Below are 144,179 nucleotides of genomic sequence, written 5' to 3'. Positions count from 1 at the left end.
TGCTCCTCCTTCCTCAGGCATGCCCCCCAGTGCCATCCACTGCATGGAGGCCCTTCATCTCCCTGCTGCTTCTCGGCTCTAAGCCCACCTGTCGGCTCCACCCTTGATTCCGGGGCTGGGACTCTGCAGACTACATTTCCCAGACTCACTTGACAGTTGGTTCCTGTTAGGTAGGGTCTGCCAAAGGGAGATGGGAAGGAGAATGGAAAGAAGAACACAATCTGGGGAGAATGCGGGAGCTTTCTTCCTGTCCGAAGCACCAGCCTCGTCTTCTCCTCAGAGTTACCAACAACATCCAGGCTGTACCTCTTCTCAGTTGCATGGAGCTTGGATCCTAGGATGACCTCCTAGGATGACTCTACCTCTTAAATTTTGTTCCCCCAGTCTTCAGGATGGTAGCAGCTTCTTGTCATTACTCATCTCTCTACTCCTCCTCCTTTTTGCTCTCCCTGTCCCTTTGTCCTCCAACACCTGTGCACCCAGTTCACTGCATTGAGTCCCCTCTATCTGAAATACATATGGCGGCTCTTCTTGCTTGACTGGATGGTCCCTGACTAGTTATTTTCCTTTGTGGGTCCTCCTGGGACCACTGGTGGACAAGTTATAATTGATCCCCAGAGGGCTTTTATGTGGGTCAGAAAATCTTCATTGATTAAATCTACTATGTTACTGGAAATTTATTCCCCATTCCCTTCCTCTTTACTAATTACATTTTTCCACATTGTTCAGTATAGCTAGAGTGACCACATGTCCAAATTCACCCAAAACGGTCCAGGTTTGTACCTGTTGTCATGGCTTAATTATTGATAGAGCCTCTTTTCTCTCTCAAAACTATCCTAGTTTGGGTGATAAATTATATGGGTACTCTAAATAGAGACCATTATATGTTCTGCAATGAAATCAAACGACATTAAAATACTTCGGCAATAAAATACAAATTACAGCATGTTCCAAATTTGAATATCGACCCCTGCTCATCGTGAATTTTCTGGGAAGGAATTAAAGCTCAACGATTAAGTTAAAGTCCAAAGATATTAAAGTCCGAAGGACTTAAAGTCCAAAATCATATTCTCTTCCCCTTCTGATTTAAGGTTCAAAGAAAATTAAAGTCTAAATCTCGTCCTGATTTGTTATTCCACTCCTATGTTCTATTTCTCAGTGTTCCGAGGCCATGCACCAAATGTTGGAGTTGAGAGGTCCAAAAATAGCCTCTCTCTTCCCCATGAGAGCTTTGAGCAGATTATAAAATAAAACAAAGGATGACAGAAGGGAGGATAAAACACCCTTATTACAAATAAATGTAGCTTATACCTGCAGTCAAGAGAGCCTACTAATAATGAATCCTAGAATGAGATATCCTGGCTATGGCATATACAGCTGCTCACCAGTATCTCTGCAGCCCTTTCCCTAGGCCCAGCTGCACTCTATATACGCAGCCTCTCTTCAAGGCAACTCTGCTTAGATGAGTTTTGGTCAATGGATTGTGAGAAGGTCACACACATCCTCTTAGCACGATCCATAAACAATGCCCTTGCATTTTCTCCTGCTTTCCTTCCCACCCCCAACAGCAGACTGACTGGAGAGGACTCTGAGGGCGTAGATAAGGGAGAAGGTGCTCAATTTCCAGAAGTTGCTTCTTCTAGCCCTTAGTGTACCTGCCTGATCTACCCATCCAGCTTCTGGAAGCGTTGACCCAGGATGGGTTTTCCTATGGCAGGGAGTTAGCTGCTTCCGTGAGACAGAGGAGCCTTTTGCACCCTGTGGACAGCCCAAGGCTGAGAGAAAGAGAGTGGGGCTGAGCCAAGTGTGCTCAGCACAGTCTTCCCAGGTTCAAACCAATCACGTTAAGACCCACCTGGGAGGAGGGAGCGTCTTTTCAGAGGCTAAGATCATGATGCCTCCATCTGGAAGTATATGCCCACCAAAGATGTGTTTTCTTTTCTTGCACCTCTTGCTTTGATCACCGACATCATTCCTTTGCTCCCCATCCAGAGTCTATTAGCTCTTTCCCAAGATACACACTCCCACCGCAGTCTCCCTAGCAGGTGTGAAACAGAGGGCAACTGCCTTTGCTTCTCTCTTGAAATTGGCCCATGGGAGCCCCATCAATAATTTTCATTTAGATGAAAATTAAAGAAAAAAAAATGCTTCTTGGACCCCGCCCCCAACCTGCTCCAGATTCCAGGATCTGCAAAGGGTTATGCTCAGTAGATATAACAGGAGATTGTTGGCTTTTTTTTTTCTCTATCTTTTAAGAATGGTGGCATTTTCTTACAAGTCACCAGGCTATTTCTGGGGAAAATTTGTGCTCTCAGCATCTCCAGACTTCACCTTCCTTGGACCCACCTTTCTTCTACCTTTACTTGAAATGGAAAGAGAAAAGCTCAGATCCTCACCATAGCAAGAATATAACCTGGAGTGGGCCCACTTCAATGTATTTGCCCCACACACGGTCCCTTCTGAGGGACACTGTCCTGCTCGGTACTAAATGTGTAGGCCAACATTTGGCCTAACACCATGTGACCTAGTACCTCCTAGCCAAAGCAGATTAGACCAAGGTAGCCCCCAATCCATGGGGGCTCATATACAGACTGATCCACAAACTATGGCCAAGGTACTAAGCCATTTAATAGGAATAAAAACCCAAAGTTCATGATATAGGATTCACACAAGAGAGGCCACAATGGACCATCTCAAGCCCATAAGGCAATAAGACCACGAGTAAGCAGAGGAAATTGACTGAGAAAAGACAATGAGACAGTTTTGTGGTGAAATGCAAATGGAGACAGGGAGGATGGGGAGAAGAGAGGAGAGAGAGAGAGAGAACACAGTTTGGAGGAACCCATCCACAGAGATATCTTGGATCCTGACAGTTGTTCAGTTCTTTCCATGTCTATCCTTATAATAACCTCCTTTTTCCTGGACCTGACTTAAGCACATCACAGAGTCTTGTCTGACTAGAACAATTCATTTCTATAATTGTGTTATCAAACTGTGATGAGTAATTCATAGAAAACTATGCTCATATGAGCTTTTTCCTCTTCCTTCCTACCTGTCAGATGCCTTGAGCTACAAACTTTGGGAAGAAGCTGTGAATAAATAATAGAGAGTTCGGCAAGATTGGCACTTTGGGAAGAAAGGAGAATAAGACAGGTGAATCTCTGTGATATTCTATAGGTATCTATGAGGTTTGGAGCTTAGGATAAAAGTCACCCACAGAAAAAGTCCATGCCAGGGACACCTGAGTGGCTCAGTTGTTAAGCGTCTGCCTTCAGCTCAGATTGTGATCCCAGGGTCGTGGGATGGAGCCCCTCGTTGGGCTCCCAAGCCTGTTTCTCCCTCTCCCACTCACCCTGCTTGTATTCTCTCTCCTGCTATCTCTCACTCTCTGTGTCAAATAAATAAATAAAATCCTTAAAAAAAAAAAAAAGAAAAGATAAGAAAAGAAAAGAAAATCCTGGCCAGACTGAAGAATTCTCCAGTTGAGGCCATGTGAGGAAATGATGAGTACTGGATAAAAAATCAATCAATCAATCAATCAATCAGTTGACTTTTTTTTACTGCTAGGAAGGAGAGACCTAAATCATGTCCTCACTGTCACCTTTCAACCCAAGACAGACGCTGATCCCTTCCCACTATGCGATACTGAGGCCTGGGTGAGACCCAGATGAGACCCTTCTGAGTGACGGCAAAGAGGCTCCGAGTACAAGAGCCCAGAGACATGAGTTGCAGTTACATGGAACCTAGAACCTCAATCCATTCTCAAGACCAACAGATGTCCCCAAGAAAAGGGGTAGTTGTCCTGACAGAGCTGCAAGGGCCAAGAGTCTTAGTGGACAAGCCTCCAAAGCAGGGTGAATAGGAAGAGGGATGGGTGAAGAATTTAGCTCCAAGCCATGCCCTGGAGGGAGTAGCAGAGTGGCAGCTGGGAAGCTTGGGAGATTGGATCTCCACATGAGGCTGGAGACCCCGGCACTAGATGACTCACAGTGCACCTTCTGTCCCCATCTTCAGGAAAGGCTTAAGGCTTTTTGGGGCCCCAAAGTCAAGAGCTAGAGGGTCAGAATGTAGTCTTTGGGCAATGCCCACTTGCCGGTAATGTCACAGGTCCTACTAGAGAAACACATCCAAGTCCCCGTGACCCATACCTGTTATAGCTACGGAGGAGGGCCATCTTTCTTCCTGGAGATTTCCCATTTATCACCCAAGGAGCAATAATGACTATTGATTTTCATCTGGAAATAAGAAAAGGGTCACTGGGAACACTAATGCAACGTCTTCAAGAAGCAGAATCTCTTAAGAAATTCTGAAGCCAGGCGCTCCCCATGCTCAATGGCCTCCTTGTGGAATAGTGATCCCAGACTGCGTTCCAGGATGCATCCAAAACAGTCTCGCATTCACTTAAGAGAGTTCATTTATGAAAAGGAGGCACTCTGAAATCAGTGGAAGGAATAAACTAATGAGGTTCATCTACTCCAAATGCATAAAGTTCAGCCAGTTTTCCTAAAAAATCTTCCAATCTTTAGAATTTGTAACACGGGATGCTATAATATACTGAATTTTCTAAATCCTCACCAAGACAAAGAAGTGAGTGAGGAAATCAAATGAGAGGAAGCTAAAACTGACAGTTCAACTAGCCAACTAACCAAATAATCTGGTGCCCACACTAGAATGTTATTAAATAAATCTCTGGTGAATTTCCTTTATTAAAGAGCAAGGAGTCGGAAGAAGAAAGGCAAATTTCAGAAACCTGGGGCAGATGGGGGATGCCAAAAATGAAAGTGAGAGGCGGTCTGTATCCCCTTAACATCCTCTACAGGAGACCTGGGGATGGACCAGGCGGCTGCACCCCTCAGCACCCACAGAAGTCAGATGAACAATTAATTCTTGTTAGCTTTTAGGGGTAGGCTTCCATGAAAATGAGTCCCATGAGGACCATGGGAAAGAGACTGCCCATCTTGTTACCCTGAGTGGTAGCAGACATATCTGTTGCCGAGTGACACTCTCTGGCAAATGCAAGGGAGAAAGTGTCCTCATTAATGGGTGAAGGCAAAAATCAGACAAACGGAGACTGGACAATAAAACAATTCAAGGGAAACAATAAAATAATTCAAGGGGAGAAAATATAGGCCCAGTCATTCACAGTGTTTGGAAGACATTCTTCTAAAATGCAAATTTGGTGACATCAGATCCTGTTTAAAATCTCTGCCTTTCCCCAGTCCCACACACCCTGCCTTAGGTCAGACCATAATGAACCAGCACTAGGATGATTGCAGTAGTCTAACCGCCCACAGCCTTACCTTGCCCCCGCCCCCACATGCTGCTTTCTGGAATCACACTTTGAACCTTTCTTAGGTTCAGAGGAGGGATGCCTCACAGATCTGTCAGGGCTGAGTGTACGGTATATTCGTTGACAGGCAACAGGAAACAACATCTTTCTGAACCTGAACTCGTGATTCGTGCCAAGTGCTGCGCTAGGTACTTTCTTATGCTTCATTTCATTTAATTTCATTGCCACATCCCCTCCTGAGGCAAATGTCAGTATCTGCATTTTGCAGACAAGGAAAATAAGACTCGGGAAAGGTACACAAAATGCCAAAGCCATGTACCCATAAGTGGGACATGGATTCTGAACTTGGGCTCCCTGACATCCTGTCTCACAGTGTGGGCCGGCAGCAGCCTTTCCCTGCCCTTCCCTGTACTCCACTTGCTGTTGGCTCCTCAAAGCCCCAGTGCAACACGAGTTCATCCTGCCTCCCACGTCCCATTCTTGATCTGCTATGGTCCACGAGCTAACCAACCTTCACCATCACCTTCTGTCCTACCCGTGCCCCCGCTTCACCCCTCTCCCACCCATCCTCCCAGACCCCAGAGTTTACTACCACTTCACCCCCCTTTTCCTGAAAAGAGATAAATAGACCCATGTCCCTGTCCCACAGTATTTCTGAGGAAGGAGGTGGGGCCCAGGCAGGGGCTGTGTGAACAATGGCTGTTATGATAGGACTTTTGGGGCTGGGCAAAGCGTGGCCCCTCACAATGCCTTGCATTTTGTCTCTTAATCATCCCCTGGCCTATCTGGCTGGCTCCCGCCCTTGAAATCCTATAACACCCGGGGATAAAGAGCCATTGTACTTCTTCCCCAAACAGAACAGGACTGTCATTCCAAATGCAGCTAGGATCCTAGCTTCACCCCATTACTTAACATTTCCAGAGCCGCCGTCCCCACTGTCCCTTAACTCTCCCCCAACAGAGTAGCCAGTGGTCGCCAGGAGCGGGGGCACCACAGCTAGAGGCCTCTAGGCAGCGTGGCTCTTGATGCCCCTTGGAGAATGGCTTGTGCTTTTCCCTTCAGCTTGGGATTTCCAGAACAATCCAGGCTGGAGGACAGACTGGGAACAGAACGGCATGGCCAGGTCAGCTCCTTGCTTGCTCTTGCAGCCTGTGACCTCATCCCTCAAACAGACCGACGAGCAGAGGGCAGCAATGCTCTTTGAGTGAAGTTCCCGCTTAGGACAGGGCTTCTGGAACTCCAGTACGTACAGGCAATGCCTGGGATCCTGTGGCAAGACAGGTTTGGATTCAGCCTGAGATTCTGCATAGATCTGGGACCCCGTTTCTACAGCAAGGCTGAGAGGCTTGCTGGAGTGAGTGGACATCTCCAGGGGTGTGTGGGACCCTGTGTGGGACCCTCTCAGTTGCCACTGGCAGGGAGGCCAGCCATCCTCATAGCAGACACCCGGATGGAGCAGCCCCAGTCAGCTGTGACAAAGGAGTGGAAGAGGATAAAAGAAATAATCACAGTCACTCAAAGGGGAAGGGGGTGGGGAAGGCCCCCACAGTGGGATTAGTCAGAAGGTGAAAAACAGGGGTCGGGGGTGAACTCTCTGTGGTGTGAGGAGTTCCCCAAAGGAGTCCGCACATAGGAAGACTCAGGCCTTTTCCATTTCGATGCATCTTCCTTCTTTCCCAGAGTGCTGCTTTCCGTGTCAACTCCAGGAGGCCGGCTCTGCCATTCCCTCCAGGAGAAAACCAGGGAGAAACTCGGTCACCAGCCTCCCACAAGCCGCAGGTGGCCCCATGCCTGGCGCCACTTCTGACGTCTACGACAGCTCCTGGTCACCGGTGGCTCCGAAAATGGGTCACAGCAGGCCAGGCTGTGTCAGAATCACCAGGGAGGCTTGTCAAAACGCAGAGTTCTAAACCCAGAAATTCTGACATGGTGGGGTATGGGAAAGAGCCCGAGGACCTACAAACACAGCTGAGCTCCCCAGGCGACGATGAAGCAAGCCAGACTGATTTCCACCAAATACTACTACTACGCGACTGTTAAAAGGGATGTTAACAAAAGGCATTCAGACTCCAGGATTATAAATAGTATAACTCCGCTTGTGTGTGTATATATCTATATATGCTTTGTAGTGTATAATAAATAGGATAACTCGAATTTTGAAAATACACGTACGTATTAGATGCATAGATACTAGGCAGTAGGATGACAGGCTTTTCTTTTTCTTTCTCAGTTTTCTAGGTTTTCTACGTATTTCTTTCACTAATGAATATGTCCTTTTGTGAATGCTGGGGAGCAGATTATGACACATTTGGTGTGGGTTTCCTAAAAATGGAATGCCTCCCAGAGAGGTATGCTGTTCCTTCCTTCCTTCTGGAGAGAGTTTGCAGATGTCTGCTTCAATGTACTCTTATTGTCCTGACTGCTGGACAGCCTGGCCAACTTTTGCAAATGAAGGAACACTCATTTCACTGCATTCAACAAATATATCAACTTTTTTGTTTTTAGTAGGAGTGAAGGAGGAGGTCAGGGACCTGGGCTTGCACTCAGGACTGGGCTCCCGTCAGCAGGAGATGGCAGGACTGAGCAGGGAAACTGGGGCTAAAGTCAGCAGGGAGCTGGAGCTGTGGGGGGGCTCCTGGGTTCCCCTAGTCCTACCGATGCCAGAGCCCAGCTGTGCTAGAGCCGGCTCTGCTATTGTTCATACCAGGAGGGGACGGGAAGTGGGAAGATCTGGTTTGAACCCAGCTTGACTACTTCCTGGATATGTGTAGTAACCGGTGCCCAAATGAAACACTTTTCCTCTCATTTTCCCACCTGCAAAAGGGGAATGGGAAAACCCACCTCAAAGTCCCGGTGCTGGTGATGATAACTTAGAAGAAGCCCCATGTTGTATCTGGCACATAGATGGCCTTTGGGAATGCCCCTTCCCTGCCTTCGAGTTGGGCTCATGTAGTGGGAGGGCAGGAAATGGCAGGTGGTGGGCACCAGGGGCTCCCTGGAAGAGCCTGGAAAAGGAAGAGCCAACAAAGCCCAGCAAAAGGAGAAAGGGTTGCCCCATGGCAAACTTGCTTCAGCACCACAGTCGTGGGGAAGGCTCAGACAGCCCAGAGGGCTCCCCAAGAAGCCAGGGCATTGTAGAGACCCATCCCTCATCTCACTTCTGCTCTCATACCCAGAAGATGGCGGCGACCTGGGGCTCCCTTGTCCCTATGTGTGTGACAGATAGCACTGTTGTCTTGAAACAACAGGCAGCTGAGGTCGGGGAGGTCTTGAAGCAGTGCGCTTGCGTTCCAGTGCTGGTCTCACCACCTACAAGCTGGGCAAGGGACTTTGTTGTTCTGTGCCTCCGTTTCCCCATTTGTAAAATGAGGTTAAATAGCACCTTCTCTGGAAGGCTGCCGGGTCCCTGACACAGAACTCAGTGGAGGCGCTCCGCAAAATATTTTCCTTTCTGACTCCTTTACCGGAAATATCTGCAGATTTGATTCCAGTTAAGTCTCTAGGGCATTAAATAATATCTCTTCCACTTATTCCTGAGGGGTATGGACATTCTTCACCATATAAGTATGAAATTCATGAGCCTTTCCATGGCCATACCTGGCCTTGTGAGGATCCTCCCGGCTGAATCCCTAGGCTCTGAGTCCATTGCCCAGGCAGCCTCTGCCCTTGGGTGTCCTCTCAGAAGATGGGGGAGGGGTCCCCTGATATCCTTTCTCTAACACAGGCACCCACCCCCATCCAGACCATTTGGTTCTGGGGTCTGTTTCTATGTTAAAATATACACAGGATTTGTTTAAATCAAGTCTGGTAAAACACACAAACACAGATATGACTGTCATGAAGGAGGAAGTCTACACCCACAGATCCCAAGAAACAGGAGACACGCCACACCATGCAGGACCACACCGAGAAGTCGCAGGGTCAGTCAGGAGGTGAAAGAGAGGAGAGGGAAGAGATTGGCCCAGAGCGTTTATGGGGGTTATCCTGGGAAAGAAGGCGCGAGGCAGGTAGGTGCTCAGAACAGCTTAGGACTTGATAGTTGGAATAATTCAGCAGGGTCTAGGCTATGGGGGGTGGTCCCTAGTTGTCCTTAGAATATGGCCATGGAGTGATTCAGGGCAAGAGGAATACAGGCTTGGTCTGGGGGAGTTCAACGAAGGTGATGGTTGGGGATGTGGGCACCAGATCTGTGGTTTCTGTATCAAAGAGGCACTCTCGGGGGAAGTCATTTGCTATCTGGAGGAATTAGCTAGCGTAGGGAGTGACAGTTTCCCCAGAATAAGGCCCCAAATGCCAGAGCATCAAGAATACAGATCATTTCAAAAATATAAGAAATACAGAAAAAATTTTAAATACAGCAAATCAACCCTTGAAAATACCACTCGGGTCTTCAAAATCGACTGCAGGGTAAGAAGTCTTGTGTATTCCGGCTAATCTTATAAGGTGGACATGGACTTCCATGCTCCTCGACACCTCTTTTTACATGATGATTGTCGTCATTTTAACACCAACTTTTACAAAGCACCTCCTCTTATACATTTTGCTTCATTTAATTTCCATAACCGTTCTATGAGATAAGCATTTGGTGCCCATTTGATTCATAAAGTAACAAACTGCCATGGTGTTTGGGAGTCAGGGGAGCGAAAAATGAGGGGCAAGCTAACATGCATGAAACTCCTCTAAAGGGTGGGGGGCATTATCCTCGTTTTGAGGTGGGGGATTTGGAGGCTCAGAGAAGCGAAGTGGCCCTGTCAAAGCTGGAAGCTGACATGTCCCTGGGTTGGGCTTTGAAACCACATTGGTTTGATCTAAAAACCCATGTCGTTCCCACCATGTTCATGGATTCGGCCAATAGTGGTGAACTCCCACATGTTGCATACACTGTTCTAGATGCTGGAGTTGCAAAACTAAGCAAAATTGACATGTTCCCTACTCTTGGGGAGCTTACAGAGTAGGGGGAAAGATATTAATCAGTTAATCACCAAAGAAAATATAAAATTGGAATGGTGCTAAATGCTTGGAGAGAACACTTTTGTGGCACTGTGAAACCACATTCAAAATCCTGGCCAGGATCAATTTTACCCACCATGATGACTGGGCTGGGCGCCGAAGCTGTACCATTGTTGATAATAACCCCCACAGGGCACCAGGGGGCTGCAACTCTCTTCCATAAAGGTCACTGCCTTCTCCTCCTCCAGGCTGGCTGTCTTATGGCCACTCCAACCAGACTTCAATATCAGAAGCCAGAGCAGAGAGACCCGAGAAAGCTTTCCTTCCTCAAGAAGGAGTGACAGTATTTGTTATTAACACCAAGATTCAAAGATTCTGCACTTCTCTTCTTCAATTGTGACTGAAGGGATGTGAAGGGAAGATTTTTCTGAAAGGGGAAGTTGCTAGAAAATTCTCTTGCTCTTCAGAGGGAGCCACAGGAAGAGACTGATGTCCAGATACAGCCAGCGCTCAGTGTCACCACTGAGCCACCAAGTCAGCTCTCCCTGAAGCTGCCTACCTCACCACCTATTTCCTGAGATAATAAAGTCCCTGTTTAAACCAGTTTGAGACGGAGGTTCTGTTTCTTACAGGCAAACATATTTTAACTGATGCATAAAATGTTTTATTTTTAGCATCATGAAGATTATTTGCAACCTCATGGAAGCAAAGTTGTTGATGTCTTGTAACTGGATCAAAGGTATCTTTTTAAGTAACTGTTTTATTGAAATGCAGCATTCATAAAAATGTGTGCAAATCCTAGGTGTACAGTTTGATAAATTAATATACTGGGAACACACCTCCGCAACCACCTGGGTTGGACCTGGAAGAATGGGGAAAACATGGAGAAACAGAAGTCAAAGGCCAGCCAGACATGTTAGGAGAAAGGAGAAACATGAATCGAAGTCCCAACGTAGGACCTTAGAAGGGGGACTAGAGAGGATATGTAAATCCAGGCTTGACACACATGGGTCATTAAGATAAAGAAAGCATGTCCATTCAGATTCATTCATTATGTGAGTTCTACTAGGATCCTTCCTGCTTATGGACCCAACAATCAGGGGGTTAGATGCCCCTTAGGAGTATAACGAGGAGGAATCCAAGAAGCAGCAAACATGAAGTGAAGAGCAACTTAGGAAAAAACATGTATTTCCTTGCTCTGCCAACAGAGGGGGACTAGAAACAATGACACATTAGAGCAGCAAGCACATAGTGATTTCTAATACTAACTTCTAATTAAAAAAAAAAAAAAAAAAAGCCAGGTCCCCCTAGAGAAATGGCTAATTCTGGAACCAGAACAGACAATATACAAGATGAACCTAGAGCATCTTATACGCCAGAAATAAGTCCTAGGGAAGGAAAAACATCCCATAGTGATGGGGGCTGTGTTGATGGGAAACAAAAGCCAAAGGGAAGAGCCACTACTGCCAAGTGGAAACACTTTGAACAACAAAATAAAAAGGGTTGAATCATAATCCGTAGGATACAATAAATATCCATGAGTCATTACTCATAGAAAAAATGATTCAATTAATCAACAAGAAAGGAAAGACAAATCTCCCATGCAGAAGAATTCTAAATAATGTATACAGATATTTCACCTTCAAGGGTGTGTAGTATAATGCCCATCTCTTAACTGTGGGCTGCAGATGGTGATTTCCTTCCAGAGAATATGGTAAGAAAAGGAGGCAAGAAGAGGAACTTTGCAGTAGAGAAAGCTGACCAACTACCTCAGCCAGGTGGTCAAGACATAAATCATATCAGCATTCACAGCCATAAATCATATCTATAGCATGCACCCTTGATACGACGGAATGAGAATCCACTTTACCTCTGTGTCTTCCTTCAAAAATCCATAACCTCAGTGTAATCATAAGAAAACCATCAGACAAATCCTGATAGACGGCATTCTGCAAAATACCTCCCCAGCACTCTTCAAAACTGTCAAGGTCATCGAAAGCAAGGAAAGCCCCAGAAACTATTATAGCCAAGAGCAGGCAGGACAATGGTCGTAATTTCCTAGGGCTTCTGTAACAAATGACCCCCAAATGGGGTGGGGGTAAAACAACAAAAATTTCTTCTCTCACAGTTCTAGAGGCTGGTGGTCTGAAATCAAGGTGTTGGCAGAGCCATGCTTCCTCTGAAGATGCCAGGAAAGGATCCTTTCTTTCTTCTTCAAGCTTCTGGTAGCCCCAGGCATTCCTTGGCTTGTAGATGCATGGCTCCAATCTCCGCTTCTGCCGTCACATGGCCATCTTCTCCCCATGTGTCTACCTCCCCTCTTATAAGGACACCAGTCATATGGGATTAGGGGCCATCCCACTCCACTAGTACACCTCATCTTAACTAATTACATCCGCACCAACCCCATTCCCATGTAAGATCACATTCACAGGTACCAGGGATTAGGACTTCAGTGTCTCTTTGAGGGATGTAATTCAACCCATAACCATCCCCACTCCAGTTGTTACCCCCATTTTACAGATGAGAAGCCAGGGCTTGGCGGAGGAGAAGCAACTTGCTCAAGAGCATGTGACTAGCAGAGAGCCAAAGTCAGGTTTCTAACTCAAGTCTGCCTGGTTCTCAAGCTTGGGTTTCTGCACTACATTATAGTCTTTTCCACACTAGACATCCCTTCCTGCCTCTGCCCTCACTATGCATCCTCTTTTAAGTTCCAAATTTAGGTCTAGGAAGGGGTAGTGATTTGCCCAATGTCACACAGGGAAAAATACAGGCAACAAATTTTGAGATTGGGACTTTTAATGAATGTCTACAAATTCAAAAAATGTTTATTACAAATCTGACCATTCAGCCATGTGCAGGGAGTGAGGGCGCACGGAGAGGAGCCCTGGGGGTGATAGGCTCTGGATCTGGAGGTCCCATGTTCACAATAAATCTGTTGTTCATGGCAATGGGTCTCCAGTTCCTTCTGCAGTCTCCCTCCCATGCCACTGTCTCTCTAAACAGTGATTTAGAAGAGAAAAGAACAGAAGAAAAAAGTTATTAGAACAGGTTATCTGTCTCTTATCATCTGTCAGAAAGTTGGGGCATTGTGGGTTTCATGGTGCCCTCAAAAAGAAGCCCAGACTACAGACCTGTGGACACACACACTGTCTTCTTTGCCTGGGAAAGTGCCATGCATTTTTCTCCAAGAATGTCAGGAGTTATCCACAACCCCCTGCCCCCCGGGATTGATTTCACAAAGGTTGCAGCTATGATGAGAGAGAGGCTAGAAATGACACTACAGTCACTCATCTCTTTTGCTCACCAGTGGCCATTAGGAAGGCTGTTATAAGGTGGTGTCATGGGTTGAAAACAGTCACCCAAATATATCAGATTCTGACCTTTGGGACTTACAAATGTTATAAGGAAAAAGATTCTTTATAGATGTGACTCAGTTAAGGATTTTGACGTGGGAAGACTGTCCTGGATGATCAGGGTGGGGCTCCAAATACAAACACAAATGTCCTGGGAAGAGAACACAGCCTGGGAAGGGGTCACACACAGGGAAGGGGAGAGGATGATGTGACCTCAGAGGCAGAGACTAGAATAGTAGAAGTCAAGGAATGCCAGCTGCCATCAGAAGTCAGAAGAGACAAGGAACAGATTCTCTCCAAATCCTCCGGAGCCAGCTAGTCCTACCCACACCTTGATTTCCACCCACTGATACCGATTTCAGACTTCTGGTCTCCAGAATGATGAGAGAATACATTTCTGTTGTTTTAAGCTACTAAGTTTTTGGGAATTTGTTACAGCAGCCTCAGGAAAATAATACAGATGGTAGAACATTTATTCCACTAGTAAGGGGAAAAATTCTTTAAAGCAAATACAAGTTTCCTGATTTAGACTGATCACTGCGGGAGCGAGAGGCTGTCCAGTGATGTCCATGTGCACACCTCTGAAGAAAAGAGGTCCGTCAACGTTCTAGGCTTCCATCTGATTCAGAAAGAAGTTAGGGCTGCAAGAAACCATTATGCAGGGTAATTACCTCATTTTTCAGATGCGGAAAAGAAGATCCAGGGATGGTATCTAGCCCGTCCAAGAGCAGCTAACCCATTCCTAAGGAGTAAAGTCACTTCAAGTCTCTAGAGCTAACACAGTGCGCATGCATGTGCGCGCGTGCGCACACACACACCCACACCATGAGTTAGGTCATAATGACAAAAACACATTCAACGAAATAATGACAAAAATAGGAAAAAAAAAATCAGGATCTAGGAAAAATATGGTTAAAAGATTAAGATCAAAGCAAAAATATTAACAAATTACCCAGAACCCCTCAGAGCCAACACACTATCTATAGTTAAGCTTCAAAACAGGTGAAAGGAAGGAGGGAAGGAGATGGGAGGGAGGGAGAAAGACAGAAAAAAAGAGAAAGAAAGAAAGAAAGAAAGAAAGAAAGAAAGAAAGGAAGGAAGGAAGGAAGGAAGAAAGAAAGAAAGAAAGAAAGAAAGAAAGGAAGGAAGGAAGGAAGGAAGGAAGGAAGGAAGAAAGGAAAGGAAAGAAAGATATTTGCACAGGAAGCGAAGGGAGATCCCCAAAGATTTTTTTTCTAATGAAGTGCGGGTTGTGTTGAGAGAGATTAGGGGAACAAATAACAAATTGGCAAGGGACACTGTGCCCCGCTGCAGCTGGAGGCAAGGCCTTCATGATGGCACTGTCTGCTTGCTGCAGAGCTTAGGGCCTCCCCCCGCCCCCAGAAGGTTCAGGCACCGGTTCAGGCTGTGACACCACCAGAGACAGGAACGTGGGGAGGTTTGAGAGCTCAGGTAGCCCCTGGCTCTCCTCTGCCTTGTTCCCTCAGGCCCCTGTCACTTCCCTACAGGAAACTAAAACAAAGGGACAGTGATGGGGATGTGAGGGAATCCCCGCAGGGTGACTTGGAATCTTCAGTCCGAGGTCCCCTCCCAAAGGACAGAATAGCTATCCCCAGGCTTGATCCAGGTCAGAGGAACAGGCTTGGGTGTCAGAGAGAGGTCATGGAGAGTGGCTGGTGTTGACCTAGAAAGTAAGCCAAGGCAGAGTTGCCCTTGGGTCTGGTCCTAGAGCCACTGCCCTGAAGGGGGCATCGCTGGGCTGGAAGGGGCAGGGTCTTCATGCCCCGACCCCCAACACACACACCACAGGCTGCTGTCCTGCTGTTCTGGGATGAGCCAAACTCCTCGACTCGGAACCTTCTCCCTTACACAGTAAAAGGGACTCTGCAGACATGGTTACATGAAGGATGTTAGGACAGAGAGATTATGCTAGATTATATGGGGGTTGCTGAGTGGAATCATGGGGTCCTTATAAGAGGGAGGCAGGAGGCTCAGGTCAGTAGTGGAAGCAAGAGGTTACAGAGGGTGGAACACAGGCAGCTTCTAGACTCTGAAAAGACAAGGAAATAAATTCTCCCCTAAAGCTTCTAGAATGAACGCAGCTTGACCGACATCTTGAGCTTTTAAACTCCTGAATTCCAGAACCCTAGAAGAATAGATATGTGTTGTTTTAAGCTACTGAGTTTATGGTAATTTGTAACAGAGGCAACAGGAAAGGAAGACACTTTCGTATAGTGCAGGGAGCAGGGAGGGGTGAGCATGGGGAGGTTGGACGGTTGCAAAAATTTGGGGTGGCATGTATGCTGCAGATGGCAACATCAGCACCTCCTCAGGTTCCTGTCCCGGTCGCAGGCTCATTCACCCAATTGGAAGAAGGCTGTTTATATCACCAACAAGGTTACCTGTGAAGCTGGTAAGGTCAGCGTCCACCCAGAGCCCTCAGGAATCCTCTTCCCAGTAGAAAGAATTGCATTTATTAGGGCCAGTGACGCCCAGCCATTCCACCAGTCACCCTGCCTCTGAGCAGAAGCACAACGTGTCCCCTGTGGGGACACTCAGAGCTGGCTCTTGTTTCCTCACTCATACCCAGAGAGAGCAAACGGAGCCAGGGAAAGCAGATTCAGACCACAGAATGCAAAGAAAGCACTTCTCCAGCCCAGAGAGCCCACAGGGCCAGCCCTCAACACCAGTGTCGTGCCAGTGGCCCCTGCCAACTGCGCCTGGCATCCTGACTGCTCACATATTGAAGGTGAAGAGACAGGAGACCTCTGGCTGCCCGCAGGCTCCATGTCCCCACTCTGCGTGTCCCGTTCCCTTCCTAAAAGCCACGTTCAAGCGACTTCCTTGCAGAGCATTAGCATAAAAGAGCTCTGGCAGTACCTTCCCGAGTCTTTCATTTGAAGCACATGCTCGTTATAGACTTTCTTTCAAATCAATCATATTGCTGGCTGCAAAGGAGAGTATTTCTCTGGCTCACGCGACAACCCAAGAAGTAAAAACAGCACCACCCGAGACATGCCTGGCCTGACAGCCTTACTGTCAAAAGCGGGCAAGTGCCTGGAGGACACCTGTGTTCCTACTGAGTTCCCACGGTCAGGCCACTGACCCCCAGCGGCATCTTCGATAGGGGCTATTGTTTGGGATGCACCTGCCTACCGGAAGGGGCTGGAACCTCAGGCCGTGGGACCACAGGGGCAGGACCACCACCTGCGTCCTGGAAGGCTCTGGAAGGCAGTCGTCCAGGGCAGAGGTGAGCTGGCACCCGGAAACGGAGTCTTCTGGTTCCAGCACCAGGACTCTCTCCACTACCCATTCTGTACTATTATAAAGGACCCCAAACTCCAACATACCTCTTTTTTTTTTTTTAAGATTTAATATTTCGAGAGCGAGAGCAAGAGAGAGCAAGCGCACAAGCAGGGGGAGGGGCAGAGGCAGAGGGAGAAGCAGGCCCATGGAGCAGGCAGTCTGATGCAGGGCTCTATCCCAGGATGCTGGGATCACGAACTGAGCAGAAGGCAGACGCTTAACCATCTCAGCCACCCAGGCACCCCCAACATGCCTCCTAAGGGTAAGTGTAACTCTCCAACTGGCCACCGAAACTCATGCTAGCCATTTTCTTACCTAATTTTCTAACTTGGCACAAAGGAACTGAACATGGTCATTGATCAATCACAGCCGGAGCGCTCAGGCACACGGGCATGCCCTGCTCTCTGTGCTCAGCCTCCAGCTCAGCCCAGGCCCGGCCAGGGCTCTTTCTCTCTCTCTCTTTCTGTCTTTTTGTTTAAAGATTTTATATGTTTATTTCTGTGAGAGAGAGGTAGCAAGAGACAGAGCACTGGCAGGGGAGAGAGGGAGAAGCAGGCTCTCTGCTGAGCAAGGGAGCCCAACATGGGGCTCAGTGCTGGGAACTTGGGATCATGATCTGAGCCAAAGGCAGACGCTTAACTGACTGAGCCACAGGTGCCCCTCTTTCTCTCTTAAAAAAAAAGATTTATTTATTTATTTATTTTGAGAGTTTGAGAGAGAGAAGGGGGAGAGGCAGAAGGAGAGGAGGGAGAATTTTTATTTTTAAGATTTTATTTATTTATTTATTTGACAGAGAGAGAGAGAGAGAGCGCACACACAAGCAGGCAGAGAGGCAGGCAGAGAGAGAGAGGAGGAAGCAGGCTCCCTGCTGAGCAGAGAGCCCGATGTGGGGCTCGATCCCAACACCGAGGAGGGAGAATCTTAAGCAGACTTCCCACTCAGTACCCCGCCCACCTCGGGGCTCCGTGAGATCATGTTGAGCCAAAATGAGGAGAGTTGGGTGCTTAACCAACTGAGCCACCCAGGGGCCCCAGGGCTCTTGCTCTTACACCCTCATTCTGTGTATAACTGGGAAGGAAATTTAGGCTGTGTCTTTAATTTTCTGGAAAGAGGAGTAAAGTCTTTCTAGGACTCCTATCTTTGTACCGGGAGTTGTTGCATCTGGCACTTAACAAAGAGGCACACGGATTTCCATTTGGCTCTTAGTTCTTGTGTATAAGTCTCTTACCTGGTAACCACCCAGGGAAGCAGGTGTGATCGAGCCCAGACTCCCACAGCTCAGGAAACGATGTCCCTTGAGGTCCTAGGGCAGGCCTTGGTTAAAGAGCAGCTATAACTGAAAGGGACTTAGAGGTCTTGAGCCGTCCACACTTAAGTCTCTTAAAATCATATGACGCGGTTTGGGCATCATCTACATGACTTGCAACTTGGTTTGGATAAAGCCAGTAAATGCATTTGAGTTGTAGGACAAGGGCAGTCCTCTGTGGTAGGATGAATAATGGCCCCTAAAGATGTCCACATCTTAATCCCCAAACTTACAAGAATGGTAGTTTATGTGGCAAAGGGGAATTAAGGCTGCTAATTAGATGACCTGAAAAGAGGAAATTTATCCTGGTTTATCCAGATAGACCCAACGTAATCACAGGGTCTTTAGGTAAAAGATGGAGAACCAGCCACCTGGCAGCTGAGGACTCGACCTGCCTTTGCTGGCTTTGAAAATGAAGGATGAAGCAACAAGTCAAGAAATGGGGGTGGCTTCTAGAAGCTTGAAAAATCAAGGAAGTCGATTCTCCCCTAGAACCTCCGCAAGGAACACAGCCCTGCTGACATTTTGATTTAAGCCCAGTGACACCTGTTTTGGACTTCTCACCTCCAGAACTGTAAGATTAAAACTGTGTAATGTTTTAAGCCATGGTGTTTGTGGAAGCAGCAATAGAAAACCCTTTCCACCTGCCACTCAACTTCAGTACTATTGACATTTTGGGCTGGAAAATTCATGGGTGCAGTCCTGTGAATTGCAGGATATTTAGTAGGATTCCTTGCCCCTACCCTAGTAGATGCCAGTAGAGCCCCTTTCTCAACTTGTAACAACCAAGAGTGTCTCCAGACACTGCTCCAAGTGGGAGAGAAGGGGGGAGATCCCCCACCCCCAGCTCAGAACCACTGCCCCGAACCTGCCATAGTTATTCATTCTAATATGCACTCTGTCTTCCTACACTTTGGATTCTGTTCACTGACCTTTTCTACGTGGATGCTTCTGGATGAGGCCTCTGATGCCAGTTGAAGAGTAAGTGCCTAGAGAGATACCACACAAAGCTGTCATCTGTCTCTGACACCTCAGAATGAATTCCCACTATTTCAAGGAAGCCGATGTGATGAGGAGAGAGAAAGGGATCTGAATGTGTTATTAAGTCAAGAGAAGGACACTGATGGGACAAGACAGACTTTGCCCACTCTACGCAATGCTTATTACCATTTAGGGAGGGACAGGGATACACATGAGGAAGACCCAGTTTCCACTCTTAGGACCTCACTGTCTCATCAGGGAGACTTGCATACAGTTTTTTTGAACCCTGAACAGAAATTAAAAGGACTGTAAACACACCATGAATCAGGTATCCATGGTCTGGACACAAGAGATGAGAAAGCATAACAATAGGACCAAATATTTTAAATCAAGACGACTCATAGTCATCTGTAAAAGGCATATGCAAACTGCTACCAGAAGCTTCCAGGCCAGAGACCTACATATGGACAAGAGGAGGAGGACGGAACCATAACCCATGCAGGAGAACCCCGTGGGCAAAGAAGCAGAATAGGAAAGCATAGGACACACTATTTGCAAATAACAAGCCATTCCAGATCGATGCAGCTATTTGAAGAAAATTTCAAATATGCATTACTAAACTTCAAAGAAATAGAAAAAACAGGAATGATTTTTATTTAAAAATATACAATGGGTCAAGAAATTCTTCAAGGGTAGACACCAAAGATTTAACCTAGATTCTTCCCTCTCCCTAAACACCTGTGCTGTAACTTTGGGCCACAGCGCCTGTTTCCACATCTGCACCTGTTTCCACATCTGTAAAATGGGAACAATTATATCTGCCCTCCTGTTCACTGCAGGAATCGTGTATCCATGTGATGCCCTTGACAGAGTGTCTGGACCATGGTAAGTGCTCTATAATTGTTCTTATGGGTAGTATTGGAGGTAGTATTGTTAGCGCTCAGTAATGGCACCAAGGCACCTCGCATGCTGCCTGGGGCCCACTTGGGGAGGGGGGCAGCCAGAGCCTGGCGTGCCCCGGGGGCAAGCACCTGCTGAAACACCTGGAGAAGAACCACGCCCCCTGGCCATCAGGGAAAGGTGACACGTTTACAACCTCACCTGCATGCTCTGGGACTTGGATTGGAGGGCCCAGCACCTAGGACACATGGGCCCTTCTGCCGAGCAGCGGCTGGGGACTCCTTAACCTGCAGTCCTGACAGATGTTAGCGAGTAGTGGGGCCTGTCATGAGCCAGGGGTGGAATTGCCTCTGGAAAGAGTCTCCCTCAGCTCCAGCCAGTTGTTCCATGAGAATGTTGACAGATCTTATTTTTAAAAGAGAAGGTGAAAATCAGAAATTCTGTGGGGGAAATTCCCAGTTTTAAGACACAGTGCAAGTTAAATCAGCTCATTGGGCTGGAAGCCACATTCGGCCTGTGGGCCACCCTTGTGAGACCCCAGGTTAGAGACTTACGAAATGATCTTTCTTGCCATATCCTTTCTTGGGAAAGAACCACCAGCAGGAAGTCTGGATACTGCTCTTGCAAAACCCAGAGGAGGAAATTATTTCTGACTTCCCTCTGGAAGAATCTATATATTGAGTTAAGTAGTGTGACTACCTTAACACCGATTTACTGCCACTTTTCCGGCTTCAGCTGGCAGCTCGCCAACCTCTTCAAGGCCAGGAGGATGGGAGTCACTTGCTGTATCCTCACCGTCACAGCCAGTCCCTGACCACGTCCCAGAGAATGGATCGCATCCAGATTTCGTAGCTCAGTCGCTCCCCGCAGCATGTAGGCAATGTCATCCTCTTGCTGCAGTCCTGGCGATGCTTCCTACCAGGTGCTTATGCCTGCACCTGGCCAGGTCCTCCTGCACACATCGCCCTGCAAGGTGAAGGTGAACCATTCAAAGCAAGCTTTTTGTGAGCTCGTCGTCACTGCCTTGCTTGGAACCACTCAAAGACACCCCACCACTAGCGAGTCAAATCCTGCGCTCCTTGACATGACATACACAGCCAGGGAGTGGTGGATATTTATGTGTGCCTGAGTTTTGGGGGAAATGGAAGTGGGAACTTCAGGCAGGATCCATACCGTGAAGAGCCTTGAACATCAAGCTGTGTTGCTGGCTGCCTTGCATAGGCAATGTGGAGCTATGGAAGGTTAGAAGCAGAGAAGAGCCTTGTGTGGTCTCAATTTTATAAATCTCAATACTCCTGTTTGCTTCTTTCCTGGCACTTGTCACAGTTTGTAATTATTTCACTGACATTTATTTTTTTCTGTGTCTCCCATTAAACTTCAAACTATGAGGGAGGGGAAAAAAAAACCCACTGTGCTTTGTTTACTTTTATTGCTCTACTACCCCGTGAGTACCTGGAACATAGTAGAAATTCAATAAAAGGTTGTTGAATAAATGAGTAAATAAGTGATAAATAAATGTAGGAATGAATGAGTAGAATTTGCACAAAATTAATTATAGGCTCCATTCAACCCATTCCTCACCATTCCTGTGAGATCCTTCAGAAATACATCAAGATAAAATGTGTGTTCTGTTGAAGCTTTGCAATGCAGGGTGCAGGGGCAGTGACTAGACATTAATGATGTGCATTTTGATTGAATAAAGCAAAATGCAGAGCAGCAACTAGTAAGTAATTAGAGGAATAAGACCTTCAAGAGTGCTCATATGCCATAATTAATTGAAAAATCTGCTTACTGTTACCAGGAGCATAAATGCCAAGATTTGGTATTCAAGTCGGTCTATATACATGAAAGATCAAGAGAATTAACAACAGTCTTTATTCAGGTGTGCCTTCTTTTAACTCCCATCAGTAAAGTTCTTGAACAATTTGGACATACGCTGAAATGTTACCAGGGATCTTCTTTGGGTAGTGACATTTTCTTGATTTTCCAAACTTTCAGTAATAAACATGCATTATTTTAAAAATCAAAAAGACAATAAAACCTTAAGAAAGGATTCCTAGGGAGGAAATCAATTTATTGTGTGTCATCTGTGGTCCTATCATTTTTCAAATATTTTTCAAATCCTTTCAATACCATTCGGGTCCTTAGAATCATGAATTTTTAGAGTCGATAGAAATCTTGCAAGATCATCTCGTAAAGCTGCCTCATGTTTCACGGGTACATTTTTGACTACACAGTATCCCTCCCCCACTATGTGTGATTCTAGCAAAACTGTCAATCATGGGGCTGGGAGGCAGAGGGGAGTGTGGAGAGGCTGAAAAACAAGATCCAAACTAAATAATCAGAGTAATTTATATCATTTCCCTGGAAACAAGAATCAATCTGGCAGTGTTCACATGACCCAGGCATCATTCAGATTACTTCTGTCAGGGAGAGGATTATTCTCTTTGTCTTGGCCCTCAAGTCAAGGGAAGTCGTGAGATTGAAATGATCATTCAAACCTTGAGTAACAGATGTACCTGGCACAACTCCTTGAACTTTCCAGAAAAGTGTTAAAATAATTAATAACCCTTTTTGCTGAAGGCTCAAATTTATTTTCTGTCACATAGCTCAGAAAGAATCTTTAATAAATAACCACCCATAACAAATACTATTTATTGTATTGTATTTGTTTTGTTTTGTTTTTATTTAAGAAAGGTAGACTGCCACATTCAGTGGCTCATTTGGATCTCTCTGGAGTTTTGGAAGCTTGCCTACACTATGTTCTTCTACAAATGGACTTTGAGGGGTTGACTGGATGTTCTAATAGAAGAGCACAGCTACTCTTATAGCCTTGACTGAAGAATGATTTTCCTCTATGGGTGCAGTCATTTTCTTCAATCACGCATGCCGCAGTTAGGAAGGATGGAGACACCTGTCTGGCCAACCAGAACAGCCAAATCAACCGTGGCATGAATGGGGTGACAGATGTCCCAACCAGATCACCCTCTCAACCTGTCCCTTTTTTTAAGGCTCCAAGCATGAGGACTCCCGCATATTCCTGGGTCTCCTATTTCAATGATTTTTTGTTTTTCTAATAGTGGGAGTTAAACAAAGAAATCATTCCTTACATTCAAATTAAACTTCCTGCTATAATTTTCAGTTAAAGATTTCTGCTTCCACCTGAGACAGAGTAAACGGAACTAGTTTATCTTCCTACTGAAATGACAACAACGATGACAACAACGACCAGCAGACAAAATATATGAAAGGAAGATTTTCAAGTCACTGGATATTAGACAATGAAGGACAGTGATCCCTGAGATGGCTAAGAAGGAGGTGAGCCCTATAATTGCCACAGATTACCTTGAGAGAATTTATTGCCTGGAGCATAAGAAAGAGGAAGCCACATAGGGCCTCATGGGCCCTGCGAATTGAGAGTCTGGAGACAAGAAGGGACCTGGAGCTGGTAAGATAGGGTACAAAGACAGGAGAAAACTGCACCTGTTCAGGGTCCTTTGGGTATGTAGCACAATAGTGAGTAGTATATACGTTTAAGGAAACTACACAATGCTGGGGGAGAACCATCTGAAAGATTGGGCAACAGTGTCCAGTGCTCACACTGGACTATGACAAGAGCCTGTTCCTACCAGGCAGAGGGGAAAACACATAATTCATGGCACATTGGGAAAGTACCTAGGGAAGTCATACCTCAGTAGTGGGAATAAGTACTAAACTGAGCACAGCTCTGAACCCACCAAACACACACACACACACACACACACACACACACACAAATAAATCCCACAAGGATCTTTCAAAAACCTCATTGCATCCCTGAGCAAAGTTTAAGGATATTTATAGGGATATAAAAAATAATCCACACTAAGCAGGATAAAATTCACAATGTTTGGAATCTAATCAAAGATCATCAGATACTCAAATAAACCAGAAAATATGACCCACAATGAGGACTGATCAATCAATAGAAACTGACCCAGAACTAACACAGATGATAGAACAAACAGGCAAGGACATTAATAATGCTTTAATAAGCATTTATTTTAACTATTCCAGTATGGTCAGAAGTTATCTAAGGACACGGAGAATATTTTTAAAAGACTCCAGTGGAACATGAAGGAGTGAAAACTGTGAAGTCTAAGAGGTGAAATACTTACTCTACATGGTGCCCCCAGCAGACTGGACATTGTAGAGGAAAAGAATAGTGAGCTCAACCACATGGCAATCGAAATGATCCAAAATGAAAGGGATTAAAAAGAATCTCTGCCCCCTACTGCCCCCAAAATGAAAACAGCCTCAGTGAGCTGCAGGGCGGTCACAGGCAGATAAAATTTAGGTAGTTGGAGTCCCCAGAAAAGACATTAGAGAGAGGGGTGTGGACAGAAAATATAGTCCTTCAAATGAAGAAATAACGGCTTAAAATTCAATGAAAACTAGAAACCAGGGATGAAAAGAACTCAATGAAATCCAAGTGCACACACACATACACATACAACACCATTAAGAAAACTACACCAAGACACATCACAATGAAATTGCTTAAAAACAATGATAATGGGTAAGGCTTAAAAACATCCAGAGAATAATGACAAGTCACATACAGAGGAATAAAAATAAGAATTGCAGCAGATTTCTTCTTGAAAATATTGAGAGCAGGAAGACAATGGAGGAATGTCTTGAAAACACTGTACTGAAAACCTGTCAACCTATAACTCTTTATAAGTAAAAGCATTTCAATATAAGGGCAAAATAAAGACATTTCATTCATACAAAGGCTGCAAGAATTCATCTCCAGCAGACATGCACTGCAGGAAGTGAGAGGAATTCCTCCGTACAGAAGGAAAATGATACTGGTTGGAAATCTGGAGTTACACATATGCGTGAGGAGCATGAGAACTGGTAAAGCCATGAACAAGCATTAAGATTTTTTTTTTCTTACTATTTAAATTTTAAGTCACTCTTCCTTCACTTGGTTCTCCATGCAAACCCTTCTTATAAGTGAAGACGAATCACATTACCTTTTACCCAACTCTCCTTCTAATTCACATCCTCATTTCTATGGATTTTCATTCTTACGATCTCACTCTTTCTAACATTAGGACTTGCGCTTCTCATTCTTCTAGCTTCTCCCCACCTTCCTGAGTGATGCAACTAAATGTTCAGAACAAGTACCCTTCATACCAATAAAGCCATTAAGTACCTTGACTGTCACCTGCTCTAAAGAGCTTTTGATTGCTTATGAAAACTTTTACCTTACCCTTGTCCTGGAAAGTTGTGGTGCATAGTAATGTATTAAAGTTTCTGAGAAAGTCATTACTAAAGCACTTTATGAAATTTATCCCAGCATTTCCTCTAACTTATTGACTACAGGATTCTCAGAACACGATCTGAAAATTATTGATCCTATTCAACATCTTTACTTTATAGATGAGGAAGCTAAAATCCAGAGAAGTAAAGTAATTTGCCCAAGATCCCACAGAGTGATACAGCAGAGACTAATACTTAAGTCTTCTGGAATCAGTCCAGTGTTCCTTCCTCAGCACTCACCCTGAAACCTTGGAATTCTCAAAAATTTCTTTAGGAATTTCTTGTCCGTCCAAAATCAATCTCATAGCTTTCAACTTGGCCTTTCGCCCTTAAACTTCTTTCCCAGCATAAAATTCTGCAAATCTAGGAATCAGTGGATGCCTGGGCATTTGGACAGGAATCAAATCTTCAGATCATAAGCCACTGCAAGGAGAGCAAGCTCGTTGTGAAAGTGCCATTTGAAAAGACAATGTTGGGCGTCCTCAGAGGTGGCAATTCTACTTGGAACTGGCAGCCATTTTTCTGTCATCACTTAGTCATTTTCCTGTTCAGCTCAGAAGGCAGCCCTGGCTCTGCTGGGAGTGACAGATGCTCTATTGAACAGAGCCCCAGTCCACCGTACCCAACTGGCCCCGCTTTGCACAAAGGCTGAGTGAAAGGGGCAGATGTGGAGCCAGACTATTTTGACAGGGGGTGGGTTCCCCCTCCCCCTTTCTCCCCAAAAACCTTTTTTCTCTCCTTATGTTTGGATGAATTATTCCTATTCTCAATGAAAAGCAGAGAGGAACAGAAAGAAATTATTCCAAAAGGGTTGGGGAGACATCTGGGAGAAAAGTACAAAGAAAACCTCAAAGATTTTCAGCATTAGAAATGGTGAGTGAGTGGATCACACCCCAATTTGCTCATCTGCTGGGTACTATGATTAAGGGAAGAGAAACAGAGAGAGATGTTATTTTTTAAAGCTCTCTGCTACTTGAGCTTAATAGAAAATTCATTTCAAAGAGAGTTCTGGTCTTCTGGTTGGGAAAAATAACCTAACAAACATGTTTGATTAGGATCATGAAACCCTCTTGGAATAGATCGCCCAGATAAGAAGGTTAGATGCACCAACTGAAATCAGAATCTTGAAGAGATATTAGCCCTCCTGGGCTCACTGAATTCACAATAGCAAAGAAGCAGAAACAACCTAAAATGTCTGAGAACAAATAAGTGGATTCTTAAAATGTGGTCTATACATACAGTGGAATATTATTCAGCCTCCAAACAGAAGAAAATCCTGCCATCTGTGACAGCAAGGATGAACTTTGAGCACAGTAGGTTACGTGAAAGCAGGGTGTGCCAAAAGGCCAAATTCTGCCTAATTCCACTTATATAAGGAATCTAAAATAGTCAAAGTCATAGAAGCAGAGAGGAGAATGGTGGTTGTCATAGGCTTGTGGGAGGAGGAACTGGGAGTTATTAATCAACAGTTATGCAAGGTAGAGTTCTAGAGCTCTCCTGCGCAACACTGTGCCTGCATTTAACTACAGGGGGACACACAGTTGAAATGTTGTCAGCAGGGCAGATGTCGGGTTAAATGTTCATACCACAGGGCCAAGGAAGGAAGCTCGGCCGTTAACAAGTTCCTGAGGTAGAAATGGGGGCACAATGACAGTACCGCGAGGCAGGCCCTCCTCTCCTTGCTAACCTCAGGGAGGTCCGGGACATGATGCAGCTTGTGTTAGTGGGTGGGGGTGGGGGGCTTTAAAGTGCAGTTCAGGGCAGGAGAGAGAAGAATGATAGGGAAGATACCGGCATGGTAGGAAGGCCAGCCAGCATGATTAACAATGTCGCATGTGGCAGGATCCCAAGATGGAGTTTATTCTCACAGTAGATGGGAGACTGAACTCAGAGAGCTGGCAGTAACCTGATCAAAAACTATGATCTCATTTAAACCTCACACCCAGACTGTGAGGACCTATTATCCATATTTTAGAGACAGGAAAACAGAATTGGACATGTTACTGCATTTGCCTAAGCTCATGCAGCCTTGTCTAGAGACTGGTAGAACCAAGCTGCCTACCCCGCTCTGACCCACTCCAGCTCCTGGGCTCCTGGCCAGTCTGCTTGTGATAAAACTTGCACATCCCTAAACCTCACTCTCTATCTCCTTGATGGCAGGGAATGCGACTTATTTCTTTTCTAGTGTTCTCCCGCTACCTGACATGCAGCAGGTACTCAAGATGTAGACACTAAGTTGCAACCTCCACCCCCTACCCCCCAAAAAAAAGAGAAGAAAAAGAAAGAAATGACATCCTATTTAAGTTCTGTCATGGAGAATATTTTCCAGATAGTTCACAAGTTAATTAATTTGCCCGAGATTACATAGCCGGAATGTGACCCAGACATGCCTCAATAGCACATTTACTGTGGACCCTCAGCCAGCCTCCCAGTGGCCGCTGTGGGCAGAGAGATGGCAATTCTTTTCCCCCCCCGGTGAGATCCCAAAGTCAGGGTGAGATAGCAGGCAATGGGAGGTTGGGTGAAGGAAGAAACCAATAAAGGAGTCAGTCATTCATCCAAAAAAAAAAAAAAAAAAAAAAAAAAAAGTTCTTTGCACACAGACTGTAAATGATAAAGCCTCTCAACTTCAGGAAATTGATTCTGGCAAAAAAAAAAAAAAAATCTTTGTTCAGCTTGATTCTTCAGCTTGATTCCCATGGGGATCTCTGGGTGATAACAAAAGCTCTGTGGGCCTGGAGTCAACAGGAAACAACAGTAATTGTTTTGTTTGCACAAATGTAGAGTGAATGTCCTGTCATCTGGCACCAGAAAAAAATTTGGTTTGAGTCTCAAAAGTAAGAACTAAGGAGCACCAAGAAGACACTGAACTAGAAACCCCAGCATGCACAGAGTACACCCAGAGAGGCACAGGGCCCTGGCTCTCCCGCAGGCAGCATGCTTCTCTGCTGGGGTGTGTGCGGAGTTGACATTGTCACATCATTTCAGCCTCCTCATCTGCTGCCATCATGGGTAGGAGGAAAGGGAGGCAGCTGGCATTGATTTTACTCTGACTATAAAATGTTCACATACAGTACCTCATGCAATCTTCTAACAGCCATAGGAGACTGGCACGATTTCTACTCCCCGTTTTACCCAAGGGGAAATTAGGCTTTCCAGAATGTAACTGACTTGTGCTGGTTCATAGAGCTAAGTGTCAGAGCCTAGATTCCAACCCAACTGCAGTGTATGACCAAGCCCATGCTCTTCTCACCTTACCCAGGTGACAGGAGTGCCTTGGACTAGGACCCAGAGAGCTACTTTCTAATTTCAGCTCTCATACTTGAGTAGGAGTGTGAGCTAGGCAAATCGACTTCCCCTCTCAGAGCCTCAGTTTCTTGATTTGTAAACAGATGTTAACCTTGACCATGCCAGTCAACACGTTCTTCTAACAGTCTGTGGTTTTGTTTACCTAAGTGGCCACTGCTGGCTTTTTAAATGAGACACCTGTTTCCTTCATCCTTCTTGTCCCTTCAAATTGAACTTCACATCATGCACAAGTCTTAAGGGAAATCCTATTTACAAATTGTGATTGCCAGAGAAATTGAGGATTTCTTCTCTACTTCCTGTCACACCTATTGGGGATTATTCTTTTCATGTGTGTTAGCATCTGAGAGTGTCTACCTATTTTTCCAACATTGAATATTTGTTGAAGAATATTTATAAAATGTTTACAGTATAAATAATTACCAGTGGTGCATGGGTGGCTCAGTTGGTTAAGCGTCCGACTCTTGATTTCAGCTCAGGTCATGATCTCAGGGTTGTGAGATCGAGCCCTGCATCGGGCTAATACATTTGGTGTAGAGCCTGCTTAAGATTCTCTCTCTCCCTCTCCCTCCGTCCCTTCCCCCTGCTCTCTCTTTGAAAAAGTATAAATAATTATAATAAAGTTACATCTACATAACCACTACCCTATTTCAAGGAACATAACCTTCAACTCTGAAGACCCCAGTGTACCCCTCTTCCACCCATCCTTTGCGAGATGACTACTAATCTAATTTTGTATTTATTATTCACTTGATTTTCTTTGTATGTTAGCATGTTTCAGGTCCTTAAAAATAGATTAACTTTACATGTTATTGAATGTCCTGTAAATAAACTCACATCAAAATTTGCATAATTTCTTATGCAAATTAGATTTTTTGGCCTAATCATAGTCCCCTGAGAGTCATCCAAATTGTTGTCTATCGCTATTTTAAATATTTAGTAAGATCCTTTATCGTCTATCTGTTCTATTTATTCCAGACACATGTATAAGTGAGCTCCAGGTTTTCAGCTATTATGAACCCTTGGCAATGACCTTCTTAGACAATGTCTCCTGATGCACATGTATAAGAAATTTCCTGGGGTATATGTCTAAGGAGTGGAGAAGCTAGGTCATAGTATGTACATTCTCAATTTTAGCAGGTAAAGCCATTTATTTCCAAAATAGTGACCTTCTACCAAGAATAAAGGAGACTGTGCTTTTCCACCTGTTTCCCAATGTGTACTTTTTTTAAACCAATGTCCTGTTATAAATGATATTATTATGGTTTCACTTTGCATTTCCCTGATTATGAGTAGGCTGGATTTTCTTTAATGATTCTGGCTCATTCACGTTTCTTTTTCTGTGAAATATCATGTCTTCAGTCTCTTTTTCTAATGAGTTATTTGTTTCTTACTGTTTGTCAGAGTTCTTTATTCTGGATGCTAATCAAGTATTTTCCACACATTATGGCTTGCTTCACTTTCTTTATATCTTTTAGTGAACAGAAGTTAATGCCCCTAATGAATTGATTTATCATTTCTTCTAAAGGTTTTTGATTGTTTGCTTTTGTTTTGGAAGTCCTTCTTCTTTGAGGAATTCCTCCTTGAGGGCATGAAGATATTACCCTATGCTATCTTCTAGGTTTTCTAGTACTCTCTCTCTCCTTCTTAGGTCCTTCATCTATTTGCAATGTCATTTTTATGTATGATGTAAGGTAGGAAAATAATTCATTAATTTCCATGTAGATAACTAGCTGTCAGCCTCATTTGTTAAATATATGCACATTTGTTCTTGAGCTATCCTCTTTTATGAGTCAATTTGTATATCCTTGTGCCATGCTTCTTATCTGTTGTGATAAATCTTGTTATCTGGTAGGAAAATATTCACCTATTTCATGTCCTTCTTCAGACTTGTCTGGACTGTTCATCCTTGAAAACTTTACATCCAGATTGTAAAGCTCCATAAAAAGCCCTATTGGTATGCTGATTAAACAACAGGTCAATTTGAGGAGAGCTGGAATTTTTCTATCTTATGTCCAATTTATTCTTAGGTTCTTGTTTGTATCTTTGTGCATATTATAAACCTGGACTTCCCTATTACTGCATTAACCCCACTCTGCTATGGGTATTAATGTTACAATCACCTAAAAAATGGAATTCTCTAATTGTCCATTCTCCATATGTTTGTATAAGATTGGAATCATCAGTATCTTGAAAGTGTAGTAGAACAGACCTATAAAATTGTCTAGGTTATGTTGTTTTCTTTAAGGGCAAGATGTTTCTTAAAATTATTAATTCAACTTCTTTGCTGGAAATGAGATTGTTCTTAATTTCTATTTCTTCTTGGGTCAGTTCTATTAACTTGTATTTTTCTAGAAATTTAACCATTTATCTAAGTGTTCAAATTTACTGACAAAATTGTTCAGAATATCCCCATTATCTGTTTACTCTTTGCAGCTTCAGTAACTTGCCAATCCTAATATTTTATGCCTCCTCTATTTTGTCTTTATTATGAATGATTTTAAATAACCAGCTTTGGCCTTATTGATTTCTGTTTTCTATTTCATCAAGTTCTGCTTGTTATTACCTGTCATGGGCTGGGGAAAGGGGATGCTGCTATCCTTTGTCTATATTTCTGACATAATTGAATTCATTTTTAGTTTAATGTGCATTTTAGACTAAGTGGGAAAAAAGTATACTTCTAGACATTCTTTAATTATACTGCACAAGCTGTGGTATATAATTGTTCTGGGTTTTTTTCCTCAAATTTTTTTCAGTTTTTTTGATTTTGATTTTTTGTATTAATTTCTAACATAAGGGGTTTTCAATCATGAATTTGTTTTCAAAGTGCTATTTGGTTCCACATGTGATCAATTTTTTTTTTTTGGGGGGGGGACAAGTATTAAGCACTCATCTATGCTAGGCATTGTTCTCGGTGCTTGTGTTACATCCCTGAACAAAACTGACCAAAAATTCATGCCTTTCTGGAGTTCACATTCTATTGTCAATTCTTGGAAACGTCCCACATGCTTACCTGGAATGTGTATTCTTCCCTTGTTTGGTGCAGTTGTTTTAAGTATGGTCATTAAATCAAGATTCCTTTTCTTATTACTTGAATTATGTCTATCCTTACTTTTTTTGCCTGCTTATTATATCAATTTCTAAGAGAGGTAGGTTAAATTTTTCTGGTGTGTTTGTGAATTCATCTATTCTGATTTTTTTTTTTAAGATTTTATTTATTTTTTTGTCAGAGAGAGAGAGAGCATGAGAGTGAGCACAGGCAGATAGAGTGGCAGGCAGAGGCAGAGCGAGAAGCAGGCTCCCTGCTGAGCAAGGAGCCCGATGTGGGACTTGATCCCAGGACTTTGGGATCATGACCTGAGCCGAAGGCAGCTGCTTAACCAACTGAGCCACCCAGGTGTCCCAATCTATTCTGATTTTAATTACCACCATAGGAGGCATATCCTGTTGAAAGACAAGAAAACTGATTCTCAAAATGAGAAACATATCTTATCTCACAAAGTTTGTAAAAATGGAGCCAGGATTCCAACTTAGTTGTCTCAATTATGACAATATTATGTCACTGTCATGTTTCATTTAATATCCTCATATAGCAACAACACATCAATACGCTCCCCATATGGGAGGAATTTCTTCTATTATACTTTAACCAAATTCCTAGAGTTCTCTGCTTCTCGGCCAGCAACAAATCTTAAGCCACACAACCTAAACCAGGCCAGTGAGTCCTTCCTCTTTGTTATATTGCTTTTTAAAAATAGTTCTCTGGTGACTAGTCATGTCTGAATGTATCAAAATACCTAGCCAGACTATGTCTTGAGGTTAATTTTTGTTTTGCTCTTTGTCAAGGATATCCTTTCTCCTATATATGATATTAATCTCATCTAAAGGTACTCTGAATGTCCTTATTATTTTATCTCTGCCTCTGGAATATATAATCTTCCATTTCTTTTAGTTCAAATAATTTTTATTGCTATATGGAATTTACTGCATTGTTGAATGAAGTATGATTTCCTTGTTGAAAGAATTTATTGTTGAATTCAATTTGTATGAATTTATTTGTTGAAGTTGAATGAAGTATAATTTATTTCAAAAACATTAAGCATTACTACATGCCAGGAACGGTGCTAGGAGGCACTGTAGATTCAGAACATAGTTAGATAGTAAGATAGAAGTCCAGGACACAATGCAGTAGAAAAAGTCTTGTTATATGTGTGGAATATAGGGGTTATAGGAGCATGGGCAGTGGGGGCAGGTCACTCAGCCAAGGGGTAGTCTGTCAGGGAAGGCTTCATGAAGGAGGTGACACTTGAGCTGCATCTTGAAGTGAAATACAGTCGAGGAAAAAAGAAAAAAACTGGGAAGAGAAGAAACATACTTCTCCACACTAATATTAAATGGACAGTGATTTTTTTTTTTTGGACAGTGATTTTTAAAGAAAAGTTATTTTAATTTTTTGCCATTATATTCCCATTTCTCACTGACGCTCTACACAGGGTTTATGAATATGCGACATCTACTCCATGGCAGGGATCTCTAACTGAACACAGCATTCTTTCCACAGCATTGAGTCTACTCAACATGAGGTTCCATGATTGATAAAGTAGAAATAGTCCATCATCCTTTATAAAGGAAAGTATATATGAGAGAAACTTGCTGACCATTTCTGATTCGACTGGGTGGAGGAAATGTGGAAAGGGTGGATCCAGAAGTGAGGCAGGGAGGCCAGGTCTAAACTATTACTTGGGCAGTTTTAAAAATCCCCAATCATAGGCCACACCCTAGACTGATTCAGTCCCAAACTCTGGGGGAGGGAGGAAAAGATTCTGTATTTCTGAAGCTCCCCAAGTAATTTCCAATGTGCAGCAAGTTTGAGAATGACTGCCATATGGGGTCTTTGTCAGAAAAAGTCTAATTCATTATAGATTTAAAGGGCTGGAAGAATTACCAAATTGCACTTCCTGGGGATTATTATTTTAGGGCAAAAGGGAGGCCCCTGAATCTGGACTCTGGTCAATAAGCAGATACCAAAAGTGAAGACCTGAGGGGTCTGGCCAGTGAGCCGGGGATTGTCACCCAGAGGCAGAGCCAGAGATGTGAACTGTGTTGATAAAACCAAGCTGAAGAGTTGCCTTCGGGCACTTTTTTTTTTTTTTTAAACTAGTTTCAGTTGCCTAAAGCCAACTCTACTTAAAAATGGTCATTTCTTGCTTTCATTTCTTTCAATGTTTTTAGAAATGGCTAAGTACAAAAGCTTTAAGGGCAACTGGCATCACAACTGAATGAGCTTAATTTCACTACATTGAACTTTTTTTCAAGGCATTAAATTTGCATACAGAAAAAAAGCCCAGGTACTTAAAAATCAATGAAATGATATTATGCTCAATTAAAAAGAACATGCCTGCGTAAACAAAATACTTGGTAGTACTACCATTTATTTGAAAGTCATTTTGACAACATACTGCTTACTTAAAGTAATTAGAATTTGGGGTTAGAGATAATGGAGTACAGAAAACACTGCCTTGAAAGCAGAGCCAAAGTCAATACCATCCTAATCTCTTTGCGCAAAAAGGAAAATCTACCTTTTAACTACACTACAATTATTCAAAATCTTAAGAGAAAAAGACTTCAACTTGTATGTTCACTCAGAATTTTTAAATCTCTTATGGAAGGAAAGGTTAAAGGAAAGAATTTTCAAGACCTTCCTATGCCTTAATGTCCTTTTCAACTCCAAATGTAAAACTGTATTTGCACTGATATAGTCCTGTGAAATAAAGACCAATTCAAGAATGTAATGAAGTTTAAAAGCATCTTCTCTTTTCTCTGCACAGGGAACAATTTTAGTGATTTAAATTAGAAACTCCTAGTTGTGGGGAAAGGAAAAGGGAAGGCAGAAGAGAGAAACAGGTGATCCGTGACTCAAAGCTTGTCCTTAGCTGCTCTCTAATAGAGGGAGAAGATTGAAGATTTCTGGGGCCAAACAAAGGTAATAAAGTGAAAAATGGAGTTCTAAAATCCACAAACATCACTGAATTTATCCATTTTCTTCTAGATAAAGTAATTTTACAAAAGGAAGTTCGATTTTAAAGGATTTCTCTCGTTTTTATTTCTGAACTGAAAAGAAAGTGTTTGAAGCCCAGTCTAGTTTACAGTTTCAAAGTATTTGAATGATCATAGCCACCTGCTCAGCAAACACCATGTAAATAAGCTTCTTTAACGTTCTGGTTAAAAAATATCTGTTCTTCGCTCCTCACAAGTTCGGTTGAGGCAATGCCCCCAAAAGACAAAGAGGGGACTCTACAAAATTCAGTTTCCAATAGAGGGACCGTGTAGCCTATCATGTGGGATAAATGCTGTCAAGAAGGGAACGCCCTCTAGAGGCCAGCCATCCACATAGTCTTGCAATCCATGAGCAGCCGCTCTCCTGTGGTCCCTGGACCAAGAGCATGAACACTACTTGAGACCTGGTTAGAAATGTAAACTCTTGGGACCCGTCTATTTAGTCCATCTGGGCTATCCTAGAGACAACAAAAATTTATTTCTCACAATTCTAGAGACTGAAAGTCCAAGATCAAGGTGCCAGCTGATTCAGTGTCTGGTGAGAGCCCTCTTCCTGATTCATAAATGGACCTTGTAGTTTTAACTTCACAGTATGGATGGTCCAAGGGAGCTTGCTTGGGATTCTTTCATATGGGCACGATCCTATTAGTGAGGGCTTTACCCTCATGACCTAATCACCTCCCAAATGTCCCATCTCTGAATACAATCACTTTGGGGTTTAGGATATCAACATATGAATTTTTGGGGGACACATTCAGACCACCTCACCACCTGAAGAGAACTGAATCAGAAGCCTTTGTGGTGGGGGGCAGTGACCTGGGTTTTAACAAACCTTCCAGGTGACTCTGAGGCACACTGAATTTGAGAACCACTAAACTAGAAATGCTTCACCCCCGAAGAGCTCAGAGAAGGAAGGTGTCACTGTGTAAAGGAATTAATTATACATGCATGAACTAAGCTAAACTATCTTTCCTCCAAGCAGATAAGTAAGTAGATAAACAAAGCTGATGCTTCTATCAAGCAAAAACATGGAGATATAATTTAGGAAATATAGGATAACACTACAGTTTAATTTATGAGAAAAAGCTTTCAGTAACTCTAAAATTATCCCCAAACTATGACTTTAAAGGATAATTGTGTCCCTCAATGTAAATGCTAAAGTAATGTAAATGTGTAATGGCATAAATATAGAAAAGTTTGGGTAACCCCAGCATCTACAGGGCTCCACTGAAGAGGACTAAGCAGTTTCATACACCCCACTGTTGGAACTCTTCCCCACCATTCAGGACTACAGACTGCCACACACCAACTTCATGGTTATCTGACTACAGAATGACCCTGAACATATTGTAAGGGTCAAGGTAGAAATGAAAATAACAAAATAAAGCCATGTTCTAGATTTTTCATCATCTTTTTTATTGAACATACATAGTACATGTAAAACTGGCATAAAATTCATAAAAATACGATACTTCCATGTGATATCCCTTTATTCCTGATACAGCCTTTCACATTCTCCTTAATATCATTGTCCTATTTTAACACGATACTTTTTCTGCGAAGTGTTTTTAGAGGCTTTTCTGCATATAGAAATACTGCCCCCATTTTGTTTTTTCATATGCCACAACAAGGGCTATTTTTACCACCTCCTTGCCCATCCTTGCCTTCCTCATACTAAAGCAAAAAAAAATTTTTCAAATGCTAAAAATAAGTAGAATACTGAGCTTTAATACTGTTTTGTCATGTATATGGAAACTACTACTATTCTATGTTCCCATAAAAGATACTGATCTTCTACAGCACCGGCTGCTACCAGATGGGACCAAGGCTGAGTATGCCGCGTAACCCAAGGCCTCTGTTCTTAACTGACTGGCCTAAAATACACTCATAGCTCGCTGGTGTAGTTATGTTAATAAATACCGTTACAAAAGGGATTCTCATGGGGAGGGGAACAACCCAAATTGACCACTTTTAACTTTTCCCACCATATGAAACAGTCAAAATGGTATTTTAATGTTTTTCCTGTACAGAATTTCCAATCATTACACGTGACCTCATCAGGAAAGGAATGATTGGAGGGTGGGGAGAAAAGACAGTGACTTTAAAAGTACAATTTTTAAAAAACCGGCAGCGCTGCGTGTAGGTGACAGCCATGTCGGCGTGAACAGTGGCACAGAGAGCGGAGCGCGCTTCCCTCCCCCCGCCCACGGCGACTCTCAGCCACCTCGGCCTCAAGTGCCCTCTTCCCATTTTTCCGGATTGCTGCATCATTGCTCAAATTCTACTCCTAATCCACGACTCCCCAGCTGCTTCCCTATTTTCTGAAACTGGCAGAAGCCCAAGAAATAAAAGTCAAGCAGCGAGCGAGGAGGAGGGGGTTGGCACCTGAAGACACTGTCGGCAGCTCCCGCTGGAAGGAGGCTCCCCGGAAGCGGAAGCGCGGGCTGTGGGGCGGGCTGGGGGCTGCCCACTCACCAGCCCAGGCTGTCCTTGCAGCTCTCTGCTCTAAGCAAGCTAGTGCTTCCCCCAGACCAGGCTTGTCCTTGGGCTCTGGTGAGAAGGCAGAAAGGGAACAGCTCTTCAGTGGCTCCCAGGAGTGGGCACCGGAAACCATCCCTGAGGACTCAGGTCTCAAGGACAGTCCACAATGAGGTTAATCTGCCTGTGGTTAATAAAGAGAACACTGTATAATTAAATGTGTAGTCCATCAGAGTCATGGTTTGCTTAGAATTTAAAATCTTAAAACCGTTTCTCAGAACTATGAGGATTCACCGTTTTGAAGAATCTCATTTCACACAAATTAACTTCTAAGAAACAAAAATTCATACTAGGAATTCAGAGCAGGTTTGGGAATCTTTTAAAATAAATAAATAAGAAGGAAAAAACTTAAAGAGGAAGGTTGCGTATATTCGTTCTTCATACTGAAATGATAGTTTTGGGGATCAAAATTATAACGTAAGGCTTAAGGCTTTGTCTTACTAAAGACAGGCAATTTAAAAAATAAAATATAAAAATTCCATTCATTTCTCATTATGGGTTTACTTTTTTGACAGAAAAATTAGTCATGTTTTATTGTATCTTAATAGTAAAAGAAAAACTACACATACTACAGTCTACTGTTACACTGTAATTTGTGTCTACTCAAATACACACTAGTTTGCATCATCATATTTGGGTCTTTCAAAATAGCTGTTCTTAAAACTACAATTAAACATGAAAAAATTTTACAGTGGTCTAAAGGTACTAAAATATAAACATCTGAGTAATACCAAAAATGAGAAAAATACACAATTGCCATTAATTTTTTTTTTTTAACAAAGAATAAGTACTTCCTAAGCAACTAAATGAGTAAATAACACTTATTTGACAAAGAATGCTGGGAGAGAAAGAGAGAGAAAGGAGAGAGAGAAGACACGCTAATGCCACAGGGTTGGTAATTACAGGAATTTGATCCTGACCACTAGATCCAAAAATCTGGATTAGTAATGGGCAGGAAATGCTTCATTAACAAGAGCAACAATAAACAAAAGAACATGAAGAAGTGAAACAGAGAACTCCACATAGCAAATACCCATGTCTGCCCCATCTACTCTTACGGAAGTTGTTGACAGGGGTCCGACATGACTGAGGAGCTTATGACAGTCATGGAGATGTCCAAATGACAAGAGGCAGAAAAGGAAGCAAGGGCCACTAAGAATCCATACACTAAAATCAGCCCCTATAATGGTCAGAACTCACGATATTTTCATACCTTTCTTGTCATAAACCATCATATTTCTTACACAGGCAGCTTTGCTCACTCACTTTAGCACAAATATTTAAGTCAGGTACAAACATATACTCATTTGCATAGCAAATTTTAAGGGTGCATTGAAAGAGTAACCAACTGATTAAGGTATAAGTATTTTTACAATCAGAACAACATTCGAATTGACCAAAGAAAATGTTTTCTATTTGAAAACAGTTACCTATAAAAGTTTTTGGGATTTGAATTAAAAACAAGGCATGAGTTATTAGCAAAACATTAAAACCATTACTGATGTACTTCTCTGTGGGCAGCAGTCATTCTTCTATAACTTCTAAGACTTTGTAAACACTGTTCTGGAATACAGTGGTGAAGTGTGGCTTGGAATCCTTCACCAACAGGTTACATAAGGGAGGTTTCCCAGCATTAGCAGGATCTTCCACGTCCCAAATTTCAGGCATACTGCACCCAGGCCTAGAGAAATGAAGGTACAGATTAGAAATCAAAGTACATGAAGCAAAAGCACACTTTTTAGATTCCTGCCCCCATTTCGTTTTTTCTATGTAAATTAAGTTGGTTAAAAAAATCCCATTGTAGTTATTTATATTTATTTAAGCTGCCAAAAATTCTCTTTAGAACAAGGTGAATGCAGCAAAGTTGACTATAAAGAAAGAAACAGATGTACAAAAATACATGAATTCAGTTGGTGGGGTAAGAACCATTTTGCTTAAATTCTGTCTCAGCTACTTAGCAAGAATGTGGCTTTGGATAGCTCATGCAGTCTCTCCCAACATTTGTCGAATGGGGAATACCCATTATGTGGGCGTGTCATAAGGACTTAGAGAGAGAGAGAGAGAGAGAGAGAGAGAGACTGAATCTAGCTAGTGCTGTGCCTGGCACACGGTAAGAGGTTAATATATTATACTGACTTAAAAATTCTAATTGGCAGATATGCTTAGGTCAATTTATGCAACTTCCCACTACTGTCTCCTAGAATGAGTCAATTTAAAGAAAATCCAGTGGTGTTCAGCTCACATCTTAGCTAAATGCACAATTAAATTTTAAAAGCAATATATTTTATAAAGAATAGTAGAAGTGAAATTGGTATTGTATGATATTTGTCCCAATAACTTCTGCAGATAATTGTAACATTTATTTTCAATCTAAAGCAGTGTTCTAGATATAACTGTTGGCTTTCACTAGGGTTTACAAATTTCTTTTTTTTCCTTTTTTTTTTTTTTTTGGTTTTTGTTATGTTGAAGATTTTTGTGTTCTTATATTCCAAAATGTGACTCTTTTTTAAGGATGGTGATTTTTATGTCTCATATAAAGAAATCTTCCCTATCATGATATCATGAGAATATGCATTGTGTGTTCTTCTAATGAAAGTTTTAGAGTTCTGCTTTTCACAGACCTATAACTCATCTGAAATTATTTTTTCTGTATGGTGTGAAGTAGAGATTTAAAATAATTTTTTCCATAGAGATAGCCCACAGCTCTAGGTCCATTTATTAATTATTATTTATCAAATCATCCTTGCCCACACCACTCAGTACCTGGTACAGTGCTTTCGAATCTTTATTACCGGTTTTATAATGACCAGTGGAACAACTGATTCAGGCAAGAATCAAGACTGGATGCAAGAGCTAGCTGGTGAAACGCTGTCGAGAAAGAGGACAAACACACAGCCTCTAAGGATCTCCACAGATCTCTTGCTAATTCTGAAGGAGATCCGCCTCCTTAACAGATCAAGCGGTCAAACTTAAGCATCACCAATGATAGAACAAAGTGATCTCTACCTCCCCAAGTGACTTATGGACTGTAGACAACCCTTGTGGGGTAATTAATATTTTTGCCACAATTTGCTAAACTCAATCTAGTCATGCTGAAGGAATTAGACAAATCCAAACATGGAACATTCCTAGAAGACCACTGGCCTGAACGCTTCCAAAATATCAATGAAAACAAAAAAGGTGAAAGGGTGTTCACAATTTCTTATGAGCTATTTGAGAAATTAAAAAAAAAAAAGAAAAATGCAAAACACAGAAAATTACAGAGAATTGGCAATTGTTTAGGTTTTGTCATGGCTGCTTCACTTTAAGAGAAAAAACCATTTCCAGCATGTCCTTTTTATTCCCAAAGGCAAGCCACTCCCCTGCTCTGTACCACAAGGCAAGCACCATGGCAGGAGTACATGTGTTCTTGTCTTCTTAGTAACGTCTCTAATTTAAAGGTAACTACCATTCCAAAACTGTCAAAATATAGGCCTATCAAAATAAAAAAAATGAAAGTCACTGTCACTTCCAATGCCATTTCTCAGAGGTGGCCTGTGTACACAATCTAGCACCCATTCTGCAACACCTTTTTAACCCAAGTTCAGACACATGTGCATACAAACGTAAGCACGGATTTATATACGTAGATGCTCCCGGGTTGCTTTTACAAAAATGAGATTATTTTGGGACTCCTCACTTGGCAAGAAAATGGGGCCATTTTTCCACCTCAGCACCTAAATATCTGCTTCATTCTTTTTAATAGTTGCTAGTACGTCTATGTATTAACGAACTACTCTTTTACGGGTGGATATTCTGTTTCCCATTTTGCCATTGTAAAGTGATGCTGATATAAACTTTCTTGTGCTGGTATCTTTCTGCAAGCTAAACTTCTAGAAGCAGCACTATCACTACACCACAAGGCTATACAATTTTCACTTTGTCCCTGTCAGATTATCTCCCAGAAGGTTTTACTAATGAGTGTTCTCAAGAAGAGTGTAGAGGGCATTTTTTTGCACACCCTCTCTGACATCAGATTCTAAAACACTGAGCACTTATGGTACTAAGACTGGGCTTGGGTTTTCTACCACTTAATCTCCTCACAGAGGCCGAGGCCCAGCTGTGACTGTACTGCTGGCCATGGACGGTAAAGAGCATAACACCCCACAGAGAAAATGGCGTAGTTCCCGAGTTCACCTGCTTTCAGGAAAAAGAAAAGGCTAAGAGCTGCCTTCGTGAGCTCTTTCGGCCTAAGTGTGACACCCTGTTGTCCTTATCTGAGTTTTCTGAAGCTCCCCCAGGAGCCAGCCAGCTATAGCTTTAAATAGCATTATGGAAAATGGGAATACTTTTCTTCTGAATTCATGTGATTTAATTTTATGTCAATTCTATTACTGGAATTAATGAGAAAGAAAGCAGAAAACTAAGAATAAAGCAGTAGTTAATTAAAAACCCATCTACAACTTTCATTTGAGTATATCTTCCTACTTGTATTTGAAAACAGGGTATTAAGTATTTAAAGAATAATCAAGCCACACAATTAAAGCCACTGGTACTGAGATCACATAAATATAGTGCTCACCAATGTGCTGGGCACAGTTTAAATGATAGATATATACAGAGTCTCTCTTCCCTTTCCTCTCCTACCGAGTCCCCATTTGTTCCCCCTGTTCTGACACACTTTTCTGTTCCAGTAACCTATAGATGTCTCAGGCATAACTGACATGGACAGTGGGGGCCAAAGCATTAAAGATCCTAGTTCTGATAGAAAGTTCTGTCAAGAAACTCAGTTGTGCTACTGCACTAAATATTAGTCCTTCTTCCCTTTCAGTCCCCGGCTTGGTTCCCTGGCAGAAGAGAAGGTACAGCTTGTGTTTTGTTTCAAGGTTTAAGCAAGTGCACCTGCCCAAGGTTTCCTGAGATTTATTACCAGTCTGGCTTAAATCTTGCAGTAGATGAAGAGTGTTTTTTTAGTTACTGAGGAAAACAGATTAGAAAAACTCACTTCCTTAGCTTCCTCCTCTCCATTCCTGCTGGAAACAACAGGGGCAAGTCAAGGTCCAGATGGGGAAATCGAGCACACACTCCCACCCCAGACTCTCAGTCTTAGTGCCCATAAGTGAGTGCTAAATGGAAATGATCCAAAGTCAGTGAATTCACTGCTGACCTTGTTTAGTATACAAGATTTACTGCCATATTTCCTAAGTTTGTCTTTCATCCCTGCTGGTATACAAAACAGTGCTCTGCCCATCAGAACATGAGACCACTGCACTGAGGCCAATCCAAGGGGCTGCATCAACATCTTAGAATATAAAGCGCCCCGGCCTCTGCAATTCCCACATATTCAAAACACTATGCACCATCTAGAAAATGAAGACTCTTGAATCAAGACTCATCATTAGCTTGGGGACAAAAAGGTCACAAAGCATTATTTTTATGTTCCAGTAACCTACAGGTGTCTCAGGCTGATCACTCAACTAGAGAGTGAAGCCTAAGGCGATAAAAGAAGATCCCAATGTGGGAGGAAATCTCCAATCTACGTTCTCCTGATTGCAAATGTCAACCCACCATTCATTTATATTACGATGTTCTCATAAAATTGTTATGAGAGATGCTTGTGACTTTTTTGTCCTAAGTTTATATAACCAAGTTAATTAAAAGTGAGAACATGAATTTTAAATATATTCTTCTGTTCATAAGGAACTAAAACATTTTCTGAATTACAACTCTAAGAACATTTTGTATAGATCCTGATTAAATTCAAGTCACCTGGGACCCATTCATAGGAAAATCATTTAATAATCAACAATTTTGTGTGTTTCCTTGTGGGCAATGCAGACAGCTCCTGTATCACAGAACGATTCTCACTCCTGAGTCAATATTTAATTATTTTGTCTTAACATCCTTGTGTATCACTGAAATACATGGTGAATAAGTATGATTAAGCCACAAATACAGCAACCACCAAAGGCCTCTGGTTAGTTAAAGAGTAGTGAGAATTTTTAAAATAATAGTATTCCATAAAATATTCTTGATCTGTAATGAAACTACTCATGCCTGTGTTCCTCGTGGAGCCAGAACTTTGGTATTTTTTTTTTAAAGATTTTATTTATTTGTTTGACAGACAGAGACCACAAGTAGGCAGAGAAGCAGGCAGAGAGAGGAGGAAGCAGGCTCACCGCTGAGCAGAGAGCCCGATGTGGGGCTCAATCCCAGTACCGTGGGATCATGACCTGAGCTGAAGGCAGAGGCTTTAACCCGCTGAGCCACCCAGACACCCCAGAGCTTTGGTATTTTAATAGCAAGCTACTATCACCAGCTGTCTAGTCACCCAGGTGCAAGATTTCTAAACAGTCGACTTCAAAATTCATATTTGCTTTGAAGATCTTACTAACTTTTGCTATCCTCTGCTTAGTGGACTTCTCTGAGTGGAAATAGTTTTTAAAACTATAAACCCAAGAGAATGTGGGTCACGGTAAAGTTAATTATTTCCCACTCAAATCAGATGTGGAACAGCAAGAAAGAAGGGTCGCGCTGTAAGGTGACACTGGGGGGGGGGGCTGTCCCTCACAGACACGGTGCAGAGTTGTGGCGTGCGACTCTCAGCTGCCTGCCTTACTTCATTATAGTGAGACTCACCATTATTCAGTTGCAGACTCTGCAAGTATTTTTAAAAGAAAATACATCAAACTTTAAGTTAAAAGTTTTTAAAAATATCAAAGGCAAATATGAGCAATTTGGGAAATTGTCAGTCAGTACCAATATAATACCTTTAAGGTAGTGTATGCATGCAAATCATTATAAAAGAAACATTTGTAATGACTAGAAAGGAAAGAAATTCCAATTCAAATAATGATCTAAAAAGTTTTTTTCCACTTATACTGTGCTGAATGTTACATATATCTCACACATACGAGTAAAGCACTTGCCAAAGACTGAATTAATTTTTCATGTCTTGTGAATATAAAATACTAACTGTGTTGAATACTCACTTGGATCTTCTTATACACCAGGACTCTTCTAGAATGTAATAGTTCACTTGTAACTTTATCAATTCCCGCTTCACTTCTTCGGCTGCTTTTCGACTATACATTGAGTAAACTATTTTCGTTCTGGCTCTTTAAAGAAAAATAATTGGGCAGAAGATTTTCAAAATTAAAAGGATGCAATCAATCTATTTGGAAGAAAGCACTGAACGGGAGGAACAAGAGGAAAGACTCCACAGAAGAGTCATGTCAAGAGAATTCTTCACAGAATTCCTGCTTCGGGGCATCGGGGAGGTCAAAAGAAAAAGCAGAAGCATAGCATAAGAGTCCTGGGAGAAGAGGTTCGGTTTAATGCATCTCTGCATTTCCAAATTTAGTCTTTCTGATTGTTTGCTTGCTTAGTTTTGTTCTGTATTCTCTGTGACCCTATCATACATGAGAAGATGGCACGCTGTGCGCAGATGCACGCAAACATGGCTACCAGACTACGTTAAGGCTGCAATGCAGTCCCAACTTCAACAGCAGCCAGAACTGGCATTAATAGCTTTCCATTTTATTCCTAGATTGAGGAAACAAAAAACAAACTAAATTTATTCAACACAATTGTTCTGGAAATAAGCTTACTGAATTTAATTTTTAGTGAAAGATTTTTTATTTATAAAATAGAAGTTTTACTGTTACACAAAAGAACAGATTAATAGGATTCACTCAATCACTTAGGAAATGAATAGCTTGACCTATCCGAGAAATTGCATGAAAATTAAATCTATGTCCTTTTCAAAGAGAACACAATACTCTAACTTATGAAAAATATTAAGAATAAAAACCAAGATCATTCTAGTAGGCTATATGGGTGAAAATCAGAATAAAACCCTCTTTGAATGGGATTCCATTTCAACTGACTCCTCAGAATTCAAGAGAAATAGCCAAAAGGAAAGCTTAATAAAAGCTAGCGGCTCATGAATCTTCTGGGGAGCTTAAGGACAGTGATGCCTAATAAGGACCTTGACATCTTGCAGCCCTCTTGACCTGCAGAAGACGGACATGCTATGATTTCATTCTGAAGCCTAGTAGAGAACCCCAAAGGTTGTAGTTTTATTCCCCAGTAAACAGTTTTGTATCTGACTCAGCCCTCTTATTTCAGCATTGTTTTCTCCCCTAATGTTATAAATCCCTGTTCGCCACAGCCTTCTAGAAACACTCCTCATTATTTTACCAGTTTCCTCACTCAGGATCTATGTGAGAAATTTGTTTTGGTGATGTGAGAGCTGTGTACTAACCTTAACCCTGCATCTTCATAGTGCGGATGGTTCACAACGGGCCGAAGCGCAGACAGCTTCACACTTGCCATGGTGGGCATGGCACCCGCAAACACCGCGTCTGCAAAGCAGCAAAGGCAGTCTCAGGAAGACACTCAGTGAGCGTTACAAGGTCTCCTTCTGGTCAACTCGGTCACTTCGCAGGTGAGAAAGGGGAGGCCCAGCGAGGTTCATGACTTTAAAGATTCAGTGGAAGACCCAGACTGAAGTCAGCTGGCCGGTAAAATGGCTATCACCCTCCTGGTTTGGGTAAACCATTTCCTTTGGAAGTTAGAGCCTTCTCCTTTCATCAGTGAGGACTTCCGGGGTGTGGGTTTGTTTGCTTGTTTATTTTTGTAATGTCCTAGACATTTTTCCTGCCTCCAGGAAAGAAGTGTTAGATGGACTAGGAAAGTTTTATAGCACCAAGAATTCTGGAAAATTATTTAAAATGCAGTCATCTGATACTCAGATAACAATAAAATCTCCCTTGAATAAAATGTCATTTTCCATGAGTTTATTTCAAGAAGGAATGTGCAGGACTAAGATTAAAAACTCTTTTGGAAAATAAGCACAAAAAAATTATTGTAAATCATGCCACAGAAGTCTTTTTGAAAAACAAAAACATTAGAATTTATGGGAAAAAAAACAGAATAGATTACTAAAAAATATAAATTTCTTTTGCAAACCATTTAAGTAAGATTGACATCTCTCTTTTTCTGAATAACCTAGAAGCAGCACTGCCTACAAAGAGTAAGGTCATTGGAAGTAATGTGGGTTTAAGATTTTGCAGTGGTATATAAAACTATGGAGAAAACACATACCTGGTTTAGTACTGTATTTGATCCATTCTATAAGTTCTTCTTGTGGCAAATTGCTGAACTCCCCTACAATATTCCATTGGGTTTGCAGATTTGCTGAACCTTGTATTGACATTGCTGCTAATACAGCAAAAACAACAGCACCAGGATGTACTTTGCAAAAGAGCCATCCAAACAGCTGAAACCAAATGAAGACTATGTTGATAACTGTTAGTACAAAGCAGCCTGCATCCAATCAACAAAAATTCTTCCCAGAGAAGAACACACTCTCTGGTAGAGTCTCAGATAAAGAACTAATTATCCTGAGAGAAAGTTCTAGAAACAATGACCAGAGGGATTAAAAGAATTTTGCCATTAGCCTTACACAGATGGGACATAATTTAAGAAGCAGTTCTCTCAATTTATTCTAATTCAGGTTCAGGTAAAGCCAGGACCACCTCCGTAATTTGCCAGGCCCAATGCAAAATGAAAATGTGGAGCCTCTTATTCAAAAATTATTTAGACGTTCAAAAGAACAACAGAAGAGCATCCAAGTAGGTGTAGGGTCCTTCTGAGGGTGGGCCCTCATGTGTTTGCAGAGGTTCCACACCTGTGAAGCCTGCCTGGTGCAAGGTCCTCTATCTTCAGTCATGGTGCAGGTTGGGATTTAAGAGGCAAGGGTTCCCATCAACCTCATTTCCTGCCCCAGCCTGGAAGAGTCAGGAAGGAAGTCTTCATCCTTAGGTCAGGCCTCAGGTAAGCAGTGTTTCTCTAATACAACACCACCATTCTGATTGGGAGTCTTGAGACTGGCTGATATTTTCATTTAAATAGTCCACACTCAATAACACTTTGTCCCTATCATTCTCTCCTTAATTTCTCTACATGTCTGTAGAACCAGTTTTTTGAGGGCATATATGTTTTTTTGCTTTTTGATTTCTCTATTTACCATTCTACCCTCATCCCTTGAACATGCTATAGATGCTTAGTAAATATTTGCTAAATTTAAGAGAACTTCTGCTGCTGCATCTTGGCTAATGGTCTGATGAAAAGGGGACACTGTGTAGAAGCATAAATCTGTGGATACAGAGCAAGGAGGCAGTTAGCCAGGAAAAATAAGTAGCAAATAACCAAAATGGCTTACACTAAATTTTAAAAAGTCAAGTCAGGGATGTGCATACAAATGTATACTCAAGTGAAAAAAAGGTTTTTAAAGCTTGATGCCGAAAAAGAACATCTATTTGAAAGTAAATGCAACTTGAAATCACTGGCTGGAATTCTTTGGGGTAGGAATATCAAAACAATAAAAAATTATTTCTACAATGGAGCTCTGTTTTCTATCAACATCTGTAGCAATCATTCATGAATTCAGCCTACACTACTTGGCATTTATTGTATGCCAAACACTACTTTAGAATAAATGACCTTCTTTGGCCTTTGCCCTTTAGGAAAAATTAATACAAAACCATGAAGAACTTTCACTACAATTTAAAGACTTTTAACTCAATATTATTTTAGGGCCATTCAATAACAAAGGCGGGAGTAAAGTGATCATAGCAACTATAATTCCAATATAACCATCTTACCTGTCTTGAACAGATCAAGGAAGCCATAACACACATGTGTGGTGTCAAGAAGAGTTTTAGTCTCATAATTAAAATACCGAGGACTGTATATGCTAACAGCTGCAATGCATGATAAACTAGCTGAAAGAAAGAGAAAATATTTTTTCATTTCTACTATTTGTGAAGTTTAATATATTGTTAAATAGATGAATATCCAGAAAAGGGCAATTTTTCTTCATAACAATATTTTGATTTCTGAAATAAGTCTTAAAATTCACTTTCAAACTTCTCCATTTTATTAGAAACTAAAATTATAAGTCAGTACTGCAAGTGGTTTTAGAATTTTGCTCAGAGTTAAGCCTGCAGTTAATAAAGCCCACATTTCTGAATCAACATTGGTGCTACCATCAGATTAAGACAGGAAAGTGGTAAACAAAAATAAGTACTGTTTAAGATCCCAGAGCTCTGCCTTGGAGTAGCCATCAAAACCAGGTTGAAATGTGCAATACGGTATTATTAACTGTAGTCACCAAGTTGTTGCTAAGAGAGTAGATCTTAAAAGTCCTCATCACAAGAAAAAAGATTTTTTGTAACTTTGTATGGTGATGGATGCTAGCTAGACTTATTATGGTGATCATTTTATAATGTACACACATCTGATTAATTATGTTGTATATCTGAAACCAATATCATGTTAATGTCTATCATACATTTATTAGAAGTAAACAAAAACACAGAAAGGAAGGAAGGGGAAATGGGGGAATGGGGAAAGGGGAAAGAAAGGAGGAGGGAGGGAGGGAAGGCAGCAGGAAGGGAGGGAGGAAAACAGGTGGAATCACCAGGAGATGGGAGCAGCAACCATTCACACAATAAACTGGGTTATCATGAGGATGAGCAGAGCAGACCAAATGGGTTTCCTACTTAACTATTTTAACAAATGAATGGTTGTGTTTGTAACAGTCTCATAAAAACACATACAGACCTATTCTGAAGATGATTAATGACAATTACCAATACCTAGAAACTGGAACTAGAAAGAGAAGTCCAAATATACACAAACATTAAAATAAAGAACATTTTAGTAATATTGAGTCTTTACCTCTCCGTGATCAAACTGGTGTTTCCTGAAATGGAGTAAGAAATACTACTATTGAATCATTACTGAAGCACTTACTTCAATCATTTGCATTATTATCTTACAAATACGAGTGTTGTAAGTTGCATATACAATATTCCAAGGACACATATATGTAAATAAAAATAACAATTATGAACTGAAACTGATGTCACAATCTTTTAAAGGACATTTGATTTTTTTCTAAAGGACAATGTTGCATACCCTGAACATTTGACTACATGGACAACTACTGGGCCAACAAAAGGCACACTATGGTCTATCAGATACCTCCCTGGGGATATTCTGGCAAAACAGAGAATGATGTGAAGGGAAGCCTGAAGCCTTCATACTTCCACACCCTTGCTTCTCATCACCAGTGGTCTCTGAGCTCCCCCATAAACTGTAACTGCTACAGACATCATTCAGGAAACCACACATAAAAAGATGTTTTCAGCGGGGGCTTTGGAATATACAAATAGCCACAAAATTCCCCCTTTAGTTTTGCTTGACAGTTTTAATTTCCTGAGAAAATATACATGCTTTAAGGCCTATATGCCCTCCCTACAACTCCCTCTGACCCCACACCCCCTCCCCCACCATCCCATTTCTATGATCATCACAGTGATGCCAGCAATATTTTGAAAATGGGAATCTAGTCATGCCAATCCTTACTTAAAACCCTCCAATGGATTCCTTTTGTAATTAGAATAAACTCCCAAATCCTCACTATGCTTCCCATGGTCTTCCTACTTCTCATTCTTGAAACTCATCATCTACCACATTCCCTCTCAGTCACCATGCCCCAATCACACTAGACTAATCTTACTCCGTCAAACATTAGGGAGACACTCATATTCAGTGCCCCTCTTGATAATCACTCCTATTCCATTTCCCTGTTTTATCTCCTCTAAAGTGTTCATTCATTGGTTTCTTGATTACCAACTGTCTCTCCCTACTAAAACTGACCCCTCAGGACTACAGGGTACAAACCCATCCATCCTCAATCCCATTGAGCACTGATGGCACTGGAGATCCAGCAGTAAATAAGACAAGAAAATACCTGTCCCCTCACAGAGCTTACACAAAGTCAAGGGAGGCTAACAAAAAGCAAATAAGCATATGTCACATGGTGGTAAGTACCGTGGAGAGAAAGGAAACAGGGCAAAAGATGCCAGGAGTGTGGGTAACCAGGAAGGTGTATGTCAAAACATGTGGTCACCAACTGAGGGACACGTGAGCAAGACCTGAAGGAGAGAGTTTGAGATTGAGCATTCCTCAGGCAGACAGAAAGTGCAGAGCCCCATAATGGGAAGGTCCTTAATGGGCTAACTACAAAGACACCATGACTAGAGAAGAGAGAGGTAGGGGGAGAACTGCGGTGCCACAGCAGACAGGCAGTGTACCAGTGTTCAAGTGTAAATGGTGATGAATGCTGAGAGAGAAGATAAAGCATGTGATGATGGAGAATAATAAGCAAGGAGACAAGGAATCTCCTCAGAAGTGATGGTCAGGAAAGGCTTCTTGAAGGAGGTGACATTTACACAAGAATTAAAGGAGTTGGCCACATACAGAGCCAGGCTGTGGAGAGCAGAGGGCGAAGTGATGAACTTAGGGTACAACCAGGGCAAAACCACAGAGGCAGGAAACAGCCGCCATGGCTAAAAAGCAGAAAGGAAGTCCATGGGACATGAGTGCAATGGAAAAGAGGAAAATGAGAATTTCCTTTTCTCTCAGTTGTCTCTTCGTGTCTTTCACTCATTTTTCTAATGGGGTTTTAGCATTTTTCCTATTAATTTGTAGAAGTCCTTTATGTATGCCAGTCATTAGTCCTCTGTCATATACTGTGAGTATTTTCCCCCATTTTTCTTCTTCTTTGAACAATGTTCACAGTATCTTATCAAATGAAAATATTTATCTGGCCAACCTTTTTAATCTTTCCTTCTAGCTTACAGGTTTTATGTCATACTTAACGAGGTCTCTAATCCTAAAATTCTAAAAATAATCTCTTGGTTAATATTGAGGTTTTATTTTGTTCCTACATTTAAATCTTTGCTCCATCTGGAATTTATTCTGTGTAAAACATGAAGTATGGAATTAGTTTTATATTTCCCTGCTCTTCTCTCAAAAGACAGCCCATTGGTCCTAAAACATTTTTTGTTCCCTACTACTGAAGCACAAAGTTGTATCCTTCACGTATAGATTATGAGTAGGCCCACAGTCAGATTGTGCAGATGGAATCTGAAGTATGAATAAGTGATATTCTGAGCTCTGAACTGATAGGCAATAATGAGAAAAGCAAAGACGAGGAATGACAATTGAAAACACTAGTTATCAAATGCTGAGTGTGCAACATCAACTATAAAAATACACTGTAAATATCCACTTACTAATGTAAAATGATTAAATAGCATATTTACCTTATATGTGTCTGTTGTTTAGTTAAGACACCCCACATATCACTAATAATCTGCAAATAGATTTTTTAACACTTTAGAAGAGCTGTGTTGGGAAAAACAAAATTTCAACTAAAGTACCTTTTAAACTTTCAAACATCTACTTAAAAATGTAAGAAGTATGGAGATAAGAAATAATTCGGGAAATAATTATAACACCAAACTCTTCCATTTATACAGTACTTGATCATCTCTAATATCCAACAACCCTGTTCAGGTAGATTGCATTACCCTCGTTTTGTAAATGAGCAAACAGACTCAGACAGATTAGATGATCTCCTAGAAGGTGGAAAAACTAGAAACCATTGCGAAGCCCTGAAACCCGACCTTCTGGCTTCCAATTCACATTCAGTAAATTACACCATGCCGAGGTTGTTGGCAATGCCTCTCCTCAATCATATATACACATATCCGGACAACGAGCTTGGAGACTGATAAGTACAACTAACCAAACACTGAGTTTGCATATTTAGCAGCAACTGGAAGGTCATCGAATCTGAATCCTATCCCCAGGGTGGGTGTCCTCTATGACACTGCTCGCAGGTTTTCACCCACCTCCTGGAAGAACCACCCAACTGCTGCTTGAGTTTGTCATGCTTTCCCAGTCTCCAGACTTTTTCTGCTCAAAAATCCTTCCCCCTAGAATTGGCGATGATTCTAAGAAGCCAAAATGAGTATACTCTTATTTCCAAGTGGCAGGCTTTTAAATATTTGAAAATAATTATCCTTTTCCCCTTTGAATCCTTCTTCTTTAAATCAAACATCTGAGCTTTTTTTTTAACCTGATGTAACTGTTTTCATCATCTCTAGCCATCCAGGTTGCTATCTTTTTAACGCATTCTGAATTGCCGGCATCGGTATTCTTTGATTACCTACGGGGTGCACATGCACATAAAGTATGCAAAAGTGCAAAGGAAGCACAGAAGCGAGCATAGAGCAGAAACTGATTGGCAATAAACTCATTAGATTTGAAAAGCTTGTGAGACTACAAAGCTGAACACGACACAACACGCAGTAAGGCAGGAAATGTGCCGAGTCTGATTCTTGCTCTTCCCTTGCTCTTTAATGGACACAATTTGAGTCTGGTAACAACCTCTCTGATCTTCTAAAGCTGCATCTGTCAAATTGGGGATAATAATATCCCCGACAGGGCTGTCAAATAAGCAGGTACAATAACACATGGGATATGTTCGGGGAGAGTACAAATATATAATGTGAACAATAATTACAGCACAGAATATTCTACAAATACATAACACTGTGTTAACACAGAGATCACTAACTACAAATCAGAAAACCTTTAGGGTCTATCATCTGTTATCTTGATTACAGATTAATCTTTATTCATTCTCTTAAAACACTTGCAGTTCCAGAATTTGCCAAATGTTAAAAGAAAAAAGAGAACATCATACCTGTTTTTTGCTAAAAACTGGAACTTCCCTGACCTGATTCAAATCTTGGCTCAGAATTGCATTATCAAAGCCAAGTTGGGAGTCTAACAATTTTATTGATGTTGTTAATACATTATTAATATTCTATTTTTTGGATCAATAATAATAAACTTGATCCAGGACTTTGTGCGCAATGCACGGATGACTTAGAATGGCATATTTTAAATATTTTAGTGAAATATTACATAAAGCTAAAAGTCAGTCGTAATAATTTACAAAGACAAAAATAACTGTATCTGGGTCAGTATAGTCTCTTTGATCATGTCTTTCAAAAATACATGACTATCAAAACTTGAACCATCCTTTTCCTATGTCTATTTTATGCTGGCAGACAGTAGAATATTTTAAAGGCTTGTAAATGTTCTAGAAGTGAGAAAATACAGAATATGTTTCAACAAATCCATATAAAACCTTGTGTCATTAACATGTAACTTAAGATACTTAACTACTACATAGAAACAAGAAAGTGTTTTATTTTAAGAAAGAGCTCTTGAAGGGTACCTGGATGGCTCAGTCAGATGAGCATCTGACTCTTTGCTTTGGCTCAGGTCATGATCTCAGAGTCATGCAATCTAGCCTTGCAACTGGCCCCGTACTCAGGGGGAGTGGGGGAGTCTGCTTGAGATTCTCTCTCCCTCTGCCCCTGCCCCTCCCCCTCTAGCCCACTCTCTCCAAAATAGATAAATTAATAAAAAAGGAAAAAGAAAAAGAAAGAGCTCTTAAGAAATAGATGTGATAGACCTACCTTTTTAACGATTGCAATAAACACAACCAGAACGACTGGAAGCAACAATGTCTTTGTATACCTCAGTGGAGTCTGAAATTCAGAGATTCTTTGTTAGAGGAAAATATTATTTTCAGACAAAATTTCATTTCCAATAATGAAAAAAATGAATTTTAAAAAGTGTAAACAGAGCCTTCACCCATTTGAGTCCATCCAATATACCCACTGACTTGAGTCCCATCATAAAAATGAAGATGAATTTCCATAGAAACAAACTTCCCCAAAATGTTGAGTTGAAAACACAAATACAGTCCCCAAACACTTGTAAGTATAAAATGTGACTGGGACTGGAAAGATTATTGTTCCTTCTTTGTACACTACTTTTCTAACTAGAGAATTCAACTTAATATTCACCTAAGGTCAGCAGAACTCCTTTAAATGGCATGAGCTTTTCCTGTACATTTGGTGGGGGGTAAAAATCTTAACCATTGTTCCAAGACACACACACACGCACACACTAATGACCCATGTTTACAAGAGAAATAAAAACATTTTTACCTTTCCTTAAAACTACAGGAACAGTTAATAACAAACCCCTACAACTGCAATCCTATATATTTCACAATCATTTGAAGTCATAGTCTTAAACAACTCTAGGCTTGAAATTTCCAAATTGCAATTGATTTGTTTACCACCAACATTTACCCTCACAAAAATAATCCTGTATCATTGAGTTAAATAATGTACACTTTCCCAAATATGTTTATCAAGAGACATCTAGTTTCAACATATTAAAAACACTGCTACATTTTAATAATATAAAATATAAGTAGTATTTTCTGATTTTCCCTCTCATTAGTCCACTTTTCTTGCTTGTTATCCCATATTAAACAAGTAATTTTGATAATTTATTAGCCCCCAAATGCATACTTCACAGAAGTCTCATTAAAAGGAGACTTTTTTGTTTTTATTTTACTATTTACCTATAAAAACACTTGCACAATACTTATACTTTTAAAATATATTTATTTCTATTTTGTAAATTTTAATTGTCTTAACCTCATAAAAATCATATAACCAAAAGTATTTTATTATTCAAAAATTTAGACATTTGCTAATAACAACTAACAATAAATATAAGAAAAGTTGTGAGATTCAGGTGTTTACCTTAAAAAGGCAATGTATCAAAATTGCATTCAAAGTATTTAACAAAATTTAACAAAGAACTCAAACAATTTTAAAATTATATTCCAAAACTTTGTTTTAAAAATATTTTTTAATATTTTTCTTAAGATGAAAAAATCAGACTAGCATCAAACTTCGGCAGCAACACTTAGACCAGAAGATGGTGGAGTAATTTATTTAAGACAGTCAAGGAAAAACACATGAGCCAAAGATTTTGTATCTAGCCAGACCTTCACATATAAAAGCCACTGATAAAATATTTGAACATGTGAAAACTCAGGGATTATGGATCCTATGGCCCTTCCTGAGGAATCCACTGGGGAGTAAGCTTCACACAATCAAGAAATAGGCATGAGAGGCTTCTGTCCCAGAACATGCAGCATTAAAAACACCAACCTACAGAACTGTGACAAGGGCAGGGATACAAAGGTGATAGAACAGCATGAGTGGTTACGTGTCTCGATACTGAAGGTGCAGTGGGACTCCTACAGTGGGGTCAGAGGGAATAATGTAAAATAATGTCACTGGTAACTATATGGGAAGTAAAATATTGTCACTGATTATAGTATTACAATAAATTAGAAATGGGGGGGATAAGAAGTGACTAAGTTCAGTGTAACTCTCAGTAGGAAACCAACAGAAGGGACCGGAGTTAGTATATAAAAGAATTAATATAAAGGAAACAAAGTATACAATTTCCTCAATTCCAAAAGATCCATCAGGGAGAGTATAGGCACATGAACAAATACAAAGGAAACAAACCACACAGGGAAAAGAGTAGGCATGTGTGTACATGTGTGTGAGCTTTAGAATTATAAGTTCCTTTTCCACGAATTTTTTTGTTTTATTCTAAGCATAAAAGTTATACATGCTCATTGTAAAAATTAAAAAATGCAGAAAAAATAAAGATGACAACCAGTTTCACATTTTAATCAGTTATCAAAATTTCTTCCCCAATGAGTTTTCTGTTCATATCCTTCCCCCATTTCCGCATGTGGGTGGGAGTGAGGATGTATTTTTGGTGGTGGAGAAGGGTAGAGTCCTCGGTAATTTTTACTGATTTGGACAATCTCCTATACTGACTACATTAATCCCTAGTTTCATGTTATATTTATGGCAAGAGTCATCCCAGTTAGTCATTTGCGTTTTAATTTTTATAATATTTAATGTATAGATGTTTTAAGTTACATGCAGTCAAATCTATTAATCATTCTCATATGTGCTTTGGGCAGCTATTTGCTCATTAAAAAATGAAGCTAATACTCATTGAAATGTCTCTCAAATTTATTTTTCAGGCTTCATTTAATTTTGACACATTAATTAACTGAATTGAAGTTTATTGCATAATGTGACACAAGGCTTTAACCTAACTCCTCACCCCAAATCCCATTTTTCAAGTATTCAAGAGCTTCTCTCTTCATTTCATATCAAGTACATACACATAAACACAGTTAAGTACACACACATGGGTCTATCCAAGCATTGTCTATTTTTGGCCATAAAAATGTTCCTTAGAATTGCTGTACTTTAAATAGTGTTGCTCACCATTTCTATATCTAGAAAGGAAAGATCCCCCTCTTTGTTTTTACTCAGTCAGTTAAACGTCTGACTGCTGATCTCAGCTCAGGTCAACCTCAGGGTCATAATTTCAAGCAGAATACAATTAAAATATGACTACTGCATAAAATTTCAAAGATGCAAATTGCAAAAAAATTAATAATTATCTCTCTAGTCAAAAACCACTGTTAAAGTTTTGTTCTCTTATACCTTATTCTATGCATGTTAATTATAGGTAAATAAGGGCATACCATTTGTTCATTCCATGATACATGTCTTTCCATATCAGTATAATATCATGACAAACTCTTCCTTTCTCCCAGTGTTTGGGTGTATCATACAATGGATGCCTTCTCGGAACGGGCACCACACTGTCTCTACAGCACAGCCCTGGGAAGATACCTACAGAGATGTGGAATACCAGGCTGCAAACAGCTTTGCTATTTTCTTCAAATTAACTGAAGTCACACTATGCCTCAATAAACAATTTCTTCTATCATCTCACTGATGCTGCATACTATCAGGTTAGAGTGGCATGAATATCCTCAATAACGCCAAAGGACTTCTGCCATATCCTCCCGCTCTACCGATGTTTACCCTCTACTTCCTTTACCACTTGCTTGAAGGAGTCTTGATTTTCTGTGAACATGCATTTGAATGTCTCGCAAGACACTCTTCTTTAGTTTCTTCCGGCGGGCTCAACACTATCATTCATACACTATATATTAGCCATTATCTGTCAAAATTTGCCAGAACCTGGGAATGAAGACTGACAGGTCACTGGAGCAAACAGTACATCTGCAGGACGTGCTCAATTCAGAATGTCTGCTTGGTAAGAGTGTGCAGTGGGATACACTATCATCCCCTGGTCTGTAACTCAGGACACAGACGTAGCCACCTAGCTGGATCAGGGGAACTACAGTATTGTTTGTGTGTGTGCAAGAAATACACACACAGAGCTTTGAAGGAAAATGTCTCATAGATAATAAAATATAATAAATTGGGGCCACATGGGTGGTGTTAAAAAAGACACACACATCTATATATCTCTATCTATATGTATATCTGTAACTATATATACATATACATACATGTTTGTTGAACCAAGCCAGCTCACTGATCGCTACAACATATTTTATACAAAATATCATTAAAATGTCCAAATCCTTCTCTACATATCTCATTTGGTTCTCACAGTATCTTTTCGCAGCATACCACTAGGAACTAGTAAGCCATGACAGAAGAACAAACGAGAGTTGCTTGTCCAAGAACCTCAAGTACTCTCGCAGACTTCCATCTCACAACCCCCCACGCTACTCTCTGCTTTCTTTTTAAACATCTGAATACAGTTTTAGAAAGAAAAACACTGTTGGAATGGAAAAGTTGTACTCAATGATATTTCAGAGCAATGAGATTATTCAAATCAACAACCACAGAGTGAATGGAAATGTGAGAGCTCGAGAGCAGCATCCCTGAAACGAGGCTACTTGAAATGTCTCCGTGTTTACTCATCCAAAACACTATTGCTAGTCTGAAGGCATGCTTCTCAATTATCAAAATGAGGAAAGACCGTACTAACAGTAGTAGGAAGGTCCTCCTCCAAGCCATCACTTTCCTCTCCTTCCCACTGAGGTAAGAGCACAGAGGAGAGTCTGAGATGAGAGGAGCGCCCTTTATGAAAAATGAATGGACCAAAACCTGAGGAAAGAAAACTAGAAATTGCATCTTACCTCCTTTTCCATAAAGTCAAACTCTGCTGCACAGGTATACAATAAAGTATCAAAATCCTTGTAACTGAAGAATTTTGATGTTAATAAGTTGCCAATATGAGCCTAGGAAGGAATAACGTGGGGTACCATTAGATTATGCCATATATTGTAGTAACGCACTTTACTCGTCATAGTATCTAAAAACAGCTTTCACTATATCGCAGAGCTCGCTGTTCCCATGCCAGACTTGCTTCTGTTAAAGCACTGCAACCTCATGGTTCCCCTTCTCTTGCTGGCAAATGATAGCTCCAGCAACGCCCGCCTTCCACGATCCATCACCAGCAGACCAAAGGCTTTTTTTCCCTGGGTTTTCCCTGCTCAGTGTGCTGAACCTGACAAAATACACTGTACAACACCTCCTTTTCCTGAACCTACCAGGGGGAGCAGGCTTGGTAACACATGCAGACCTCTGTCAATCCTAAGGGACAGAGTGCAACAGAGTGAAAGAAAAGAAAACATTAATATCAATTTCTGAAAAGGGGATTAAGGGATGCCTGGGCGACTCAGTCAGTTAATCGGTCCGACTGTTGATCTCAGCTCCGGTCAACCTTGGGGTCATAAATTCAAGCCCCACCCACACTGGTCCCCCTGCTGGGCATGGAGCCCACTTTAAAAAAAAAAAAAAAAAAAAAAAAAAAAAGACTTTGAAAGAAGTAGAAAATGGGCAGGCTTTGGAAAAACATCCACCTTTAAATAATGATCATTTATATGTGTAATTCTTTACATGCTACCCAGTGCTCTCACATTCATCATCTCATCTACTTCCCATAAAAAGTCATGTGAGGGAAGTAGGATTACTTGCAATTACCAAATGAGAAAGCATTTACCAAATTTTCAATTCATTATTGTCTAAAAAAGCAAGAACAAAAAAAAAAAAAAAAAAGAAGAAGAAGAGGGAAATTACATAAAACAAACCATAGCTAAAATCCTAAATGATATGTACACGAAGCAGGAGGGGATTGGGGAGAGTAGGAACTAAGGGATGGTGGGAATGTGCTAAAGAATTCCAAAATACTTTATTTTGTTGGGGAAGAAATGTACACTGATAAGTTTAATAAATCAAAAGGGAGAATATACAGTGCCTTAAATAGCATAAGAAAAACCATCTAATCATAAGAAGAAAGAATAGAAAAAGCAAGTAAAATAGTTGGAAACTCTAAAACAAAATGGAAGAAATAAGTCCCAATACAATGACTGCCATATACGTAAAGACCTTAAGTTCACAAATTAAAGGACAGTTGCTCAAACTGGATTTCAGGGAAAAAATTCAAATTTTATATTGTCTACAAGACACATGTTTAAAACAAAAGTATGTAGAAAGGTTGAAAATGGAAGAGGACAACAAATAAGATAAAATTGAACCAAAGAAATCTAGGTTAGCAAACGTTAACATCTCACAAAACTGAATTCAAGCAAAAAATAAATGAAAAGAGACAACAAATAACATTCTATATTCATAAAGTGAACAGCAAAGACGGGTCATATGTATCATGAACATATCTACAGTTCATAGTATAGATTCAAAGGGTATAAAGAGCTGAAAAAACTGTAGGAAGAAGGATAAGTTGATCGTGGCCACTGGAAATGTTAAATATTTCCCTTTAAAATAGAAAAAGCAGATGACTGGTAATATAACACCTGAATATTATTATTAATATGCTCATGGAAAACACAAACTTCACAGAGAATACATGTTACTTTTGAACATAAGTAAAATATTTTTAAAAGTTCATATACCATACCACAATACATTTCAAAGAATCTATATAATACAAATTTTTTTTTTCTAATCATAAATGCAATAACATTGTAAGATGACTAGAAATGGCTTTGAAAATCTTTTTGGCTAGAAACCAAATAACATAAAACTTAATAACCTTCAGACTAAAAAGAAAATCTCAAAATAGTTAATTTGTAAGACACAGAAAAAAATATTACTAATAGGGCTATTTATAGCTCTAAATGCATTTATCAGAAAATAAAAGAGGTTGAAAACAAAAGAACCAAGCACTTTCCCTTGAGCATTAGAAAAAGCTACAGAACAAGCACAAAGACATAAGAAACAAGGATGACACAACTTGGTGACAAAGAGCAATTCGCCAAAACCAGAAGACTCAAAAAAGGGTGATACTTTGAAAATATGAATATAGTAAATAGAAAGCAGGAAAAACAGCACACACACAAAAAAACCCTCAAAAACCAGCTCGTTATAGGAGACTAACACAATCTTCATTCTGAATCCAAATAAGGAAGATAATAAAAGAATGTAAAAGACCATTTCACATACATGCAAAAATTTTAATAGGAATTTTCACTAAGTGAAACCTACAACAATTTTTTAAAAAAACATGATCCATTTGATGACATATATGAGATAGGTAAGTTTCCTCTAAAGACATAAACAACCAATAACTTCCTAAAGGAAGTGGATTTGTAGTAGAAAATTTTATAATGAAGAAAACTCCAGGCCCTGAAGGCTTCACTGTCAAATTCTACCAAACACTGTCGGAAGAAATAGCATCACCTCTATATAAATTCTCTTTGAAATAGGAGATTGGGTGTGCTTGGGTGGCTCAGTCGGTTGAGCAACCAACTCTTTTCTTTTTTTTTTAAAGATTTTATTTATTTGACAGACAGAGATCACAAGTAGGCAGAGAGACAGGCAGAGAAAGAAGGGGAAGCAGGCTCCCCGCTGAGCAGAGAGCCCGATGTGGGGCTCGATCCCAAGACCCTGGGATCAGGACCTGAGCCAAAGGCAGAGGATTTACAACTTAGCCACCCAGGTGCCCCCCAACTGTTGATTTTAGCTCCAGTCATGATCCTGACCCTGACCCTAATCCTAACCCTAACCCTACGGGTTAACCCTAAGTCATGAGATGGAGCCCCATGTCCGGCTTCACACTCAGTGGGGAGTCTCCTTGAGATTTTCTCCCTCTGCCCCTCCCCTGCCCTACATGCACTCACACACATGCGTGTTCTCTCTCTAAAATAAATAAATTAATTTTTAAAAAAAGAAATATGAGATTGAACACTTCCCAAGAATTTAAGGAAGCTAGCATTATCTTGAAACCAAAGCCAGACAAAAACATTATAAGAAAATGACAGACTAATAACCTCCCTTATATAAAAATCCTTAAAAATATTAACAACCAATCCAACAATCTATAGAAAGAATAATATATCATGAGCAAGTGAGGTTATCCGAGAAATACAAAGATCAACACTCAAGAATCAATGAAAATGGGGACTTTACTTCCTAATGGCAGAGGTAGAAACTGACAAGTCCCCTCCCCCAATAACACCTATAAAATTAGAAAAAAACTGTCAAAAACAACCATTTCCCATTTTAGAAAGTGACCAAAAAGAAAACAAATTGAGAAGCACTCATTCCTACAAAATCTGATTAATTCCGAAGGGAAACAGTGGGTGTCGGTGGCATTCGTGCCTGGGAGGCTCCCATCCACCCTCAGCAGCAACAACACTTCCCGGGGTTGGTAGGCCCAAGAGGTCCACAAGGGTGGGGCTGGCTATGAGAAGCAGAACCTTTGCTACGGGAGGGTGCTGACTTGTTTGGGGGCAGGGAGCAAAAAAATCTATAATCAGAGACACTGTTAATAAAAGTGTCAAACAGCAGGCAATGCTTTGCCAGCCTAATGTGCAGCATCATCCCTGCAATGAACAGCTGACTGGCAGACGAGCTAGAGACTTTACAGAGATTCTGGAAATGGGAAAACCAACAAGGGGGTAAACCAATTCTCCCATCCCTGGTGGCCTGGAAAACTGCACACATAGGCTGAGGGATCCCGGAGCCCAGCTTCTTCACAAACCTATAACTGGCTGGGAGGTGGCATGCAGATTCAAGGAAGACAGAGAGTGGAAGAGAGGAAAAGATGGGGCAAACTTGATGTTCAGATGAGAATTAACATAGTGAGCCCGATGCTATCCTTGAAAAATCTGCTTGCAAAGCTGGTATTTGGCTGGCATCAGGGAACTTAGATTTCAGATGGCTCCTACCAGCCTAAGTGAAAAGGAGTAGTGGCTCCCTGTACCTAAAACACTCTGGTTTCTGCGGAGCACCCACATTCCTTCTGGGAGTCTGGAATTTTGATACATGCCAAGCAGAAGGTGCCTGTTACCAGCCCCCAGCAAAAACTATGTGTCTCTAAGTACTGACTAAGCTTCCCTGGTAAACAACCTCAGACATCTACCAAGAAGAGTGTTGACAGGAGCAGGGATGGGAAGTCAGGATGTACTGAGAAATGGCTCACGTGGTTCCTAAAGAACAGGGCAGTGTCTAATTATCTTAATAGAGAAGGGTGAGCAGAAATGCTTCTTAAAGGCTGTGTGGCCTTGCCAGTCTCTTACTTTAACCAATGTCACAATTCAGAATCTATGAGCTGATGTCCTTGATCAGTGTTATAGATTTCTAGAAATACTGAAGTTGCAATTGAATTACTCTAATTTGTTTGGTCCTTGCTAGAACATCAGGGTGTGACAGAAATCACAACATCACTTTTACCTGTATCAGTACCATAACTGGATAGTCTTCCCCAGTGAGGAGACAAGATTCCCCTCCCCTCAAACTTGGGATGTCTCCCTTTTCTTCCTACTCATTCTCTGTATCCTCACTACTCAATGACCTTGTAGCACTCCTCTTCTCAGCGGACTTCCAGGAGCCTTCCCTGACTCTTCTCCTGTGCATTCCTGCTTTTATCACAGCCTTTATTACATTATATTAGAGCTGCTATGTATGGTCCTGAAATCCCACTAGACCGTATCTTATTCAGTTCTGTATCTCTAGGATATATTCTATCACCAGGTACATACTGAATGAGTAAATAAGTAACTTTAGACTATAATTTTCTACTTTCTACAGGTTGTAGATTGCCCAATGAACAACCCAATTGCTTTCAATCATTTTAAAGCAAAAAATTCCCTTGTTCAAATGAAAAGCTTCATAATTGCCCAGTGTGTGAGAAATTAAAGCACAACTGCCCTGGGTGAAAGGCTGCCAGGGAGGTTGGGAAGTAGACAGACCCCCACAGAAGGTATACAAATTCCAGGACTTCACAAAACCCAGTTTCAGAACTGTAGCTTTAATCTATTATGAAGGAAAGATAGCCAATTAAAATAAATTACAGAAAAAATATGAGGTTTGCTTTACTCTTTCTGTGTTGGTTGTTGTGCTGCTTCTTTTTAAAATTTAATCAATGTGTTTACTAAAACACCAAAATAAAATAGGCAAAGAATAATTATGAATGAGAAGAATCCTTAAGGTTATAAAGCAGAATTCTTCTCATTTTATTTTCTCTCCTACCCAAACACTAAAACAAAACAACAACAAAAAACCCTTCTCTTAATAAGACTAACTTGGATTACATTACCTATAAATAAATCTTTCACAAGCACTGACCAGGAAACGGGCTTGGGGAAATAAGACTATAATATGGCCTATAGTTTTTAAAGGCTCTGAAGATGGTATACTGATGTGTTACCAAAGGATTATAAAGAAACCAGAGAAAAATGACTGTATATACCTTAAAATTTGAGCTCGTCTTTAGAGCTTTCTTGCTTTAAAATTTTAAAATCTCTGTGATACAGAAAGACCAATTAAAATAACAGGATTGAGTCAAGAAATTAATATTGGAGAATAGAAACTATACACAGAGTCATATTTGCTTTCTATTATCATAACTATATAAAATAATAAGTGAATAGACTTCATATTAGAATTTGGCTTAAATAGTAGTACTTTAATAACTCAAGTAATTCATTCTTAGCCTGTATGATTCTTCACAAGTCTTCCAGGTTAAAGAAAAATGTACTTACATCATCAGCAATGCCAAAGATTTTAGATGTCAAATACTTGAGCACGACGGTTCCAAACAACCAAAAACATCCTTGGATAACCTAAAAAAGGAAAACAAAACAAAACAAAAATAAACTAATGCTTCATACAGACATTCCTTAGACATAGCCAAGGAAGGAAAAAATTAATGCTTTAATCACACGTGAAATAAATATTTCCATACCCCCAAAAAAGATGCTAAAAAATGTAGCTTAAAGAATGTTATCCAAAATCAAGGGGCTATCACCAAAAATAAAAATATGTACATATGATACTATCAAAATTATAGATTTACACAGCAATTGCAGTTACATTCCCCTTCTACTAACAGTCTCTTACACATGCACTGCTCCCCAGAAAAAACATAGGTGATAAAATAAGTAAAACCAGAATACTTCACCTACCCAATATTAATTTTAACTTGCCACATGAAAAGGGCAATTTGGCACATTAAAATTGAGCCCTAATTATGTCATAAAGTTGTTAGATCTCCTGGATTACATAAGAATAGCTAATTTCCTTAAAAGTAAGACATAAAACTGATGATATATTTTAGGAAAGGAAAAATTTATGCATTCAAATAGATTGATTCTTACCCATAAACTAAGTTCGGATACATTTATTTTCAGGAAATACGGTTTCATTTCCAGTATACCCTTCATGGAGAAAATAACATAGCATACAGTTAATACTTACATACATAAAGTACCAAAAAACATTTCTAAATAATAAGACTCTCAAGAATCTAAAATTCAGCACATTTTCAATGTTCCATATAGCATTACAACAAGCTCACTGACTTTAAGAAATAGCCCTGTTTTATCCAATGTAGATTAGAGCAGTTAGTGACTTCGTAAAGTTGAAAACACAATTACCAAATATAAATTTCTATGACGGATTTTACATTTCAGATTTACCTCAGAAGCCGTATCATTCATTCACACACACACGCGTGCGCACATGCGCGTGCCTGTGTACTATTATATATAGTATATAAAAATTTTAGACAGGTGTCTTATAGTTTTAAGATTTAAATTAAAAATTATCAACTCTTAGAATAAACTACAAGTGAGTTTTTAATGGATCAACTAAATACTCCTCTTCTACCAAATCTTTTCTCTCTCTAGGAAATTAATACACTCCCACATATGGTACCTATAAGGAACTAAATCTACTTCAAACTTGGCAAAAATATGGTTGGAGATCAAAACAGAAATACATGAACTCAAATCTTTTCAGAAGTTTCTGAATATCTGAGAATACAAAAAGTATTATGATTTAGGTTTCAAAGAGATTACTACAAATAAAAATAGGCAAATGTGTGTTTATAGTTCTACATGCATACATTCTCTATATTCTGTAACCGTTGGCATCATTTTATACACCCAAATATGAAATATACATAAATATGCTTAATGCATACCCAAGACACAACTTACTGTCAAGCACCTAAAAGAAAACCTGATACATTATAGGTCCTGGAATGAAGTTTCCTGCCAAATGTACTTAGGTTAGATTTCATTGGCACCTGAACACAAGTTTCAAGAGTCACGTACTTTAAGTAATAGCAGGGCTTGCCTGTGAACACATGTAAATAAAGAACCGAGTGTACTGTTACTTTGCCTGATTACAAACAAAATTCACTGACTGTAAGAACTATCATTAATCTCAAAGCACAGCAACTCCATTAATGATTTTTTTGGCATTGCTGAAAACCCCACATGCCCATATGCTAACTGCTAACATCTGTGACTAAGCATACTTGAGCCACACAACCTGAAAAGGGAAGCAGTCCAGACTAGGAAGAGGCATATTCTTGGGAAACAGGATCTTAAATATTATTTGTGAAATGGGACAAAGAAATACAAAGTTCCCAAGTTGTTTGTGGGTTCTAGAAATCAAGAAAGCCAAAATAATCTGGGTAACTTAAACGACTATTCGAGAAGCAGAATACAGTTCAATTAAGACAGTACAATGCACTTTTGTCTTCAGGAAAGCAGCCTAATACTAAAGCATGTGCACTTGAAATATAGGAATTTTTTTTTCCTTTTAGGTTAACAAAATCTTGTAATGGTGAAGCCTATTCATAAAAAAGTCATACCCACCTCTGGAAGTCCTTAAATTTAGGAAGACTTATATTTAAGTTATCCTGCCAAAAGTGGCAGGAGTTAGATGACCTTTTACCTTTTGCTCTAATTCTAGAAAACAGTCTCCCAATTATTGAAATCTGCTCTTTGCAGTGCTTTAGCAAAATATAACTGAGTCATCACCTGATTTAAACTATCTTAATATTTTACACAAATAGACACAAAGAGTAAAAAAAAAAAAAAAAAAAAAAAAACCTAAGAGAACCCAAGGCCCCAAGCCTCTGATCACAGAGAAATCAGGAGAGACTCCTATGAGACACCACAGGGAGGCAAGGGGGTCAGAGAATGGAGCAGAAATAGGAGAAAAACTGCAATGGGGAAGAAACAAGAAAAAGAAGAAAGCACAAAACCTTTCTAAAATGAACCCTGGACCAAAATTCATGTGACAGAGAAGACAAGGAAAGAGAAAGGGCAAAGTAGGGGTAGAAGGCAAGGTGCTATGTTGCTATATTCGTATTTCCGGTATGAACTCTTGTGTTCCTTTCCTGTTGGGGAAGGGAATACTGGAACACTTTATTACATATATACAAAATCAGTAAAAATGCCTGAGATAATTCTTATCAAAAATCCTTCACTAATCCCAAGCCAGTGATTAAAAACTGGTGAACCATTAGTTTCAAAAATAGCCATGTACTTAAGAGACACTTACCCAAATAATTACCAAAGAGGAAGCATAATAAGAAGTTAATAACATTGAGTTTCCAAACATCAAAACAAAACAAAGTGCAAGAGAAATCTGGAAAAATCCAAGAAAAATATAATTAATGCACATAAAAGAACACGGATTTTTATTCTGAAAATTGCACATGCCCATGATGAAATTCAAACCATATAAAAGGGGATATACCATGAAAACAGCCCACGTCCTATCCACACTTAAAACCCAAAAGATCGCCACCATCAACAGTTTCCTGTGCATCCCTCAACACATTCACAAGTACAAAGTCTAGTTTGAATTTTTTAAAAACCACAAATGGAAACTTGGCCCATACACGATGCTACTGCTTGCTTTAGCTCTGTTTCAGAGAGTTTTCCGTATGAATCCAAACCAACCTAATTCATTCTGTTGAATAGCTGAAAAAAGTACAGCACTCTAGAGTCATACCATAATTTACTGACCAGTCCTAGGACTACTGCTGAACAGGTAAGTACTTTCTAGTTTTATTTTGCTGTTATATGGTTTTCCCTATTACAAACACCACTATGATAAACATCCTTAGGTGTGTATCTTAGATACATGTTAACACACTCATGAGATAAATTACTAGAAGTGGAATTGATGGATCAAGGGTATACACACTTTGAAATCTGAAAAAATATTGACAAACTGCCATAAAAAATACTGTACCAATTTACTCCTTCACCAGTAGGACATGAGAGCTCCTGCTGATACACACTCTTATCAATTCTTTAAAATGTCTGACCATCTCATCCAAGAAAAACATCACTTCACTGTTTCACTTTTCCATCCTTTTAATACTTGGTGAGACAGAGCATCTTTTCTTCTATTTGTTGTTTTTATTGTGGGTCTGAATTGCTTATTCCTACCACCCATTTTTCTATTGGGTTTTAGCTTTTTAAGAGCTCTCTTTATATGTTATGAAAATATCATTCCTTATCAGGCAAATACATTGTAAATATTTTTCTGAGTTCATTTTTATCTTTGTGGTATTTCTGTATTACAGTTATTTTCCAAATTTTTATGTTAGTTAAATTTATCTTTCATTTCCCTTAGGTCTTCTACAATTAGAAAAGTTTTTAAAAATAAAATAATCCATGTTTTCTTCTAGAAGTTTTATTTTTGATCCATATATTTGAATTTCCATCTGCATTTCAGGATCAGCTTAAGGTTCAAAAGCTGACATATTTATTAGAACCACTTTATTCAATAATGTACATCATGTCATATTTAAAGTTATATCTGTCCACTGTTGAATCTTTACATCCAAAAATAACACATGTTGTTGCCATTTAAGTGTTCCTTTACATTCATGGGGGGTATAAAATTTTCCTCGTATGGATCCTGCATATTAAATTTATTTCTAAGTGTATTATTTTTGTTATTGTATCGGGAATCTTTTCTCATCATATTTTCTTTTTTTTTCCTTTTTTTAAAGATTTTATTTATTTATTTGACAGACAGAGACCACAAGTAGGCAGAGAGGCAGGCAGAGAGAGAGGGGGAAGCAGGCTCCCTGCTGAGCAGAGAGCCTGATGCGGGGCTTGATCCCAGGACCCTGGGATCATGACCTGAGCCGAAGGGAGAGGCTTTAACCCACTGAGCCACTCAGGCACCCGCCTCTCATCATATTTTCTGACTGCATATAGAAACATTATGTTAAATACGCAGAAATGAACACACTCATTGTTTCTAGTAATAATTAGTTTATTAATTTTGTTTTTTTGGTATTTGAAATCATATCACCTACAAACAACATTTCTTCATCTTCCTTTCAAATTTTCAAAAGCCTTATTTTTTAGTCAATTGTATCAGTTAATATTCTTGGAATAAACCTAAGTAATATGCATGGCAGTGGCATATTTGTCAAGCTTCTGGCATTAATGGGAATACAACTATTGATTCATCATTTTGTATGATGCTACTAGCTTTTGAATTGACGTATATGTATATATTTAAGATTGCAATGAAACACTTATCTATTTTCATTTGATTGAGATCTTAAAATCAGAAATAGCTACTGACTTATCAAATGCCTTTATAACATCAAAGGAAATGATCATATTGTTGATCTTTTTAAAATATATTGATGGGTAAGTTATAGTGATATAATTTCTAATGGTGTCAAATCATTCTTGCATTCCCAGGAACGAACTTAACTTTTCATGGTATGTTATTCTCCTGTACTTATGAACAGGTAAGCAACTAAATCCTCAAAATTTTATAACAATAGCTTTTTCCCATAAGAGCTGAAATTTAAGACAAACTCTAAACTTTCCAAATCAATTTTGGCAAAATTTAGCAGAATAACATCACTTTGCATAAATAGATTCATAACCAAGAATCAGGTAAAGCAATGCCAAGGGTATTCAAGAAAAAATATAAGGCAGTATCAAAAAGGGAGGTGCTAAAGGTCTGGAGAGAGATTTGAAGTCCATTCCTACCTCAGCAGCCAGTCTGGTCAGTGCCCTGCTCAAATGCTCCAAAGGTTTTGATTCTCAAGTTAAGGGAAAGCCAAAAGCCTTTCCCACACCTCCAGACCCTCTAGGGCCTACCCCACTAACATCTGGGACCTCATTTCACATTATTCTTCCCCATCTCGCTCCAATCCAGCCATCTTTTGCACATCCTAGAACACAGAGGGTACACCCCCACGGCAGAGCGCTTCTGCTTGCTGTTTCTCTTACCCTAATGGCTGGCTACCTCAACTTCTGAATCTATCTCCATGTAACTTCTCAGAGCGGCCTTGTGTTTGCACCCTTTTCAATTCTGACCTCCCCTACATGCTCAGCAAATCCCACACTCCCTGTTCCTCACTAATGCCTACTAACATTTAACATAACTGTTTAACTTACATATTTGTTTCTTTGTACTCTAGAATATACGCTCCATGAGGGAAGGGTTTTTTTTTTTCTCCTTTATATTGTTTTTATCACTGCTGTTTCCTTAGAACCTCGGAAATGTTTAACAAACAACTGGGTGCTCAAAAACATGAGTGAATTTAAATTCAAGGAAGTAAATTTGAAAATTAATAAAGAAAATTGAGAACTTAAAAGGTACAGAATCGAGATTATTACAAATTATTTAGTATTTGTGTCTTTTTTGAGTATCTGTATTTTAGCAGGTTCAAAAACATAAGACAACACCGTGAATGACTTATGTTAGCGAACTTTACAATTTAGGGATAATTCCTAGCAAAACAGAAGTTACCAAAAACTACTCAAGAAAAAAGTCTCAACTGTTCTATTATTGTGAAATAAGTTAGATCAATAATTTAAAATCTGTCCACAAAGAAAACAACAGACCCATATAGTTTAGCAGACGAGAGCCACCAAACTTTCAGGGAGTATTCTTTCTAATCTCACACAAAATCTACCACAGAAAGGAAAGGTAGGGGCACTTTACAATTAATTCTATAGGGCTACAATAAATCTGATATCAAATCAGCCAAGTGTAGCCAGAAGATCTTGGGAAAATGGCAGGAATCTATCTCCTCACCTAGACAACAACTATGTTGCCCAAACTTGTCTTAATGGAACTATGTGGGAACTCAGGAGTCTCCCAAGACTTGCAACTCCCAGGAGAACGCTTCGATGGGAAACTGAGTTATCTGCAGTGAATTTCAGCTCTTATCTCAGCAGCAGCTGCCCATCCCTCACATACCAGCCCAGATGTAGACAGTCCTGCACAAGTTCAAAAGCACAGTCAACAAAAGCAAAATAAACAAGTGGGACTGTTTCAACCTAAAGAAAAAGCTTCTGCACAGAGAAAGAAATGATCCACAATAGGAAGACGCAACCTACAGGATGGGAGGAAAGTATTTGCAAACCATCTAGCAGACAGAGTTAATATTCAAAATATGTACGTCATTTTCACAACTCGATAGCCAAAAAGCAATCAAAAGCCCATATAATCCGATTAAAAATGGGCAGAGGACTTGAACAGACACTTTTCTAAGGAAAACACACAAATGGCCCACAGGTACATGAAAAGGTGTTCAGCGTCACTCATCATCAGGGAAACGCAAATCCAAACCACAATGAGCTGTCACCTCACAGCTGTCAGAATGGCTATTATAAAAAAGACAAGAGGTTAGTATTGAGGAGGATGTGGAGAAAAAGGAATCCTTTTTCTCTGTTGGTGGGAATGTAAGTTGGTACAGCCACTGTGGAAAATAGTGTGGAGGTTCCTTAAGAAATTAAAATTAGAACTACTATAAGATCCAGCAATCCCAAAGAAAATGAAAACAAGTTTTCGAAGAGATATCTGTGCTCCCATAGTCACTGCAGCATTATTCACAAGAGCCAAGACATGGAAACAACATAAATTTGCATCAGTGAATAAATAGATTTTGAAACAGTGGTATGTGTGTGTGTATATATACATACACACACATATATACATGATGCAAAAATTATTCAGCCATAAGATAGGAAATACTTCAGTTTGCATCAGCATGGGTGGATCTTGAGCACATCAGTATGCTAAGTAAAATAGCACATTAAGAAAAAGACAAATACTGCATGATTCCACTTACATGAGGTACCAAGCAGAGTTAAAATCATACACATAGAAAGCAGAGTGGGGGTTTCCAGGAGCTGGGGGTGGTGGGACGGGGAATAGGGAGTTATTGTTTAATGGGTATAGAGATTCTGTTTCACCAGATGAAAAGAGTTTGGGAGATGGCACTGGTGGATGTAAACACTGAATGAATATACTTAATACCACTGATACGTACACTTAGAAAGATTAAGACAGGAAATGTTATGTGTATTTTACCACAATAAAAAATGTGAAAAAAAAATTCCTTTTTGGAAACAATTCTGTATTTTTTTCCTTTATGTAACTATAGGGATTTAGACATTTGTAAAGGGATAATGGAAGAAGATACTCCACAGTAAGAAACCAGTTCCATAGTAAGTCATACCGTAAAACATAAACCATTCACCCAAGATAGGTCCTACTACAAATTACACCTCCGTAATGTTAGTACTTTTATAGCTGTAATTGAATCAAACACCTCATCCACAGTTTCCTATGTGGCCATGTGGCTGACTGACTCTAAATGCTAACCAATTATTCTGATTTTTTACTGCGATGCAAAGGAAAAAACAAAAGCCGTATTAGACAGTTTGGGGGGGAAAAAAGCCAAGTGTAAAGAAAGGATAATTACTGTCCAACCCCGTTCACGAACAAAGATTTAAAAATACCAACAAACAGCAGCAAAGTGTATCCAGCAATATATAAAAGTTGTGTTTAGCCCAGAAAAGCAAGGTTTTCTTAATGCAGAATATCAATTAATATAATTCATCGCAGTAACATATTAGAGGGAAAAACACATAGGATCACGCAACCAGACACAGAAAAGTGTTTGAGGAAGTTTAGCTTTTATTAATTTCTTTTAAGAAGTGCTCAAAGATTGAGGATATGTTAAAAGGACAAAGAAGCCAGCTTAAAGCAGCTGGCCAAATCAGGAACAAGTCAAGCATAAAAGCATAAAAATAAATAATGAAAACAGTGGATTATACTGCAGCAAATAAAACAGATGCCATTTTCTCTTGGATATAAGAGAGAAACTGGTAAAATGATTTGAATAGGAACGCTACAAAAATAGGAATGTCACAAAAAAGGAAACACAAAGGGCCCATAAACATATCAAAAGACCTTTGGCTTTATTGAGAATCAGAGAAAATGCAAATTAAGGCCATAAGATACCATTTTATACTCACCCATTTTATGATAAAATAAAAGAAGATGTACAAAAATATGAGCTAAAATATTATACATTACTGTTCAAGGTAGTCCAATCATCTTTGAAAAACAATGTAGGATTAAATTAAAAAGATGAACATGGATATAATTTACCACCCAGGAATTTACCAGGTAAAGACCCTAGAGAAACTCTTAGCATTTATGCCTCAGGAGGAATGTGTGACAACATTCAGTGTTATTCAAAGAAGAAAAAAAGAGGGAAAAAAAACCCTAAAGTCTTTCAACAAGAAAATGGACAAATAAACTGTGCTTTATTTATAGAATGGAAAATATAAAGGGAAGAAAATGTCTGAAATCCATAACATCCAAATCTCAGAAACCTAAGTAAAAATATAAGTCTGATAAACAGATACCATTTTTATGAAACTTAAAAACAATACTGATATTTAATAATAAAGATGTATTATTTAGGAATACATATATGGTAAAGTCATAAAGAAAAGCAAGCTAGTTATAAGTTAAAAGGTCAGGATGGCTGTTCTCTCTAGAAGTGAGGGGATAATCCCAGGGCACACAAGGGCTTCTAAGCAGTGACAGTTCTAGTGTTCAGTTGGGGGGGGGGGGGCTCAAGCTTATTCATATGATAATTTTGTTCATTACTTCCCTATACATATTATAATGTCCTTTTATATGTATCAATTATAAGAGAATAAAAAATAATGTGGCATATTATAACATCAAAATTTTAGGAAAAAGAAAACTTCAAAATTGTAGAGCTAATGACAACAAGAAGACATGTTTTTTAAAGGATAAACATTTCCCAAAATCAACCATCCAGTCTTAGTACCAAGAATATTCTTCATGACATCTACTTAGCTAACTACCCCCTCTCCCCCCAATCTTTGCTACGTTCTCCTCTTATCAGTAAGACCTGCCCTCACCACCTCATTTGCTATCTTAATCCCCTGCCCCCTTACACTGGCCCTCCTGATCTCCCTGGGGTACCATGAGTTGTTCTTTTCTTTTTTTTGATCATCCTTTATTGCCTTCTAACATACTATATATAAGTTGCCCATTTACGGTGTTTATTATTTATCCTCTGTCCTCTCACCTTCCTCCACTCTACCAAAGTGTGATCAACATGTATGCGGGGATCCTTGTATTTCTATTCTGCGGTATGACCCACACACCTGGATAGTTGGTGCACAGCAAACGAACATTCTGTTTCATTTTAACAGAAGCCTCTTAGATAATATACCATTCCCTGTTTTTCTCTCATGAATTATCTCTTTTACTTATAGCAAGTCAGGCACAATCTCAAATCAGATAATATGACCCAAATTAAAATTTTCTGGGTGGCCTATTTAAAACATGGCCTTTAATTATATCACAGCATTTGGATGACACTTGTTTTAGTTATGGAATCCTGTCACAACTAGTTTCAACCATGTGCAATACAAATACTAATCAGGAGTTTGTTTTAAGGTCAAACTAAATGGAAAAAAAAATTTAAACCATTACCATGTGTATATAAATGATCTTCCGTAATTTGCATATATCAATGTATCCCACAACATATACTGCAAATAATGAAGCAATCTGAAATTTAAAAAGAAGTTAAATTACAAATAAAAATTACATATGTAACAAATAGCTATAAGAATGAAAAAAAGATTATTTTTTATTGTTTTCTCACACTGATTTGTATTTATAGTCAAAAGGAATTTTTTTCTCTCTCTCTTTTTTTTTTTTAAAGACTTCGTCTACTCTACAGAGATCACAAGCAGGCAGAGAGGCAGGCAGAGAGAGAGGAAGAAGCAGGCTCCCCGCTGAGCAGAGAGCCTGATGCGGGACTCAATCCCAGGACCCTGGGACCATGACCCAAGCTGAAGGCAGAGGCCCCAACCCACTGAGCCACCCAGGTGCCCCTCAAAAGGAATTCTTTAATTTTCCTCTGACCTGTCAAATTATTACTGAATATAGTCAATATATTAATCTAGCAAATACAGATTAAATTTTTTTCTTCCATGAACAGCTCTCTCAATTAACCTTGTGAATTATCTACTTTGTTCAAAACAATATTCAAAACAATATTCAAAACAAATTCAAAAACAATATTCACTTTAATGTCAGGGTGACTCTAATGCCAACATGTACAGTTACAAAGTGCTTTTGCCCAATCAAGAAATACGAAAATTTAATTATAACAGATGACAATTAATACATAATTGGGAAAGGTACATTAAACTCAAAAGTAATTGCGTAATGCATGTGTATAAAAATGCATTAAGTTCTGCTTATTAGTCACTCTTTTTTTTTTTTTTTAAACATTTTTTTTTTTAAAGATTTTATTTATTTATTTGACAGAGAGAGAACACAAGTAGGCAGAGTGGCAGGCAGAGAGAGAGGAGGAAACAGGCTCCCCGCTGAGCAGAGAGCCCGATGCGGGGCTCGATCCCAGGACTCCGGGATCATGACCCGAGCCGAAGGCAGAGGCTTTAACCCACTGAGCCACCCGGGCGCCCCTGCTTATTAGTCACTCTTTACAAGAATCTCCATTACTGTTCTTTCGTTTATATAAACATTCAAGTATTCGTTGTAATCAAATTTATCAAATTTCAAATTAGAAGGAGTACTTTCATTACTTTTAACTTTCTTTAGAGTTTTGAAGAAACCTATGTAGGTGTTGACCAAGAATTCAAAGAGTACTGGAGTTATTTAGGTGAATTAATTGATTAAATGATGATGATGTACCTCTTAGTAAAATGTAGTTACTATGCCACACAATGCCTCTCCACCCTTCTGCGTGGAGAAAGCAACTCAGATTAAATCCCATGCTTCCCCTGCTACACAAACATGGTATAAATAAGCAGCAAAGTAGCTGAATACTTAAAGATATAACTTAAGTTTTATTCATTCTTTTTTTTTTTTTACCTCCAAGCAATCTAAGACAGTTTTTCGCATGAGCAAGAAAAACAAGATTTCCCTTTCCCCAGATTTATCCATGGGGAACACTGCATTGCTGAAGGAGGAGACTCGTATGACACTGTAACTGTGAGGAAGTATGCCTTGTTACTCGACATAAGCCCCACACTCCATGAAACACCTTCTCCCACTCACCCTCCCAAAACTCAGGTCATCACCCCTAGCTGGAAGACATGGGAACTATCCCTTTCCACCCCAGGGCCAAGCAATACACTGTGGACCTACAAGGGTAGAATCTTTAAGAAGTGTCTTTCAGGGACTCTTTTTTGTTTCATTTTCTTTTCAGGGACATTTTTAACCAGAAACATTTAAAATGTCACCACGCTAAAGAAGACAAAGGAATCTAAAAGGTAGGATCAAAGCAAGAATTAAGTACAAATAGATTCTTTTTTAAAAATACTGAAAAAAGCAGCTAACCTTCCTGACATCTTGCTAAGTACCAGCACTGCATTCAGTCTTATACACATTTTCTCATCTAATCCTAATCCAGTGAAGCAGATTCTTTTATTTTCTTTATCTCACCAATGAGAAAACTGCAACTAAGCACAGCTAAGCAGTCTGTCCAGGTCAAAGTGCTAGTGGACAGTTAGGACTCAAGCAAGACATGTCCCAGAAGATTGCAGAACAACTCCAAGCTGCTTTATGTGAACATGAATACGGACAGCAGAGCGAGGAAGCAGAAGTTGCTGGGGGTGGGAGCAGCACAGGGAGAGCCTGGCACACAGTTTACTCCCTCCCTCAGCAGGCACCTTCACCTAGCTCCAAACACCTCTACTTGAAGGGAAAGGGAGGCAAGAATGCACAGAAAAATGACAAATTACAGACTGGTAGAGGAGTTATATAAATAAGAACTATTTATTTGTCTTATGTTATCCTATATGCATTTATCCTATGTGTAAGAATGCTTCATAAAAGAACTACATTTATTTAAGAGAAATGCTTGAAGTTATAGCGCTAGTCCTCTTTTAAGGACACTAACAATACTGAATAACAAAGGATTCTTACTGATTTGAATTCAATAAATGCATTCTACTAGTAAGTAAATAACTAATATTCACTAGTAAATAAATATCATGTATTTCCCTACCCTGAACTTTCTTTAAAAGTGTTAACTGAAAACATTTTAGGACTTAGAATCATATAAGATCTCAGTTCTATAATTTTACACAAATGAGTTCACAAAATAAAATACACCAAGCTTAATTCTGCTTAAAAATACAAGTACCTTACCTGAGTAAGAAGTACAAACTGAGCAAACTGCCATGGAAGCATGAAAAATACATTGGAAATGCAGAGTGCAATCAAGCTTCCCCTGTAAAGTTTTGTAGCCCTTGGGAAGAGAAAATAAATATCAGTAAGTTTGACCACAGGGTATTCTAGCATGGGCCCAAACTGCTGCAAATTAGGATCTCTAAACATGATCTCATTATAACATAAACCACACATAAGATGAACCAGTGGGTTCGAAATTATACTTCCTGACACTCAATTACAACAACTTTCCATGAAAACTAAATGCCCATTATTACTGTAAAAACAAAGCTTGCCAAAGACAGAGAGGGCAGCTGGGTCAGTACATCCATTGAATTTTGTCAAACTCTATTTTGGTAAATTCATGATCAAACATATTTAATGCTGCATCCAATAGCTTCATTTGGAGAGAAAGAGAATGTCTATAAAAAAACAGAGAGAGCAGCGTATTCCAAGTGTTAGCAGTGTTCTGCAGACAAAGAGAATTGAGAATATGGGCTGAGCAGTGGGCGACTCTGTGGAGGATGTGAGGGGACAGCTGGGTCCTGCACGGAAGAACACACAAACGAGAAGAGGTGGCAAAGGCCAGGGGCCAATCTGGAGCCAAGGCCTCTCTTTGGTCCTGACTTGCAGTTTAGGGGGTTTTTAGAAAGGTGAGGTAATTTAAGAAGTACTTTTCTCTTAAATTGGTGAGCTCATGTGAAACCCCAAAACACTTAACGCCTTCGCAAAGTGAAGTGTATATGCAGCATCTAAAGGTTACTAGGTCTGCACCTTAAAGAAAAGCTCCTCAGGATAAACCTACTGGGGCACTAAGCACCACAAGATGCCTTTCTTTACTTCCCTAAGTATCCCTTCTCCAAGGACATCCCCCTCTGCTATTCTAATCCAACTCTTTCTATCATGTCCCTCAATCAAGTCTTTTTAAAATCTAGGTCACCTATTTGTAAGCTATGAAATCACTTTATTAGATAAAAACCCGAAAGTTTTAATGGAGTGAGTACATCCCACATTCAGAGAGAGCCCTGTCTAGAAATACTACCTAAGAGACAAGTCCACATAATTGCTCTACTGCTGCTAAAGTCATCACAAGGGGAAATGGACCATCCAAAGGGTTTGATGTAACAGACTTCCACCAGCTTCTCCTAAATTCTGCAGATCGTAAAGGGAGTTCTTAGTCTGAGCCATCTTCAGATTCTCATCATGCTTCATTCTATTTTTTTCCATAGTCCCCATTTTGTTTTATTTTTACCCTCTGAATCAAGGTAGCATCTGTCCAAACTCAGTATTTGTCGACAGAAAGGGGAGCGAACTGTTCTCAGTCCTATTCTCTTCCACTCATATGGTGCTTGAATCTCTGTAAGGTCTCTAGCTGAAGGCCAGATGAACATGGGAGAACCCAATCCAATCCTGAATTTCCAGCAGGAGTTTTCCTAGTTTAGCTCTGGTCTACTGAGTGGTTTCTTTCTAAGCCTACTATCTGATGCTCCAGGATGCTAAGCAAATATAGGAAGAAGAATAACATGTTAACATACCCCGCCACGATTACTCTACAAACTGTTCTTTCCTCTGAAGGACTCTATCATACAGGTCACGCTCTATTGCCATCAGTCTTCCCCCTTCCTCCTGCCTACTTTCTGGGAAGCTGTGATGGTAGCAGAGAATGACATAGGAAAGTGGAGATGGCAGAAGTGAAAGCAAATTTGCTGCTCCTTGAGCAGCTCTGTGGGCCACTAAGGAAAAAGGAAGAAGACTGGAGGGCAGACGAAGGAAATGTTTTCGGTAGTAAATATTTTGAAGTGACATGCTTAAAATAACCATGAATTCAACTTACCAACATCATCTTAATTTTTCTTAATTACACTGACTGTTTTTATTATGGAAACTTAAAAAAAATCCTAGCTTAAGTTTACTCAGTGCAAAACAAACACACCAAAGACCTAAGGAGAGTCAAAGTTACCTGAGAATGTGAGTCACAAGCAACATCTGAAGTACGAGGAATGGATAGGAGAAGCTTTCCCGGAGGGGTGGTGTCCACATCACACGAGTGCACTGAAAACACAATTTGTAATGTATGGTCTCTTTGTGAAATTTGTTAAGTAAGACATAGTAATCGAAAGCAGCTATTCATAAACACAAAAAAGTTTTTCACACATAATTTAAATGGTACATTGGAAAACAAGCTGCTAGGTTTTCCACCAGGAGCAAAACTGAAAAGTGAGAAGGAAACATTATTGAGAGGGAGACACACATGGCATAAGATCTTGTAAAATATTAACACGAACTGTCGACAGCAAATACCAAAAAAATTTAACTAGAGCCTAAAAGGAAAGTAGGGAAAGTACCAGCCAGGAAATGTTCTGCCAAAACTAAAAACATTTCACTGGAATTGGTGTATAAACCAGTTTACTTTGCCCTCCCACCTGAATTTCAGCAAAATATCCATAACCAATACTTGAAAACTCTTTGCAGTCATCAACGTTAGCATTTCTATTCACAGTGCTCCTAAAAAAGAGCACTCGATTTCTGTTTTTACTTCTCTTTTGCCCAAACTACCCTGGGCTACGAAAATTTAAAAGGGGAAGAGGGATTCAAATACAAAATAACAAAAGTCCTAAAATGTCATGTACCATCTCTACTGAAGAACTCACTTCAGGCATAATTAAGTAATGTTGCATCCCATTCTCTCTCTCCCTCTGCCCCTCCCCCTACACACACGCATGCTCTAAGATAAGTAAAATGAAAAAAAAAAAAAAATGTTCCATCCCAATTTTAGCAGTGTACCATTTTTTGCATCTACACTAAATAAATTAATAAGTCTACCTTTCAATTAGAGGAACACTACACTGGATGAAATATAAATAATCTGATATTACCCCAACTAAGCTAGTCACACTAGAAGAAATCACGACATCTTTCAAGTCAAGCAGTTAAAAACTATATGGAATTACAAAGACCATACTGGAAATAAGCCTTTCCTTTATTTTAGCTCTATCTCGGACTATTAAATCTTTCTACTATTGCTATAGAAAATTTGAGCCAATTTACTTCTCTTTTTAACCAAAATTCACTATCCTCTACGAGATTTAACATAAATATTTATAAATGAAGTATACACACAAGAGAATTCTGAAAAAATTGAAAAAGTCTTTTTTGATGTGTATTTTTTGTTACTGGAACACAATTTAAAAAATCCGTTGGTTCACAAAATTAACTAGAAATTTCAATATGATTGATAGTAGAGATATATAACCACAATTTACAAAGTTATCAATCTCTGTGCAAAAACCAAGAAGAGAAAATATTTTAACCCTGTAATGTACAATTAGAGAATTTTCTTCATACAGACTGTTCACTCACATTGTTTTGTTACCCAATTTCAACTATGTTGCCATCCCTTAGAAATTTCTTTTAATAGCTGAAGGCACTCAATTCTCTCAAATTCAATTGCACCCTTTGTAAAGTAGGATGAGAAGGCTAAATTACAGAATTGAAACAAAGAGCAAGATTTTTTGCCTCTACAATGTTAAGAGTGAATGAACGTAAATATGTGAAAGCTTCTTATTGTTTCTCCAATAACACAACGGACTTCACTAGATCTGCTACAAACATAACTGCTGGTCCAGATGACCCCACCTAATCTGAAAACAGTAAACAGATTTGCTTTAATCATACCTTAAGTTTCAACAAATAAATATCATAATTATAATACAGCTCTCTATATAGGTGGACAGTTCAGAACACCAATGCCTTCTAAAGGCATTATCTTGAAATTTAGGAATTAAAGAAGGGAATAAATGTGCGAACTCCTTCACAAGGCATTACATCACTGTATGAAGCACTCAGGCAAAATATAAGACATTCCTCAATGGTGAAAATGAACTCAATGAATATCTGACTTTCCTTTAACTGTCCTCTTAGAGTATATAATTTTTAGCACACATTTCAAAGCACTGAATAATGCTGCGGCATAATACTGCCTAGATATTGACAAGAACAAGCTCCTATTGTCTCCTTAGAAAGCCTGAATTTTAAATCATTTACTTGAGAATCAAAAACCAAGGAATTTTAGTAATAGGGAGCTTCATTTGTCAAGCTTTACTTTCAAAATAGCTCACTTATACTATTAGAAATCTATCATAATGTAATATACTTCTCTCCTTAATGTAAAACTAAATAGGGGTATAACTAACTACTGAATTATAAATTATAGTTAGCATCAGAGAGATCATATTTAAGGTTTGTTCCAAGAGTTTTGACTAGAGGAGACATTTGTAGGATTAGTTATAAATTGCTGTTGGTATAATGTTTAGGTTTAAAACAAACTGTCCCACTTCTGAATGCTACACAGACTTACTAGTTATAATACTGCTTTACATTCCTTAGTGTTAACTACAATACTGTGTTAAATCTTGCACTTACAAATGCTTTCAAAAAAACATATGTGGCCAACATGGAATTAGAATCTTCAAAAAAGAGAGAAAATGGGAAAAACAAAATATATGAAGAGAAGATACTGGTTAAAATTTTTCCAAAACTGATAAAAACAACAACCCATAGAACAAAGACGTTCAGTGAGCTGTCAACGGGGCACATACAAAGAAGACCACATCTAAGTTTATTACCATCAAACGAATAAAAAACAAATATAAAAAGAAAGTCTTCAAACCACCAGAGAAGAGACACTCCACATGCAGAGTGACAATAAGAACGATAACTGACGTCTCATTAAACAACGGAAACCAGAAGACAATAGAATGACATTTAAAGTGCTGAAAGGCAAAGATACCAACCTAGAATTCTTACCCAGCAAAAATACACTTCAAAAAATGAAGGCAAAATACAGACATTTTTAGACAGGCAAAAGCTAAGAGACCTTGTTGGCAAGAGATCTTTACCATAATGTTAAATAAAGTTCTTAAGACTGAAGAGAAATTACACCAGATGGAAACCCAGATCAGTAGGACAAAAAATATTACTGAAACCCAAACACAAATATCCAGATGTGAAAGACTAGGTGATAAAAAGGGAGGGAAGTATGCAGGGCAAAGGAGACAGTGTGTACCAAAGCCCTAAGGAAGGAAAAGGAATACTCCTCTCTGGGAACTAGAGAAGGAAGGACGGTGGGACTGAAGCAAAGAAAACAGCCTGGACAGCAGTGAGAGAACCAGAGGGGCCCAGGTCATGAAGTGGGCTGTAGGCTAGGCTAGTTCTACTACATTCTAGGCAGTTTTCATCTAAGCAATACATATATTCTCATCTAAGATCAGCACACTCTTTTTTTTTTTTTTTTTGTGGACTTTTGGAGTTAATGCAAGTTTAGTGTAAATTCACAAATCCATAAGCACACCTCTCAATAGCTTGAATAAATAATGCATCTTGCACTCATACTATTTTCCAAATTAATGTAAAAAATAATGTAAGCTGCATCATTCTTCTGCATGTAACCCTCCAATGGCCTTCCCACCTTCTTCAAATGAAACTTACGATGACCAGCAAGGACTAGAGAAAAGGCTCCTTCCATATCCCACTTCCCGTTATTAACTGGCCTCATTTCATCCACTCTCTGCTCCTGTCACAAAAGCCTCCTTGCTGCTCCCCATATAAGCCAGTATTCCCCCACCTTAGGTAGAAGATGGTCCCACTTTCACATGATTATCTACAAAGACAGGGATCTTTGCTTTACTGACTTATCAACAAATCCTAGGCATCTACAAGTACCTGGCATACAGTAAGCCCTCTGTATACACGGTCTTTATTGAGCTGAATAAAAAGAAGAGCCAGAATAAATGTCCTGGCCCAAATGGGACCCCACAAGAAAGTGAAGAAAGAAAGGGACAAAGGGAAGGAGGGAAGAAGAAGAAGAAGAAAGAGAAACAGAGAGAAAGGGAAGAGAAAAAGTTTCACAAATTAGCAAGGAAAGATCTCTGTACTTTTCACTTGTGAAAGATAAACCGTGGTATTATCTTTGAAATCCTGCTTCCCTAAGAACCATCTGTGCTGAAAGAAATTTGGAGAGATTACTGGTTAATCAGGAAACTTAGAATCCTGTCCCCGCTTCACAACCTTGATTCAAACACTTAACCTTTCAGTGCTTCCAAATATTATACAAACTGGAACATTATTATTTACTACTTATCTACCATACAAGAACATTCTAAGGATTAAAGAGACTCTCTTCAAAGTGTTCTAAGAATTGTTTTCCAAATCTTACATAAATAACATAAATATGTCAATAACCAATTAGAAATCAGTTAAAAAATACTTAAGAAACTAATATGGGTCAGAAATATGTTATGGGTAACAAAGAAAGGTTAATTAGATATGCCTCTAATATGCCTCTTTCATATACTACTTAGATTTACTTAGGTTCCAAAAAAAAGGGGGGATTTTCTTCCTCATAAATGTGCCTATCTTTTTATCTGTGAGCGTATTTTATATAAAACACCATCAATCATGCCTGGTAATAACTTTCCTAAAAATCTTATCATGAAAAAGTTAAACAAAATTACTTCACATATAATGAATTTTTAATAGTCAAAAATTAAAGATAAATATTATATCTCATTTTTTTCCATATACTCCTCTAACTGCTTTCCAGTCAGCATGATAAAAATCCGACAGCATCAAGCCATGGAACATACATCTGATCTTGTAATAAGGAAGAATTTAAAAGGCAGAGCAAAACTTTTGGCGTTTCTCTTAGCAATTATTCTCAACAGGGACAGAGTCAACATTTAATAAAAAAAGCTTGATAAGTGAAAACATCAACATAATTTTTATTATGAAATGTATAGCCTCAATATTATTGATCATTACTATGAGCAATCAGTGAGTTCTTCCTTACATCTTCACAGGTTCCAGATTTGAAGGTTTCAACTTCTGTTTTAAATCATTTGATCAATCCCTTTATATTACACATCTTGCAGTTCTTTTGTTGAGGCCAAAATTTTCCCTTGTAAAACCATCTGAGTGAAAGAGTATTTTCAAAAGTACATCATAGTCTATCTTAGACTCAAATACAGAGCGAACTGAATAATGGAAATAGCTCAAAAAAGCAAGTAACAACTCACAACTATTTTTTTGGTATATAAACCACTCATTGGCATGATTAGCATAACTCTCCTAAGAAAAAGGAATACCAAGTACCAGTCAGTAACCCACCAGCAATTTCAGTGAGTACATTGTGACACTCGAACAGAGTTCACTAAATGTGGGAATGGGTACTACCACAGCAGATACTTCCCTCATATAAAAATTATAGACTTGGGGCAACATTTTTAAAATTTAGGAAAATAATTGGGTCTCAATCTCACAGTCTGAAAACCAAAATAAATATTAAATTATTTTAATTACTTAAGTTCTTAACTTATTTTACCCAAAGCTACAGTTTATTCCCTCAATTTTAATGTCTTTACAAATGGTCCCTTTTCTACTCGAAAGCTAAGTTACTGATATAAGTATGATTCCCTACTTGACTATTTCAGTAAAACTGAAATTCTAATTCTAATCACATTAGTCTACCCTCTCCTAACTAGAAAGTGATGTGCAAGCATGTCCAACTTCTGCATCAACATGGATAGGACTGGAGGAGGTCATGCTAAATGATGCTAGATGAAATAAGTCAAGCAGAGAAAGTCAATTATCACATGGCTTCACTTATTTGTGGAACATAAGGAACAGCATGGAGGACATTAGGAGAAGGAAGGCAAAAATGAAAAGGGGGAAATCGGAGGGGGAGATGAACCAATGGACTCCGAGAAACAAACTGAGGGTTTTAGAAGGGAGGGGGGTGGGGAGATGGGTGAGCCCAGTGATGGGGATTAAGGAGGGCACGGATTGCATGGAGCACTGGGTATTATACACAAACAATGAATCATGGAACACTACATCAAAAACTAATGATGTACTGTATGGTGATTAACATAGTAAAAAAAAAAAAGGAAAAATTTTTAAAAATTAAAAAAAATTGTTTTAATTTCCTAAAAAAATAAAAAATTTAAAGATTTTGAAAAAATAAAAAAAATAAACAGACCAAATAGCTGAAAGGTATCCCAAAAAAAAGTCTATCAACCTGAAAAATGAACTGAAATAGTCCAAATTTCACTGGTATAAACTGAAAAGACTTTGTAAGGAATGATGCTCATGCTACATGAGTATCAAAATTTTAAGAAAAACGTAAGATCAGGAATTGACAGCCTCTAATTTAGACTGAGGGTAACACAGTAGACCTTTCTGCTTCACAAATAGTTGTCGTTAAAACTGCAGACCTTGACTTCAAATTTTTCTCTCTTTCCTCCAATGTCTTATTGCAAACATTCAAAGCTGCTCCTTTCCTTCACTCTTAAGAAGTTACTTCCAATTTCTTAGGTCATTCTCACAGGATCTGAACCTCCACAAGTTCTGTGTCCATGCTATGACATTCAAAAGCATCCACAGTCAAGAAGAGGCAAAAAAAAAAATCTTTTTTTTTCTGGAAAAGTCAGACCATGCCATATTGCAATGATTTGTCTCAAATGCTCTAATTCATAAGGCCATTTTAGCTTTAAATTTCTGTGATTCTAAATATTAAACATATGTTGGTTCAATATCCATTAGTAATCCACTGAACAATAAAAAAGAAGTTCAACCTTGACTTTACAGTTCAGTTTTAGTATGATTACTCTTAGGCTTTGTAACATGTGCATATTCAAATAGTATACACACTGAGTTTATAAATGCATAAGGATTAATTTACTTCACACAAAACAAGCTGAAGACCTTTCTTCTCTTTCTCTCACACAAGATTTACCATGAAAGAAAACCAGGTAGAGATATATTAATAAAAATTCATTTACAACTACAACTGATACAGTGGAAGGATTTCATTGGTATTCTGAATTTTTATTAGAATTTTATCTAAATTAAGTTATTAATAATAATATAAAGTAACAGTTACATAATGGTTACTATGTGCCAAACACTGCTCCAGGCACTTTACACTTATGAATTCATTTAAACTCCTCAAAAATCCCATAAGATAAGTACCATCATTACACCCATTTACAAAGTGGAAACTAAGGCAGGTGAGGTTAATGATTTGCTCTGGTTACAGAGCTGCCTAACAGCAAAGCCGGGATTTGAACACAGGTAGCTTGGATCCAGAGTCAATATTTTTTACAATAGTGTTCTCTTTAGAAAACCCTTGGATATGTGCAAGTTTACAGGTAAAATATAATATTCTGAAACGGAGACTTAAAAATACAACCAAGTTTAATAAGATGCATTAAAATAGAAACATACTATATAGCTCCTACCAAAAAAGTTATTCCCATACAAGTAAATTAACTTTATCCATGGTCAACTTATTTATATTATAGCTAAACATGAACGTTCACACTTTGAAATTATATAAAGAATTGACGCAGAGCCACTATTCAAATCACTAAGAGATATATCACATAAAGGATATAATGTTCATGAAAAGTTAACTTAAGATAAGTACTAGTGTTAAAATTTGAATTAAAATAAGACCAAACATTTAAAGAATGCTACCATGAACTACATTTAAATTAAAATTTAAAAAGAAACCTGTAGTTCTGGAGGTATAATCTCCTAAAATTTTTTAAGAATATTTGACTTACTACTTCAAGAAGAAACTTGTATTTCTAAAAATACAATTTTGAAAATAGGTGTTGACAACCTACCTCTCCATGATTGAAAAAGAAGCACAACACTGTAACCAGGCCTCCCAATCGGCTGCCGCTAGAAAAGAAGATAAAGAACATAACTCAAAGAACAAAAATCCAGGTCGATCCTAATGAAACCATGAAATAATAGAATATGACAAACTTCTGAATCTACATTTCTACACAAAGTGTTAGCCACACTAGAATTCTACTATGCTTATTTACAAAACAGTTTATCTCCTTTATAGTATCATTAGTCAAAATAAGTTTCATTTTTAAAAAGGCATCTTCCATCTTCAAAATGTACCAAAAAAAGACAGTGAATAAAAAATGGTGACTAGTCATGTTACCGGGCATCGTGCAACCTGACCTTTTTCTTTCTCTCTTTTTTCTTCTTTAGTGCCACATATTTGTGTCCTCTTGCAGTTCCCAAACTATTTTTCTAGGGACACATGATATACATTCAGGAAAGAGGACAGAAGTGCAGAAAAAGTCTTTGTGGTCATAAAGGTAAAAAACACCACACTTGGAAATTCAGAAAGCAAGCCAGCACATTAAAGATTTAATTAATTTGGTATTTCCCAAGACCCATCCCAAGCTACTTTCCTATAGAACATGCTTGGAGAACACAGTTTATAAAGTTTCATCTTTCATCTGTTTTTAGAAACGTGTAAAAGAACACAAATATCAAAATAGGACCATCAGGCTTCTAACTCTAGCTAAGAAATCACAATGCCATAGTTTGGCTGTCCTAACAAATAAACCTTCATTTGCTTGGTAAGAGTAATGCAGGTCCCCCACTCTCCTCCCACCCTGGCCAGAAGCATCTGGATATAGGAAAGAAAGGCTGTTCTAGGTTTGTTCTGTCATTTCTTTCACTTTGCTCTTGAGATCTTCTACTCTCTTTAACTCATGCTGTTTTCTCATTATTTTACCCAAATATCCTTCCTTCTTTCTACACAAGCATGTGTAGAACACAGACAAGCCAGGGAGGTAACAAGGAATCAGACACAGGTATTCTAGGCTATGCTACTTATTCCAGGGGATATACAAATGAGGAAACATGGAGGAGATAGAGGAGATGGCTGGGCTAACCCATGCAGAGAGCACACACCCCTTCCGCATCCCTCCCAGCCTCCCAGGAGACAGGGGGGCTGGCAGTCCCAGCACAGGGGGCCAGTCAGCCTCAGCACAAGACAAGGGGTTAAGTCTGCATGTTTAGCAGCGAGTGGTTTATGGAGTTGCCATTTTCCCTACAGAGTCTCCAGCCCCTTGCTGCTCTAGAGAAGAGATGGCAGCACGAGAAGTTTGAGGAAGGGGGTTGTCTGAAATACCACCTGCATTAAGGGCAGAGGTAACAAGGGAAAACAGAAGGGCTGCAGAGCCATGTTAAGGGATCATGGGAAGCTGGAAGACCACAAATTTACAGGACACTAATGGAACTGTGTGATTTTTCTTTACTGATTATCAACCTAGACCAGCACAAATGAAATATAAAAGGGCAAAGAAACAACATTTTGGCCAGAAAATGGCTGAAGTGATGAATCCACAGAAATAAGAGGGACAGATAAAGGAGTCAGAAAGTCATACAGGCTGGGGAGCGGAAGACAGGGCTCTCCCCTCAGAGGCCCAGCACCCCTTAAAAAATCAACCAACAGGCCAACACCAGGCTTCATGGCAAGTCATAAGAAATTAGTTAAGTGTGAGTTATGGGTTAAAATAAATAAATAGTAATGTTTTGAACTTATGCCAACAAGGCAGAAAAGTGCAAAGGTCTATATATTTTGAAAATTGTTCTCCTCATTGCCACCCTTCTCTCAATCCTATTCATCCAAGATAATCAATAACATTTGTGTGTGTGTCCACCTGCCCAAATCTTTCTCTATACCCATATATTAATGTGATCACATTATTAACACCTCCTTGAAATTTATTTTTTCTAATTCATCTATTATAAAGATTATTCCTTTTTTTTTAAGATTTTATTTATTTATTTGACAGATATCACAAGTAGGCAGAGAGGCAGGCAGAGAGACAGAGGGGAAAGCAGGCTCCCTGCTGAAGCAGAGGGGCCCGATGTGGGACTCGATCCCAGGACTCTGGGATCATGATCTGAGCCGAAAGCAGAGGCTTTAACCCACTGAGCCACCCAGGCGCCCCTGAATGCTTATCTTATGCCAGGTTTTGGGGCTACAGTGATGATAGACATAATCAAAGTTCTTTTTTTTTTTTTTTTAAGATTTCACTTATTTATTTGACAGAGAGAGATCACAAGTAGGCAGAGAGGCAGGCAGAGAGAGAGAGGAGGAAGCAGTCTCCCTGCTGAGCACAGAGCCTGCCCGATGTGGGGCTTGATCCCAGGACCCAGGGATCATGACCTGAGCTGAAGGCAGAGGCTTTAACCCACTGAGCCTCTCAGGCGCCCCTATAAAGATTATTCCTAATCAATACACGTAACCCGAGGCATCCTTATTAATAGATGTCAAACATTGCATAGGACAAATGTACTATAATTTGTTTAGACCTTTCCCTATTATCAAACATATAGATATTTTTAAATTTCTTACTATTACAGAAACATGTTAAAATAAACATCCTTGTACATGTAAATATTGGTGTTTTTATTCCTACAGGACAGACCTAACTGTGAAACTGCCATGTCAAAGACTGTGAACCAGAAAATGCCATATTAATCCACACACCCCCCCACACACACAGTGTATGAGGTGTCTGCTTCTCCAGAACACATCATCTGATGTGTCCAGACCCTTTCATATTTTGCCCATTGGGTAGGCGGAAACTTTTTTTTCACTGTTATTTTGATTTGTACCTCTTGCCTACTAGTATGGGGCATCGTTTTTATGGGTTTTGGGAACAATGTGCATTTTCTCTTCTGTGAACTGCCTGTTTACATTCTTGTCCATTTTTCCATTGGATCGTCTATTTCCCTATCCAAAGATTAAGGGTATCAATTTTTTGACTGTTATATGTGTGATTAAGTCTTTTGATATAAGTTATGGTGTATTCTGCCAAAAAGAAATTTTAAATTTTATGTGGTTAAATGTCAATATTTTCCTTTATTTCTTCTTCATTCCTTGTTTTGTCTGTGAAGATCTTTCCTACCTCAAAATGACACAGTGTTCTAAATCTTCTAGTATCATTGTATTTTACATTTAAATCTTTCACCTACAGAAATGTATGTATAAAGCCCTAATTTTGTTCTCTTTGAAACAGATAGCCAATTATGCTAACACCATTTATCTAATAAACATTCCTTTTTCCAGTGTAATGAAATTCAGCCTTTATCATACATTAATTTCTCACAATACTAGAATCTGTTAATTCCAGTCAATTGATTTAATTCTATATTTTCTATATCACAATGTTTTCATTACTATAATATTAACATATGATAAGGAAAATTCTCCATCCCTAAGTATTCTAACATTTTATTTTTTAAATTTTTAATTTTTTTATTAATATATAATGTATTATTAGCCCCAGGGGTACAGGTCTGTGAATCGCCAGGTTTACACACTTCACAGCACTCACCACACACATACCTTCCCCAATGTCCATAACCCCACCATCCTCTCTGTACCCCCCTCTCCTCCTGGCAACCCTCAGTTTGTTTTGTGAGATTGTTTCATGAGATTATGGTTTGTCTCCCTCCTGATCCCATCTTATTTCATTTATTCTTTTCCTACCCCCAAACCCCCCATGTTGCTTTTCAACTTCATCATATCAGGGAGATCAAACAATAATTGTCTTTCTCTGATTTACTTATATCGCTAAGCATAATACCCTCTAGTTCCATCCACGTCATCACAAATGGCAAGATTTCATTTCTTTTGATGCTGCATAGTATTCCATTGTATATATATACCACATCTTCTTTATCCATTCATCTGTTGATGGACATTTATGTTCTTTCCACCTAACATTTCTTGAAATTTTTTATTTATTTTTTAAATTTCTTTTCAGTGTTCCAGAATTCACTGTTTATGCACCACACCCAAGGCTCCATGCAATATGTGCCCTCCATAATACCCACCACCAGGCTCACACAACCTCCCACCCCCCGCCCCTCCAAAACCCTCAGATTGTTTTTCAGAGTCCACAGTCTCTCATGGTTCGTCTCCCCCTCCAATTTCCTCAAATTCCCTTCTCCTCTCCATCTCTCCATGTTCTCCGTGTTATTCCTTATGCTCTACAAATAAGCGAAACCATGTGATAATTGACTCTCTGCTTGACTTATTTCACTCAGCATAATCTCTTCCAGTCCCATCCATGTTGATACAAAAGTTGGATATTCATCCTTTCTGATGGAGGCATAATACTCCATAGTGTATATGGACCACATCTATCCATTCATCCATCGAAGGGCATCTTGGTTCTTTCCACAGTTTGGCGACTGTGGCCATTGCTGCTATGAACATTGGGATATAGATGGCCCTTCTTTTCATGACATCTGTACCTTTGGGGTAAATACCCAGTAGTGCAATTGCAGGGTCATAGGGAAGTTCTATTTTTAATTTAAGGAATCTCCACACTGTTTTCCAAAGTGGCAGCACCAACTTGCATTCCCGCCAACAGTGTGAGAGGGTTCCTCTTTCTCCACATCCTCTCCAACACGCGTTGTTTACTATCTTGTTAATTTTTATTCTAACATTTTTTAGGTAATTCTAACCAGTGCTCCCTCTCACACACAAAACACACACAAAAAAGTGCTGGATTTCTGATCAGAAGGTCATTAAATTTACATATAATTTTGGAAGAACTATCATTTATGTGATGGTAATTCTGCCCATTCAGTTGGATGGTATGTCTCTCTCCATTTATTCAATTCTATTTCTTGAAATAAAAACGTTATGGAGAAGCAATACAGCCACCAGATATCTAGAGCTAAAACTTCTAAAAATATGGGGATATGATAAAATCTGATCATAGTATAGTATTTTAACACTTTCAGACTTTGGCAGGTCATATAAGCTAAAGAAAACATACTAAGGATTTGAATGAGATCATCAATAAACTCAATTTTATAAATCTATATAGTATTTTGACTATATATACAGAGAATATACATGATTTGTATAGCATCTGGAACACCTGGCTGGAAAGACTCCTCATTCTCTGGTTATAATCCAAAAACAACCTACACAAGAGAAATTGAAAAACAACAACAGCACTTTGGGAAATTAATATAAAATTCCCTTTTAAAAATGCCCTGAACAGAAAAAGATTCAAAACTGAAATTTTACAAATCGAAAATTTTTTAATGGCAGAGTAAAGAAAGGGACAGGGATAAAAAGAGGACAAGGACAGAAAAATCCCAAGTCCAATTTCCCAACCAAATCTCATGATGAGGTCTGCTCAAGAAGTCTTCGATCCATACTCGACTGCCATATGACCTGTGGGGCTCTGGGACTGGATATCTTCCCAAAGGTAGAATCAGTGTGACATCACTCTCTGTTCACTAAGTAACTGCCAGACAGGTCGTCGCCCAGCATCTTACACAAACACAGACAGCTTTGCTTACCTAACCAGGGAGGCAGATTTTCTGGTACACTTTCATGCCTTGCATAGCTAGGAGGGGAGAACAAAATTTGCTTATCTACAATAAATATCTGACTTACGATCATTTTGAAATGGTGTGACTTAAAATAACTCTAAAATAGCGTCCCCAGCATTTTTCCTCCTTTCCCGCCAATCCTTATAGACTAGCACATAGGTCATTTTATTTTGCTAAACAGAAAAGATGTAATAATCAGAAAACTTAAGGCTGATTTTTTTTTTCCATTATAGTTCATCAGTTGATATTTCAGCATTCCCTAGTGGTTAAAAAAAGAAGATTCTTCTGTAATACTACCACCATCAGAAAATATGAAAGCTCCCATTGTGCAAATTTTAAAATAGTCTAAGTTTGCACATTTACTCATCCATCTCATTCACCTTTTGAGCCTCAATTTCCTCGGGTATAAAATGAAGGGGCAAAAGATCTTTAAAAAATTTTCAATTTTGACATTTAATAATTTACAATTCTCTTCTTTCTCACATCTCTAAGTATCATGGATTCAAATCAATCATCATATTTTGGCAGGCTTGGTTAATCACTGATACTTGTACCTCGATTTACCAAAAAATCACAAGATGTACAAAGTTCAACATTCAAGGAGAAAAAGTAATCACAGTTACTTCAGAACGTTATTAAATAACTCTTGGAGTGTGTTAAATTAAATAACTTCTGCTGCGTGAATGCTAATGAAAGAATAATGTAGAAATAATTGAATTAAGAGAATTCCAGTCTCAAGTTTGAGAGGTAAGGCACAAGCACCTTGCTAGCCAGATGAAAAAGTGCCCAGCAGACCTGCTGAGAGCTAAGCATCTTCCCCTAAATTTACACATGGATCTTCTGGCTTCTCTAGAGCATAAAAGAAAGCTGCAGAGAGTAAAGGTGAGGAATAAGAATGATAATCAGGAAGGCAAGAAAAGGTCTCAGCTTAGTCCTTCCAGTCTAATTAAGTCCTTCCAGGCAACTAATTAAGGCCTTTAATTTAACTCTTTGTCCACCAGGGCCAAGAAACAGATGATTTTATTTACTAGACTGTGAACTTCCCAGGTCATCATCATAGCATGCATAGTGCCTAATACTGGGCCTGAGCCTTGTCTATGGCACAGAGTCAAAAGGTATCTCAGCAGTAAATGAAAACATAAAAACTATCCAACCAAAAGTAGGCTGGCATTCCTTTTTGAGAGGGGACACTGTCAGACAAACACACCACACTTCTTATCACTGCCATCCTTGATCACTGGCCTGGACACACTACCTGCTCATCATCAGAGCCATGGGTTCAGTGGAGTGTCTACTGTGACCCAACCACCACACTGCTTGACTCCCCATCCAGACCTACTACTGTGCCCTCAAGAACCTCCAATGCATGGGGAACAACTTCCTTCCAGGAAACCTTGGCCTCTACTCAGATGCTTCCTTCTCCTCCTACCATGAAATCTTACCCTCCTCTGAGAAGAAGTTTCCCTTCCTCATGGCACCATGCACCTATATGGCTCAAGGCCCAGAGATAAGGCTGAAGCTTCCTCTATTGCTACTTTCAGACATCATCTGGGACCCTTCATGAAAGCCTGCTCCTCTGAGCTCATTTCTCTCACTTGCCTCCTCAGAGAAGTTCTCTCCTAGTACTCCAGCTCATTCTCCATAATTCACAGCTGTTCTCCTTTGTCAAGGGCATGTCTAGAGTCTTAACTCACAGAGTCAGGGTCCAGGGTCCCTTGTTCCTCTTCTCCATTCCCTCTATTGCACTGAGGTGGCTTTTTGAGAACTTTCTAATGATCCTTTTTATGAGCTTCTCTAGACTTAATGTCTGCTGCTCTGTATCACTGTGACCACTCTGATCTGTCTCTGATCATCCTCCTCTTGAATATTTACCTTTCTCTGTCTCCACTCTGTTCTCCACGGCTTCTCAGCTCTTGTCAGAAAATCCTGCCCATTCTTTTGTAGACACAGCTAGTCATCAGAAAATGCCTTTTCTTCCACAGGAGGAACCAACCAGTCACCGAGCATAATGTATTCATCTTCTGATTTTCTACTCTATTATTTTCTTTGGTCATTGAAAGTTCACGCTTCTTTGATACCTAAAAGAATTTTTTTTGACTGTATTTTTTTTAAGATTTTATTTATTTTGTTTATTTGACAGACAGAGATCATAAGTAGGCAGAGAGAGAGAGGTGGAAGCAGGCTCCCCACTGAGCAGAGAGCTGGATGTGGACTCGATCCCAGGATCCTGGGATCATGACCTGAGCCGAAGGCAGAGGCTTTAACGCACTGCCCCCCCCCCCAGAAAGAATTTTTAACTATTTTATTTGTAGATGTGTTCCAGAAGCCCTGAAGGCATTGTAGATTAATCTATATGCCAAACCTTCCTTTAAATTTTGCTAACATTCTCCTTTCTATCCTGAGTAGTGAGAGTGAATAGTCATAGTTAATATAACCAGTTTCTCTATTTTCTTCTCATGATCCAGCCAAAGTTATCTATGAAGTGACTCAGTGTCCTTTTTAGACTCTCCTGCAGAACAGAGTAGCTTTTCATGTCAATTATTTACATCAATCAATATACACCTCCCCCTTCCTGTACCTATTTTAAGGCAAAGCTGAACTTCTTATTCTTTATGCCAATTTAGCTTTGCTTCCATTGTTTTATTTGAGATTTGTGTGTTGTTCATGCTTCATTAAAATATCAAGCATTACTGTTTATGCAGTATGGATTTTTGGCTAAAAGCATGTCTTAAGTAAGCTATGAATTACACCTGCTCAAACTTTTTCAACTCCATGTTGCTGTGGGTTGTTTAGTTTTGTTGTTTTTTGCTGTTGGAACGTTCTATTAACTTGGCCTTCTAGCGCATCTTTAATCATTTGGTCTAACAGTTGTATATGAATATTTAAAAGATAAGTATTTCTCGTTAGTATGCATAAATTGATGAAAGTTATTGGTTCAAAATATTGGCATCTTTTCTCTAAAACCTGTCCCTTTTTAGATCATTATCTCAGCAAATGACATTTAACCACACCGTTTGCTGCCCAAGTCTGACCTCTAGGATCAGTAACTTTCCTGTGACTCTGTTTCCTCAGAGTTACCTTTTAAAGTGCTAGATACATATTTCATCAGTAAATAAACAATCTTAAGACTAGAATCTGAAAAAAAAAAAAGTGGAATCTGCAGAGTAAATGCTTCAGATGAGTCCCTGAAAAAAATATTTCCTAAATTAGTAAAATTCTAACAAAGCTTATGTGAAAGATAATGTATCATTTTTGTGTCTTTTGTAAATAATAATCAAGGGGTTAGGTTTTTTTCCCCAATAATTTGTTTATTCACTTCATTCAATTAAAAACTACTTTCTGAAAGCAGGCATTCTTCTAGGTGACTTGCAAGCATTAATTTATTGTATTCTCACATAGAAGACAATGTCTCCTAACTCATTTAGGTGTTCTCCCTCCAACCATGGCGCTTCTTAAAAATTCTATAATTTTGTATTCCAGTTAACTTATGAAACACTTCATTTCCCTATTACAACCCTGAAAAACCTTTGTTACATTAAATTTTCTTTTACATCCAAAGGCAAACCAAAGAACTGGCAGTCACTCTAAGTTCTTCCCACATCATTTATTCAAATTATATAAAAACTCAATGTTAACAGGTTCCACCCACGATCTGGAGCTCCCATACAGCTTTTTGTCCTCTAGTCTCAATCATGACAGCCTAGGATAGCCAGATAGCTAAGGGAAACTTCTAACATGGTAGGTAAAGACCAAAAGAATTAAAAAACTGAACTAGAAGATACCAAATTATTTAGGGAGGAAAAAAATCATTAGTATCCTCAGAAAGAAAGATACTGAATCCATGAAATAAAAATAAAATACTATTTTTTTTAAAAAGGAGCATTCAAAGAACAAATAAAAATTCTTGAAAATTAGAAGATAACAAATGAAAAACTGAATAGAAGAGTTGGAAAAATAAAGTTGACAGAATTTCCCAGAATATAGAAGAGCAATGATATTAAAAATGGGAAAATACATGAAAATTAGAGGATCAGGAAATGCAATATCCAAATAACAAAAAGTTCTGAAAGAGAAAACGAAAGGACTGAAGTAAGTGAAGAAATAATCCAAGAAAATTTCCCTGAAATTAAGGGCATTAGGTGCAAGACTGAAACAACATGTCACATGCCCAAGATAATATGGGAACAGACAGATCTAGAGCGAGACTTATTGTGAAATTTCAGAACCACGGAGACAGTGAGAAGATTCTACAGTTTTTCAGGAAAAAAAGGGAAGAAAAGGTCACATACAAAAATTTAGGATTCCGAATAATTTAGGAATGCCTGAACAGCACCACACGAAGCAGTAACAGTGTGGTGAGGACTTCACAATTCTGAAGGAAAATGATTTCCAATCCAGAGTTCAATACTCAAGCAAAACTATAAATCAAACATGAAGACAAAATAAAGGCATTTTCAAACATACATGGATTCAAAAATTTACTTTCCATCAATTCATTCTCAAAAACTTCTAGAAGATGGAAGATGTGCCAGAGTAAAAAAATAAACCAAGAAAGAGGAATACATAGAATATGGCATAAGAGATCCCATCATAAGGGATAGTGAAGGAAAATGCCAAGGTGACAGATGTACACCAACAACAGAAAACAGTCAGACCATAATCAAGTACGGACTTGTGCCCAGATCCTCATGTTTTATTTAACCTGAGAATAATGCCCCAGTGAGCCTGGACAGATTGTTGTCTATATTTTGTCTTGGCTTCTACATGCCTTACTGCTGGCATCAGCTAAAGACACTCATTTCACCTACAGAAATTGTTCTGCTTTGGTATGCTCTTGAGAGCCAGGGTACATAGTGGTGAATTTGGAAACAGGGGACAACTCTTCCCATCACATTTCTGCTGGACATTCAGGACCAGGCCCACTGCATTTCTTCCAGATCCCCCTGCCCTACATGCCAGGACTAGCTCATGACCTTGCCTACTAATGTCCTAGATAGCTGGACTCCTGATTAAAAACCTATATATGATTTCTGAGGCCCAACCATACACAGTGACAAAGGTTTACCTGACAGGCCTCACTGAGATAGCTACCCGCTTCACACACACATGGTTCATGGTCAGTACAATGCAGTCTCTGAGGACTCAGGATGCCCTGGCCAGTCATGCCCTCCATATCTTTGCATTCCTAACCCCAGCACCTTCATTTCTAGGTCTCTTTATCTGAGACTTTGGGTGGAAGTCCACTTATGGAGGGGTAAAAGGGGGTAACCCTGAAGACACTTTTCCCCAGTCTGACTCAGTACCCAGTACTTTTCCATTCCTAGCCATTTTCCCCTCGCCCTCCCCCCTCCTACCTCAGTGTCCATAAAATGCTGGAGCCTTTTGTTCAGGGCTTCCTCAACAGCGAGATGACCCCCATGTCTGCACTAATCCCTCGATCTCAGCCCGGGTACTGTTCCAGAGGGGGAAGTGGACCAGGGGAGTCTGTGTTTTTTCCAGTTTTAGAATCTTATTACACCATCACAGTAAGTAATAGAAGGCTAAACTCTTTTGTTTTTAGCTTATTGCTATAAACGACTACCCCAGTACCTGGCAGCTGAACTCCCCATCCTACCTAGCTCAGCGGAGCTCCTAACAGTCCCTGAAGGTTCACTCCGGGAGCCCTCCTCCCTACAGAATAGAGACTTACACACACCAAGTCTTAAGAAACTGGCCTCCAGAAACTGTAGCTGACACATGTCAGGGCATCTTATAAAATAAATAACTATAATCATGGATTAACAACATGGCTTTTAGAAAATAATAAAAACAATGTGTTTTGCTTTTAAAAATACTAAAATACTGAGAATTCCAGGAGGTACAGCATGAATAAGTTGTATTTGCAAAAACATCTGACTTCATCTCCTCAAGTCAGAGCTTGGCAGCCCAGCCCCACTTCACCATTTGGCTGTGTTTTCTATTTTCTCTTCCACTTTCATTTTCTGTGAAATGGATTGGCTTATCTGACTTCAGAAAACTTATATCTGTACTATCTTAAAAGAAATATGCTTCTGGAGTAAAAATGTCATACTCAATCTGCCTGTAAATTTATATAATACAATTTATAAAAAGATTCTAACCACAATTATAGATATCCTCCTCTTTATTCTTAACCCACATGTTAAGAAGTCTGCAGCTTCATCCCACTTTAAAAGTTAGAAGGGTGACAAAACTAACCACCAAGGAAGAAAACAATATGAACTACCTAGCAATTTGAGACCTCTAAAAATACTCACGTCAAGAACATTTTAAAAAATGATGAAAAAGACTGATTAAAGAAGTGACAGAAGACTTTATTCAACACAGTATAAAGCAGGATCACCACTGGAATCTAATTTACACACCCACCCTCCTCAAGGCACAGGGCAATAGCCAAGGCTCCCGAGAATACAAGGGGCTCTATAATGTGGGAGAACTGGATGCTCATTTGGGGCTGGAAGGAAACGAGTTTAGGATGTATTTGGATAGAGCTAAAGTGATTAACCAGGGTTAAAACAAAACAAAACACTAGCAAACGGAGCAAAGGAAGAACTAGAGAAAGAGAAACCTGTGCCACTACTGCAGTGTCTACAGCCCAGCACCGGCATATGGCAGAGCACCCAGGAGGGCCTAAGAGTCAAGGACACCCGAAGGGGGCCAGCAAGGGACCAGAGCAGTCAAGTGGGTGAAGCTGAAACAGGTTACAGCCTTCTGAGCCAGAAAGAGAAACCAAAAAACAGCTCTCTGGAAAGGCTCAAATGCCTTTTGTTTTTGTTTTTGTTTTGTTTTGTTTTGAGAGAGAGCAAGGGTTAAACAAGCAGGAGGGGAGGGGCACAGGGGAGAGGGAGAGCAAGAATCTTGCGCAGTCTCCACACCCAGCCAGCACAAAGCCAGACTCTGGATTCGATCTCACAACCCTGAGATCATGACCTGACCCAAAATCAAGAGTCAAATGCTTAACTGACTGAGCCATCCAGGTGCCCCAAGACTCAAATGCTTTTAAGCAAAGTCACCCCTATTGCTACCCTAAGCAGTGGTCTACAGATCTTTTTTCTACACTCAAACTACAAGAAATAAGACTTGTAGACTATAACTCAGCATATGCACATGTAGACATGTATATACAATCAACAAACAGAAGTTGCTCTAAATAACACCCATCTTACAAAGTGTTGTGTACTCTCTTATTGATGTTTATAATCTTTTCTTTTTCTTGTAAAAAAAAAAAAAGGTCCTGGGCCAAACCCACTAAACTGATTCTAAAATCACCCTGCAGTTTGGCAGACAGCATGCTCAAGTAGTCACTGGCTAACCTCGGTGAGAGGTGAAATCAATGGTCTCATGAGATCATAGTTCAGCTTGAATCCTGCTCCTCTACTGGTCAGATTTCTGATTCCTCTCACTGGCTCTGGAATAGTCTCAGACCAGCCAAGGTCATTCATCAACCAGCCCAACCCATTTTTTCAGTCTTCATTTTCTACAACGGCCCTCAATAATCTGCATCCTAGCAAAATTGATCCGCTCTCTACATCCCAGGTTGCCCACCTTTGCCTCTCCCTAGGATTCTTTTCTCCCCAACCTATCCAAAACGCTCTGATGTTCCAAGACACAATTAAAGGAACCCTCCACACAGAACAAATGTCTCCTGCCTCCAGCATTATAAGCACTTTCTCCTTGCTGTCTGTGTCCCACTGACACACACCCGGCATGGCTCCAGCTCCCATCTCACCCCTCCACATAGTTTCAAAACCCAAGCATGCCATCTCCAAAAGAAGCCACCTGGTCTGTACTTTATGTTGACTAGACAAATGCACATGTATTCTCCTATGCAGGGAGAAAACTGCTATCAGGGGACTGTTGGGGCTGAAGACTGAGAAATCCGAGGTCAGGGCCCAAACCACCTAGAACCTCTCAGTCAGAACCAGGACATCAGGCTCTTCACAGCAGACGGTGTACCTTTGGCCTTTGAAATGATGGCTATAACAAGCACTATAAGAAAACGACACTGAATGTTTAGTAAATGTTTAGAAATTCTTCTTTAAACTTTCTTTTTTTAAAAAATAGCATAATATAGATCAGTGATTTAGCAACATTGCCACATTCCATATTTTAACTTCTCTTACTCAAAATCAAATCTCCCAAATGTAGAAAAGCTATCCATTAGTACTCAGCAGAATGATAGACCACCCCCCCCAACCACCCGGCCAAAGTAGAGACCTTTGGCTCATCATGATACCAGGCACACTGGCCTTGCAGTCTTTCAAGTCAGCTTCCTCTTCTGATTACCGTATACTTTTGGTTATCTTTGTGTCTTGTTTCAAAAACAAAATTTACCACCTCATCTTTTAATCATGCATTTTCATTTCCGTCTCCCCCAGTTACATAATTAAAAGAACTTTCTTATAGCTAAATCAGAAATACTAGCATCAAAGTATCTTAAATCTATACGCAAATATATTCTAAATTGATCTTCTAATAACTTCCTCATTTGACAAATATTTAACAAGTAACCGTTACCTGCTCAAACACTGAGCTAGGAATGCAGCAGATCTTTGAGGTACTAAACTGAAAATGCCATACTTCCAAAGCAAGTATAATGGAATAATAGTAGATTCAAACTCATTAACCCAAATTGAAAATCATATACCTATGCTCACACTTCTGTACTAACAAGAAATCAGTAAGCAATTAAAAAAAAAAATTCTAAAGATACTCTCAAGTTAAATATTTAAGCAAGTGTACAATGTAACAAATTGTCAAAAGAAGAAGAAACATAAAAACCTTAAAAAATTTGTCAATCTTTTTAGTTTAAGGAATATTGCTGGACTATGATGTTATTAATCAGGTCAGATATTAAATATCTGTAAAGAGTATACTTCCATCTTAATGTCAGCAAAATAGTCATTAATACCATTTGATGACTGGTCCTTATATTTTATGCAAACAATATACTGTTTATGCTCAAAAGCCTATGAATATTTAAAATTTATAAAATATTTCCACCATTCTCTTTATTTAAGCATCTAAAATTATTTTAAGTTTAGCTGACTATGCCAATGGTGAAATCATTCAAATAGGAAAGAATTTTATATCTATAAATAGATGTATTAGATATAACAGTTATAAAACTGAACTGCAAGTTAATCTTTATCTCACTATTTTTACTACATAGTATTATAACACATACCAAAATATTCTCAATGAATGGTCTTACCTTAAATACGTGCCATATATGAAGAATAATGCCATCATTAGTCCATTTAAAATAAAAATTACAGCAACATAAAAGCAAGCAGGATCTCCCAATCCTTTAAAAAAAAAAAACAAAACATATGTTCTAACTATAAATTACTTTGTATGTCTGGCAATTTATATTAAAATGTGCTTAGTTTGCAAATGGCACAGATACATTAAATGGTTGCCTTGGTTCCCATACGAACACGTGACTCTACCGCGGAACAAAGATGAGAACACGGCAGGAGCTGCAGTGGTTTTTAAACAGGGCTACAAACTCATGGACACGCCTCCTGTAAAGGCGTGGGGGGAGTCTCTGCTCCTGCTTTTGATGACGGCTGGGTTGGTGACTGCCTTAACAGAAGACGTCAGAAGTCATACATGGGATTTCTAAGGCTGGAAGTGGCCAAGCAGTGTCCGACCTGGAGCCCATGAAGAGCCTGACTACCCTGAGGTACGTGCTATACAACAGCCCCAGGTGTGCGGAAAGGCGTTATGTAGGTGTCCCATTTGAGAGTCCCAACTGAGCCCAGCCTCGCAGGGACCCCAGTCGGGAGCTAGAATGCCAGTGAAGCAGTCTCTAACTAATTTCAGTCTTCCCAAGCCACCTGAGTCTAGCAGAAGCCTCTGACATGGTGGAAACAAACCAACCCTGCTATACCCTGCCCAAATTCCTCACTTGCAGAATCCATAAGCACAATAAAATAGTTTTTTATATCACTAAGTTTGCAGTAAGTTTAACGTGCTCCAACAAAGAACTGGAAAAAAAATTGGAAAGAAGGAAAGAAACTTGCCTTCACAGCTTTCAATAGGACTGAGTCCTTCTCCTCTGGTCACTGTCCAACATATCTTGGTTTGAAGACCAATCAAGTCCATTATATTGGTATAAATTCGATACCAGCTGGCTAAGATTACCTATTTTTAAAGAAATAAAGACATTTTTTAGATTTTTTTTAGAGAAAAGAGATCATCAAGTTTCATTACTAAAATATTTTTGAGATATTTTGATAGTTATCAAATTTTCCTTCCCTCTACCATCTACTTAGCTCCCTTTAAACCTAGTAAAATAAGCCTCACAATCCCCTACACAGATTCTTCATTGGTCAGTGTTCAACTCTCCACCGATGGGTAAGAATAAAATATAACATGAAACACACAAGATTTATATTTTTGAAAGATATAAAATCCTAGTAAGGTACACAAAAGAAGAGTTGAACAAATAAATACTCTGTCTTCTTGAGTAGATCTAATTTCTCCAGATGTGAATAGATAACAGCATTTCTATACAGAAAGAATACATACAGATCACACACAAAGTTGAAAGGCAAACAAAAAGCTAGCGGGAAAATGTTTTCCCATATAGCACAGTATTAATATCTGGCATGGAATAAATGAGCTCTTCCTTTCTACTTTAATAGAAATATAGACAAAGGGCATAAGAAGCAAGCAATTACTTTTGAAATTTCAAATGTATTTTTAATGTATAGCATTGAATGAAATACATATATACACAAATATATAGCAATGAACAAAGTATATCCTGTGATTTTAATTTTTTTGTCTACCAAATTGGCAGGGATTCAGGGAAATAAGCATTTTCAAAAGCACTGCCAATGGTAACTTTGATTAGTATAACCTATCTAGAAAGCATTCTGGCAACACATACCAAAATCATTAAAGTATATATTCTGTTGAACTAAATATAGTTCCACATCAACAAATTTATAGTTTAAAAAACATAAGGCTATGTACAGAGATTTAGCTTCAAGGATGCTTATGGCAGCTCTAGAATATTTTAGAAGTTGAAAACAATGAACATTTTCACAAAAGATGGACTAAATAAACAATAGAAGACTGTATATATAGCCACTAAAACTGATTCTGAGGAAGAAAAGATGACACAAGACTGTTAAAAATATTCTAAAAGACAAAAAAATCACTTATAAAAAAAAAGATGTGTGATCCCATTTCTATAGCAGTAAATGTGTACATGGTCATAGAAAGTACTCAGTAAACAGTACGTTAGTGAACCAATACTGCACCTTGGTGGTTATTTATTTGTCTCTATTTCCTCTATCTCCATCTCCTCATTAATCAATCAGCTTACTCACTGATCTAGACGGAAACAGGACTTCTCTCATTCAATGGGAAATGCCTGAGAGCCCCGATAGATAAGTTGAGGTACTGAGCCTGGGCTTGAGATCCCCAGAGACCAAGGCAGCCAGAGCCCTGGCATGAGGACGTGCTGTCCAGCAACATCAGTAAGCTAAGAAGCGGGAGTCACGGGGACAGTGTATTAACAGATGACCCTCATATCAAGTCAGGGAGGATCTGGCTGAAGAAGTCACCTCTCAGCTTAGCCCTGGAAAATGCTTAGGGATGTGTCAAATTAGGGCAGGGATGGTAAAGGAGAGGCCAAAAAAGTTACTGATATCACTGGCTTCCTCCCTCACCTCCTGGGTGAATCCCCTTTCCCCCACTCCACCCAAAAAAGAGCATTCAATTAAGTGAAGAATCCCAGAGAGGGAGCAAACATTATTTGGCAAATGACAGGTAATGGTGCTTCCTTGCTATAATCTCTACAAACACACCAAATCTCGATAGTTTTCAAATTTTCTAGACCATGCAATCGTAATGGTTTCCATGAAATCAGTTAAAGCCCACCAAAATTAATAATAGTCTTTTCTCCATATTCCTTTCCAAGAAAACATACACATCTTTCTTAAAAAATGAGGTGAAATATAATATATTGAAATACATCTCACATTTAGAATCAGTATTTAATACAATAACACTTTTAAACAAAACAAACAAAACAAAACAAAAAACCACACAATTGAAAAAGTGACTTACCTCAGGGTAAAGATTGAACCTTTTCAATGTGTTAATAACAAGGGGGTATTCAGTCAGCTTATCATTCATAATCATCCATACTCCATTAAAAAATGAAGGTGCTTCCACGATAGTCTTAAAGTAGGAATAATACAGTCCCTGAAACAAGCATATGTTATAGTTATAATTAAAATGCATAATTTCTATGCCTCTTACCAGCTTAAAAAAATGAAATACACTGTTTTTGAAAAACAAAGCAATCAAGCAAATAATAGCTACAATTATTCTCATGGTGTTTGATCACTAATAGAATCTTGGGTTATAAAAAAGAACTACATATTTTAGTATAACCTTGTCTTAATTAAAATAATTGAACTCAAAATATCTTCAAAAAGAGCTTCAACATTTAAAAGTAATATACAGGGTCACCTGGGTGGCTCAGTGCATTAAGCCTCTGCCTTTGGCTCAGGTCATGATCTCAGAGTTCTGGGATCAAGCCCTGCATCAGGATCTCTGCTTAGCAGAGAGCCTGCTTCCCCCTTCCCCTCTGCCTTCTTCTCTGACTACTTATATCTGTCTCTCTCTCTCTGTCAAATAAATAAATAAATAAATAAAATCTTTTTTTTTAAAGTAATATACATAATTCAGACAACATATGTAATAAGAAACTCCATATCCTTACTAATTTAAGTGTTAGAAAAGGCTATCTTATGAACAGGGCAAGTGAGCGGTTTACTATGGAACTTAAGTTACTGGGATCCAAGAAATCTCCCCTAGCCAAAAATGTTTCCCCCTACTACCCATATGAATCCCCAAAATGGTGTTATCAGTCATCCTTCCTCCAGATTTACATGTAAAAATTCAAATATATTGGGAAGGCTACATGTTAATATATTACATGTAAGTTACATTCAGATGCCAACTAATTTTACAGACTATTTTCCTTCCTTCCAGCTCAGAATAAGGTAAAAATCCTGGAGGACTGGGGCTGTGTGAATCGGGGAGGAGTGCAGTAGAGGTACTCTCATTTTGAGGGAATTCAGACAGATATTAAGATTGGAATAATGCATGGATCAAAAAAATAAACAAGTACTAGTACTTGCTCCCCTTGTGAGGGGGTAAGCGGCAGAACAGGGTTCGACAGATGAACACAAGAAACAAACTTCACCTTCTGTACAGTGTTGCCTAGACCTGCACTAGTAGCCAGCACCCATCAGCTGTCAAACTCCAAACTGAATTTAAGGTTCATCAATATGAAAGCAATTTGCATACCCAATATTTATTGAAAAGGAAAAAAATGGTTCTTGATATTAAGGTGTTTAGCTTTCCTATCAGTATTTTTAAAAATATTTCCAACTGTATTAGGTTGAATAATATCTCCCTGAATTTCATATCCACTGGGAACCTGGGAATATGAACCTATGTGGAGTAAGTTTCTGGCAGATGTAGTCAAATTAAAATGAGGTCATCTAATATAAATGGTATCCTTACAGTAAGAGGGAAATGTAAACACAGAAACAATGGGAAAAGTGCCCTATGAAGACAAGAGGCACAGCTTGGAGTGATAGCATTTTCGATGCCACCCAGGGCACACCAAGGATTGCCAGGAAGCCCAAGAAGCTAGGAAGAGGCAAGGAAGGATTGTCCCTAGAGCCTTCAGTGAGAACACAGCCCCGCCAACACTTTGATTTCAGACTTCTAGCCTCCAGAACTCTGAAAGAATAAATCTCTGCTCTTTAAGCCACCTGGTTTATGGTATATTTGTTACGGCAGCTGTAGAACACCACAACAACCTATCTTGTTTCGTAGGTTTGTTTTGGAATCATGTAAACATCTTATTTAATTGTAAAATGAAAATTTTTAAGTCCCTAAATATCAAAATAAAAATAAAATAGAGAAATTAACTATCAAATTAGAAGAAGATTTCAAGTAACTTTAAGATATAGTAATTCTACTGTGCATCCCTAATGGCACATATCCCAAAGTCAAAAAGGAATGCAAGAAAGTTTTAAAATGTTTTCAATCATCTTAGTTTTAATAATCTCTGGTACTTTTATTTCACAAAAATAAGTAATATGAAACCAAGATTCTTGGGCTAATAGTAGATACAAATTTAAAACAAAGTAAGTAAAAACCACTTAATCCTAAATTTGAATTGACCCTAGAACAACACAGGTTTGAACTACACAGCTTCATGTACACCTCAACTTTTTTCAATAAATAGAGTACAGTACTATAAATTTATTTTCTCTTCCTTATGATTTTCTTAATATTTTCTTTTGTCTTACTTTGTTGAAAGAATATAGTATAGAATACAGATAACATAAAAAATATGTGTTAACTTACTATCTATGGTATCAGCTTTTAGTCAATAATACGCTATTAATGGTTAAATCTCGGAAGAGTCAAAAGTTATACATGGATGTTGGACTGCACGGGGGTCAGCACCTCTAACCCCTTGTTGTTCTAAGGGTCAAATGTAGTAGCAATAAAGATCTCTAGCACCAAATTTGTGGTCTCTGAATACCATCTGCCACTGAAAGAAATTGGGGTTCCTTGGAAAATGGGAGGATTCCAGGTCTATAGAGAAAATGTCTTAATAGTACTAGAAAGTAAGAAAGCTATAGAATACTAGTGAGGTCATATCAAAAGGACACAGAGTCAACTGCAAAGGCTCTCGTCAGCTAAAGATGGGTAAGTTCACAAAACATGCTAAAATCCATTAGATAATAATGATAGAATCTGAAAGAAGGTACTCAATTGGTTACCAGAAGAAAATGCTAGGAAACCAACTCATTTTTCCAAAAAGTGGTAAATAAAAAGAAAAAAAATCAAGTATTCACCTCTCATACCTGTACGAATTATACATCATAGAAACCAAATAAATATTATGGGAAAATTCTTCTTTATAGAAGAATTGCAATTAACAAATGGAGGGGAAAAAAGAATAGATAATTACCATTTGGTAATCTTAATGAATGACCTGATCTAGGCTGATAGCTAGGCTATAACAGAAGGACCAACATGACAATACCTAAAGCCACTGATCAATCTTGACATCACAGAAAGTGAGACAATCAGATTGGTGTGCCTCTTTGTATGGTACAATAAATGCACATCACTTATGAAATATTCCCGCCCCCAAAAAAAAAAAAAATTGAGCCTTCATATATCAAGTCTTTTATCTATCAATTTTCAGGGAACTTTGGACAGTGAACATAATAAATAACATAAATTACTACAGGTAATTCTATAAGACAAATAACCTGGATTCTTCCATAACTAAAAAGTAAAACAATAAAAACAGGAAGTGGAATTTATAGATTAAAAGACTTAAGAAAAACATCAACTAGATGAAATGTACAGACATGGTTTGAATCCTGATTCCAGACTATAAACACACCAACTATAAAAAGAAAAAAAAAATGCCAATCGGTCATTTAAACAGTGGCTGACACTTAACGGTATTAAGAGATCACTGTTCATTGTTTTCAAGTGTGCCAATAGTACTGTAGGTAATAAAAAATTCTTTTCTTTTGAGATACATACAAAAGTATTTACTGATGAAATGATATGATGTCTAAGGTCTCCTATGTGTGGAGGTGTATACGAAGGAAAAATGGCTGTGTCACCGGTTGTTGAAGCTGCAGAATGGGCAAGGGGAGGTGTCCACTCTTTCTTTTTTGGAACATCTTTGAATTTCCATGAGAAAATGCTTAAAAGTTTTTAGATCCCAAAAATATCACATAAAAACTAACCATTTCAGTGCGAAAAGCCATCTCCCTTTCCAATGTTGAGAGGTGAGAAAAGTGACGATCATTTTCAAAGAGGTGTGTTATATGGCTCCTGTAAAAACAAAAGGGTGACAAACCAAGTGTTGACACTTATACTCAGTATTATTTTTAAAAGAAACTCTAAGAGCAAAAATAAAGGTATCTAGAAACTCGCACATAATTTTGTAATAAAATTCAAATACAGTGGTATCTGTATCTATTTTTCCACTCTGTCGTAACATTCCACTAAAATTTCTAATAGAAAACACATTCAAATGAGATCTTAAAATTAGAATGAACCAGAATAACAATAATTTAAGTCAAGTACAATAAAATTATAAATTGAACTATAAATGTCATTGGGTTACCATCTCAGAAATGTCTGATTAATGAAATTCATATTTCACTCTATCCAGAAGATTAAAAAAATTAATCTTCCTCTCAACATGAACACTATATTAACGTTAAGTGAAACAGAGTCTCAAATATAACCTCTTTAATAATGGATCTCTTTTTTTATTAAAAAATTACATTATTCTGACCTTGATTTATCAATTAAACTACTACTTCAGACTATTTTGTTGCATGTAATAATATATATTCACCCTTATCATCCTGAAATTATTTCTTTATATATACAAGAAATTGCTTTGGTGAGTTGTAACCATCTGCATAAAATACACCAGAGGAAAAAAACAATCTTACCAGTGCAACACTGCTGCAAAGGCAGCTGAAAGAAAAAAAAGAAATTTAAATTAGTATGCTAGCATAAAGAAATGTTTTCACTTTATGGAAAAGCATTATAAAGATAAGCATTTGGGATGTGTGATGTTGGACTCTTAGCAACTGGGGAAAGAGAGTGACTCTTTGAAAGAAACCCCAGGGCTAGGCTTAAAATCCAACAGCCTGGACTATAAAAGAATTAGGCATATATCTACAAATTTCATTCATTCAGTCATTCAACAAAATGGGGGCCTACTATTTGACAAAAACTACACAAGAAACCCTCAGATGGAAACTTCCACAAATAGCACTGCCACAGGGACAGAACCAGCAGTGAAAGGTAACTCTACAATAAAGAAATATGGTGACCTCAGGGCACAGGACTGGGGATGAATAAAACGAGAGCTTACCACTTTTTGCATATTGTTGCAATATCTGGATTTTTATGATAAGCTTTCCTATTTTTTTAAACAAATGTAGAATGAAATAAAAACAAGAGATGGAGGGGTTGTTGATGCAAAACAAGCAAACATTTTAGAATCTCTAAAAGTAGGAGCTTTACTAGAGGCCAAGTTAGGACAGCTGCCCAGGAAACACACTCTTCACAGGGAAGAAAGTACTTTGTGGAATAAACAGTTTTTACTGTTATATACTTTTTTACATCTTATAAAAGCTCAAAAGATTATAGATTAGCATACAGGCAGGCAACACAAGTTTTAATGTCAAGGAATGCAGGGAGTAGGAGCATTGATCGATATCTTAAAGACAAGATGGTTTTCCTTTAGGCTACTCATTTACGAAGCAGGTGTATAATGTATGCGTGGCAGGCCATAAATCAGGCTTTTGGTTTAAACCAAGTTTATGTATAGTCATGCTGACTTAGAAAAAAATCTAAAATGACTTCCCTTATATCTCAGGCCTTTAGAGTTTTTTTCTCTTATCAGGGTAAAAGGAAAAAAGAAAAGGTAAGGAAGAGAAAACAAGGTAATAATAAAATCAGTCTCATAGGAAAATCAATAGTTGCTTTCTGTCCAAGTAAAAAGAATGTACTAAGAAGAATCCAGAAAATACCAATTTTCTTATGCCACAAGACTCATCTTATTGCAGGCTTCTGATTAAATAACTAATAAGGAATTGAACTATGAAAATGCTCTTAGAAATGAAAACCAGTCTGGAACTTATTGCCTTTATTCTTAAAGAAATATTTATATATATTTTTTAAGATTTTATTTTTTTATTTGACAGACAGAGATCACAAGTAGGCCGAGAGAGAAGTGGGAAGCAGGTTCCCTGCTGAGCAGAGAGCCCACTGCGGGGCTTGATCCCAGGACCCTGGGATCATGACCTGAGCCAAAGGCAGAGGCATTAACCCACTGAGCCACCCAGGTAGCCCAAGAAGTATTTATATTTAAAAAAATTAAAAAATACACTCTACCTAGGAGATCTTAATGGTTATACAAGACAAAAGTTACTCTTTCTAGATCACTACAACTGCAAATATTTAACCATGTTTGTCGTTTGACATTTGCTTATATATGGTACTTTGAGCTTTCAAAATTTTGATTTTTTTGTTGTTGTTGTTGACAAATTTACCATCCATTTCCTTTTTGGTTTCTGCCTTTAAAGACTTAACCCTGCAATAATGAAGTTTAGGCTTTATTTTCTCAATAATCTATTGTGTTCTGAATAAATCATTCTCCTCTCATAAAATGTAAATGCCATCTTTATCATATATAACACTTGACACAAATACTTTGATAATCCTTTTGAGATTATAATTGGGATTTCATTTATAAATTAATTTGGAAAGAATCTACACATTGACAGTAGGAATCCATATGTTTATAACCATAAATATGGTATATACCTTCAATTATTCAACTCCTTTTTCCATTGCCTTGACAAAAATCTTATCAGTAGAATTAATATAGCTATTACAGTTTATTCATATTTCTTAAGTCTTTCTTGTAAGTTTAATGAACATTTTTTCTACTAAGATCCATGAAATCTTTTTTATACTTTATTAGATGTTGTTAATGTATTTATTTTTGAAGTGTACTTATTTTGCAATGTACTTGTTTTACTCATTTACTAAACTATCATTAATTCTTAGAGTTTTTTGGTTTATCATCCTCAATCCTCTATTTTGAACGATATTATTTAAAAATGATAATTTTGCTCCTATTTTATAATTTTGCTGTGGTTTCTTCTCATTTGACAACAGTAATACATTTCTAGAATAATACTAAGTAATTCTGGTAAAAGAATGCATCAGGTCTTCTACTAAATTCAAGGGCAATGCATTTCACATATGCTTTTTTTTTTTTTTTAAAGATTTTGTTTATTTATTTGACAGACAGAGATCACAAGTAGGCAGAAAGAGAGGAGGAAGCAGGCTCCCCGCCGAGCAGGGAGCCCGATGCGGGGCTCGATGCGGGGCTCGATGCGGGGCTCGATGCGGGGCTCGATGCGGGGCTCGATGCGGGGCTCGATCCCAGGACTCTGGGATCATGACCTGAGCTGAAGGCAGAGGCTTTAACCCACTGAGCCACCCAGGCGCCCCTTCACATATGCTTTTAAATTAGACTTTAACCTTCACAATTCCAGAGTGATAAATAGGATTTCTCAAGGCCATCACCTCTGTAGTTCCTCAGAATACCACAATTCTGCAGAAGAACAAAGGTACCAAGTAGCTTTTGGTGCCTTCCTTTAATTCAATAGCTCAAGTACTAAACAATTCTTAGAGTTCTGGGCTTTTGAATGGAGCTCTTTCACAGCCTCCAGGGTCAATTCATAACCTGCCCAGTAGTTTTAATTTCTTTGTCCATTTCAATTTAGTAGTAATAATAATAAAGCAGCTAACATTTGCATTCTTATTACATGTCAGATACTTTTTAAGTACTTTACCAGAACTAGCTTGAGTAACTTGTGTAAGCAAAGTGAGCAGACAGAGAAAGCGAAGTTGAGGACAAGAACTCTTACAAGAAAGCCTTACACTGCATGGGCCCTTGAGGAGAATGGGGTGGGTGGGGGGGGCTGTGGAAAGACAAAAGCCAGGCTTACCTTACCTTAAAGTGTCTTATTCCCCTCCTTCTTCCCCCCCCCCACAAGATAAAAGGGAGGGAAAGTTGCAATTCATCTATTGATATAAACAGTATATTTTACAGAAACTACTAAGTTTTATATATAAATGTAGAGGGGCGCCCGAGTGGCTCAGTTAAGCGTCTGCCTTCAGCTCAGGTCATGATCCCAAGGTGTTGGGACTGAGTGCCACATCTGGCTCCCTGTTCAGCAGGGATCCTGCTTCTCCCTCTGCTCGTTGTTCCCCCCTGCTCATGCTCTCTGTCTCTAAAAAAAAAAAAAAGAAAAAAAAAGTAGAGTTATGGGGCGCCTGAGTGGCTCAGTCTGTTAAGCATCCTACTCTAGATTTCGAGTCAGGTCATGATCTCAGAGTCATGAGATCAAGCCCTGTATAGGGCTCCATGCTGAGCATGGAGCCTGCTGAAGATTCTCTCTCTCTCCCTTTGCCCTTCTCCTCCTCTCTCCCTGCCCCTTCAAAGAGAAAAAGATATTAGCTACGCTTTAATTAATTCAAAACTGAAGTAAGTACATGTGTGTATATCTATATGTCATTTGAAAATGAAAGCCCCAGTGAAGCAGATACAGCCTTGTGAGCATATAATTTAAGCATAAAGACATAAAATGACAAAAAATTCCTAACGGCACCCCTAGAGCTTTTCTTGCTTCCTTGCCTACAGAAAAGATTATAAACGATTTTCTCTAAATTTAGTCCAGTGATTACCAACCCCGTCTAGTCTTTTGTGAGTGTAATAAAATTGATAATCTCTTTTTCCATTTTAATACATATGCTATTTTTTGTCATTCTAAGGGACTGTCGTAAATATAGCATTTTTTTGTTTTGTTTTAATCAGAACATTACAAAAACAAAAACAGAAATAAAAAAACCAACACTGAAATTTCAAAAATCTAAGCCTATCCCATAAGAAAAAAAGCATTCAAGGAAAGAAGGTTTGCTCTGTAATCTAATTCAAAAGACTGCAATCCTATGGCTGAGAATTCTGAAAGGTTCTTAACGTTTTGCTGGAAGCACCTAAATTACCAACACTCTGAAACTAAACCAGACACTCCTTCCACTTTTTGATTAAAGAAATTTTATACCAGATTATACGTCACAATGTATCGATTTTCAGTTTCATGGGATGAACAGCCTCTCCACTGAAAATTGTTTTCTTCCTGTTATTAGAATCTCCTTTAAACAAACTAGAATGTAACTTCCTGAGGACAGAAACAATGTTTATCAGAAAGTTATACTATGGTATTTAGCACAAAGCTGAGCACAGAGCTCAATTCAAATGTTTGCTGAATTATGGACACAACCTGATAAAATTAAGGAGGAAAATGAAATAATCTAAATTCATGTCTTTTCCTCTGGATGGCCCCACACCAGCAAGTACAGTGCATTGGGAGAATAGGGAGGGGAGGCCTCCTGCCCCTCCCCCAATGCCTGGCCCACAGTAGTCAGCAGCAGGAGGGAAGGCAGGAGGAACAGAAAAGAAGTGGGAGAGGGGGCTTTTCCATAGGTTCCACTCAATCTTCAGGGGCTCCTAAACCCTATTCCCTCACCACCCAGCACCCAAACCCTGCCTGCACTTACTTCCTCTCCCAGCATCCTCCCTTTCCTCAAGTTGCCCCTCCTAAGATGATTCTGAAGTCTTGGGCTTCTTTGTGGATAACTTTCACACTGCCATCAGGATTGCTGGAAAGTAGAGCCACCTGTGATTTACATTTTTAAGATACCCAACTCAGTTTCATGCACTCTAGGGCTAGAGACCCACTGCCCTTTCTTTCTTTCTCCTCCTCAAGGGAGGAAAGCAAGAACCACAAAACCATATAACCACAAAACCAAAGGGCCTCTCCCTTTGCCCTTCTGTGGTAACCCCAGAGGAGACTCGCCTGCAACTGCAACCAGCAACAGGCATTCCTGTTAAGGACCACGCTATCCCATCCAGGTTACGTTTTGCCCTTATGTGTGTACTTCCTAACCAGTATTTGCCTTGAAATTCAGAGCAACTTCACCAACTCTCTCATTTGATTCTCACTCGGCCTTGGGGGTATTTATTCCTATTTTACAAATGGAAAACTGGGCCTTCGAGAGGTCATTTCCCCCAAAGACACAAAGCTAATAAATGGCAAGAACCACCTGGAGGCAGATGGTTCTAATTCAAAACCTCTATTTTTTTCCACTGGGGAAGAATTGCCTCCTCTCCCACATGGGCATTTGATGACCTCGTCCTGTAACAATATTTATATGGAAAAATATATTGTAAGTCCAAAATGACTTGTGAAATTTAATATATTTTATTCCTAAATTGAGGTTAATACATACTTAAAGCATTCTAAAGAGTATTAGCCTTTCTAACTCTCAAGTGACAAATGACAAAAAGAGGTTAAGGATCCTCCCCTTAAATCTATTGGACAAGGTTTCCAAGTCAACCTTGACAAGTTCTATACTCAACCTCTTCCACTGAGAAGGGAGGGAAATTTCTTGTTTCTTATTTCTCAAGGATCTATTCAGAGTCTAAGAGTTTCTTTCCAAATGGAAAAGACACCAGTAAATAGTCTCCTTGTTCCCCATCAACAATCCATCCTAGAGAATGAAGTCAATTTCTAAGAGTACAGGTTTAAGCATCTCATCCCCCTCTTTGAAAAGTTCCACGGCTTCCCATAGCTCAGACCATGGAGCCCACATTCTAGTCAACTTCCAGTTAATCCGCACCACACACCCTTCCTGCCCTCTGCACAGGACAACCATTCCCTAAAATACCATGTGTTTTATGAGGCTACGCCTTTGCTTCTGCCGGTAAACTCCTATTTCATCCTTCAAAGTCACAGGAATTCAAACTTGGCATTCTGTGAAGCTTATCCTGCCACCCTAGCTAAAATACCTTTATTATAGCACCTAAATAGCTAGTCATGCACACAACAGCTTCCTCTGCTAGAATGCAAAGGCCTTGAGGCTGAGCTTGTGTTTAATTCATCTTAATATCGACACCCTTAGCATTATGCCTGGCACCTCACTGGGTTGAAATGTTAAATGATGATCACTGTGTAAGAGAAACTACAGAATGTACTGAACTAAACAAAAACATACATTCCTAAAGATAATATCTAAGCATTCCAAACTGCTCAAAGGGTTCCCATTCCTTGAAGGTATATATATTACAATAAAATTAATATTCGAAGAAATCATATTTTCAGTCTATAGTACCTAGAATGAAACAGAGGCCAGTTTCTGTGTAGTGAAGCAACAAGTGAAAAGACATCCTGTGGGACCCAGTTTAAAAAGGGAAAAGAGTCATGTATACACAAGCTCAGATCCCGTCTTCTTTCTAGCACCTAGAATTTTTGAGAGTTATAAGTGCTCTAAAGTCAACAAGCATCTAAATGCCAACTAGATGCATAACGCATTTTCCTAGAAACCAACAACATTAAAGAAATATTAGCCAACATTAAAAATAAAACCTTTGAGAGATAAGATTTAGGGACATAAAATAATGAGAGAACACATTAGGCACTGAAGTAAAGGGCACAAAGTCTATGAACTGTAAAAAAATCTGAAAAGGCAGATTAGTAGTGACCTTCTCAAGGCAGGATCTATTAAAGTGGGATGGGAGGGAGGGACAAGGCTCAAGATATGATTACCATCTAGGTGAGGATTTATGGTGGGTAGCCAGAAAAGAAGACAGCTACAGGAAAGCCGCATGTAGCCTGTACTCCAACATGGAAAAAAAAAAAAAACAAACAAACAAACCAAAACAAACAAACAAAAAATCCCATCACTAATACACAGTACAGAATATAAATGATAAAGGCAATAACAAGACAACATTTACTGAGGGCCTACTCACTACACACACACACATAGTGTGTCCGGCTCTCAGAGCTCCATGAATACCAGGAACGCAGTTTACAAAGCTTCTCAACCAGTGGGACCTGGAGTGCTAAGGATGAGAGAACTAGAGTCCCTGGGGGCCAAGAACATCCAAGCTTTGAAGACACCACTTCCCCACTCCATACCACACAAATATTCTTATTTTCCATGTGTGCCATGATATGAAAAAGGTTGGAAAGCACTGTGCCACTCAATAAAAGACCAAAGCAAGTTTCAGAGATTACATCACCATGCAGTAATACGGAGTCATAGTGGTCTAAACCCTGAGATTGCATTAGAATCATCAGTGGCACTAAATAAAACTAGAGATACTTGAGTATTAACCCAGAGCCCCTATATCTGAAACTCCAGGGACTTTTTTTTAAAAGATTTGATTTATTTATTTGAGAGAGAGCGAGAGAGCATGAGCGGGCAGAGGGAGAGGGAGAAACAGACTCACGGCTGAGCTGGGAGCCCCATGTGGGGCTCAATCCCAGGACCCTGAGATCATGACCTGAGCCGAAGGCAGAGATTAACTAACTGAGCCACCCAGGTGCCCCAGGAATTTTTTTTTTTTTAATTCACAAGTGATTCTGGTGTATAGTCAAGGTTAATTATCATTGGTACAAAAATGACAGGAACAAAATGTAGGTGGTAGTTCACAAAATTTAATATGAGATTGGCTCTTTGTATTCCAAGTGTCCTCCAGCAGTAATTGTATCACCTGAGAGCTTGTTAGATATACAGACTCTCAGGTCCCATCCCAGAAACCTGACTCCAAATGTACATTTTAACAAGGCCCCTTAGATGATACAGAAACTCTTTTAAGGACAATGTGTCAACATTGACACACAGTGAAATCACCTGGGAGCTTTGAACATTTGCTAGGTTTGGCACAGGGGGTGATTCTAATGTTCTCAACTAGGGTTGAGAGTGTTTATCTAGGAGAGGCATATTAAGACTGCATTTGTGGACCCCCACTCTCAAAGACTCTGACTCAAAAGCTTTCAATTGGGGCTTGGAAATCTATACTTTTAGCAATTTTTATTAGGAAAAGGCAAATATTAGTTCAAAAGACACTCAGAAGGAGAAATTGTCAAAATCCTAGAGCAAAAACAATGATTAAGAAAGGGAAAAAATTAAAACTAAAAATCAAATCCTTCTTTACTTCCCCTGGCAAGAAAGTCACTCTTAAAAAGAAATAGGTCCCTGGATTTTTTTTTTAAGACTTATAAGTTATTTAGCCTCTCTGAGCCTCATTTTTACCAAATGTGAATAAGCGTTTTTTCTTCAGTTATCTCTCTCCCTTGCACTTAAAGACCTTGTATAGCTACAATTACTACTAATACATCGGACTTCACACTCTCCAAGATGCCTGCCTGGTTATTTTCTGTTTTCATTTTGATCTTCCTGCTCCCTAAACTAAAAGTCTTTGCAGGTTTGGCCCTTTTAATTTGTTTTCTCTTTTGAATGGAGAAAAAAATAAATGCACTCAATTTGTTACTAGAGATATTGAGTCCCAAGGACCATGACTGCTTTAAAATTCAGTCATGTATGAAGACACTACTACCGAGTTCTAGAATTCAGGGGTCTATGTGATTATGGCAGCAAGGCTGACTTTTTTAGTTCATTTGAATCTCCTCCATATATTTGGCATTAACCAAAACAGTACCTTATACATGGAAAAATCTAGGAAGCTCTCAATTACAATGACAATGTCTAATATCTGTTTTTCAGTTGCAGTTTACAGAACACTTTCACATATTAAGTAAAAACGATCCAGGAGTCCTCATGAGCCTAATATGACTCTTATTTTCCTAGGAGGTGCAAGGTCACATCAGTGGGACACACTATTACCTGGAGGAAAGCCTGGATTCTGTGACTCTGACCACTGATGTCCTTTGAATTAGAAGCTTGGGCATGAAAATGTTAATAAGCACATTTAACCAAAAGAATGCATTCACATATGAAAGGAAATTCTTTAGAAATAATTTAAAAATCAAGGACAAAGTCTTATTTTAAAATGAATATATGAAAACAGAGCATATGAAAATGTATATCACCACCCTCAAAAAGAATATAATTAGGCTTCTAAACAGAGAAATATACAAAGTAAATTTTCACATTTTTAAACATTTATGCATATACATATATTAAAGTAGGGAATACTTAATAGAACAATTACCCAGCATATGGGTTTTTACAGCAATAAATTCTAACTTACTTTAAAATCTTATCCTCACATAATGTGAACACAAATATTTCAAAATCAAACAGTAACCTACATTACTGATCTTCACAAAGTAGCTTTCTCTTTATTGAAAGAAAGGCATTTCAGTGTTTTAAGTACAAGTAGCTAGATAAATATAGACCCAAAATAATATGCTAGGCCATTAAATGCTTCTGAGCAATCATAGCAAAACTGCAAAACTTTAGTAAACCTAATGGAAAAAGCGTAGAAGCTGCAGCTCTTCTTTAGAGGGGAAAAAAAGACCCACACATACACAATATAAACCCAGGCCTATCACATTAGGCAAGAGATTTTAACAAGTTCATTAATCAAGAAATCATTCCGGGGTGCCTGGGTTGATCAGTGGGTTAAGCCTCTGCCTTCGGCTCAGGTCATGATCTCAGGGTCCTGGGATCGAACCCTGCACTGGGCTTTCTGCTCGGCAGAAGCCTGCTTCCCCCTCTCTCTCTCTGCCTGCCTCTCTGCCTACTGGTGATCTCTCTCTTTGTTAAATAAATACATAAAATCTTTAAAAACAAAAAATCAAGAAATCATTCCAATCTTCAGGTTATAGAGTCTCCCACAAATTGCAAACTGCCCTTGGATATCCCAAATACCCTATTCCTTAATGGTTAAGAAAATCATGATACCACTGATTACTATTTTACTCTGTTTTATACTAATGCCAAACAACCAACCAATACAAAATAATTCAGAATCTAGTCGTTTTAAAAAAATAGTTAGGAAAAACAAAATGGAAACTAACAGGTTAACCATAAGGCTATAACAGAGTGATTCCCCCAAATAAGCAGAAGCCAGCAAAGTAGTGTTCTTGCCAAGAGAGTTATCAGGTCTTAGAATATAGGAGGTCATCTTCCCATTAGTGTATCTTTTTAAAAAAAAGATTGATTATTCATTTGAGAGGAGGGGGTTTGGGGCCACCAGGGCAGAGGAAGTCCTAAGCAGACAAGGCACTGAGGGCGGAGCCGGAGGCAGAGCTTCATCTTGGGACCCTGAGATTTCCAGCTGAAACCAAGAGCAAGACACTCAAATGACAGCACCCCAGGCACCCTGCATTAATGTATCTTTGATAGTTTTTTGACAGTTGCCTAAAACTATAGATCTGAAACCTACAATTTGACAGATATGCTCAACAAGCCAAGAGACCTTAACTTCGATCTCAGACTTACCCCTGCGAACTCACTAATGATGTCAGGCCACTCACCTGGCCTACTTTACTTTCTTCACATGTAAAATTCCAGTAACTAACATTTCAGTTCTAGATTTTTTATGGTATTTCCATGGAGATCAAAGATGACAAAAGAATGAGAAATAAGGTCTTATTAAAAAAAAAAAAAAAACTTTTAAATGTAGTAGAAAACAGTGGCACTGTGCTAGTTACATAAGTTCTTTATGATTATTATTAAAATGTGAAGAAAAGATTCTGAGATTTGACAACTGAAGCAGTGAAAAGCTGCATTACAAAAAGCAGTGATTACTGTTAGGAAGTAATAGACGAATCCAGTGCAGAGCAGTAGCATTTTAGGCAAATTTGAGTTGAGTTGTATAAAAATATGACTAAAGCCTCACTCTTCTCAATTATAACAAACTTCCCAAGTTAAAAATTTGTCAAGGTGGCAAGTTTTCAAAAGTAATTGGCCAAGTAATTTATAAACTGTGTTTAAAATACAGTTGGTACTACTATAAACTAGAAGAAAAACTCACCCCATCCTTGATCAGTACAATGAATCACAATAGAACTTCTGTGAGTGATCTTGGTGACTAGGTTATTATGTTAACATTTGCTGCTAGAAGTTAAAATTACAAGATGCTGCCCAAGCATTGATCATGTGCAGTGACAAACTTGAAAAACACACCCAGCAATTGGTTACTTTGGAAAGGAAGTCAAACATGAAAGAATATTCTGGACAAATGTGAAGATGTGTGAGCTGCTCATTTATGTATTCAGGGGGGAATGTATTCAGGGGTAAATGTATTCGGGGGGGAAGAATAACAATGCTGAAAAAATTTAAAAAAAAATAGTATTGAAGCGGGGAAAAAAAAGTTAACAATAGTTGTATATTTATGTACTCTAAAAATCAATTCTTCCACTTTTAAATTTATTCCTATTCAATGATTCTTGAATTATGAAAGATCATTCATGGAGAACTGATCTTTCCTATGAAATGAGACTGCCTTTTATGGAATTAAACAGCAGCATAAAGGTCTTGACCTAGAAATAGATGTAATTTTTACTAACTTTGATGATTAATACCCTTTAGAATGGTAACCAAAGAAAACTAGCAAACTCATCCCTGGAAGAGTAATGTTCCAACGGTTTGGGTAAAGTATAATCTGATGGCAAAAGATAAACTAGCAAGGCAGGAATTTAGGACTAAAGATGTAAATTATAAAGCCTAAAGCTACCCCACTTAGAAACAAGCACACAGACTTACAGTCTCTGCGATAATGTAAATCTCATTAAGATAAACTTTGAGAAACATTAATACAGCCTAACAGGCTAAGTGTATAGAACTTATAAAAACAGCTATAGTTCAAATTTTAGCAACATGTAAATATGCATGTGTATAATAAAGTTTTACCTGCTTTTAGTATTGATGCCATATTATAGGCCAAAAATCAATCACAAATTGGTAATATATCCTTATATTTACACAATCTAAACTCATCACATTCGTTATTTGAGTACACATGAATATAACATATTCAAAACCCTTCTAATTGTTTAGTTTAATAATAAAGCTGTTTAAATTATTATAAATAGTTCTTTAAAGTTAACCAGAAATCTATCTCAGAAAGAAAAACACTGGTTTTAAACGTTGAAGAAACTCTTTAAATCCCAAATTCCCATTTCATTCACTGGCTTTCCAGGGAAATGTACTGGCCCAAGATCTATGTATTACTACACCCTTAGCGCTAATGCTCAGTTGTATCTAAGTGTTTGTTTGAAAGCCATCCCACTAAGATGGCCAGTGGTCCCTGTGTCTTCACAGTTCCTCAGTTTTTCTTGTCCCTTATGCCACTCCAATATGCCCACTTCTTATTCCCATATCTCTATGCATGATCCCTCTTTTCTTTATTTCCCCTAGGAAGGAACAAGAAAGCTAACATTTATTGAACACTAAAGTTGCCGGTTTCTCTGAACTGAGTCCTGGGGCTTCATTTCTTCTTTTGCTATACCTGCCCTAGAGAAGGTGAAATACAGCATAGAAGTCAAGAGCATGAACTCTGAAGCCACATTGCCTGGGTTCAAATCCTGACCCTTCCACATTCTAGGGATGATCTTGGCCAAGTTATTTAACATTTGTGTGCCTCAGATCTCCTATCTGATAAAACGGGTATGACAATCACAAAGTCATAGTCAGGACTGAGTTAGCAGTGAAATGAGTTTAAGATAAATGAGTTAATCTAAAGCACTTAGAGCTATGCCTGGCACAGAGTAAACCTGGGATCAGTAAAAGATGCTATTATCAATTCCCATTAATTTAATACCACCCAGTTGCTGATGATGCCCTATTGTGTTTCCATTATGACATCTTCTCTTATGCCCCACGGCCCACTTGACAGTTTTACTTGGACACCTCACAAAATGTCTCAAAGGTACCATAACAAGGATAGAATTCTCAATCTTTCCTCTCAAACCTATGCCCTCACCCATGCCCCTCATCTTCACGATCTCACTGAATGCCACCTTGTTTTCCTGGTTACAGCAACCAAAACCTAGAAATGATTCATAACTCTTCCCTTTCCTTCAATAAAAGTCCAATTCATCAGCAATTCCTACCATTTCTCTCTCCAAAACAGATCTCAAATCTCCTCCCCTTCATCACAGCCAACCATTCTCTTACAGATCCCCGCCAGAGCCTCCCCTGCCTGGTTTCTCTCTGCTTTGCCCTTGTACTCCACAACCCATTTTCCCAAGAGTAGATTTCTCAAAATAAAAATTAAATCATGCTACTCTCCTATCAACACTCCTCAGTAGCTTCCCATCATACAAGGAATAAAACCCAAGCTCCTTAAGGAGACCCAGTCCATGCCCCTGCCGTGTAGGACAGGCTAAGCTGTGGCCTACCACAGCAAATGCTGTGTGCCACATCCACACTGCCCTTTCTCTTCCTCTGGACAGTGTGTTTCTTCTCTGCCTATAGGGCTCACTTTGAAGGCTACCTCCCCAAAGACTTTTCTGATTCTTAAGCAGGTATCTCCTGTTTTTTTTCTATCTCAGCTACTTTTTCTTTCCTCCACTGGACTTACTGCAAGGTACTATTACTTTTATTTGTCCCTGACCCTTTTAGAATGGAGTTCCATGGAGACAGAGGCTACAGCTGTCTTCTCTTCCAACTTATCCCCCTAAACTAGCATCAGACGTAGTAGGCATTCAGTAATTGGTAAACACGAGTAAAGCTGCAGTTTACATATATTATTTATTCTTTACCATAACCATGTGGGGCATTTATCATCCCCATTTTAAAGATGAGGCAGCCAAGAGTCAGAAATATTAAAGGACCTATAGCTTTTAAGTGTAGAAACAAGATTCAGATGCAGGTCAGTACAGAGATGTCTATGCTACTTCAAAGCCAGTGATGCCGCTAACCATCCCACAATGCACGGGAGAGTTTCCCCCGCCTCCATCCAAACAAAGAATTACTCAATCCAAAATGTCCTCACGGTGCATATGAGAAGCCTTGCGAATAAAGGACCCACTTACAGTAGGGTGAAGTTTCCATTGGCTTTAGGAACCAGACACGTAACAAACGAGTCAAGTAGGACAGAGGTAAGGGGAAAAAAACAATAGTTTTCATTATCTGTCTCTTCCGTATTCAGGTTACAATTTTATTATGTTTTGTAGATGACATCTTACCTTGTAACCTTTCGCCACAGGCATGCTTTATTTGCGTGCTTAACATGCATATTCTTCACTTCCGCCAAAGAAAGGACTCCTTCCATTTCTCTTTGAAACACAGAGCCCTCTCCAGTTATCCTTTTCACTACCCTCTTTTGAGAGTAGACATGGGTACAAAGAACTCTAAACAGCCATATCAGACGAAGAATGGCAACTTACAGCCCCAGGTTTGGGAAAACAACAGAGACTAGGAGAAATGGGCAAACTGGGCTGTCTGTGCCCCTGCCTTAAAAGAGGGGAGGGGCACCTGGGTGGCTCCCTCGGTTAAGCATCTGTCTTTGGCTCAGGTCATGATCCCAGGGTTCTGGAATCGAGCCCTGCATTGGGTTCCCTGCTCAGAGGGATCCTGCTTCTCCCTCTCCCTCTGCCTACCACTCTCCCTGCTTGTGCTCTCTCTCTGTGTCAAATGAATAAATAAAATCTTTTTTAAAAATTTAAAAAAATTTTAAAAAATAAAATAAAATAAAAAATAAAAGAGGGGGGCGCCTGGGTGGCTCTGTCAGTTAAGCATCTGCCTTTGGCTCAGGTCATGATCCCAGAGGCCTGAGATCGAGCCCCATATCGGGCTCCCTGCTGTGCTGCTCCCTCTCCATCTCCCCGCTTGCTTGTGTTCCCTCTCTCAATATCTCTGTCATAAATAAATGAAATCTTAAAAATAAATAAATTTAAAATATAAATAAAAGACGGGAAGCAAGGAGCACTTAGTACTAGGGGGTCGCTGATATGTAGGAATGTCAGCCCCGTGATGCTGGCCAGTCTGCTTCTAAGTAGAAGCAGGACATAGGGCTTTAAAATTACTGACACTTCCCTCCACCTAACCTTACCCCAGATTCTGACTTAACTGGTCTGATGTCTGGCTTGGCTATCAGGATTTTTTTGTAAAGCTTCCAGGTGACTCTAGTCCAGTTTTGCTAAGATTGAGAGCCACCAGTCTAATCCAGGCCTCCCATTTTTACTTATACACAACTGAGGCTCAGGGAAGCTAAATGTTTTCCTCAGGCCCCCAACTAGTTTAAAACAGGTATAGAATCAGAAAAGTTATTCTAAGGCAGTGTTTTCAAACCATAAGTTATAATACTATGTCATAAAACTCGAGAGTTAGTAAAAGGCATTTCTTTTTAAAAAATGACAGAATAGGAAATCAGAGTATCCCGCACATTACAGAAGTAAGTATCGGGACACGACACTTGTTTCAAGTATACGCACATTTCTGCGTCTCTAAATCCATTCTCCGCCCTTCTCTGCCTTATTCCGAGGCCTACAGAATGCTTCATCTGGGTCCGTTGCCAGAGGGGTTCCACTTGGTCAGCCAGTGAGGGGCATGAGCGGGAGAGCAGAAGATGGGAGGAGAGGATCTGGGGTCCCTCTTCCTGGGAGATCCTGCTCCCACAGCACAGCCCTCCCCGGGGTCAGCTCCTGATGAAGCACCCCTTCCCCTGGAGGCCCAGAGGCGGTAGCACCTTCTGACTGCTGACAGGCAGGGATGTTTCAGTGTCTTTTATGGGTTACTTAAAACTGTTCACTTCTGAAAAGAGTCCATTTATTAAATCTGTTTCCTACCAGGACACCAACATACCTAAATGGAATATCAGACACGTGCATAAATGTACTGGGTTGTACTTCCAGAAGTGTGAGCAGGTTTAATGTGCACTGTATTGCTTACCGTGAGTTACGGTCAATAACGTTGGAGAAACAGCATCATGGTTTTTCTTTACTATATTGCTGCTCCCCTTGACTGATACAAGGAACTATTAGAGTGACACTTCAAAAAACAAACATTTGAAAAACAATTCTTTATGGCTGTTACCACTAAATAAATAGAAATAAGGTCTAAAAATAGGAAAAACATGTGTGTTTGTTAAGTAGATTTTTTTAACAGTGCTTAACACTGCCCAACAGCAGAAAGGGTCATCGTGGTAGGTAGTGAGTTCATCAGTGCTTAGTACATATGGAAGAGATGAAAGAAACCGAAACCAGAACCTCGAGTCAGTTTCCAACACTTAAGTATGTGTACTCTCAGGGAGCTTCAAGTTTTAAAATTTCTTCCCAAACAGAAATGAAGCCATTTTTGTGATAGCAAAATCCTACACTAAAGACTTGCATGGTGTCAACTCAATTCACACTCATTCTGCAAAGAGCAAAAAGACAGGGAATGAGGAAGCTTTCAAAAATGTCTAAACTCTGCTCCTTCCTGCAGGACCCAAGGGTACAAGGCCAGAGGAAGAACCAAACATCCTATGTCCGTTCATTCTCCAGAATCCGGTAGATGGCCTTTTGTAAATGCAGAAAATCATCCAACCTCCATCCAACGACCAGTGTCCAGAGTACACCCAAAAATGTGAGACAGCTCCTTCCCTGTACCTCTTACCAATACCCAAAGGGGAAGTCAAGTAAAGTGCCACAGTGTTCTATTAATACAAACTGCACTTAGGTATAAGCATTAAATATAATGCTTACTAAATCCAAAGCTAAGCCATCCAATAAAAGATTCAAAGTAAATGCAATTACAAGAAAACTGCATGATTATCCTATGGGTGTTACTGTAACCTCCCTGAAAAATAAGTGGTGCCCTTCCATATTTCACTATGAAGTGGTTAATGTTTACACTAGCCATTCAACAAAAATGCAGCTTCATTCTGTCACAAATCAGTATTATGCATGTGCTTTTATAATAGCAATTAAAACTTGTTAAGGGCTTTAGACACAGAATGCCTTCCCATATATTAACCACCCCCTTTTAGTAGGGGTGGTGATAATCTCAGGTCACAGAGAAGGAAGGGCTCACAGAGGAAATAAATTGAAACTTAAACCAAACCACAACTCTGCACAGGATTTGGAGCTTGTCTCATCCATTGTACCATGCTGCCTCCCCAAGGTGAACTTATCTAACCTGCACACTGGTAAGGTTTTTCAGGCTCGCTACTGAAAAGAGGAGGATTATACTGAAAATACTGAATTTTCTTGGCTTGAATCTACAACACATAAAAGTCTCCAAATAACAGTATCAACCTTTCTGAGCCCATTAAAACACACACACACACACACACACACACACACACACACACGGAGATGACTCTGGCCTTTTATGACTGAGCGGCTTCTAGTGGTGGATGTTATGTCAAGGGAAGCCAAATTGCTGAGTCCTAATCCTTACCCTATATTGAAATCCAAATTGTTTTGGGCCACTAAGGGAATGTGAAAGGATATTTAGGCATAAATCACCAGTAGTTAAATAATGCAGTAGCCAAAGCCCATTAATGATATTATATAGTAAAGGCAGTATTACATTTTACTGGCTTAGAAAAATTAGGCCCATTACCCAAACTGCTACAACTCGCCTTATCGGAATGTCAGTCAGGAAACAAAGGAAACCTAAAGTCGGTCCACAACCTGCGACTGTTTCAACTTTTTTTTTTTTTTTCAGCACATCGCTGCACATCATCCATTTGGTGCATGGCAGCGGAAAAGGAGGGAAGTCCTCCACACCAAATGTTCCCAGGTCAGCAGAGAGGATTAGGGTTCCAGTGCCCAAAACAGAACACAACCTGGAAAGTGACGTGCCGAGAGGAATCACTAAGTACCACCGGCGGTGTTTGTGGCCAAGAAGAAAAAAAGCACGCTAAAATTTAATTATAAGTTTAGCAACTTTCTAGGACAGGGAACGTGCTTCTGCTTTGAGCTCCACGGCATTGCTTCCAACCAAACGCAAACCATCCTCCGGCCACCCGCCGAGATAACGGGAAAGCGGCCGGTCCGCGCCAATCAGCTGCGCCCAAGTCTCGTTAGCGCAGACCTGTCAGTTAGCCGCCAGGCCGGGCAGCTGTTGATCTCGGGGCCATTTTTTTTTTTTTTTTTTTTTTTTTAAACGGAGACGGAGAGCGGACGGGAATGGAGCGAGGAAGCTTGAGCCAGGCGGAGGGGGAGGGGAAGAGGAGGTGAGGACGTCCCAGGAAAAGTCGGAGAGGGCTACAAACTGGCGGGGACCGGGCGGCGGGGCTCGGCGGCGCGGAAGTGGGAGGAGAGTCTAGGGGAGGGGGAAAGGGGCCCGCGCCTCAAAGTTCCGCGTCCCGGCGGCGCCCGCGCTCTGGGGCTGCTCACCTAGCAGGAGTGTGGTCCAGGTCCGGCCGCGCCCCGCGCGCCGCAGGCCCAGCGCCCCGCGCAGCCCGGCCACCAGGCGCCCCCCGAGCCCGCCCCCGGCGGACGGCGCGGCGGGCTCGGCGCGGGGCCCCTTCCTGCCCGCGGCGCCCTTGCGCCCGGGGGACCGGGGCGCGCGCTCGGGCCCGGGCTCCCCGGCGCCGGCGTCCGGCGCCCCCCTCAGCGGCGACTGAGAGGCGCGGGGCGGCTGGGGCGGCTTGGGGGCCGCCTCTCGGTGCTTGTTCCGCGCCTGCAGGACCATCTTGGCATAGTCGCGCCCGCTCGCTGCGCGCGCCCGGACGGCGGCCGAGGAACGGCGGGCTGGCGGGGCGGCCCGGGCGCCGCTCACTCTCCCGCGGGCGGGCGGGCGGAGGGCGGGCCGTTCCCTCCCCGCGGGCCGGGAGGCGGGGAGAGCAGCAAGGCCGGGCGGCGGCTCCTTGCTTTGGCGGTACGGCCGGGAGGCGGCGCCGGACTCGCGAGCCCGCCGCCGTTGCCGCCGCTCCGGTTGTCACGGCGACCGCAGAACGCCGGGGGGCGGGGGCGGGAACACCCCGTGAGCGGCCACGGCCCCGCCCCCGCCGCCCCTCCGCGCCGGACGCGCGCTCCCGGCTGGCCAGCGCGCACGCGCGGACTTCCGGCGCGGGCGGGGTAAAACCTGGTGGCCGCCTCGCGACCCCCGCCCTGCTCCGAGCCCGCGTGGGGTTCTGTCGGGGCTCGGGCGCTGAACGCCTTCCGGGAGCGGCCGCCCCTCCCCCTGTGAGTGGTTGGGAGGAAGCAAGGGCCGTATCGGGGCGGGGGCTGTTGGCGAAGTTTGGGACCCCATTCAGGGTTCGCGTGGAGCCCCGCGAAGCCCGCGTGGCCCTGGCGGCTCGTGGCGGGAGTGGACCGGGCCGGGGAGGAGGCTCTCGGGAACGACCACGGGGGGCGCTGTGCCGGCGCTCTGCAGCCTCCGGGGCCCCTCCGCTGGGAGGCGAACGGAAAAGAGTCAGTGGTCTCCCGGACTCCACAGTGTGTGGTCTCGCTGCTAGGGGACGCCTCCCAGGGCGGCTCCCTCCACGGACTCGACCGACGGTGCAGCCCGATTTAAAATGGCAGCAGAATATCTCCGGGAAAGTGATAAGCGTGGAGGCACAAGTTTAAGTGTTTGCTTGACGTTGCAATCCTAAAGTGAAAACCATGGTGGGAACCCAGGTTGAAGGTGATCAAACTGAATGGCCCGAGAAGGAAAGATTATCAACAAGTATGTTCTGTAAGTTTCGCGTGCAGAGAAACTTTATTTGCTGATAAAATACAAAAGTTTAGTGAGAACGTATTTTCTCTAATAGATCACGGAATGCGTAAGTAAAGGAAGCCCAGCAAGGTTAAGAAAATCAGGCAAACCCCAGTTTCCCTCCTCCCTCTATTCCACCGAACTCCCAAATTCTTTGCACAAAGCCCTACAGCTTTATGGGTTAACTAAAAGATTTCCTACCTTGCAGTGTCCGGTGGGCTTGTTCCAGAAAGTTGTCCTTAAATCCCAATTATGTAAATCAAGTCACTTTTGATTATTTTCATTATAATTCCAGAGGCTTCACGTGGCTATGGATCCTACCCTTAAGTTGCTCCACTAAGTGACATCTTTATTAGGGAAGTTAATACAGACATCCATTCACTGTTAACGCCTTTTTAAGCGACAGAGAATTCTTTTGTAAAGAGAAAAAAACCGTTGCCATGCTAATTGGTAATCCCTCATACTCTGTATTTTGTGAATTAGGATTTACAGCTGTTGTTTTTATTGGAACAGGGAACAACTATTTTTAGACACTTTTTCAAAAAAGTGATTGCAGATGAAATCAGGGAATACTTGAATTCTTTTTTTTTTCCAATACTTGAATTCTGAAACAATGTGTTAGATGGATCCAATGTTGTCCTCTTGGATTAATTTTGAATTGATGATCAATTAGATTAAAAGTACCCTACTTCAGTGTCTGTTAAAGGTAATACAAATAATTCTTCACTAACTGTTTTTAATGGTTGGAAAAACACCTGGAAAAGGAAATTTAGTATTTGAACAACAGGATTACTTGTCTGTCTCCTATACATGGTAGGCTGGATTCAGGAACTGCCTCCCTTCAACTGGTACCATTTCACCCAAGAAAATATATGTTGAATGAATGAATGAGTAAATGAATGCAGGAAATGATATAATCAAATGATGATTGAAAACCCTGTGTTCTGTAGCGCAGTTGAAATCACCTTGTTTTAGCTCTCTCCTACAGTCTCAGATTTCTAGAGGACAGTCTTTTCTATTCAGTTTCATATTGAATAGAACCTAACCTGCAGAACCTAACCCAGAGCCTGACTATGGAAGTTTGTTGAATTGAATTAACAGAGGACACCTATATTGAAGACCCAGCCAGTGGATTTTGATCAAGTCCACAATGGCTGATGAGACCTCTTCTTTGCTTAGAGACCATGTAGAGAATCCCAGAGAGGAGCAGTGTGGGATATTGGTCGAAAACCTGGTGATTTTAGGCCAAAGTTCCAGCCTTTGGTCTGAAATGTGCCAGCCCTATGAGGTTGGCCAATTTCCTCATCCCTAAAATGGGGGTAATGAAAACATCTGTCCTACAGGTTTGTAAAAATTAAATTAGACAATGTATGTAAAGTATCTAATAATTACTTCCATCAGAGTAATTGGTCAGTAAGTGTTCAAAGCAATGGATAGTGAGTAAAGAAGATGGTAGGTCCTCTGCCCTCCCAGAGGCTGACAGTCTCTAATGGATGTGAGGAGGTGGGGGAGTAGATCACAGAAGAGCAAGGACAGCTGTGTGCTCTTTGGACCAGTCGTACACTGGATGTGATTCCAGCTTCTAAGCCACTTGAGGAGTTGACCTTCCCTGAGGTTCCTGCTTCCACACAAGCTCTACAAGTAATGCCCATGGGTGGGGCATTAAACCTGGATAAAACAGTACGCATATCCTCTTGCTCTTCCTCCCTCTATCCCAACCCCCAAAAAAGTATATTTCACACAGGGTAGGTGGTAGAGCAGAAACCAGAACAGTCATGGAAGGTTACATGCCAGATTTCATTTTGCATTTATCACAAGAGCCCGGAATGCACTGTATTCATATTTGTATCTTTAGGCCAGTGCCTGCCACATAGTGGTGGATGCTTTAAAAAACAAACAAACAAACAAACAAAAAACCCTGAAAGTTGCATTTTAAAAATTGTTGTGCACAGATGATCCCGTGAATCAATTAATGATTGTAATGAATATGGATTAATCATTATAGTCAGTGGCCACCTTTAATGTGCTTTTCTTTTTAAGAGTTACAGATGCAGCAGGAAGGTGCTTCCTTATGGGACATTATAGAAATACTGAGCCAGGGCAGACAGATTCCAACAGAGCAACCACTCATGAAGAATCCCTAGTCTGGTCCCCAGGATGCAAACCCAGTCCCTTTCTCACTAGAAGCTACACTTCGGGCATTTGAAATAAAAACTTCTACTTAAAAAAAATAATTTATAAAGACTTTGGGGATGGAGAGAGAGGTAATTAAAAAGGGGAAATGACCATAAAAGAGATGACAAGTAAATGCCCCAAAATAAAGCTTAACAATATTAAAATAAGCAACCAGGGAAACACGTTAAATAAGCAATGAAAAGAAAAATTTGGTCAAGGGAAGACTATGCTGAGAACAAGTTTCCTTATTTCTCTACACTGGCATTTTAAAGGCCCTTTAAAACTTTCTGATTTCCCCCATTTCCTCCCACTTGCTCTCTTGCCCACAGAGTGAAGCAAAAGGAGAATCTTGACTATGGCCTCTATTTTCTCATTTTCTTGGACTAGGTCACTTATCTCTTTACTGGAGAAGTGTCTTGGGGGTAAGTTCTAGATTTCTCAGCAGTAGCTCCTAACAGGAAGAACCTGCAAAATCCCAGCCCACTTTCCCAGAAGCCTAAAATGGGTGGGTGCAACAAAGTCTGTGTAACAGTCAACTTTCAGCAAAGCTCCAACATTAATTTGTCGGTGTGTTTTAATGTATGCCTTTAGTCTCTGGGGAGAACAAACGTAAATTGCTACTTTATTGTTTTTCAGATTTTATCTTCCCTCTTTCTGGTAGCTGACCTTGTAATTCAAACTGTTTCTGCTCAAATGGAGTGTTCCCGGGAAACTCAGGGAGCGCATTATTAGTTCTACTTACGGGGCATCGTGGAGAACCACTCAGGCTCAGAGGTGCATGTTTCCCTAAACTGCAGGTCCTGTTGCTGAGGGCTTGCTGTGTCCTTGGTGCCTTAGTAGACATTACAGACATTAAAAATTCATATACTAAGTCTCCATCCCCAAAGGGTTTACAGCTTAGTTAGAGACACAGGGTAAGCTAGAACGAAATGTAGTTCTGTAGGAAAATATGTGATCCAGAGTGTAAGTACTGAAAGAGCTCCAAAGAGAAGAGCCCATGGCTGACATGACTGGAGAGTTCACAGGAAGGAGGAGAAACTGGGTCTAGGCCTTGTGGGAATAATAGATTTTGTTTGAACGGAAGGAAACACGGAGAAGGCATTACAGGTGGGGAATAGCGTGTTTTGAAACCCTATGTGGCTGATAGGCTGTATAGTAGGTACTAATAGGAACATCTTAAGACCTTTCAGAGTGAGGAAGGGAAGAAACAGCTAATGTAAGTATCAGGAATAAATAGATGGATTAAAGAGTGAATAAATGAAGTAATGATTGGAGTATGACATGCCCAGGCACCCCAACATGGTTTTTGGCTCTCAAAGCCCCATAGATCTATCTAGACCCAACCAGGCTCCTCCCTGAAGGATGCTAAGCAACCCTCACACCCAGGGGCCTTAGAAATACTGAGAGCCAATGAATTCCACCCCCAGGCTCTGATTTGGGCCAGGAGTTACTCTCGTCTGGCAGGACTCTGGTGACCCCTAGCCAGAACACTGAGTCTGTCACCTGCTTCCAGCCACAGATCAGGTAGGGGACTGACTTAGACTCCTGTCTCAAGGCTCCAGGGGAAGCACCTGGATGCATTGCACAATTTTGCCTTTCACCCCTAAACTGTTGCCTCTACCCAACCTTACCTTGTGCTCCTTGAGGCCATCAGTCCATCCCTGATACACTCCGTTCTTGTCAGTAGTCTCCAGAAGCCCCTTCTGCAACAGGTTCATACCTGACAAGGCCACCCCTTCTCTCCCCCAGAGCTCCTTTCTGCCTCCTGGAGAGCTTCTCCGAACTCCAAGGCAGCTCCACCCTTTGTCATAGCTGTCCTCCATGGGCATAACTCTAGCCCTGGCTCCAATCTGCTCAGTTCCTTCCAGTGCTCTGAGGGACTACACCACCTGTCTAACAACACCCAGCCCCTCAGTTCCCCCAACATCCTCTCTGGTGAACTGCACTCCTACTCCGTGTCATCCACCCACTCTTAAGGCTCTTCTGGATCCTTGTCATCACCCTGACTGGCTTTGCTCTACATTTAAAATTCAAACAACCCAACCTCCAAGGCCTCTAAGTCTCTTGGTTATTCCATTTCGAGTGCCAAGGCCTATCCCTGCAGCTCTGTCTGCCAAGATCTCCACCTCCCCTACTGCATGTCCTCCTCTCCCACCAATCTGGCAAGATGGTACTGTCCAACTTCAGATCTGCACCCAGTGCTGCTGAGGAACACTGGAGAAATCCCACTATGTGGAAGGCAGTAATCCCTAGGAATTCATAGTTTCCCTCAGCAGCTGGACCCTACGTGCTTCCTGAAATCCTTCCATATTCTCCTGGTCCCATTCTCCAGAACAGGTGCAGCAAAAGTTCACTAATGCAAAGGAGTGTCCCTAAAACAGAATTCACATGTCCCCAGTGTGGTGGTGTTTGGAGGTGGGACATTTGGGAGGTGATTAGATCATGAGGGCGGAGACCTTGGGGATGGGATTAGTGCCCTTATTAAAGAGTCTTAGCATGCTCCTCCACCATCTTCCTCCATGTAAGGACATGCTATAAAGAAGGGTGTCTGTTAAACCAGGAAAGAGACCCTCACCAGACACCAAACCTATCAGTGCCTTGATCTTGGACTTCCCAGCTTCCAACTTGAGAAATGAATTTCTGTTGTTTATGGGCCACCCAGTCTCCAACTTATCATCTGACCACACCCTTCCTTTGGTTTCTCTGACCCACACACTTGGTTTTTGTGTCTCTTTGGCTGTTCTTTTCCAATCTCCCTTAAAATTCCCCCTTGTTCACTAAATGTTGATCTCCCCCAGGTTCAAAAACCGCTTCTCCCCCCCTTTATGCTACATATGTTCCCTGAACATTTTCACTGCTCTCTGATGAATATTTCCATCTCCAGCCCAGATCTCCTTCCGGAATCTCAGATCCCTATACACAATTGCACATTCGATATCACTCTGGCATGTCTTTTTGGCACCTTAAAATCCCAAATCCCGGGGCGCCTGGGTGGCTCAGTGGGCTAAAGCCTCTGCCTTCAGCTCAGGTCATGGTCCCAGGGTCCTGGGATCCGGCCCTGCATCAGGTTCTCTGCTCAGGAGGAGCCTGCTTCCCCCTGTCTCTCTGCCTACTGTGATCTCTGTCTGCCAAATAAATAAATAAATAATCTTAAAAAAAAAAAAAAAAACCCAAACCTGTTTCATTTCTAGTGTCCTAATCTCAGTAAATGGCACCACAATACCCTCTATCCTCCTGTTGAGGGAGTCATTCTTATTTCTTCTCTCTCACTTCCATCATCCCATCAATCACAGAATCCCACTGATTTGTCTCATGAATGTCTCCCAAATAAATTCCTTTCTTTCCATCTTTATGGCCATGATCCACCACTCTTTTTCACACGGCCTTCAGCACTTCCTAAATTAATGATTTTGCATCTTCTCTTGCTGCCCATCAATCGTCCGGAGAATGTGGTATGCAAATTTGACAGTGTTGCTCCATAAAAACAAAACAAAAAAGGCAAAAATCTCAGCCTTCACAAATTCCTCAGCATGACGTACCAGGCCATCATGATCTGTGCCATACTGTGCTCTCCCACTTCTGTTTCTTCTCCAGCCCCATCCCCGCCTTATCCCAACACTCTGTGCCCTCAATCCCCCCGGACCTATGCATGCGCTCTTCTCTTGAACTGTCCCACTCCTGCCTACCCAGCCCCTAGCAATTCTCCAGAACAACTGACTCCTCCTTCACACACTTCACACACTTCTCATCCTTAGAAACCAGTTCCTGCAGCAACTTTTCTCCCCCTCCCTCCCTGCCCCCTGGGCGATACATCCAGTAACCTAGACTCCCTTCTTTCGTATTACTTACCACACAGTCTCTGCCTGTTTATTGCTCCACCTTCTCTGTTAGACCATACGTCTCTTGAAGGAAAGCTCTGTAGTAGGTCCCGTTGCCCAGGAAGCGGACTCAGAGGTGAGAGGGCACATGCAGGTGGCTTGTTGGGGGGTGTTCTCAAGAACGGAACCTGTAAGGGAACAGGGAGGGAGGAAAGCTCGACTGGGCAGAAGAGGCATTGAGCCACAGCACAGGTGCAGTGAAGGCCTCAGCCAGCCCACCAGGGAGCTCTGGAGCTGGGATGGCCCTTCCAGATCATCCCAGATTGCGGCAAGAGACACGACCCTTTGATCACACATCGACAACTATGGATGCTAGCTGCTTACAGGGGGGGAGGGGATAGGGAAAACTGAGCAAGGCAGCTCCATAGAGTGTGCACACCCAAGGGCAATCCCCCAATTCCTGAAAAGGGGCTCAGCAATAAACCCTCAGCAGCCTTCACTCCAACCTCTCCACCCACCCCCCACCCCCCACTGCACACAGCACCCATGTCCACACCAGGTGGTGGTGTCTCAGGGCCTGACGCACCACAGGCACCTATTCTAGCTTTTGCTTCCATTTTTCATTTTTTGAAGACAAACATTTTTCTCAAATTCCTCTTTTATTATTAATAACCTGTGCATTTGTGAAGAAGACATTCAGGAGAAGCATTCAGAGTTTGCCAGTAGGAAAAAAAAATGGGAAAAGCAATAGAGATACATTTTTACAAAGTTTACCCTTCATTCTTTTTTTTTCTTTTTCTTTTTTGGAGTCATATTTTGGAGAAATAGCTCTTGAGTGTCCCTAATAATTCTTCTTTGGTAGTTTAAGATGGATCTTGGAAACAGGTCTTGAAAATAGTGCCAAAAAAAAAAAAATGAGGTAGATAACAATAGACCACATACTATTTATAAAACTTTGTTAAAAGGTTACACAGATATATGATTTTGAGTTCTATGGGAGGTGTCTTTGGTGTCACCTGACCCTGAAGGGTGAGGGGAAGAAGGCATGGGGGAATGGCCACAGCTGCTCAGTGAATAGCACAGTTCAGCGCACTCCCATCCCTGGAGCTCTGGCAACATTAACACTACTGGGGAGCCTTTAAGAAATGCCAGTGCCCGAAGACATGAACAGACATTTCTGCAAAGAAGACATGCAGATGGCCAACAGACACATGAAAAAGTGCTCCACAGCACTCGGCATCAGGGAAATACAAATCAAAACCACAATGAGATACCACCTCACACCAGTCAGAATGGCTAAAATTAACAAGTCAGGAAATGACAGATGCTGGCGAGGTTGCGGAGAAAGGGGAACCCTCCTACATTGTTGGTGGGAATGCAAGCTGGTGCAACCACTCTGGAAAACAGCATGGAGGTTCCTCAAAATGTTGAAAATAGAACTACCCTATGACCCAGCAATTGCACTACTGGGTATTTACCCTAAAAATACAAACGTAGTGATCCGAAGGGGCACGTGCACCCGAATGTTTATCGCAGCAATGTCTACAATAGCCAAACTATGGAAAGAACCTAGATGTCCATCAACAGATGAATGGATAAAGAAGATGTGGTATATATACACAATGGAATACTATGCAGCCTTCAAAAGATGAAATCTTGCCATTTGTGACAACATGGATGGAACTAGAGGGTATCATACTTAGCGAAATAAGTCAATCGGAGAAAGACAACTATCATATGATCTCCCTGATATGAGGGAGAGGAGATGCAACATGGGGGGTTAAGGGGGTAGGAGAAGAATAAATGAAACAAGATGGGATTGGGAGGGAGACAAACCATAAGTGACTCTTAATCTCACAAAACAAACTGAGGGTTGCTGGGGGAGGAGGGTTGGGAGAGGGGGGTGGGGTTATGGACATTGGGGAGGGTATGTGCTATGGTGAGTGCTGTGAAGTGTGTAAACCTGGCGATTCACAGACCTGTACCCCTGGGGATAAAAATATATGTTTATAAAAAAATAAAAAATTAAAATTAAAAAAAAAAAAGGAAAGAAATGCCAGTGCCCAGACCTCACCCCAAATCATGAAATCAGAAAGAGAGGCCACAGTACCTCTTAGAAGCTCCCCGGTGATTCTGCCAAGTGGTGAGGCTGAGACCCCTCAACCCTCGGGAGGAAAGAAATTATGTGTATTCCTTGGTTACATGATAGACTTTCAACATATATTAATTTATTTTCTGTAGGATCTGTTTGGTAAAAGGAAAAAAACAAAAACAATGAGGTAGGAAGAAATGCAAGATGTCACTCCGTTTAAAGCCAAGAGTGGCTTTCTCACATCAGAGGCAGGCTTCTGTCCAGGACACCATCTCTATTTGAATCTCTCTTCTGCAGCCTCTCCAATACTTAGACCTGGTCACAGACACCAGCTTAACCCACAGCACACAGTAGTACACCACGCTGGTTGGGAAGTAGTTGGGAACTTCAACTTGGAGTGCCAGGGATTCGCCTCCTAGACTCCTTTTCCTCTCCCTGGCCCAGACCCAGCTTTGCCACAGCTTGGAAAACCCAGAGCAGGAATCTCCTCTCTCCCCCCTTCCCAGAATAGTCAGAAATAGAAAGAGCTGAACAGTGATGGATGTAGGGAAGGAGAAATGAATCAAGGTGCGAGTGTGAGCAGCCAGTGAAGGGAGTCACGAAATATTTAGAAGAACAGCTCCTTGTGCCAGATCTTGGTTTTCCTGGAGCTACCCAAGCCCAAGACATATTTCTGGAGGTAGCCGAGGAAGAGGCCCATGGGATTTGAAGTATACTGAAAACAGAAGAAATCCGGGTGGAGGCACCCTATGTAAGTTATGTGCAGGCAGTATTCAGCGCAGGTATGATGTATTTGTCCTTTATGCCCAGAGCCCAGTAGTTTGGTCTCTGGGCATCAAGGAAAATCCTCAGAAAAGCAAAAGCCTCCCAATAATAAATAGCAACAGCTACTCTAAAACTTGCCTTTACTAGATCCTGGGCACTGTTCTGTGTCTTTCCTACAAATTAGTTAATCCTCACAACAACTTGCAAGTTGCATACTTTTATTCTCTCCAACTTACCAGGGGGAAAGCAGAGAGAGGCTCAGTGACTTGCCCAAGGTCAGGCAGCTGGTTAGAGGTGGAACTGGGATATGAACCCGTGGTGGGGAGCGGGAGAGGGCACCCTGCCCAATCCTTAAGTTTGTACTGTCTTTGAAGAGGAACGTTCATGAAAGGCACCATGAGTTGTGGTTTCCCTTAAGAGCTAAAAATTGCTTCCTTGAAAATAAAGCCTATACACACCGATCCAACAATTACGGGCTTTCACAAGAGAGTATGTTCAGGGTGACTGAATGTGATATATCACAGGGATTAACTTGAGTTCTCTTTAATTCATGTATTGTAAAGTAAGTTGTGTGTAGACTTTGGGACTCTATTTTTAGTAAGACATGACTTGCTCTAGGGCTGACAGCCCATTGCAACCCCCTGGGGGCGAGTGGGGAATTGCAACACCACCATTTTGGGAAGCACCAGGCTGGCGAATAGACCTAAATGGAAGGATATTTATATGACTGAGTTGGAGAAGGTAGCTGGAAGATGCATGAAACTAGATAGCAGCAGTTTGCGTCAGACCTCCCAGCTTCATGCCTTTCTGGAAAAGTGGGCAAGGAAAGTAGCTGGCAGAAGAGCAAACATCACAGTGTTGCAGTTGAGCTGCAGAGATAAGCTTCAGGCCATCCTGCTGCCTGCCAAGACTACAGGACAGAAGTCCCAGAAGCCGCAGCTTTTATTGCGTAAGATTAAATCGCTGCTGGCTCAGAGTTCTCTTTGAAACAGCAAACGGCAGGCTCTGGGGGAAGAATGAACCACTTCTCCCAGGACAGCCACATGCCCGGATGTCTTGCTCCCTTGATGCTTCCGGTCAGCGAAGTGACTTTGGTCAAGTCACTGAATATTACTATGAAAGTATAAAATGTGTGCTTCCCTAAGTCCCTTCTTACTCAGAACCCTGTGTTGATTTGATTAAAATGAGACTGGTGCAGACTTTTGATTCCCTTTGAGAAGGGCTAGCTTGAATGCTAGATTTTCACTGCGTAATTCTCCTCCTGCCTTCAGTCCTCTCCCAGTAATCCACCTCGGTGTCGTTTTCTTTTTCATTTCCAATGAAGAGATTTTGCAAAGCCCTACTAGTCTGTCTCTGGCCCACAGACTCTAAAGCATACATTGCTTGTACACCAGAATGGGGGATGCCCCCCGCCCCCACCTACACCTGCAAGCTTGCAGCTGCGTTCTGTGACTTGACCCTTCGCCCCAAGTGAACGAATGTTGACCCACACGGGGCCAAGCATAGCCTCTCTGCCGAAAATTCCGTCTAATTTAGTTTGGACAAGCCTGCTGAATGGAGGACTCGAAATAGAAAATAACGGAGCAGCCTCCTTCTGCTTGTCGCATCAACCAAGAAGTAGGAAAGATATCAGTCTGCGGAAGAGTGGAATGCAACAGACAGTGCGAGAACAGGGGAGAGAGGGAGGGAAGGAGGGAGGATGGATGAGTAAATGGGTCCTGAAGAACCATGCTTCCCACCAGTCACCAGGCAGACCCTGCCTGAAGGCCGGCCATGTTCCAAGGCTCCGGGGCGGGAGGCGCCGTGCAGTTCTTCTTCCTGTGAAGTCTGCTCGCATTTTTTTATTTTTAAATGCTTACAACCAAGAGTTCTAACTCCTAAATGAGTGAATTGTCTTTAATGTGACAACTGAAATGGGCAAAGGTGAGATAGGAAAGCAGAGCAGACTCCATGTTAGAATGGCTCTGTCTCCGCTGGTTTTCTGCCAGGCCCCATTTACTCGTGTTCTGTATCTTGCCTCTGAATAAGCCAAAGAAGCTGCGTTCCCACTTCAAGGGGGAAGCAAGAAAGTGAATCATTCTCTAACTTCTGTCCTAGGCCCCCAACACCTGATAACATCGAGAAAGAGCTGGATCCCAAACACGATCCAGCACATTCTCTGCTAACAAACCCAGCTGACACTGGCGTCAACAGTCCTACCTTCAGTGACTTAGGGAACAACACCTTTTGTTCACTCGACATTTTCCTTTGGTTGAAACCTACCCTGGATTCCTGGAGGAACACATACACTAGAGCCCTTTCAACATAAATCCCAACCCCAAGCAAGAGTGAGACTCATTCTCCTTTCCTTTCGGGGTCTCCCAGACACTCCATCTGCTCTTCTGTCGCTCGTGCTTGCACTTTCTCCATCTCGCATTTGATTTCTATCCTGTGCGAAGCCAAGAGCCCTCTTGGCTGGTCCTGAGGGACACCCCCTGGGTCCTCAGGCTCAGCCGGTCTGCATCAAGGGATGCTACATGTAGAATAAAAATAACAATCATATTTCATGAAAAACAGGCCGATGACCGTTCTGTTTTTGTTTTTAAATTCTTTCCTTTATAAACATTCATACTCAGCAGCAACATATATGCAAGACATTGAGCTTGACAATGGGGTTAACAAGATGCATAGCAATGTTGGGCAACCTTATTTTGATCAAGGGCAAATTCAGGAAAAAGCACAAATGCTTACAGGCTATATTTCTCTTTCATTCAAAATGGCTTTGTTGTTGATCCTATGGGAGAAATTATATTCTTTTGGCTTAAGTGATCTGTTTATTGAAGAGAAGAATGTCAATGAGAAAACTATGTTTGCTTTTCAGCCTTTGAAATATTATAATATGGTCCAATTTGAAAATTAGTAACACCAGACAGCTTTTTCTAATTGTTCATCTTCTTTGTTTGGACAGTGCCTTAACTTTTGCCACCTGAGTTCATCTGCATTAGCCCCCCTTATCCTCCCATCCCTCCTCCCAAAGATCTATTCCAAGGAGTAATAGTATCCTGTTTAATGTGGATAAACTGAGGCTCTGTGGTGCTTTCAAAACATCTCTGTAAATTCTTTGACATTCTTCCCATCAAGAAGAGGGATCTACATTCCCTCCCCTGGAACATAAAGCAGGACTTTCAAAGGCCTCCAGGAAAACAATGTCGTGAACCGGTCACTGTGTGGCCTGTGAGGCCGGGTCATAAAAGACGGCCGCCTTCCACCTGCCTCTCTCTGGGGACGAGCGCCCTTGTGTAAGAAGCACCCTTTGTATAAGAGGTGCAGCTGCCCCGAAGCCGCGGTGCTGGAAAGCCCACACGGAGGGACCACACTGTGCTAGGGACGAATGTCCCACAAGCCCGAGATGTTCCAGCCCCAGCTCTTTAGGACCTGCCAGGCTGGAGAGCAGACCTGTGAATGGAAAGGTTTTCCTGCGAACCCTAGCCCAGCCACCGTGTAAAGATAATTGCGGAAGGACCCAAATCTCCCCGGCAGGGCCCTGTGGACACCCAAACCATGGAAGATAATAAATGCTTATTTTCATTTTATGCTACTAAGCTTGGGGTGGTTTGTCGTTCAGCAGGTTCTAAGAGAAGCCACTTTCCCAGATCCCTCAGGAACCTCCCAGTGAAGCTGGGGCTCGAATCTGTGCATTCCATTCAGGGGAGTAGTCACCAGACAGTGGTGAGCCCTGGGGGCCCAGAAGACTAAGGCACAGCCCTAGCTCTCCGTGATCTGCCCTTCTCCTTCCAGCTCACCCTCACAGCAGCTCTGGCCTCCTGGGGGTGAGCCCCACCACAGCTGGTTTCTAGAAGAAAATGGTTCCAGGGCACAATGGCTATTCCTCTGCACCACGCCGTGTGCAGGTGGCTTCTGGCTCCAAGAGTGGCCAAGTCCACTGCCAGCTTGGCTTTCCCTCCAGTCTTCTGGGCCTCCTCCGAGGAGTTGGCTGGCTGTGTTTGCATTTGAAAGCAGGCAGTGTTGCAAAGGTAGGTGAGTGCCCTGCACCCTGCCTGCAGAGTGTTGCTTGGCTCTGATGAATTAGGCACAGGCCCCGGTCTCACATTTGGCTGCATCTACAGAAAAAATATGTGTGTTCTGGGCCCCAGCTGATCTTTTAATCGAGCTTCTCTGTTCTAAAATAAACATTCTCTGTTAAAATTGTAAATGTTCATCTGCTTCTTCCAAAGAGATTGGTAAAAAGGCATAAAAATATAAAAATCATTTTTCACTTATAATAAACTGAGGGCTGCTGGGTGGCCTGCCCTCAGTTAGTGTTCCAAGGATGTCCTGTAGGGGGCGCCACTTAAATTTAAAAACAAACAAACAAAAAAAAACATGGGCATGGCGCCACCTGGGATACAGCCTTTCTGTGGTACTGTGTGCTAGGCAAAAATAAGTCATCTTTTTCATTTCTGGGGCATATGCATTTTCATTTAACATCTATATGTTTCATGAATTGAATTGACATATTTACCAGGTGTTCACTTTTTTAAATAGTTTTTTTTAATGAGAACCTGCTTATTTTTGCCTGTTGCAATATCCAAGTCCAATGAAAAGATTCATTGCCAAATTTATATTTCCGCTTCCTAGGTTTCCTTTAATCAAGGCATGCACATATAGGAAGGAAGGAGGAGGAGGAGGAGGGGAAGAAAGAGGCAGAGTTTCAGGATTGTGATGAGGACTAAATAACATGGTTAGAACATTAAGCATAGTTCTGGCCCAAGATAGTGGCTCCATGAATGATAACTACCGGTCATTACTGTTCTTGCCTTATCTTTCCAAGGTTTCTCCACCAAGCAGTTAAAAATTAGGTCAAACTAGCAAGACAATTTAAATTTCACCGACTGGCTGCTTGGCCGATATCTGCAGGACCTTCACACCGCCTCCACCTGTGAGTTGCGGCCCAGTGTTTCTGGGAAACTCCAGAAGGTGTGTGACAGACGGGTAAGCACCAGGCTGCTGTCTGCGCCCTGCAGGCCTGCATATGCCCTGTCCGTCACCAGAACGCCCTGTCTGCAGGGCTGTCCTGGCCGGGGAAGCTCCTCTGGTGGGAGGTACAGCCTTTCTGCCTCCCACCTGCAGATGTCTAGAGAATGGGGCCGTGATCCCCCTGTGACACTCAGGTGCAGGGAGAGAAGGACCAGTGCTGCATGACTGGCTGTTGGAGGAATGCCAACAAGGCTGGATTGTGACCCCCCCTGAGTTAAAATTTACAGACAGAACTACTCTTTAAAGAAACATGTAGTGTCTTTCCTCTTCAGAGGAAACAGACAAGGATCTGCTTCCCAGACGCTGGGCTCGGCCAGGGGTGTGTGAATGCCTCCACCCTGAACTCGGAATCCCCACTTCCTTCGGCAACGAAGACTTTGTTACTGGGCTCAGCTCATTGCCCTCATACCCCTTCTCTTGAGAGGTCTTCTCCCCTGGAGGTCTTTGCGGCTCTCTACAGAGTTAGCCCCATAGTGGGCCCCGCCTGCATCCTCTCTAGGAGGTTCTTCCCCAAGTGCAAACAGGCTGCTGAGGGGCTGTCCACCTGTCTCCCCCCACTTCCAGCCTGTTCTATGGAGCACCTCTTCTAGATCTCATCCTCCTCAAGGGACTGGCCACCGTGGTGGCCATGGGTTCTGCTGGCTCCTGCTGGGCTGTGGTTCTTTCGGCCATGTTTCTGACACATGGCCTTAGGTAGCTTGGCTGCTGAGTGGAGGAGGGAGGAAACCAGTGTGTCGTGAGCACTTTCTAAATGCCAGCCATTGTGGTAGCTACCTTCTTTCCTAACTATACTAGGATCCCTCTTTGAAAGAAAGGGGTGACAAGAGCTGACTTCTTCCTTGCCTCCAACCCAGCTCTGGCCAAATCAGGTCATGCTTCTCACAGACTCTCTGTCTCTGTGTCCCCTGAGGGAATCTCTGCTTATAAACACTCATGCCTCATGGTGTCATGAGAAAGAGAAGAACGCCCTCAAGAGCTAGGCTGAACATGACTCGGGACAACACAGTTCTGGCCACCATGTTTGTTCCTCCTACGTGGCCTTTAAACTGACCCCAAACCCTGGCTCTACCCTTTCTTCACTCTGGCACCATTCTGAGCCTACAGTTAACGACCCACAGCCCCTCCTTGAGTGTGTCTCTTTATCCTGAGGTCCAAAGTCCTGATAATCTCTTCCAAGGAACCTCTAGTTTCTCTAAGGGACCCAGCCCCTGAGGACAAGGGTCTCCTGGTATTCCTTCTCCTAGCAGTATCTTGTCTTTCATTCCTGATACTGCTAGCTGATGATCACACACACAGGCTCGCTCTCTCTCTCTCTCTCTCTCCCTTTCTTGGTTCCTCTTTCATCGATTTTTGCTCTTACCTTCATTATTTTCTTCCTTCTACTTATTTTGGGTTTAGCTGATTCTTTTCTAGTCTCTTAATATGTAAGCTTAGATTATTGATTTGAGACTTTCTTTTTTAATATGAGCATTTTGTGCTGTATTTTTTTCTCTAAGCACTTCTACAATGGCCAATAAGCTGTGTTTTCACTGTTATTCATTTGAAAAATACTTTATTTACCTTGAGACGTCTTTCCACTAGATAACCAGAGGCTATTTAGAATTGCCTTGTTTAATTTGCAGATGTTTGGGTGTGTCCTAGATACCTTTCTGTTCTTGTTTGTTTTTTTTTTCTCTCTAATTCTGTTACAGTCATATGTATTATTGTTAACAAACTTGGTATGCTTTCAATTTTTTAAAAAATCTAAGGTTTATTTAATGTCTTAGAACACAGCCTATCTAGGCACTTTAAAAGAACATGAATTTTGCTGTTTTAGAGTGGATTGGCTTTGGCTGATAGATTTTCCCTTGAGAACTGACCACATTTTCTTGGTTCTTTGCTAACTCACTTTCAATTGTATTCTAAACAGTTTATTATGATGTTGTAAGACTCTGGGTCCTGTTAAAATCCTTCAGAAATTGTTGGATTTTTTTTTTCCTCTAGAGAGAAATCTAGAGAATGTTGGTTTTGTGTGTTTTCTTGCTTTAGCAGCAATCAGCCTACTTAGATACAGATCAGTTCTGTGGGACAGAGGCTTCAGATCTGAGTGGTGGCCACACTGCTTAGGTCTGTTTTCATGCATATGCAGCTTCCTCACTAGCCCAGGCATCCTGTTGGTTTGTACACAGAACTAGAGC

General features: G+C 40.3%; 1 protein-coding gene across 3 annotated transcripts; it reads right to left on the bottom strand.

Moving 5' to 3' along the window:
• Positions 1-36,154: 36,154 nt before the first annotated feature.
• Positions 36,155-127,227, bottom strand: DPY19L1 (dpy-19 like C-mannosyltransferase 1). 3 transcript variants are annotated; one of them, XM_032871802.1, is made up of 23 exons: positions 126,831-127,227; positions 108,609-108,633; positions 107,889-107,976; positions 104,152-104,289; positions 102,093-102,213; positions 101,279-101,372; positions 86,490-86,547; positions 78,764-78,855; positions 76,783-76,882; positions 74,089-74,166; positions 66,826-66,912; positions 64,626-64,685; positions 64,011-64,091; positions 58,143-58,244; positions 53,692-53,763; positions 51,460-51,509; positions 49,025-49,049; positions 47,947-48,066; positions 46,385-46,559; positions 45,543-45,642; positions 44,269-44,394; positions 38,805-38,978; positions 36,155-37,421 (listed from the first exon to the last, which is right to left on the bottom strand). In XM_032871802.1, exons 1-22 carry the CDS (start codon positions 127,126-127,128, stop codon positions 38,822-38,824), a joined length of 2,247 nt encoding a protein of 748 aa, XP_032727693.1. In that variant the 5' UTR covers positions 127,129-127,227; the 3' UTR covers positions 36,155-37,421; positions 38,805-38,821. The 3 variants fall into 3 exon arrangements, with proteins under 3 accessions (XP_032727693.1, XP_032727688.1, XP_032727697.1); XM_032871797.1 differs by having other exon boundaries at positions 38,797-38,978; positions 126,831-127,226; XM_032871806.1 differs by lacking the exon at positions 66,826-66,912 and having other exon boundaries at positions 36,155-38,978; positions 126,831-127,226.
• Positions 127,228-144,179: the final 16,952 nt, after the last annotated feature.

The sequence above is a fragment of the Lontra canadensis genome, unplaced genomic scaffold, assembly GCF_010015895.1.
Source record: "Lontra canadensis isolate GAN:19392208 unplaced genomic scaffold, GSC_riverotter_1.0 scaffold2, whole genome shotgun sequence".
NCBI lineage: Eukaryota > Metazoa > Chordata > Mammalia > Carnivora > Mustelidae > Lontra > Lontra canadensis.
The sequence above is the reverse complement of the archived record's forward strand: the minus strand, read 5'-3'. Positions and strand labels throughout refer to the sequence as shown.

What these genes read in the sequence shown, in the direction of transcription:
- DPY19L1 (XM_032871802.1), bottom strand. Translation starts at nt 127,128, where the DNA reads ATGGTCCTGCAGGCGCGGAACAAGCACCGAGAGGCGGCCCCCAAGCCG. An exon ending in TCTTTTTCAATCATGGAGAG is followed by an intron (nt 78,856 to 86,489) that starts GTAGGTTGTCAA and finishes TTGTGTTTTCAG; the next exon opens with TGCACTCGTGTGATGTGGAC. An exon ending in TATGAAGATGCAGGGTTAAG is followed by an intron (nt 44,395 to 45,542) that starts GTTAGTACACAG and finishes TTTTCTTTAAAG; the next exon opens with AGCCAGAACGAAAATAGTTT.